The 126,014-nt window shown below is 40.3% G+C and overlaps 2 protein-coding genes across 4 annotated transcripts; both read right to left on the bottom strand.

Annotated features, from left to right (window-relative positions):
* Window positions 1–42,820: 42,820 nt before the first annotated feature.
* PLEKHO1 (pleckstrin homology domain containing O1) lies at window positions 42,821–51,997 on the bottom strand. 2 transcript variants are annotated; one of them, XM_055312715.1, is made up of 6 exons: window positions 51,546–51,994; window positions 50,893–51,039; window positions 46,066–46,206; window positions 45,266–45,370; window positions 44,774–44,875; window positions 42,821–43,632 (listed from the first exon to the last, which is right to left on the bottom strand). In XM_055312715.1, the coding sequence occupies exons 1-6, from the start codon at window positions 51,570–51,572 to the stop codon at window positions 42,928–42,930; spliced, it is 1,227 nt and encodes a 408-aa protein (XP_055168690.1). In that variant the 5' UTR covers window positions 51,573–51,994; the 3' UTR covers window positions 42,821–42,927. The 2 variants fall into 2 exon arrangements, with proteins under 2 accessions (XP_055168690.1, XP_055168691.1); XM_055312716.1 differs by lacking the exon at window positions 45,266–45,370 and having other exon boundaries at window positions 51,546–51,997.
* Window positions 51,998–56,563: 4,566 nt separating this feature from the next.
* Window positions 56,564–125,598, bottom strand: VPS45 (vacuolar protein sorting 45 homolog). Of its 2 annotated transcripts, none has more exons than XM_055312155.1 (15): window positions 125,399–125,598; window positions 124,631–124,765; window positions 121,755–121,815; window positions 117,137–117,216; window positions 116,004–116,072; window positions 115,744–115,881; window positions 115,226–115,336; window positions 111,370–111,504; window positions 110,802–110,915; window positions 110,230–110,397; window positions 100,773–100,931; window positions 100,451–100,558; window positions 99,151–99,272; window positions 84,196–84,327; window positions 56,564–57,200 (listed from the first exon to the last, which is right to left on the bottom strand). In XM_055312155.1, the coding sequence occupies exons 1-15, from the start codon at window positions 125,489–125,491 to the stop codon at window positions 57,113–57,115; spliced, it is 1,713 nt and encodes a 570-aa protein (XP_055168130.1). In that variant the 5' UTR covers window positions 125,492–125,598; the 3' UTR covers window positions 56,564–57,112. The 2 variants fall into 2 exon arrangements, with proteins under 2 accessions (XP_055168130.1, XP_055168131.1); XM_055312156.1 differs by having other exon boundaries at window positions 115,744–115,809.
* Between the last annotated feature and the right edge of the window lie 416 nt (window positions 125,599–126,014).

The raw sequence follows: 126,014 nt of genomic DNA, 5'->3' as shown, positions 1-126,014 counted from the left end.
AAGGGCGCTTTCCGGAACGCCTTGGATTGGGCCAGAAATGCCGCAATCCGGGTCACGTGCCCTCGCCCCGTCCGCCCCTCCCCCCAGACAAGCGAGGGCCCGCGCGCTCCCGCGGCTTTCAGTCAGCGAGCTGCGCACGCGCAGGCTGAGCGGCAACCCTTGTGCCCGCAGGTCGGGCGCCAACGGTTGGCGGAAGGGCGGCCCTGCTCTTGCTTACGCTTCCTCCCTCTGCCGCGGTCGGCGTGGCTAACGCGGACGGAACTCGCCGGCCGGGTCCTCAGGACCTTCCTTTTGTTTGTTCTTTTACGCTTTTGCCAAACTTCGCTTAACGAGTTTCAGAGTTTCTGTTTTATTCCTAATTGAATTTGAAATTTGAATTCTTGGTCTCACATTCATGAATGTCATTCAAGTTAGCAAGTGTAAACGTTGGTGGGTTGTTTAGGTTTTCAAGATTTCTACGGTGGAAGTGCAACTGGAGGACACTTTTTGCTGCTTTTTGTTTGTGTAGGTTCAAGTTTGCGCTCCAGGGGCCTTTGTTCCGGGAGCTTTGCTTCTTGTCTGTAGGAGCTAGCCCGCTCTTTTGTGGTTTTCCTATTTTCGTTTTCCCGATTGAATGCCAAAATTGCTGGATCTTAGTCTTTTTTTTAAAATTTTTATATATTTATGATAATCACAGAGAGAGAGGCAGAGACACAGGCAGAGGGAGAAGCAGGCTCCATGCACCGGGAGCCCGACGTGGGATTCGATCCCGGGTCTCCAGGATCACGCCCTGGGCCAAAGGCAAGCGCCAAACCGCTGCGCCACCCAGGGATCCCTGGATATTAATCAACTTGGTGCCTAAGGACAAATCAGTTCTGGAAAATATTAGAGCAACCATTTACTCGTGGATAAAGCACTGAAAAAGAACACTTAGACCACATGGAAAATGATAAAGAGATTTAATATTAGGTTGAGAGTTGTTTTTTTGTTGTTTTTTGTTCTTTCTCCTGAAAGGGAAGAGTGGTTCCAGTGGGGAAGTTTTGTAAAGGTCAGCAAGCTTGGGACTTTTTCCAATTCTTTTAGGTTGGGCAACTGAATTGCAGTTTGTTAGAAGTGTCTCAAACTATTGGAGAAAAACTCATTAAATTATACTTTTCATTAGAATTAGTCACATTTCAGAAAGTATTTGTGTGTACACAATTTTTATAAAAACATCAAAAGACAGTGGGGCACCTGGATATCTCAGTCTGTAGAGCATGTGACTTCTTTTTTTTTTTTTTACATTTATTTATTCGAGACAGAGGCATAGGCAGAGGGAGAAGCAGGCTCCATGCAGGGAGCCTGATGCAGTACTTGCTCTGATCTGGGGACTCCAGGATTATGCCCAGAGCAGAAGGCAGATTCTCAACCACTGAGCCACCCAGGCATCCTGAGCACGTGACTCTTGATTTTGGGACTGTGCATTTGAGCCCCCCATTAGGTGTAGAGATTACTTAAAAATAAGATCTTACCAGAAAATTTAGAGTTGCTAATTCTATAGAAACATAAACCCATCCATTAATTTTTTAAAAATTATTTTAAGTAATCTTTACCCAAGGTGAAACTGGAACTCAAAACCTGAGATCAAGAGTCACATGCTCTAGAAACTGAGCCCCCCCAACACCCATATAAATGTTTACAAATAATCTAGTGAATCTAATGCCAGTAGTTTCTCAGGCTTTTTCAATGGCTTTTATAAAAGTCACAAAATTGGGTTAAATGAAGACCAACTACTTCATTTAAAATAAGAGATAGGCACAAACCTGGATTTTAAGAAGTCAGGATTTTCTGTTGGGTACCAGCATTTCTCAGAAAAGGATTTTCCTTCTGACAGGTTAATATTTAGGAGGAAGATTTTTGCCACCCCCCCCACCCCCCCCCGCCACCATGTTGAGAGATTGTGTTTTCAGCATTGTTTTGTTGCTGTCATAGTATTCAGAAATAGTTATTAACAGGGAAAGTTGGTAGTGAATTTGTTTTTTTGCAGTTTTCAACTAGAACCTTGTGAAACTACTTGCTGAGAAAGCAGTTATTGTTATCTGGTCTCTCTATATATATATTTTAAAGATTTATTCATGAGAGAGAGAGAGAGGCAGGCTCCTCAAAGGAAGGCCAAAGCAGGACTCAATCCCCTAACACAGGATCAGGCCCTGACCCAAAGGCAGACGCTCAACTGCGGGACACCCAGGTATCCCTTATCTGGTCTATGTTAAGAAACCAAAGCATCACACATCTCATGATAAGTCTTTCCTTTTTGTTTCGTCTATTTTCCCTTCCGCCGCTATTCTGTATCAGCCATGAGGTTGCTGTTGGAATTCAAGGACAAATAAGAGGTCATAGGGATCCCTGGGTGGCGCAGCGGTCTGGCGCCTGCCTTTGGCCCAGGGCGCCATCCTGGAGACCCTGGATTGAGTCCCACGTCGGGCTCCTGGTGCAGGGAGCCTGCTTCTCCCTCTGCCTGTGTCTCTGCCTCTCTCTCTGTGTGACCATCATAAATAAATAAAATAATAAATAAAAAAAAAGAGGTCATATAATATAGGCCATTGCATAATGATGAAATATCAATTCTGTAGTCTGTCTCTAAGGCTCTGTCCTTAATAATAAAATACACTGTGCTGTGATGGTTGTAAAGCTATCACTCCATGTTAGATATTAATTATTTTTAATTCACATGATTGTAATTTACTTTCAGGTTTTTATGTGTTCAGTCTTCAAGAATCATTTACATTTACCTGGTAAAGAAAAAAACCAATGGAGAGGTTATGTTCACAAGCTTTTTAAGGTAAGGAGGCCTATAACTATGATCAAAGGCATAAGATGTGGAAGAATGTTTATTTAACAAACTTTTTTTTAAAGAGATTTTTTTTTTTTTTAAAGGAAGCTCTATACCCAGCATGGGGCTTGAACACAACCCTAAGATCAAGAGTTGCAGGCTCTACCCACATGAGCCAGCTAGGAGCTCTGAAAAAACCTTTTAATACCTTTGTTTAAGGCACTGAAGTGCTAGGAAAACAAAGATGAATAATACACAATCCTGTCCCTTGAAGAATACAGTCTAAACACAAGATTATGAGCCAAGAGAGAAATGTTAGGAGGTATTCCGTGGAGCTAACAGCTTATGCCCAGGAAGCTCAGAGGGTGCCAGAACCTTAATTTGCTCACTTCATTGAGGATCTGATTTTGTCATTGCAAATATGAGGGCTAGACTTGTGCCATGAAAACTCAGAGACTGCTGTCTAAACCTGGTGTCAATTTATTGGTTTTTAGGGAGATTGTATTGATTGCAGTATTCTTGTTTAATGTTCTAGGTCAGTGTTCATCAATAAAAAGATAATATGGGGATGCCTGGGTGGCTCAGTGGTTGAGCATCTGCCTTCAGCTGAGGGTATGCATGATCCCGGAGTCCCGGGATGGAGTCCTACATTGGGCTCCCTTCATGAAGCCTGCTTCTCCTCCCTCTTCCTATGTCTCTGCCTTTCTCTCTCTGTCTCCCGTGGGGGGAAAAAAATACTATCCACAAATGTGAGCCACAGAAGTAATTTAAAATTTTCTAGTATCCATATTAGAAAAGTAAAAGGAAACTGGTAACAATAATATATTTAACCCAATATATCCAAAATGTTCTAACTTTAACATATAATTAATATGTAGTTATTGCTGAGATATTTTGCATTCTTTTTTTCAAACTAAGTCTTTGAGATCTGGGGTGGTTTTTATACTTAAAGCACATCTTAGTTAGGATTAGCCACATTTCAAGTACTCATGTGGCTACATGGAGTTCTAGAATAACCCCTTTCCAGAAAAAGATAATGGGGAGGCCAAGTTATAATCAGAGCATGGAATTAGAACAGAACATGCTAGATGGTGTTGAGAGATGTTTTGTTGGTCTGGCAAGCATGATGAACCTACCCTGATCCACATCAGAGTATACCTTTTTCATGGTGTTAGTGTTTGTTGTATTTAGCATGTCTTGCTTCAGAAGTACAAAACTAATATGGCCAAATTCTCCTAATATTATGTAAACTGCTTTCTTCTATTAACATAATTTGTTTTCAGACAGATTTAAAAATTTTTTTACCTCTTTTATTTATTTATTTATTTATTTATTTATTTATTTATTTATAAAGATTTTATTTATTTATTCATAGAGACACACAGAGAGAGAGGCAGAGGCACAGGCAGAGGGAGAAGCAGGCTCCATGCAGGGAGCCTGACGTGGGACTCGATCCAGGGTCCCCAGGATCAAACCCCGGGCTGCAGTCGGCACTGAACCACTGCACCACCGGGGCTGCCCACCTCTTTTATTTTTTAATTTTGTAAAAGATGTATTTATTTGAGAGATAGTGGGGGGAAGGGCAAAGGGAGAGAATCTTCAAGCATACTCCCTGACGAACTTGGAACCAGATGCCTGGGCTGGATTTCACCACTCAAGAGATCATGACCCAAGCTGAAATGAAGAGTCGGACACCCAACTGACTGGGCTACCCAGGTACCCCGTACATCTTTTATATTTGGTCACATTTGAACAGAGACTAGTTAATTTTTAAACTTTATTTATTTATTCATGAGAGACAGAGAGAGAGAGAGATAGGCAGGGGGAGAAGCAGGCCTCCCATGGGGAGGCTGATGTGGGACTGGATCTCAGATCCAGGGATCATTCCCTGAGCCCAAGGCAGACACTCAACCACTGAGCCACTCAGTCATCCCACAGACTAGTTAATTTTTTATTTATATATCTCTTTATCCAAGCAGTACTTACTTTCATGAGGTTAATACTACATCTGGCTAACTTTATCCATGATGTGTTTTTAAAATATAAATATTTTTTAATTATAAATGCATTTTAAGAATGTAAATTACATGGGGTACCTGGGTGGCTTAGCTGATTAAGCATGTGCCCTTGGCTCAGGTCACGATCCTAAAGTCCTATGGGATTGAGCCCCACATCTGGCTGCCTGCTCAGTGCGGAGTCTACTTTTCCCTCTCCCTTTTCCCTCACTGCCCTCATGCTCTCTCTCTCTCAAATAAATCTTAAAAAAAAAGAAATTAAATTATAATCATATTACTAAAAATTAGAGACAAGCAAATAAAAACTACCACAACATAATAATTGCTTATTATAGTACATATTTTTATTGAGTTTATAGACTATAAATTAATATTCTGTTTATTTTTCTCAATACAATAATACATAAAATATTTCTCCCATATTACTATAATTTCAAATGAAATGGTTTTCAAAACAAATGGAATTTCAAATGAAATAGAATTTTAATCTGTGGATATGGCATACTTTATCCAATATTTTTTATCTATTTGTTTATTTCTCTCTTTCTCTCTCTCTCTCTTTTTTTTTTTTTTGGTATAGTGAACAGCTTAACACTGTGATTGCATTCCTATATTTTAGGATTGTTCCTTAGAATAAAATCCAAGAAATGGAATTTCTAGATTAAAGGGCATTAATATTGTTATGATTCTTAATTGCCAAATTATTTTCCAGAAGCATTTAATAAGCTATATTGATACTGAGAATAACACTTTTACTTCACTTGTTTTCATAATGGTTATTATCTGTCTTAAAACATTTACTCAATAAGCTTATACATTCACTTATTCATTAAATATTTATTGAGTACTTATTATGCTCCAGGCAATGTCCTAAACTCTCATGACACAGTAGTGAATAAAAGACAAAAGTTCCTGTGCTCCTAGATCCTCTTGGATGAAATAAACAACTAAATAAACAAAATATATGTGTTAAGAAATAAAAATAAAGCAGGAAGGTGTGTCACTGGGGTGAGCATTTTAATTAAAGTGACTAGTAAAGGTCTTACTGAGTAAGTGACAAAATTTTATTTTATTTTATTTTATTTTATTTTATTTTATTTTTTTAGTGACAAAATTTTAAAAATATATTCTAGATTTAAATCACAAGCCTACAGAAAACTTGCAAGTATAGAAGCAAAAAATGTTTTTTTCTGAAAATTTGAGAATTACCCATCTAATGTCCCTCCTCTCCAAATACTTTAGTGTTTTTGCTACAAAGACATTTCTCCTGTATACCCAAAATATACACACCAAAATAAGAATAGTTAATACTGAGATATCAATATTCTTATCCTCATAACCCAGATTTTTGCCAATTGTCTCAGCAAAAATCGTAGAAAAAGGACCCAGTTCTGCATCAATTTGTTGGTTTTAGTTATCATGTCCCTTTAGTATCCTTCTGGCTGAAACTGTTTCTCAGTGTTTCTTAAACTCTTGTGACCTTGGTACCTTTGAAAATTCCTGGCCACTTACTTTGTAGAGTATCCCCTAATTTAAGTCTGTCTGCTGTTTCCTTATGCTTAGACTTAGGGTTATTCATTTTTGGCAGGACTATGACAAAAACAATGCTGTGGTATTTTTTTTAAAGATTTTATTTATGTATTCATGAGAGACACACAGAGGCAGAGGCAGAGGCAGAGGGAGAAGCAGGTTCCCTGCGGGGAGCCCGATGTGGGACTCAATCAGCCCCTGAGCCAAAGGCGATGCTCAAGCGCTGAGCCACCCAGGTGCCCCCAAAGCTGTGTTCTTATTGCATCATATCAGGTGGCACATAATTTCTTTTTGTTCCATTAGTCATAATGTTTATTTTGATCACTTGATTTCGATGGTATCTTTAAAGCTTGTCCACTGTAAAGTTCTTTTTCCTTTTGTAGTTAAGTGTTTAGTGGGGAGCTCAATCACATTCCTCATCCAACTTTCATTTTGTTTGCTTTTATGTATATGAGCTCATAATTTCCTATTTTAGTGAGTGAGTGTCATTATTCTGGTATTTAAATTGTTCTTATATTTTCCCATTGGAAGCCCTTCAAGCTTAGCTTCCTTGTCCTTTGACATGCCCCCATCATTCTTTGAGCACTTCCCTGTTTTCTGGCATACCAGTATGTTCCAGGCTTATCTTGTGCTTTCCTGGCCCCATCCTGGAATCAGCCATTTGTCCCAGGAGCCCTTGAGAATGCTATTTTGAAGTCACACTCTAGGTACTAGGCATGCTCATTACTATTGGGGTTGAATGGAGTTGCCCCTCCCAGACCCTCTTAATGGACAGAGAATATATGTGTTTGTGTATATATGTATTTACATATATATGTAACATATATACACACAATATACACAAAATTATGTCCATATATTTATATTGAAAACCATGAATTCACTTGAATTTCAGTCTAACACCTCAGGGTTCATTCTAGTTTTATCCTGTTTCCATCTTTGTGTCTCTATAATCTGACAGTGAGAAATTAGCTCCCTGTATCCTCTATTTACTTATTTGATCAAATCCTCTGTATATTATCAGTCTCTTCCTCTGCTGCCACACCTTTCCCTGCCTCAATACCATTCTAACCTCACGCAGCATGCCCCCACCTCACTCAGGTCTGACATCCCATGCATGCCAGGCCACCCCTCTGTGAGGGTGTCATCTTATCTTTCTTGGCTCTGACACACCACTATGCACTAGTGTACCTAGTTCTGCCCCATCCTCATGTCTTTAGGACTGAGTTATTTAGAAAGGCAAGGGAAAGGGAGGAGGAAAAGTCAAGGAAAGTTTTTAGTAAATACCCAAAGGAAAAGGAAAGCCAACTGTTTGATACCTTGGTAAGACCATTCATTTGATGATAAGGAATAGCAAGCAAGTGTAAAGGCTGTGTAGTAGAGCATGGCTGGTGTGGTGGAGGGATGTCAAGGCCATATGGCTAGAACAGTGTAAGCAAGAAGGATGGCAATATTAGATATGGTCTTGGAGATAAGGGGTGGAGCAGGATAAGAAGGGGATAGATTGATCATGTAGGGCTTGTAAGGTCTTTGGATTTTCCCCTTTATGAGAATAGGCAACATTTGGAGAGCTGAGCAAAAAAGTGACAGCATCTGCCTTACGTTTTAACAGGTTCATTCTGGCTATTCTGAAAACAGAGGAAGAGGGGCAAGGACAGGAGCCAGGACACAAGTTAGGTGGCTATTGCAATAATCCAAGTGAGAGATGATGGTGGCTTGGATCCTGGTGGTGATGGGAGAAGTGAATTGAATTGTGGGTGTATTTTGGAGGTAAAGCTGACAGGAATTTGCTGACTGTTGAGATGTGGCATATGAGGGAAAAAGCGTAGTCAGGGTGATACCAAGATTTTTGGCCTGGGCAACCAGAAGAATGGAACTGCCATTATGTGAGAAGGGGAAAGCTACAGGAAGAGCTGGCTTGGAGGAGAGAGGTAGTATCAGTAGTTTACACTGGATACATTTTCATTAAGTTTGAGTCACTTGTTAAAAATCCAGGTGGAGGGATCCCTGGGTGGCGCAGCGGTTTGGCGCCTGCCTTTGGCCCAGGGCGCGATCTTGGAGACCCGGGATCGAGTCCCACGTCGGGCTCCCGGTGCATGGAGTCTGCTTCTCCCTCTGCCTGTGTCTCTGCCCCTCTCTCTCTCTCTGTGACTATCATAAAAAAAAAAAAAAATCCAGGTGGAAATGGCAAGTAGGCAGCTGGGTATTCTAGTCCGAGCTGGAAATATAAATTTTGGGACTCATTGATAAATAGATGCTATTTAAAGCCATGTGACTGGGTGAGATCATTAGGGAATGAGTAGAGATAGAAAAAAGAGAAGTCTAAGTACTGGATTCCTGGAGCACTTGAACATACAGAAGTTGAGGAGATGAAGAGCAAAAGAGGCTAAGTAGGTAAATTACCTCATTATTGCTTTCATTTGCTTTTCTTTGATTACTGTTTGCAAGTTCCTTTGTAGAGTGTTTATAACCTTACCAAGTGGGCTTTTACTCTTTGATTAAAAAAATCAGTTGTATTAATTTGTTTATGTAATAGAGATTTTAACCCTTTGTCATACTAGATAAAAATATTCTATTCTTCGTCTTTTTATTTTATTATTTCTTTTAAATTTTACTTATTTATGATAGGCACACAGTGAGAGAGAGAGGCAGAGACACAGGCAGAAGCAGGCTCCATGCACCGGGAGCCCGACGTGGGATTTGATCCTGGGTCTCCAGGATCGCGCCCTGGGCCAAAGACAGGTGCTAAACCGCTGCGCCACCCAGGGATCCCCTCTTTGTCTTTTTATTTTGGTTATATGGATGTTCAAAATATTTATGTAGTAAATGAATTTGTGTTTTTATTTGTGAGTCATTTTATTCTATGAAGCCTAGAAACGTGTCTCATCCTCCAGAGATTTGATGATCATTTAATTCTATTTTACTCTAGCTTTTCATTGTCTTGATTTATTTTTATTGACTTGTGGACCACCTGGAATTAGTTTTTGTGCATAATGTGTGGTCAGAGTTTAAAACCATATTCCCTCAAGCAAGAGGGCTCAGGCAAACACCAGCAGTATTATTTGGTTTAAGCAGGAATTGATAAATAGAAGGGCCAGCAGGATGCATGGGGCCAGGAGAGTGGTGTGCTTGCTAAGTGTACCAGACACACTGTGGTCAAACATGGGAGTGACCTTGAGAGTGGGGCTGATTTGGAGTGTCAAATAGCCTTAGCTTGGGTGCCAGCTCAGAAAGCTTCTAGAAATGAGAGCTGCCCAGCACTTGGATAGTTTAGGTGAAGGTGAGATCAGGTACCTCCAGATATCAGCCAGCTCTTTGTCAGGTAACCTTTGGAGAGCCCCCTGGATCATTCTTTGGGCAATTTTGTTGTTTCTCCACACCCCCAAATTGTTAATTATTGCAACTTATTATTTGAATAATCTATCTCTTTGCCAGTGATTTGGAAATCTTTTAAAGCATATAGTAAATGCTTATATTTTACATATGTCTAATTATTTTAAAATATTAGTATCCTTAACATCAGGATATTAACTTCATTAAGTTAAATTTTAAACATGTATTAATCTAATTTGTAAAACTTGCTATCATTTAATACAGGAATAAGTTAGTGTTAAAAGAAAGCATTATTATATGTATTTACCATTCCTTTTGGGAGATGTCTTAAGTTCTGCCTCTAATATCAATAGAATTTTCTTTCTAGCTCGAATGTTTCAACAGTAGAGAATTTTCAAATAAAGACAATGCTTAAAATAATGGTTTTCTATTTGATTAAAGCAAAAATTTGTGAGTAACTTTATTTTCATTTCACTTTTTTTTTTAAGAGTTTTTTGACAGAGAGAGAGAGCACAAGCTGGGGGAGTAGCAGGCAGAGTGAGAGGGAGAAGCAGGCTTCCCCCTGAGCAGGGAGCCTGATGTGGAGCTGTGGGGCTCGATCCCAGGACCCTGAGATCATAACTGTGTTGAAGGCAGACTCCTAACTGACTGAGTCACCCAGGTGCACCTTCATTTCACTTTTGAATACATTTGATTTTTGTTACGCTCTTGAAGATGAGGTATTTTTTAATTATTCCTTTGTAATTGTAAGTGAATACTTTAATGTTATGGTTTATTTTTTTAGTTACCTAAAATATACCCTCCTAATCTGAAAATAAAATTATCCATTGGAAGACAAAAACTAGTAAGGTTAATACTGACTACTAAAAATCTGACTACTAAAAATGGGTCTTACCTATAATATATTGAAAGAATAATTCAGTAACTGAGAAATGCTTATCTTAGAAATTTGAGGATGGTTCAATAATAAGTCTAATCTTAAAACACTGAATATGAAAAATACAAGATGCTGAAAAGTTATCTGATAAAAATGAACATTCTATTTTAAGTACTTACCAGAAATGAAATAGAAGGACAACTCAATATGGTAAAACCTTTTTCAAAATAACAATACTGTTTTTGTTGGCAAAATAATTAATAATATTTCCATTAAAATGAGGAGCAAAATTAAGGGATCCTGGCTGTTGCCTGTGCAAATAAATGAAGACCAACCGAATAAGAAAAATAAAGACTATTTATTCTGAGTTTGCTATAGCAAGGGAGTTAGCTACCATCACTGGAGTTTTGTCAGTTACTCTAAGGTAGGCAGAAGATTGAGAAAGCTTTATAGTAGAGAAAAAGGAAGACTTAATCTGTGTTTACCTGATTGAAGGCTTGGCATGGGGAAACTTGTAGACAGGCTAACTAGAAATGAGACATCCTATGTGATTTGTTAGTGATGCATATTTTTCTGTCTGTGGTTGGTCCCACATTGGATGTTGGGACCAAATTAGGGAAGCTGTCAGTTATTAATTAAGTCATGGTCATTTTGGGCAGATTGTTATAGAAGTTATTGTTTAGCTTCTCGGATTGTCACTGTAGATAGCAACCTGGCTTCCTGTAAGTCTGACTTGTAACAGACTGGCTTCCTGGGTTGTTTATTATAGATAAGGAGTAAGTTTCCTGGGCAGGTGGCTGCAGATTGTGGCCAAAATTCTGTTTTCCATATGGTCTGGCCATTGTCCCATTTGTGTATTTAATCTCTCAAACACTGTAATTTAAAATTGTTTTGAAATTTCTGAATGCAATAAGATAGTAAGCAAGTGATTTAAATTTGGAGGGTGTTACTTAAAAATTACTTAAAAAAATAAATAAACTTGGGTGTGATATGGAAAGTAGATGATTGAATTTTTTGTTAAACTAAATGTTTGAATTAATAAAGTTGTTCAGGAAAAAAACACTCTACTGTTCTGGCAATAATTAGGTAGGAAATGTAACGAAAAAAGATTTCAGGGCGCCTGAGTGGCTCAGTGGTTGAGCATCTGCCTTTGGCTCAGGTTGTGATCCCCGGGTCCTGGGATCAAGTTCTGCATCGGGCTCCCCTCAGGGAGCCTGCTTCTCCCTCTGCCTAACCTCTCTGCCTCTCTCTGTGTGTCTTTCATGAACAAATAAATAAAATCTTAAAAATAAAAGATTTCATTCACCATATCAATGAAATTTATACTTATGTTCTCAGTGAAGAGTGTGTTTGATCTATATAAGCCAAACTATCAAATTATTACCAGAGACAAAAAACACTGGAAACACCGTTTAATAGAAACATCCTTGGGGATCCCTGGGTGGCGCAGCGGTTTGGCGCCTGCCTTTGGCCCAGGGCGCGATCCTGGAGACCCGGGATCGAGTCCCGCGTCGGGCTCCCGGTGCATGGAGCCTGCTTCTCCCTCTGCCTGTGTCTCTGCCTCTCTCTCTCTCTCTCTATCATACATAAATAAAAAAAATTCAAAAAAAAAAATAGAAACATCCTTCATTTTCACCACTGAATGAAAGGAGAGGCGTACTGAGTTTTGGATAGAAAGCCTAAACATTGTAAATATTTCAGGCCATCTTAAATCAACTTAAAAATTTGATACAATTTCCAATGCAATTTTTTGGGTGGCAACGGAAATTTTTTTCTAAAGTTGATCTAAAAGAATAAGAGCAAGACATATTTATTCACCTAATATGCATTTATTGATTCCTGTATTCCAAATTCTAGGGGTACATTAGTGAACAAAGTATTAACATTTTAAAGTAATCAGATATAAGTAAAAATGTGTTTTCTTCTTTTCTAATGGATTGTTATCATTAGTAAGTTTGATTTTATGAAGATGTAGACCTGATATAAAAAAAAGTTATAAAACTTGTTTAAAACAAAAGTAGAAGTGTTATATCTCTTTCTTACTGAATTCCTGTTATAGTACCACCAAAAGGAAAACTCCTGGAGGGCAGGAATTTGCCTTTTCTACCTTTTGTAGCAGTGTCTTGTTTATAACACTTTAGATTTTTATAATCCCCTCAGTTATTAGTTGTCCGTTATAGAAATATAAGAAGGGAAAATTTTCAAGTATAGGTTAAAAATGGCTAGAGTTGGGCAGCCCTGGTGGCTCAGTGGTTTAGCACTGCCTTCAGCCCGGGGCCTGATCCTGGGGACCCGGGATCGAGTCCCACGTCGGGCTCCCTGCATGGAGCTTGCTTCTCCCTCTGCCTGTGTCTCTGCCTCTCTCTCTCTCTCTCTATGTCTATCATGAATAAAGAAAATCTTTGAAAAAAATGGCTAGAGTTTGCTTTTCTTGAAGTATTTTCCTTTGGACTCACATTGTACTTGTCTTTTAGACATAAAACATAAGGTTGTCTAGAGACATTTTACCCTATCAAGGAAGGAGAAAAAAATAATCCCTTAATTACTATACAGATTTAATCTATATATTGCCAATTCAGGTTAAATTGCTTAGTACAAGGAATACCTTGATGTCCACATTGATGCCAGCCTAAAATAAAGAAAATGTTCTGTATTGAATTAATGATCTCTGTGGACACTAAGAAGCAATGAACACATGTTCTGATTGAAAGGCCAGATGATACTGAAACAGGACAAGAGGGGATGAAGCAAGATAATTTCTGAAGCTTACTTTTTTAAACTGCAAGTGCTAAGCTAAACTGAATTCTTACATTTCAAATCAGGGAAGAACACATTTTGGCCAATTTAGGAAACAGCATCTGGATTAAATATTCTTGTTTTTCATAAGTACTTTGGAAAAGATGTGTACAGAATTTTCTTCGTAAAGTTTCAAGGATCAAAATCATAAGCAATAATGAACATTATGTTTGGAATTGTATCTTTCCAAATTTGTCAGTGGGTTGGCAAAGGAGGGAAAGTTGTTTTCTTTTGGGAGTGTATGCCAGTATTTTAGTTATTTGAAGGTAGATTTTAATTATAATTCCTTGAGTGTCTGAATAATACCTCTACAAGGGAAGGAGTAGTGTATGGATGCTTGCCATCAGGACTACTGCATCAGAATGAGGCATAGCAGGCAGGCACTGTGTAGGGAATCTCCACAGTGGCTGCTTTCACCATTAAAATGCCAGTGAAATGAGGTGAGAATACTTTGTTAGCCTATTCCCTCTATCTACATTAAGGGGATAGGCCCATTTTTCACAATTTATCAAGCTTCATTCTCTTCTACAATGACCTAACTTGTTTCTGCTAAAGGGTCACATCAAAGTAGCATTGTTAACTTTGTCATTTTTGTGTCCTGAAGTCAGATTCTATTTTCTGAATCAAATATCAACTTGTTCAACAGCCACTGTGGTTGCACCACTGGATTTATCTCTCTCCTGAGATTTCATAGGTAGCTATTGCCACATACTTAAATGCATGTGTCATGTTTACTAAATTTGTCTTGCAGCACTAGAGTGGGTGCTCCTCACTGTATGTCTGTTAGCCTCCAAGTTTTAATCTTGGGATATGTTGCTTAGCTAAAGATAAATAACAAGTGTGTTTTAGTGAAAATAACGATAATAATTAGTGAAAAAATGATAATAATGATAGTTATTAGCAACCAGAGAAAGAGAGCACACATTTTAAAAACACAAACATGATGAGACGTGATTATTCAAACTCTGAGATGCCAACTTAACGAGATATTAAAAATAGTAAAAGATTAATGAAATGTTTCTGTATTAGTTTCCTACTGCCACTATGACACATCACCATAAACTTAGTCACTTAAGACAATACAAATTAATTTTCTTACAGTTCCGGAGGTCAGAAATCTAAAATGAGTCTTAGGAGGCTAAAATAAAGATGTCAGCAGGGCTGTGTTCCTTCTGAAGGCTCTAGTAGAGGATCACTTCCTTGTCTTTTCCAGCTCTTATCCCTAAGCTCATGGCCCTTCAACTTCACAGGGAGCCACGGTATCACTCTGATTTTTTGATCATTTTTCTTCTGGCTTTCCTGTCTCCTTTCATTTATAAGGACCCTTGTGATTGCGTCGTGCCCAGCTAGATAATCCAGGCGAATTTCTCCATCTCAAAATCTTTAACTTAATCACACTGCAAAATCTCATTTACCATGTAAGATAACATACTCTGGGGATTGGGACATGGAATTCTGGCAAGTGGTAGGGCGGTTATTCTGACTACCACAGTTCCTTTAAATCAAAGCCCAAGGAAATACTTCCTTCACAGAGAAGTTTAAGATGATGTGAAATTGGTAATGAACATAAACTAATTTCTAGGATGATTTGCCTTTTTTTTTTTTTTTAAAGATTCTATTTGTTTGAGAGAGCATGTTTGAGGTGGTGGGAAGGGGCAGTGGGAGAGAGAAGCAGACTCTTCATTGAGCAAGGAGCTGGCATCATGACCTGAGCTGAAGGCAGACGCTTAACCGCTTAACTGACTGAGCCACCCAGGTGGCCCAAAAATAATTTGCTTTTTAAAAAAGTTTGTGAGTGGCACTGGGTGGCTTGGTCAACTAAGATCTGCCTTCTGTTCAGGTCATGATCCCAGAGTCCTGGGATTGAGCTTCGTGTTGGGCTCCCAGCTCAGTGGGGGGTCTCCTCCCTCTCCTGCTGGTCTCCTTGCTTGTACTTCCTCTCTCTTTCTCAAATAAGTAAAATCTTAAAAAAAAAAATGGAATACATTAATAAGTGATATATTCTTAATAATATAATAAAAATTGCTTATTGATTCTTACTGCCTTTTTTTAGTAAACCCAGTTAAGTCAGTGAGAAATTTAATGAGGGGAGGAAGTTACATTCAGTGCCAGTCCAAGCCTGGGTAGCTTAGTTGGTTAAGCATCAGACTCTTGATTTCCAGGTCATCTCAGAGTTCTGGGATGGAGACAGTGATCAGCTGATACCCCCTTGGGCTCCCAGCTGGGGGTAGTCTCCTTGTCTCCTGTTCCTCTGCCCCTCCCCCTGCTCTGGTGGGTACTCTTAAATAAATAAATAAATCTTTAAAAAAATCAGTCCTCAGTCATTTGTAGGTTTTAAAATTCACAGAATCAGGATTTATAAACATAATGTGCTTTAACATAGCAGATCTGAATAAACCCTCTTTTTTGTTTAATTTTTATTTATTTATTCATGAGAGACAGAGGCAGAGACACAGGCAGAGGGAGAATCAGGCTCCATGCAGGGAGCCTGACGTGGGACTCGATCCTGGGTCTCTAGGACCAGGCCCTGGGCTGAAGGCAGTGGTAAACCGCTGAGCCACCCGGGCTGCTCTGAATAAACCCTCTTAATGTAACTTTCTAAAATCCAGATTTGAAACTTCTTTTGATATTTTATGAGAATTTTCATATTATGTTTATAATTATTATGTTTCATATTATGTTAGAACATAGTACAGATACATCCCCCCCCCATTTTTCCTGACATCTTTCCTATACTCAGCTAGAAGTACAAGCTTTGTTTTCTAAGCACTTTGAAAGGAAGTAAACAGATCTGAGAAGTAAAACTGGAATATAAAGTTAAAGGTGTGAAGAATTTCCCACTAGCTAGGTCTTTGTGGGGCGTGGAGACGGAGACCTGAAAACCTTAATTCTTTATTTTTCTGTTTAATGCAGAAATGAAATTCTCCTTTATCTTGCTTTATTAAAAGAAGACTTTTTCTGCTTATAATTTTCAGAACAAATGTGAATATTTTGGACAACCTTTAGCAATACTTGATTTTCAGCCAGAGGTGATTTTGCTCCCCTGGGGACATTTAGCAAAGTCCAAAGACATTCTTGTTTGTCACAGCTGGGGTTGAGGAGTGCTACTGCATCTAGTGGCCAGAGGTCAGGGATGCTGCTAAACATCCAATGATGCAAGGACAAAGACTTACTGGCCCACAATATAAATAGTATGAAATTGAAAATTTTGGGTTAATAGGATATTATTTAATTTTTGACAGATTTTCTGTGGTAATGATGTGGTGTTTAAAAACTTTATTATAAAAGTGTAAGCACTAGAGGGCAGTACCTGCCCAACAATTGCAACTGATCTTACTTTACTTTGGTGGGGGAGGGGAGGATCTTTAAAGGAAAAAGGAGCTTGTGATTTGGGTAACTTGAAGATAAGTGACTGAAAGATCCTTAAAGAAGTATTTAGTAATTCTAGATCAAAAGACAGTTTTAATGAGTACTATTTCTGAAGTCAGTAAAAGCAGAGCAAGAAAGGTTTTTTTTTTTCCTTTTCTTTTTATAATTATACCTTGTGACCTGTTGCCAGAGAAAGGGGAAAATTCACATTAGGTTTTCACACACTGGAACACTAATGGCATTGCCACTTACACTTCTATTTTCTGTCTTGAAGCAGGTGATGGAAAGTCGTTATTCCTAGGGCATGTGGATTACTGTAATGTAATGTCTAGAACACGGTAACTTAGAAAGGCAAAGTGATGGAACCCATTAGACACTTGAGTCTGACTCAACTCTGTGATTCTGTGAAACAGATAAATAATACCCAGTTTTTTGCTGGAAGTATTTACATTAGCTATCTCTATAAGAATGCTGTACAATTTTCTATTTTTTTCCCTAAGAGTTGGTCTAGTTTTTTTTTTTTTTTTTTTAAGATTTTATTTATTTATTCATGAGAGACACAGAGAGAGGCAGAGACATAGGCAGAGGGAGAAGCAGGCTCCATGCAGGGAGCCCGATGTGGGACTGGATCCCAGGACTCAGGGATCACTCCCTGAGCTGAGCCACCCAGGCGTCCCTGGTGTAGTTTTATTTCTTTTTTTTAAAGATTTCATTTATTTATTCATGAGAATACACAGAGAGGCAGAGACACAGGCAGAGGGAGAGGCAGGCTCCATGCAGGGAGCCGGACGTGGGACCCAATCCCGGGTCTCCAAGATCATGCCCTGGGTTGAAGGCGGCGCTAAACCATTGAGCCACCTGGGCTGCCCCCTGGTGTAGTTTTAAAAATGAAACAATTGAGGTAGGTGGTGAACTCTACATCTGAAACTAGTGATGTACTGTGGGTTGGATAATTTAAATTTTAAAAAATACAGAAAAAATGAAAATGAAGCAATTTTTTCTTTTTAGTATGAGACATCCAGGCTTTGTCTGAGTTTTGGGGATTTTAATAAAAATTGAATCCCCTTCCCCAAACAGGCATGTAAGTGTTCTATAATTTGTGCTTTTCCTTCAACATTATGTCCATGTTCATACAAATAGCTCCAGTTATATCAACATTTATTATCTTTACTATTATATTTAGATTGTTTCCAGATACTTGCTAACACAAATAATGTTATGTACATTTTTATATAGTTGTTTTTGTGTACATGTGTGCATGCTCTTTTTTTTTTTTTTTTGCTATTTTATCAATTACAACTAATTTTTAAAAATGCAAAACTGGGTGCTTGGGTGGCTCAGCAGCTTAAGCATGTGCCTTCAGCTCGGTCATGATCACAGGGTCCTGGGATTGAGCCCTACTGCTCCTTGCTCAGTGGGGAGCCTGCTTCTTCCTCTCCCCCTGCTCTTCCCCTGTGTGCACACGCACTCTCTCTCTCTGTGTCTCATAAATAAATGAATAAATAAATAAAATCTTTTTAAAAATGCAGAACCCTATAATCTGTTCCATCAGACTGCATATTTTCTGAAAGGTCTTAAAGAAATATGAAGTGAATTCTCTGAGTCTTATGTTTTCATTTGGTTTAAGTAATGAGCTTAAACACATCTTTGTTGTTGCCTCTGGGGCTAGGAAGAGGTTAGTAATTGGTGTAGTGGTACAGAATACCCATTAGATGTTTCTTTTGAGAGGGTGCTAGGAATGGAGAAAAGACTAGGAAAATAATGGGCTCATGTGATTTTTTAATTTTAATTTTAATTTTTTTTATTTTTTAATTTTTAAAATCTTTTAAATATCCACGAATAAGTCATATAAAAAATAAATAGTTCAGACAGACTTTTTTTTTAAAGATTTTATTTATTTATTAGAGAGAGAGAGAGAGAGGCAGAGACACAGACAGAGGGAGAAGCAGGCTCCACACAAGAAGCCTGACGTGGGATTCAATCTCAGGCCTCCAGGATTAGGCCCTGGGCCTAAGGCAACGCTAAACCGCTAAGCCACCAGGGCTGCCTCTTCAGACAGACTTTATTGGTTTGGACTGGCTTTATTGCCTTCTACTAGAATGTAAACTCCATGAAAGCAGTAATTTTTGTCTATTTTTGTTTATACTTGTAAAAATGCCTAGCATATAGTAGATGTTAAAGGAATATTTTAGTCGTTGAATGAATGAATATATAGAACATAATCCATCTTAATAAAAACTTAAAATTCATTGAACTACTATTTAAAATACATCAGTTAACACTAAGCAATATTATACTTAGAATTATCAAGATATTCTTGTTTTTCATCTAGATATTTTACACAGTAAAGAGACAGTTGACTTTGCTCTCCACAGTGAATAATAATGAAAATAGCTAACTCGGGACACCTGAGTGGCTCAGCGGTTGAGCCGCCTGCCTTTGGCTCAGGGCATGATCCTGGATTCCCGGGTTAAAGTCCCACATCGGGCTCCTTGTGTGGAGCCTGCTTCTCCCTCTGCCTGTGTCTGTGCCTCTCTCTCTGTGTGTGTCTCTCATGAGTAAATAAATAAAATCGTAAAAAAAAAAAAAGAAGTTAACTCTAGTGAGTAAGTGCTAGGCACAGTGCATCACAATCTTTTAATCCATGTAACAACTCTATGAGGTAGGTATTATTCATCTCCATTTTTACCAATGGAGAAACCAAGCAGAGAGCTTAAATAACTGTCAGAAAGCTAGTAAATATCAGAGCAGAGATTTAAAATCAGTTTGGAAGAATGTTATTGTTTAAACCTGGCAGTAGGGATATTTGAAGTCCTAGAGTCCAGTCCTTTTAAGTCAAGCTCTGTAATAGAAACATAACATGAGGGGCACCTGGGTGGCTCAGTCAGTTAAGCATCCGACTCTTGATTTCTGCTGGGGTCTTGATCTTGGGGTCATGGGATCAAGCCCCATCTTGGAGCTCAGCAGTCAGTGGGGAATCTGCTGGAGATTCTCTCCCTCTCTCTCTGTCCCTCCCTCCAATCATGCACTTGCACAATCTCTCTCAAATAAACAAATCTTTAAAAAATATATAACATGAGTCACTTTTTAAAATTAAAACTTTTCTAGTATAATATTTAAAACAGTAAAAAAAATGGTGAAGTTAATGTCTTTTTGGAATTAAAATCTTTATTACCGGGCACCTGGGTGGTTCACTGGTTGAGCATCTGCCTTTGGTTCTGGTCATGATCCCTGGGTTCTGGGACTGAGTCTAGCATCGAGCTCCCCTCAGGGAGCCTGCTTTTTCCTCTGCCTGTGTCTCTGTCTCTCTGTGTCTCTCATGAATAAATAAATAAAATCTTAAAAAAAATCCTTATTACCAGTAACCTCCAAGAACTCAGGAATATAACTACATGCAAAAAGGTCCTCCAAGCAGTTTGTCATTTTTCTATGATGATACTGATATTGTAAGAGGTTTTGAAGGTGCAATAGAGAAATATGGCATAAGTTTTCCTGTAAATATATCAGTGAATGTATATAAATATGACCTGCTATTTGAATTATGAAATGAATCCTTGCCCAACTCATAGTCCAGAAAGATGCCATTTCACTTGTACTGTATGCCATGGACCACATATATTAGTGGACTGCCAATATTGCCAGCAGCCAGTGTTTGGGAATGATGATATAAGAGCATTTCTGGGGAAAGATTTCTGAATTGAGGTTCATTTAGTCATTGGGCATTTATCTGCTGAATATGGCAAGAGTAGTAATATACTTCATGAAAGACACACAGAGAGGCAGAGACATAGGCAGACAGAGAGTCAGGTTCTCTGCGGGGAGCCCGATGTAGGACTCAATCTCAGGACCCTGGGATCACAACCTGAGCCACAGGCAGATACTCAACCACTGAGCCACCCTGGTGCCCCTAAGATTTATTTATTTTAGAGAGAGAGGGTGCGTGAGCAAGACTGAGCAAGGGGAGGGGCAGAGGAAGAGGGAGAGAAGTAGATTTCTCACTGAGGTACCCCAAAAGATTTTTTTATTTTTGAGCAATCTCTGTACCCAACGTGGGGCTTGAATTTATAATTCCGAGATCGAGTGTCATGCTGTATGGACTGAGTCAGCCAGGCACCCCCAAAATCATGAACATTTCAAAAAAATATTCACAAATATAATTTAAAATTCCGATGTGCCAATAGTGTGATGTGCCAAAGTTTTTCACAATTTCTTCAGCTATTCCCCCATAGTTAGACATTTATTCTACTTTTCCATACAGGTATACTTTGGAAATATTGTGAATTGACACCAGACCTCTGTAATAAGTGAGTCCAATGAATTTTTTGGTTTCCCTCTGCATATAAAAGATGTTTATGATATACTGTAGTCTAATTAGTATACAGTAGCATTGTTTCTAACAAAATGTATATACTGGAGCACCTGGGTGGCTCAGTCAGTTAAGCATTTGACTTTGGCTCAGATCATGATCCTCAGGTTGAGCCCTGAGTCTGGCTCTGTGCTCAGTTGGGAGTCCACTTGTCCCTTTCCCTTTGCTCCTCCTCCCGCTGGTGCTGTCTCTCAAATATATAAATTCTTTTAAAAAATGTATATACCTTAATTAAAAAAATACTTTATTGGGGATCCCTGGGTGGCTAAGTGGTTTAGCGCCTGTCTTTGGCCCCAGGGAGTGATCCTGGAGACCTGGGATCGAGTCCCACATCGGGTTCCCTGAGTGGAACCTCCTTCTCCCTCTGCCTATGTCTCTGCCTCTCTCTTTCTCTGTGTTTCTCATTAATAAATAAATAAAATCTTAAAAAAATACTTTATTGCTCAAAAATCCTAACCATTAACCTAAGATTTCCGTAAATCATCTTTTTTGCTGGTGGAGTCTTGCTGCAATGTTGATGACAACTGACTGATCAGAGTGTTGGTTGCTGAAGGCTGGGCCGCTGAGGCAATTTTTTTTTAAAGATTTTTTATTTATTTATAGAGACACACACACACAGAACACAGGCAGAGAGAGAAGGAGGCACCATGCAGAGAGCCCGTTGTGGGACTCCATCCAGGGTCTCCAGGATCACGCCCTAGGCCACAGGCGGCGCTAAACCGGGGCTGCGCCACCGGGGCTGCCCTGCTGAGGCAATTTTAAAAAATAAGACAATGGGGTACCTGCCTGGCTGGCTCTGTCAGAAGAGCATGCAACTCTTGACCTGGAGGTTTTAAGTTCAAGCCCCACGTTGGGTGTAGAGATTACCTAAAACATTTTTTAAAAACTTACATAAAAAAAACAAGAAAGTTTTTTTTTTTTTAAGACAATGAAGTTTGCCACATTGACTGACTTCTCCTTTCACAAATGATTTCTCTAGCATGTGATTCTATTTGATAGCATTTTACCCACAGTAGAACTTTCAAAACTGGAGTCAATCTTCTCAAATTCTGTTGCTTATCAACTACAGTTATGTAATATTCCAAGTCCTTTGTTGTCATTTCAACAATCTTCACAGCATCTTCATCAGGAATAGACTCCATCTCTAGAAACCTTTCTTTGGTCATCCCCGAAGAAGCAGCTCCTCATTCCTTCAAGTTTGATCATGAGATTGCAGCAATTCAATCACATCTTCAGGCTGTACTTCTAATTCTTGTTCTCTTGCTGTTTCCACCACCCTGCAATCATTTCCGCTTCTGGTCTTGAACTCCTCAAGGTCATCCATGAAGGTTGGAGCCAGTTTCTTCCAAACTCTTGTTAATGTTCATTTTTTACCTCTTCCCATGAATTATGAATAGTCCTATGGCATCTAGAATGGTGAATCCTTTCCAGGCAGCTTTCAATTTATTTTGTCCAGCTCCATCACAGGAATCACTATGGCAGTAATATCCTTATGGAATGTATTTCTTTGTTTAAAAAGATTTTATTTATTCATGAGAGACACCGAAAGAGAGGCAGAGACATAGGTAGAGAGGGAGAAGCAGGCTCCCTGAGAGGCGCCTGATGAGGGACTCAATCCCGGGACCCTGGGATCATGCCCTGAGCAGACACTCAACTGCTGAGCCACCCAGGCACCCTGTATTCCTTAAATAATAAGATTTGAAAGTTGAAATGACTCCTTGATCCATGAGCTACATACAGAATGGATGTTGTGTTAACAGGCATGAAGACAATATTAATCTCATTGTACATCTCCATCAAAGCTCTTGGGTGAGCAGGAGCATTTTCAATGAGCAGTAATATTTGAAAGGAATCCATTTTATGAACAGTAGTTCTCAAAAGGTGGGCTTTGTTTCATTTCTAGAGCATGGGCAGAGTAGATTTAGCATAATCCTTAAAGTTCTAGGATTTTCAGAATTGGTAAATGAGCATCAGCTTCAACTGTAAGTCACGAGCTGTATTCGCCTCTAACAAGAGAGTCAGCTTATCTTTGGAAGCTTTGAAGCCTTGACGGCTTCTGCTTGCAGTGACTTCTGCTTTCTAGCTATGAAAGATCTAGGTGACGTCTTCTAACCCAAGGCTGTTCCATCTACATTGAAAACCTGTTTAGTGTAGCCACCTTCATTGATGATCTTAGCTAGATCATCTGGATAACTTTGCAGCTTTGACATCAGCACTTCCTACTTCATCTTACACTTTTATGTTATGGAAACAGCTTCTTTCCTTAAATCTCATGAACCAACGTCTGCTAGCTTTAAACTCTTTGGCAGCTTCCTCACCTCTCTCAGACTTCACAGGAATGAATAGAGCTAGGGCTTCGCTCTGGATCAGGCTTTGGTTTAAGGGAATATTGTGGCTGGTTTGATCTATCCAGACTACAGACAGACTACCACTTTGTCCATATCAACAAATAGGCAGTTTTGCTTTTTTATCATTCATGTGCTCACTGCAGTAGCACTTTTAATTTTCTTCAATAACTTTTTTTTTTTAAAGATTTTATTTATTCGTGAGAGACACAGAGAGAGGCAGAGGAAGAAGCAGGCTCCATGCAGGGAGCCTGATGTGGGATTTGATCCCAGGACCCCAGAATCACGACCTGAGCTGAAGGCAGATGCTCAACCGTTGAGCCAGCCAGGCATCCTTGCAGACAAATTCTTTTTTTTTTTTTTTTTGCCGACAAATTCTTAAAGGAATTCCAAAGGCAGAAGACGCTCAACCACTGAGCCACCCAGGTGTCCCTCCTTCAAGAACTTTTCCTTTGCATTCACAACTTGGCTAACTAACTTGGCTCTAGAGACTTAGCTTCTGGCCTATCTTGGCTTTTGCTATGCCTTCCTTACTAAGTTCACTCATTTCTAGCTTTTGATTTAGAGTGAGAGACATGTGACTCTTCCTTTCTTATAAGTACTGAGGGGCCATCGAAGAGTTATTGATTGGTCTAGTTTTAATTTTATTGTGTCTCAGGGAATGGGGAGGTCCAATGAGAGGGAGAGAGGCAGGTGGATGGTTGGTCAGTGGAGTGGTCAGAACACCTGCAACATTTATAATTAGGTTTGCCATCTTACATGGGCATGGCTTATGGCACCCTAAAACAATTACAATAGTAACATCACAGACCACTATAAGAAAAATAATAATACCGAAAAAGTTTGAAACATTGTGTGAATTGCCAAAATATGACAGAGACACAAAGTGAGCAAATGCTGTTGAGAAAATGATGCCAATAGACTTGTTCAATGTAGAGTTGCCACAAATTCTACAATTGTAAAAAATTCAGTATCTTTGAAGCTTAATAAAGTGAAGTGCAATAAAAATGAGGTATGCTGGAATTTGATGCTTCAGTGGCCATCTTTTTTCATATTCAGGATTATTTTTTCTATTTCTTTTTGGGGGGGTTCTATGCTCTATTTTTATTTATAAAAATATTCTATTTCATTTTAGAAATTCTAGTTAGTTAATATATATGGTAAAAGTGTTTTCAGATGTAGAATTTGGTGATTCATCATTCACATATAACACCCCAGTGCTTATCACAAGTGCCCTCCTTAATATCCATCACCAATTTAGCCCACCTCCCTCCATCAACCCTCTGTTGTCTATAGTGAAGAGTTTCTTATGGTTTGCTTTTCTCTTTCTTTCTTCCCTTCCCCTATGTTCTTCTGTTTATTTTTTTCCCCCTTAAATTCCACATGAGTGACATTGTATGATATCTGTCTTTCTCTGGCTGACTTATTTCTCTTAGCCTAATAATAATACACTCTAGCTCTATCCACATCATTGCAAATGGCAAGGTTTCTTTTTTTTTTTTTTTAAGATTTATTTATTTATTCATGAGAGAAACACACACACACAGAGGCAGAGAGACACAGGCAGAGGGAGAAGCAGGCTTCTGGTAAGGAGCCCAGTGTGGGACTAGACCCTAGGACTCCACGATCACACCCAGAGGCAAAGGCAGACACTCAACCATTGAGCCACCCAGGTGCCCAAGGGTTTATTTTGATGGCTGAGTAATATTCTTGTGTGTGTGTATACCACATCCTTTTTTTTTTTTTACAATTATTATTTATTTATTTTAGACCTAGTGTGGGGAGGGGGAGGGAAGAAGCAGAGGGAGAGAGATAAGCACACTCCACATTGAGTGCAGAGCCAACATGAGACTTGATCCCACCACCTCAGTACATGACCTGAGCCGAAATCCAAAGTCTGCTACTCAACCAGTTGAGTCACCCAGTTGCCCCTATATCCACCTCTTCTTGATCCATTCATCAGTCGATGGACATTTAGGCTCTTTCCATACTTTGACTGTTATTGTTAGTGCTGCTATAAACATTGGGTGCATGTGCCCCTTTGAATCGGTGTTTTTGTGTTCTTTGGGTAAATACCTAGTAAGTAGTGCAATTGCTGGATGATAGGGTAGTTCTGTTTTTAACTTTTTTGAGGAACCTCTACAATGTTTTCCAGAGCAAGATTATTTTCTTTAGATTGAGTTCCTGCAAATGGAACTGCCATTCTGAAGAATACAAACATTTTTAAGGTTCCTGATATATTTTGACAAATTGCATACTAGAAGGGTTTGTCCCATTTACAACTCATCGTATGTGAAAGGGCCCATTTCATGACAGTCACCAGCACTGAAGTACTCTTTTTTTTTTTTCTAAATTGAGGGACAAAATGTTATTGTTTTAATATCAATTCTTTGGTCACTATTATTCAGTATGAACATTTCCTGATATTTATGGCTATTTTCTATTTATATTATAATTTACTTTGCTATTTTCTCGGGTTTTTCTTTTTTTTCGGTTTTTTTTATCAGTTTGAGTTCTTATGTATTAAGTAAGACATTGTTAATTTTTTAAATGAATAGTGTTGATAGTTCCTTTAATATTCCTTTAAACACCAATTTTCAACATTAAGGTTTTTTTTAAAATATCATTTGAAGAAAACATTTAGTTTCAATGCTTTTTTATTTTTTTAATAATAAATTTATTTTTTATTGGTGTTCAATCTGCAAAATAAAGAATAACACCCAGTGCTCATCCGTCAAGTGCCCCCCTCAGTGCCCGTCACCCATTCACCCCCACCCCCCGCCCTCCTCCCCCTTCCACCACCCCTAGTTCGTTTCCCAGAGTTAGGAGTCTTCACGTTCTGTCTCCCTTTCTGATATTTCCTACCCATTTCAATGCTTTTAGGTGCTCTTTTGAACTGCTTTCTTATACGGTCAATGGATGTGGGCCCAATTTCTACAAAAAATGTAGGAAAAAATGCTTTTGGAAAAAAATGCCTTTGGGAATATTTACTTTGGGTTATCTTCACCAACTCTTCAGAGTTGGTTGCATGTGAAGATTTTTAAAAAATTAATTTATTGAGATGCAATTTACATATGAAAAGATTTTTAGATTCAAATTTTGGAAAGTTGTATTGTTTGATTTGGAAAGGTTGGATGGGCTATGCACCTTTTTGTTTTGTTTTGTTTTTGTATCTCAAAACCTGAAGAGTGCTTTATTGTTAATTCCCAGTGCTCAGGGACTGACTGACTTTCTTTCTTTTTTAATTAGTGCTGGTTTCTGTGGGTTGCAGACTTTTCTCCAATAGCTGAAAACAGAGACTTCTGGGTACTTTTTCATTTCTTCTTTCTTCACAGTTTTTAAAGAGCCCCTTGCCTCCACTGTTTGTCATTATGTGTCCTGAAGTACAGAAGAGAAAATGCAAAACAAGACAGCTGTACAGGAGGTTTTTCTTTTTAAAGAAGTTGATGGACAAATAGCACAAGGTTCACTGTTCTCGCCAGCTGAGAGCTGAGCTTCCAGAAAGCGCTACTTTAGGGGAACAAGTGAAGTAGTGTGGAAGGTCTGAAAGGCTTCATTGACACAACAGCCGGGAGGCTCTTGTACCATATTGTCTGGTATTCACTGCCCTTCGGAAACTAGCTCTTGAGACTTCCACGCCTCCAACATCTCCCAAAGCTTAAAAACTTAGGTTTTTTTTTTTTTTCTGTTTTTCTGTGTATGGGTATTTTTCTTTCTTTTTTTTTTCTTTTTTCTTTTTTCTTTTTTTTTTGCCATTGTAAGTGATTTTCTAGGTGAAATTCCTGAAAAGGTGTTTGTTTTTGTTTATCTTTGACCTTTGGGTGTTGTCAATGATTTACATAATCATGTGGCTTACCTGGTGAGAACAGTGGGAGTCTGGGCAGTAAGGCATGTCTCTGACAAATCAGTGGTCTAGTATTTGTTTTCTGAGTCAGAGTCTAAGGGCTGCAAGCAAAAAGGAGTACCACAGTGGGGGGGACATAAGGCAAATCTGAAGGTGATGATTTAAACCATTATTGATAGTTTCTCAGTTCCCTTGAAGGTTGATGTGGAGAGATTTAAGTTTGTTTTAAGAAATAACTTTCCAGTGGAACAAGATACTAAGAGTTATTAGGTTTGTATCAGTGAAGCTGTACACTTATTTGTAAAAGTAGACAGCCCTTCAAGGAAGATACAGTCATCTGTAGCATGTTGGTTTGGTATCGAAGGGCTGGGGCCAGGCAATCTCTTCATCAATGGCTTTCATTCAAGTCTTAATAGAGCTTCCATTATGTGTCTTGGGAAAGGATGTGGCCTGTGCTCCTGAACTTTGAGGAGCTCAGAGTCATAGACCCACAGACTGGAAGATCCTCAGAGATCAGTACTCCACCCTTATTCTGCAGGGATTACTGAGGCCCAGAAAGGTGATTTGCTCTTGATTACACAGAGAGTTCATGGCAGATTCTTGACTCTCTGGAAGCTAAATCTTTTTACTCCCAGCTTGGTATTTTTCCATTCACCTTTTGTTTAAAGTGCTTTGTAGCTGTTAGAGAACAATTCAGAGAATAATTAGCTGTAACATTTTAAGATTGTATTTATTTATTCATGAGAGACATGGAGAGAGAGGCAGAGACATAAGGCAGAGGGAGAAGCAGGCTCCCCGTGGGGAGCCTAATGCGGGACTCAATCCCAGGACCCCGGGATCATGACCTGAGCCAAAGGCAGATGCTCAAACACTGAGCCACCCAGGTGTCCCTAATTAAGCGTCAATTGAATAATCAGTTGCCATCGCATATGGGGAGAGTTCATTGTTAATTGGAGTTATCTGGACGGATGACAGATTTTGAGGAATGGGTGTGGTGTGGACATTACAAAAGAACCAGAGAAATCTGGTCTCTGTTCTGTGCTGCTGGGGGACATACATGAAGAAATGTATATCCTAAAGTATGATTCCGAAGCCTTTGCAAATAAAGAGAAATAAAAAAGAAAAAAAAGAAAAGAAAGGAAAAGAAAGTAGATTTTACCTCAAGGGCAATGGAGAATATTAGTATCATTTAAATTTTAAAGTTTTTTTTTTTTTTAGATTTTTATTTATTTATGATAGGCACACAGTGAGAGAGAGAGAGAGGCAGAGACACAGGCAGAGGGAGAAGCAGGCTCCATGCACCGGGAGCCCGACGTGGGATTCGATCCTGTGTCTCCAGGATCGCGCCCTGGGCCAAAGGCAGGCGCCAAACCACTGTGCCACCCAGGGTTCCCTCATTTAAATTTTAGAATGTTCAGGGACACCTGGGTGGCTCAGCAGTTTAATGCCTGCCTTTGGCCCCTGGCATGTTCCTGGAGTCCCAGGATCGAGTCCCCACATCGGGCTCCCTGTATGGAGCCTGCTTCTCCCTCTGCCTGTCTATCTATCTGTCTCTCTTTCTGTGTTTCTCATGAATAAATAAATAAATCTTAAAAAACAAACAAACTAGGGGGCAGAATATTTACTACTTGGAGTGGGAAGCAGGGGTTTTCTGTCATGGCATCTGCCATCATGGGCCTGTTTTGATTCAGCTGTCGGATGCTGCCAGGACAGGCCTCTCACCTTCCTGATAGCTGCCCATGATTTCCTCATTGCTGACCTCCAGGCATCCTGTTACAACCTAACTAGCTGGCTACTCTAACACAGGCATACTTCAGAGATATTGTGGGTTTGGTTCCAGGTCACTGCAATGAATTTTTTGGTTTCCCAGTGCATCTAAAAATTATGTTTACGCTAAACTGTAATCTATTAAATGTGCAATAGCATTGTGTCTAAAATAAATTGTACATGTTTTAATTAAGAAATACTTTCTTGCTAAAAAAATGCTATCTGCGCTTTCAGCAAATTGTAATCACTGATCACAGATCACCATAATAAATAGAATAATAATGAAAAAGTTTGAAATATTATGAGGATTACCAAAGTGTGATAGAGATGTAAAGTGAGCAATGCTGCTGGAATGATGGTGCCTATAGACTTGCTTGATGCAGGGTTGCCACAAACCTTCAATTTGTAAAACAGGCAATATTTGCAAAGCACAATAAAACGAGGTATGCCTGTTATTTCTAGTATTTTTGCAAAAATAATATTTATTCATATTAAAATGAATATTAAAACATTTAATATTTCTCTTTTTATAAAATGGGAACATACTATGCACCTTGCTCTTCCCTTTACGAATTCACCCAAGCATTATATTGTGGCAGTTTTGCCACATCTACTTTATTCTTTTGAATGATTCCTTAATGGTCCATTGAATTAATGTGTTATCATAATTTACTTATATTGGACTCTAAACTTATGGACTTCAGGGCGGTTTCTAATTTTAATATTTGAATTAGATTTTAAATAAGAGCAGACACATAGCGAAGGAAGAGTTTATAGTGAAAAGAGGTTTATACATAAACAGGGACCCCCTAGCATTTTTGTGACCAAGGAGCTGTTCTTGACTTGCCTAAGCCTTAAGATGACAGATTTATGAGGGTGGAGATGGGAGCGCAGTGGTGTTTATGCAGACCTTCAAGTCTATGTGTAGAATTGGAATGTGACTTAAGAGCTGGGCATTCTAACAGTACGTACTTCTTCACCAGTTAAAGGTCTTTCAGGGGAGGAGGTGTGAACACTGACTGTATTCCCCTCCTGTAGAAATGCCTTGTTGCCCATCCTTAGCTGTCACCTCATTGCATTCTAAATCTGCCTGGTATCATAATTGTTTCTCTGGGCACCCCAGCCATAGTGAGAAACACGAAGTATTTGTAAAAGACAGAAAATAGGCTTGATGGCGTGAATAGAAAGTTATGTCAGGGAAGAATGACAAATGGGCCATTTGTGTGAGGCCACCTCCTTTCATCTAAGCACATTTGTCCTCTCCCACTGCTGTGGGAAGAGTCCATTCCAGATGCACTCATTTACCAGTTGCGTGATTCTGGGGATGTGTCAACATCTTTAAGCTTCAGTTCCCCTATCAATAAAATGGGCATAATAATTCCTGATTGGCACAAGTACTGGGAAGGTTGAATAAGCTAATGGATATGGAAGGGCTTATTTTATTTTTCCCAAGGCCTTCACAGAATGGAATTTGTAAGGCAATATGTGATCCAATCCAAGACAGCGAGGCATAATCTGTTCTTTTCTGGGATGTGCCTGCCAGGGGCCAGTGTAATACCTCATACCCTCATACCCTCACCTTGTGTGCTTTATTTAAACTACTCCTGAAAATTCACTGCCTTTAAGAAAATATTACCAAATTTCTTTATAATTGCATATCACTTTGTGACTGGCAAAAAGACCTTAGCAACAGTGATCTAATATAAGCCTCCCAGCAAACTGTCCAGGGTAAGTAAGACGTGTATAACTACCAGGTAGCAGGTGGTATAATAGGCTCAGAGAGGTTGATACAAAGAAACTGAGACTCAGAGAAGACAGAAATAATAAACAGCAGAGAGCAGGAATAGGTCCTCTCTAGACTACTTACAGGACTGATGAGGTGAGAGATAACTGCCCTGCTCTCAATCTGCCTAGGCTAGCAATGCTCATGTCTGCTTCCCCATTTTCCCCAATCATATTTTACATCCTAGTAAAATGCCTGTCACTTAAAAAAAAGATTTTATTTATTTGACAGAAGGAGAGAGAGCAAGCATACAAGCAGGGGGAGCAGCAGGCAGAGGGAGAAGGAGAAGCCTCCTCTGCAGGGAGCCTGATGTGGGGCTCAGTCCCAGGAGACTGGAATCATGACCTGAGCCAAAGGCAGATGCTCAACTGACTGAGCCATCCAGGTGCCCCTGCATGTTACTTTCAAAACAAATTTTCATTGAAAAAATAAATACTATTGGCAAGATATTTTACAGTTTGCAAAACACCTTAAAATCCATGGACTTGTTTGATTCTTGACAATAATGCTATGAGGTAAGCAGAGCAAATAGGAGTAATTCCACTTTGTGGATGAGGAAATAGATTTAGGAAATGAGACCTTCCCAAGGTTAAACACCCAGTAAGGAACAGAGCCAGAACAGGAACCTGGCTCTTTGGTCAACGGTATCAATGCTTTTTTTTATACTTTCATTATTGTTATTAGGCTTTTATTATGCCTTTGTGACTATCTTTTTCTGAAATTCAAATTAGATAACCTTGTGTAGACATTTATTACAAAACATTTATTGAGCACTTTTGTAAACTACTCAGCATCAAGTTGGGAAAAAAGTAAATAAACAGTTACAATCAAAGATAAAACATACTTTGAAATTTGGAGATTTAATAAATGGTTTTTAATGATACATGGTGATAGTTTTTTTCTCAAAAGGTAATAATCACAATTGACTTTTGTAAAAAGTGGGAGAAAGGGGCAGCCCAGTGGCTCAGTGGTTTAGTGCCGCTGCCTTCAGCCCAGGGTGTAATCCTGGAGACCCGAGATTGAGTCCCATGTTGGGCTCCCTGCATGGAGCCTGCTTCTCCCTCTGCCTGTGTCTCTGCCTCTCTCTCTCTCTCTGTGTCTCTCATGAATAAATAAAATCTTAAAAAAAAGAAAAAGTGTGAGAAAGAAGCCACACACATACATACTCATGGGTGATGCATAGCCCCCTGCCCCATCAGTGAAAATCATCTGAATTTTACATTCCAGTAAGTAACTGGCATTTTCTTGGCATGTTAATCTGTAGGAGATTTTTATTTTTTATTTTTTTATTTATGATAGTCACACAGAGAGAGAGAGAGGCAGAGGGAGAAGCAGGCTCCATGCACTGGGAGCCCGACGTGGTTTCGATCCCGGGTCTCCAGCATCGCGCCCTGGGCCAAAGGCAGACGCTAAACCGCTGCGCCACCAGGGGATCCCCTGTAGGAGATTTTAGACTGCAGTGCTGTAGCGTATCATCAGAGAATGTCAAGTAGATTACAGTATTATGTTACTTTGATGTCACTGCCCAGCATTGTTTTGGTCTTATCCTTGCTAACAGATACCACAACATCATGTGATAAAAGAGAATTTGTAATAATTTCCTTTGTAAACAGCATATTTCTTGCTTGATAATAAAGACTTACTTGGGCAGCCCCGGTGGCTTAGTGGTTTAGCGCCGCCTTCAGCCCAGGGCGTGATCCTGGAGACCCACGATCGATCGAGTCCCACGTTGGGCTCCCTGCATGGAGCCTGCTTCTCCCTCTGCCTGTATCTCTGCCTCTCTCTCTGTGTGTCTCTCATGGATAAACAAAATCTTAAAAAAAAAAAAAAAAAAAAAGATTACACAGAACAGTATCTTTAGTGCACTAGATTTGGAATTTTAAAAAAGAAGAGCAAAACTCCCTTGTCTAGTGGAGAATTAACTTTACCCAAAGTAAAGGGAAGAGTTGAAGCAGAGGTATGGCTTTTGCCTTCTGCTACTGGGAGGTGATCTCTAGGCACCTAAAATGTTCTACTTCATAAGGGTTTCTTTGTTTGCTCTGGGGGTGGGATTGGCCACTGGACAGTGTGATTTGTGATGGCTCTGGAATAGAGGAGCTAGAGACTATGGGTCAGCAGTGTGGGTGGTGTGAAATAGAGCCCCAATAAAAACTTTGGACACCAAAGACTTGGATAAGTGTCACTGGTTGACAACACTTGAGTATTGCCACACATTGTAACCAGGAGGAGGTAATGCCATCCAGGACTCCAAAGGAGGTGATGAGAAGCTTTGTGTTTGGGCCCCTCCCAGATTTCACCTCATCTGTCTTTTCTTTTGGCTGGTTCTGATTTATATTTTTTGTTATAATAAAACTTTAACTATGGGATGCCTGGGTGGCTCAGTTGGTTAAGCATCTGCCTTTGGCTCAGGTCATGATCTCAGGGTCCCCGGATGGAGCCCTGTGTTGGGCTCCCTGCTCAGTGGGGCTCCACTGCTTCTTCTTCTTCCTCTCCTTCTGCCCCTCCCCCTACTCATGCACGCGCACGTGCTCTCTCTCAAATAAATAAAGTCTTACAAAAAAAAAAACCCTTAATTGTAAGTAGAATGCTTTCCTGGGTTCTATGAATAGTTTTGGCAAATTATCAAACTTCAGGAGGCAGTGGGACCCCTGAACTTGTGACTGAAGTGAGGGCAGCCTTGTGGGGACTGTGCCCTTAACCTGTGAATTTTGGTCTACCTGTGGTAACTGTGTCAGACATCATGGCGTTTCCCAAAACCTGATTTTAGATTTAGATTTGGGCACTCTCTAGCTTGATTACTTCTGTCAGCTTCAGGGTGTTTTTTTTTTTTTTTTTTTTTTAACCCTTAACTCTTCTGTTTTCCTCATGGGGTTAATTCTGAGTGAATAAAATAATATGCTATTTAAATACCATGATGGGCCATCAAGATCTATTAATATTACTACATTGGAAGTAAATGGTGGGGATGACTGTAGCAGAGGTGTGGGTGGGATAGGAAGACTATTCAATCATTCATTCCACACGGATAATCATGGTGTTTGTATATTGTGTGCAGAGTGCTAGGGAGACAACTGTGAGTGAGTCAAGGCCCTGCCCCTGTGGTTCCCATATTCTACTCAGGCAGAGAGAGAGAAGGAAAAGGCAAAAGTGGAAAATGATTAGGCTGTGGTAACTGTTGGAAGGACTTGAAGGAGACAAATAGCGATATGTCAGGAAGCAATCGGAAGGGGTGCTTCCACTGGAAGAGACAGAGTGACCAGTAAAGAGCTCTCAGAGGAACTGACATTTGAATAAAGATTTTCAGGAAGAGAACTAGAGTGTTGTTCAGGCAGAAAACTAGCAAGGGCAAAGGGCCCGAGGTGGGATTTTTATTTTATTTAAAAGTGATGAAGCTTAGACGATTTTAAGTAGGCAAGTTACATGAATTGCTTTAAGAAGACATTCCAGCTGCTGAATGGGGAGGAGTTGAAGCAAAGAAGAGAGGATGCAGTTATTCAGGTGAGGGTCTGGCAGAGGAGAGCTAGAGAAATGGTCAGATATTAGATATGCTTTTAAGTAGAGCCAAACACAGATGCAGATGGAGATGATGGTGGTGCTGGGGAGGGCAGGAGGACACAAGGTGTGCTGGTTGCGTCCTCTGAGAAGCAGATGTTGAGGAGTCTCACTCAGTCCCCACTCAAAGCTACAACTTTGTGTGTCACCCAGGATATGGGCCATGATGAACATGTCATCTCCAGAACAAAGAGGTCCACGAGGTATTGTGTTTCCTTTGTGGATGCAATACACATCAGTTTGTCTTTTCTTCCTAGGAGGTATCCTAGCATGCCTCTGACTGCTGGATCCCCCAAACTACTGACAGGAGGAGGTCCTTAGAATCTTCGTAGAGTTTATTTTATTTTATTTTATTTTTTTCGTAGAGTTTATACAGCACCGTCTTGAGTGAGTGTGTCTTACCAAGGCTTTCAGATGCTAGCCACCTCTTGCTTGTTCTCACCAATCAGCATAATGTCATTGATGCAGTGGATCAATACAGAGTTCTCTGGGATGTCCACATGGGCTAGATCTTTTCTGAATATATCATGACATAGATTGGGAGAGGTGTAATAGCCTGGGGGAAAAGGTAAATAAATGCTGTTCAGTCCATGTGAATGCTGCTTCTGTTTCCTGATTGGGAAAAAGAAGAATGCATATATGAAATCATTGGCCACTTGGGCACCTGGGTGGCTTAGCCGGTTAAGCAACTCAGGCCATGGTCCCAGGGTCTTGGGATCAAGCTCCCCATCAGGCTCCCTGCTCAGTGGGAAGTCTACTTCTTCTCCCTCTGTCCCTCCCCCCTGCCTGTACTAGCTCTCTCTCTCACTCTCAAATAAAATTTTAAAAATCTTAAAAAAAAAATCTATGGCCACATGTCATGTACTTGAAGCCATATAAATATGCTGTAGCCCTGAGACCACATCCTGTGTGGTGGCTGCAATCAAGGCTTGAATGGAGCTGGCTGTAGTCTACCATTCTCCAGGATCTATCTGTTTTCTGTAGGAACCAGACTGGATAATCAAACAGAGGTATGATAGAGACCACTATCCCTTGAGATCCTTAAAGGTAGTCCTGATTTCTGTCTTCCCTCCAAAATTAAATATATATTTTAAATTGAAGTACATTTGACACCAGTGTTTCAGTATACAACATAGTGATTCCACAACTCTGTATGTATGTTATGCTCGTCGCAAGTGTAGCTACCATCTGTCACCATAAAACACAATACCATTGACTATATTCTCTATGCTGTACCTTTCAGCCCCATGACTTACTCATTCCATAATTGGAAGCCTATACCAACCCTCCCCCACACAACTCCCCTTCACTCTTTTTGCCCATCCCTCCCCCTCTCCTCCTCTCTGGCAACCACCAGTTTATTCTGGGATATTGCTTTTTTTTTTTTTTTAAGATTTTATTTATTTGTTCATGAGAGAGAGGGGCAGAGACACAGGCAGAGGGAGAGGCAGGCTCCATGCAGGGAGCCTGACATGGGACTCGATCCTCGGTCTCCAGGATCACATCCTTGGCTGAAGGTGGCGCTAAACCGCTGAGCCACCCGGGCTGCCCTGGGATGTTGCTTTTTATTTACCATCTTGCCTTAGAGATGTGACAGTGCGGGGAGAGGCACAATTTCAGAAGCTTCCCCACTGTGACAGCTTTTATCAGATAAATCGATGATCCAATGTAGGGGCTTTCCTAACAGCCAGCTATATCATCAGTTCCAGTTACACATTCACATTCAGGAATTGGGGCAGTGACCACCAGGTGGGGCCATGGGCCTGTGGAGCACCTTAGGATGGACTTCAGCCAGGACTCCATTTTGATGGGCCGGTAGTCCATCCACTCTAATCCACAGAGCAGTCCATGTCGACGATGACATTTCAGGTCTCAGTATCAGTATCATTTCAGGCTCCATGTCACCCAGGATACCTGCCCTCCTCTAGCTATAAGTCCCTTTGGGAGAAGGACTGGAGGAATTCCTCTTGGTGACTCACCCCCTTTTTCATTCAATAGATTTGAGGTCTGAAAACAATTTCGGGTGTAGGAACTGGGCAAGGGATCATGACATTTTTTAAGTGTCTTTCAAAAATTTAGGGACATCTGGGTGGGTGGCTCAGTGGCTGGGCGGCTGCCTTCGGCTCAGGTCATGATCCTGGGATCCAGAATCGAGTCCCACATCAGGCTCCTGCAAGGAGTCTGTTTCTTCCTCTGCTTGTGTCTCTGCCTGTCTCTTTCTCTGTGTCTCTCATGAATAAATAAATCTTTAAAAAATTTTTTATATTTAACTGTGGTTAAAAGACCTATAATAGAATTTGTCGTGTTACTAATTTTTAAGTGTGCAGTTTAGTAGCGTCAAGTATATCCACAATGTTGTGCAGCCCAGCTCTGAAACTTTCTCATCTTGTAATACGGAAACTCTGTACCCATTAAACAACAACTCTCCTTTTCCCCCTTCTCCCAGGCCCTGGAAACCACCATTCTGCTTTCTGTTTTTATGAATTTGACTACTTTAGATACTTCATAGAAGTGGAATCATATGGGGCAGCCTGCGTGGCTCAGTGGTTTAGCGCCTGCCTTTGGCCCAGGGCGTGATCCTGGAGACCTGGGATCGAGTCCCACATCAGGCTCCCTGCATGGAGCCTGCTTCTCCCTCTGCCTCTCTCTGTCCCTCTCTTTGTCTCTCATGAATAAATAAATAAAGTCTTAAAAAAAAATAAGTGGAATCATATGGTAGTTGACTTAACATAATGTCCTCAAGTCAAGGTTCCTGCAATGGGCTCCATACTGGGTGTGCAGTCTACTTAAAAAAATAAAATAAAATGTCCTTAAGGTTCATTCATGTTGTGATATGTGACAGATTTCCTTCCGTTTTTAGGCTGTATACTGTTTCATCATATGTATATAGTACATTTGTTTATCCATTTATCCTTTGATGGACACTTGAGTTACTTCCATCCCTGGCTCATTGTGAATAATGCTGTTATGGACCTGGGTGAGCAGATACCTCAAGATCTTGCTTTCAATTCTTTTGACTGTATACTGGGAGTGGGACTGCTGAATCATGTGGTGATCCTACTTTTATTTTTTGGAGGAACCGCCATGTTGTTTTCCATAGTGGATGCACCATTTTACATTCCTACCAACCGTGCACAGGGGTTTCAGTTTCCCCAGTGTCTTCTGGATGGAGACTGTTCCTCTTTATTATTTTTTCCTCAAATGTTGCTTGCAAGCTGATTCCTTCTTTAGTTCCTTTCTCTTTCAATACCTTAATATTTACAGCTAAGAAAAACATTGATATTGTTGGCATTCTGCTTGGAATTCCCCTAAGCCACCTCCAACAAGTTTGTTACGTGCATTTTCTATTTTCCAAGTACCACAGGTAATGGTTTCATAAATGATTCCACTGCTGTATAACACAGATGACGCTATTCTGTAAGCATCCAAAAGTGGTTTTCTCCCTGCTCAACCAACTTGTACTAATAGTCTTCTTGCCACCTGCCTTTTTCGCCTCTGCTTGCTCCCAGGTCCCAGGGCCATTGCCATGTGTTTTAGGTTTTAATTATGGCAGTGTCCCACTTCCACATACCAATTTCTGCTTCAGTATGTATTGCTGAATGGCAAATCATGCCAGAACTTAGCGGCTTAGGACAACAATAATTTATGAATTTCTCACAATTCTGTGGGTTGACCAGACAGTTGGCCTTCGGGTCTTGCATGGTGTCCTACGTTTAGCCAGAGTTTGTGTGGAGGCTTGGATGTTGGGAAGATTCTGTGTGGTTTCAGGACCTCTTTCCCCATGTGGTCTCACATTCTCAAGAATGCTAGTCCAAGCTTCTTGTATATAACTGAATTTGAAGAAGCCTGGGCTTCTTACATGCGGTGACGGGACTGCAGGACCTTTTAGGGTCTAAGCTCTGCAACTTACACAACAGCACATCATGTCGATCAAAGCAAGTTACGAGGCAAACCGAGATTCAAATGGCAGTTGGAGATACAGAGATGCCTCTTGAGTGGAGGAACAGTAAAATCACCTTGCAAAGGAGCTTGCGGGGAGGCCGAGAGGACAGGAAACCATTCTAGAATCTGCCTTGTTTTGCCACCTAAAGATGGGAACTCCGGGAAATGAGAAGCACGCTGCCCTGCTCCATCTTCTTTCTGTTGTGTTGTAGTTGCTGCCAGGTAGGAAAGCTGCAAAAGCAACCAGCTGCTACCACTTCTATTTCTTCTTAGTCTTCATCTAGAAGACAGTCATGTGGGCATCATTGCAATACTTGGTTAACCCACACCTGATCACCTTTATTCTACACTTTTTTTGTGTTTCTTGGGAAGAAGGATCTGTTCCCTCTCACTGTTTTAATATCTGGAAGAAGGAAAAGCAAGAAATGAGGCTGAAGCTAGCATTTCTGAAAGAAAGAAGTGATTTCAGAGTTATTCCAAACCATCAGGAAAGACAGGGGAGACAACCCCAACTTGTCCAAAGCAGGAAGCAAAGAGGAAGAGGCATTAAGAGTTGGAGACTGAGGTGCAGATCCAGATTCTAGTGCTGCCCCCTCTTCCACGAGTTACTCTTCTCCATTTTGTCCTTGAGAAAAGGAAAACTGCCTTATGTCCCTCATTTCTGTTACTGCACCAGCCCCTACCCAACTGATAACTTAGGAGATGCTGTATTCTTTCCAACCTTAACGCAGTTTTCCACACATTTGTTAACTCTCCAAGATCCTATTTTTAAACTGGTTCTGCTAATTTTTGCATTCTCCCCCTGCCTGCTTCCAAGGCCAGGGTTGGGTTGGGGTTGGGGTGAGGCAAGTACAAGAGTTTCTGGCTCATCTCTCACTTCCTGAGCTGAGCTGGGTTGTACTAATTGACCTCAAGGGTCTCAGCTGTTCTAAGTTGGGTGTTTGTTAGATCTCGTTAGGCTTGTAATTAGTGCAGAAAATCTGGGTCAGAGGCAACTGGTTGGAGTGATGGTCTCAGGGGCTGTGAATAAAGGCGAGGAAGAGCAAACAGGTTCCTGGTTCTGTGGGTGGGGTGAGCCTGGGACAGGGGACGGTGGGACTGGTGTCATACACATGGTTGAACAGACACAGGGTCATGTGCAGAGAGGTGCTCAAACTCTTGGGTGTGTGCGTGTGCTGGGGTGTGTGCGCATGCATGCGAGTGTGTGTGTGTGTGTTTGCTCTCGCTTTTACTCCGGTTTCTTTCCAATCTCTCCTTATATGGTGTGGCTCCAGAGCAGGCTGGGGATTGGCTGCTGCGGTTGGGAGACTGGGAGCTTGGAAGAAAGGAGGAAGAGAAACGAACCACGCAGGGGCTGGGGGTGAGAAGGGGAGGAGGCTGGAGCTGGGCTTCTAGGGCTGTGCTACAGGGCTGCGTCCGCTTGCCTGGGCGGGGTAGAGGGGAAGTGATGGGGGGGGCTGGTTTCTGGGGAGAATATGGTAAAATATACTGTTGACAGAGGGGCTGGGACTAGGGTCAGAGCTCCAGGCTCAGCATGGCAATGCTTTTGGAAGTCTGGAGCCGGAGTCAGAGAAACTCGTGGGCTTCTCCTCTTTCTTCTCACCTTAAACCGCCTACGGGCTGTGCGGAACAGCATGCCTAGGAAGCCGTCAGCACTTCAGGTCAACACTTCAGACATTGGCCTCCTGTTCCCCAAACCCCTACTTACCGAGTGGGTGGGGAAGAACAGGCAAAGTGGGTAAAAATGTCACTGAAATATGGAATTTCAGGCATTGAGTTCTTCACCTGTCTCCACTCCTGACCCTTTCAACTGCGCATCCTGGAGCTCCTCATCTCCCCATCCTAGGGCCTCCCCAAAGATTCTCCCTTCTCCAGTGCATTTGTGTAAGAAAAGAAGATAGCACAATTGATGGGAGAGACCAAGGGAGGAGGAAAACACACACAGATGCAGGTGTACTGGCAACGGGGTAGTAAGCAAGTTGGCTCCTGTCCCCCCCTACTCGAGCTACCTGTTTACCCCAGAACCCAGCAACTGGGCAGGAGTGGAGGCAATATGGCAGGTAGAGAAACTGGGATGCTGGAAGGAGGGGAGAGATCTGGGAGAGGGGAGGCTGGGCTCCCATGCTGTGGGTCCCTGCCTGCCTCCCATCCTGCTGCTGCCTGGGGCGGGGCTCCCTCCTTTCCTGAGCCGTGCTGGCCACCCACCTTTGGGGTAAGCTTGCAGCTGGTGTCCTCGGCTGGTGTCCTCGAGGGAAGACTGCAGCTCCTGGAGACAGGAGACCTTGTGCTGCTCCTCTGTCCCAGGCCTCAGCGCATCCCTGGTGCCCGCTGTCCTCAGAGCAAGGGCGTGGGCCCTGCGTGTGGGGTGTGGTCACGGCTCCCACGCTGGAGCACGGTGGTGGGGACCCCGGCCTGGCTCCGGAGGCCTTACTGCCCCGGCGTTGCCGCTGATCACAGTGGCCACAGCCACGTGGCCAGGCCCCGGGAAGTGCCAGCAGCCCTTTACTGATCTCCTGGCCTTCAGGCATCTCTGTCTGTCGTTTGCCCAACGAGAACTCTCCATTTTGCAGATGAGAAAACCAACACGCAGAAAGCTGGTGCCTCATCCAGGGCCTTGTAAGTAAATCTGAACCCGCATCTGTCTGGTTCCAAAGCGGGGCTCATTTTACTGCCCTGTGGCCTGCTTCTGGTGCCCAGGAGGTCGCAGGAGCCGAGTGCCTGGCCCTCCATCTCCCAGGGGCCTGATCTTTCTTTTCTGCTCCCCTCACCCACCTCTCCTCCCAGGGCCTCCCTCTGTCCTCTAGCTCCCCTGGCAGCCACAGATACTTGGCATGTTGGGATATATGTGTCCTTTTCACTTTTGTCTTTTATCACGTGGAGCAGAAAGGAATAAAAAGAGGGAAAATGCTGGTAAAATAAAATACATACAAAGATGGGGACTTCTACAAAGAAAGTAACTATTTTAACCTGGATTTTCATGATTTGGCAATGGGTGGGTGTGCTGACCATGCTGAGCGCAGGAGAGGAGAAGTCTGCAGACCCAGATTTCTTTACCTGCTACCCCAGGAAACCCTGGGAGGACACTCAGGCGGCCTCTCCCTCTCAGGTGGGGTACTGGGGTACGTATTCCTCAGGGAGGAGAGTTGTTTAGAGAACTATGGGCTAGCTCTAGGGACAATTCTCAGGGCCGCATGCAGGGCTACAGAAAACGCAGCACCTCCCTTCCATGCAGACCGTTTAACATGGAGACATTGCCCATCTCGCTTACTTGGGATGTGGAAGTAACAGCAAAGCAGAAGAATGGGAGGTGAAGGGTCGGTGCTTCACCCAGAGGATTTCCCTTCTCTCCCTCCTACTGAATCTTCCTGAATGTCCCATGAGGGCAGCCTCACTGCCAGTGCCCACACAGTCTGTCCCCATGGTCTCCCCCATCTCCCCTCTCACCCCAAGAGAAGTGCCAGGGCTTGGCTGTTGGAGGCAAGTGGAGAGCTAGGGAAGGGGCCAAGGGGTGGGAAGAGGTGCATATACTTCCAAGTGGTTTCTAACCCCGTTAGTTGACATAAGACTCTCTGTCTCCTTGTCAAAACCTACTCCGCTCTTGCCTTCATAACTTTTCTCTGGACCATGTCACTGTTGCTAACCTGTTCTCAGGAAGTTCAGAGGAAGAAGCCAACAAAATAGTGTGAGATCTGCCATTGACAAGAATGCAAGGGAGCCTGGCCAGGAGGGTGGTGGTACGAGCATAAAGATGTTTTGCTTAAGTTGGGGCTTGATGAGTATTGGGAGAGGTCTGAGGAAGGAGAGGGAGAGGCTACAGGAAACCCTAGATTGGCCAAAAGAGGAACTTGGGCACATGTTTGGTTTCCCCCCAGTCTTGCCCAGCTTGCATTGCAAATTAGTTTCGTTCTTAGTAAGTATGCCCTAAGTTCCCCTGCACCGGGCCCCCCTCACCTAGGGACCAGGCCAACCCCAACTGTCCAGCACCGGATCTCTGAGTCAGGGTTGGGAGAGATGTGGGAAACGAGGGATGAAACGCGGCAAGTAAGAAATCCAGGCCGCTCGATGTCATTCAGAGGATGAGCAAGAAGCTGGTGCACCTTGTGGGATCCCACAACTCCCACTCTGGGCCAGGATGGATGTCACTTCTGTGTACACAGGCAAGTGGCTATGGCTTCCATATCCCTAGGACTAGAGCTGGGCAGCTGAAATTGCACCCTCAGACTGAAAACCTGGACTGGGACCTCAGAGCAAAAGCCTTCCCCCCAAACTTAGCTTATCCACGTCCTTGGGTCCTAGGGAACAGCAGGACATTCCCTGCCATGTCTAAATGGCTAGACTATGCCTTTATTCCCCTCTCTCTTCATCTAGGTAAAAGCTTCTTACCACTATAGGGGTCACCCCCCCAAATCTGAGGCAATTTAGGCATCAGAGAGACAGACCCGGAGAAGGGAGGCGAGGAGGGCAGGATAGGAGGATGGGAGGAGGATTGGGGAGCAGCAAGAGCAACGAGTTGTGTGTTTTTCCTTTTTTTGACTGAGGTAAATAAAAAAGCTTTATCCTGCGACACTTGGAGGTAAAAGTCCGAGCCCCCCGAGTTCCAGATGCCAGCCCCTTCCTTCACATGAGGCTCTTGCGGTACTGACTGTGCTGAGCAGCTGGTCTGAGGTGGGAGTCAGGGCTGTGCAGGTCCATCTGTCTGTACAGGTCCCTCAGCTCCCGGACCTCCTGCAGCACCCTCTTCGCCTGGCTCCAGTTCGACGACGCCTCTCCCAGCAGCCGCTCTGTCTCTAGCAGCAGCTGTTCTGACTCGGAATCAGGGGGAGACCAAGGGGGGTCCTTGGCCTTCCGCTTCCCGTCTCCCAGGCCCTGAACCTCTGCCAGCAGCTCCTGAGTCTTTTCCAGTTTCCTGGCTACCAGGTCCTGGATCCGGGACAGCTGGGCCGGGTGGGGCGGGAGGAGGGTGGGGGGGTCCTCGGGCTGCAGCGGGAGGGTGCAGGGGGGGACAGCGTCCCGCCGGGACAGGATCTCCTCCAGGGAGGCACAGCGGCCTTTCTCTGTAGGGGTCAGCTTCTTGGGTGCCTGAGGGGTATAGGTGGCCCCTTTGTCCGGCTTCTCCCAAGACCGGGGAAGGCCGCCGGCCCGCTCCGAGGAGGGCTGGACGTGGTCCGAGTCTGCTCTCCGCCGGCTGCCTGCTAGCTGGGCCGCTGACTTGTCCAGGTCCACCCTGAAGCTGTCGGCGCAGGAGGTGCGCTCCTCAGGGGAAGGCTCCTCCTCCTGGATCAAGTCCAAGGTCAGCATCCCATCCGAGGTAGAGGTGGAGGCCTAGAGGGGGGAGAGGATGGGAATGAAGGGGGTGGACTGCCATAGGGGGCCTGTTGGGAGTGACTGCCAGAGAGAGAGAGAGAGAGAGAGAGACACACACACACACACACACACACACGCATGCTCAGACTGCCATTTCCCCCTCAACACGCTTCCCCTAAATGAGAAGTGCTCCATCCTAACAACTTTCTGACTTGTTTTTACGATTTCTTATTCCTTTGATAGTGATTTGAACTTTTCTCTTATTCTTCTGTGTCTTAAAGTAACTTCTGCTTGTTTCCCATGTTCTCCACTTTCCTACAGACCTCCCCAAGAGTGCCTTTCTTCTCCATCTCATGGACTTTGAGCATCTTTTGGGGTCTGGCACACACGGGATGCTCCACGGCACACAGTAATCGGTGCCCTCCCAGCCACACACCTCAACCGCCTCTGTTCTAAAGAGCCACAACCCCTTGCCTTACAGGAAAACTTGTTCTACTTCCAGAATACCGTAATAAAAAAAAATAATACGGGTATTATTCAGCCCCTCATGCATCCTCGTACATATGTGGCTTGAGTCGTTCATTCCTCCCAGCAGCCCTTCAAGGTGGGCATGGTGACTGCTCTACTCTACTGCTGAAGACATAGAGCCTCAGGGAATCACAGGGAGAAGAGATTGCAAAGCTGGGTTCCAACCTGGTTGTTTCCAAAGCCTATATTCTTTCCACTCTACACATCTGCCTGCCTCCCTAGAGACTGAGCGCTTGGACAGTGAAAGGGACCAGCACTTGGCGTGTCACGGGGCTGCATGGTACAGAGCCTCGTGCTGTTCCCCCTCAGGACAGCTGGCCACTGCACAGTAACAGGCCCCGCGGCACAGCAATCACTGCTGCTATTTTTCACTTTCCTTGTGGGTAGATCTCATTTCCCACAGGGGATGATAAACTGATAGAGGGCAAGGACTTTTGAACTCATAGTAGGTACTAAATAAATATTTCTGCTTGGAGGAATTGGGCTGGGGGACGGGGTGAAGGGGCTTCCCTAGCCTTTGACCTTGGTATGGCAAATGCCTCTGGTGGGCCGTCTCAGATAGTCTTGTCTGAGACAGACTAATGTGGAGTTGGCCCTTCAATAAGTTTTACACCCTTACAATCTTACATACCACAGCCATCAGGTGTCCTCGAGTTGGGGGGCGGCGGGAGTGTTGGATTTTTGCCCTGTCTCGAGTGGGGTGGGCGAGATAACTATCCTCCTCCACGGTGACCTGAAGAGATGCACTGTGATGAGTCATGGGTGTTCTCACAGACCCATGTGAAGCAGCCCCTGAGTCCTCGACTGGGAAATAAACCCACCCATTAACTGCTTCTGAGAAAATTCAAAGACAAAGCCTTTATGGCCCCTGTGAGGGGTGGTGGTGGTGTGTGTGTGTGTGTGGGGGGGGGGGTTCCAAGGCTGGCCCCATGCATCCAAAGCACAGAAAGAGTTGGCAGAAAGACGTAAAAGGTGGGAGAATGGGGTTTGCAAAGGGAGCTAAAGAAGTATAGCTCATGGGGGTAGCAGGTTAAGTGTGGTCCACCCATAATCTGTCCCTTTAGTGAGTCATGGTTACTGCCTCTGCCCTGCTGTTCCTCCTCCCCAAATGAGCCCCCCTGACCTCATCCAAGATGCGGTTCTTGGCTCGGGTGATAGCAGAGTTGAGGGCACTGATCCATGATTCCTTCTCTTCTGGACTCACTGCTAGGAAGATCAGGTTGGGAGCCTGTGAGGGGAAGATTCTTGATTCAGCCAGGGTTTTAGGGTGGGTGCCTCACTAGGACAGTAAAGAAATAAGGAATTATCATCTCATTCTCTTAGACTCAGCTCATAGGAGAGTTTCTGCTTCCAGAGTCACCCACAGAACTAAAAAAACTGGCCCCTATTCCTAGAAGATGCCACAGCTTAGAGGTTCCTTTAGAAATGACCAAGGACAAGCTAAGAAGGGTAATGGATATACATCTGTCACTGGAGATAATTATAAGGAGGTTTGATAAATGATAAAGGACAGAGACTAAAATAAAGATCTTTAATGTGTGAGTAAACAGAATGTAACAGGATCTTCCCTGAATTCTCTCAGACAAGAGAAACTGGGTTCAGAACTTCAACCATCTATCAGGTACAGGGAAAAGTGATTTTCTTCCAAGAGATGTGTGGTGTATATGGGCGTGTATGTGAGAGAGCAAGCGAGAGAGATGATCTTTGTGACTGGACAGTTTAAAAGCTGCTTTGCCTGCAGGGAAGGAAATGGCCACATATTCTCAGGTTAAATAACAAAAGCTGGTAGAAGAGCAAGGCCATCTGAGCCAGGAATGGGGGATGGAACCCAAAGGGGGAGGGTGTTCTTCACCCCCAGCACCCCACCCACCCACCCATGCAAGCGGCAATGTTCTAGTGGCCAAGGAGGCAGGACAAACCTACCGTGTTGCCGGGCTGTTTGGAGTGGGCAAGAGTAAACTTGCTATGATTTTTCTTGCTCCTGCTTTTGGATTTCCGGAGCTCTTCACACTTCTCATAGTCACTCAGGTCAAACACCTCTTGAATATTTTTCTCATCTTTTACCTAAGGGAGGGTTAGACGTGAGGTGCTGAGGATAAAATTACTTCATGCCTTCCCTCAGACTGTTGATTTGGACCGGTCTTGGGAAGCAGGATAAGCCTAAGAAGAGGGGAGGGAGAACAGGATAGGAGAGCTGTCTCACCCAAGGCCCACACAGGCCGGACAGGGACACAGCCCTGGGGCAGCCCTCAAACCCCAAACTCCTCAGGTGGGCTTCCATGTAAACCCTATCCACACGCTCTCCAGCTAAGCTACTGTTTCCAGAGCCCCAGGATGTCTCTCTTCCTTAGGACCCCCATTATGTCCTTCAAAAGACAAGGCTTACATGGCTAACAGGTTAATCCTATCATCATCCCTGGACTGCTGTTGATCTCCCAAGGGAGGAAATAAAAGCACCGGCCGTATTGGGGGATGTCTTGAGGCAAAGGTCTCCCCCATCTTATTAAACGTGTTGGTTATTTATTTATTTATTTATTTATTTATTATTTTTTAAAGTAATCTCTACACCCAATGTGGGGCTCGAACTTAGAACCCCAAGATGAAGCGTTGCCTACTCCACTGGCTGGGCCAGCTGGGCTTTCTTACCTGACCTGACTCCCTCCTCAAATATATACTATCAAAAAGAGTCATCTACCTCCTTCATTTCAGGAACTTCAGCATCACAAAAACAGCAGTTCCCTGGATCCATGTGTTGAATTTGTTCAGACAAGGCCAAGAAACATGCCTGTACTACTTATTCTCCTTCCTCCCTCCCAGGAACCAGGACAACCCAGCCTTGCCCCTGCAGGCCTCGAAGGCCACTGAGGGCATCCATCCACCTCTCCGTCGACAAAGATGCACTTATTCTGTCCCTGGAGGACGGAGGATCAGATCTGCGCCCTGCTACTTCCTTGCACGGTTCCAGTGAGAGCCGAAGCCCCTTCCTGCTGGAAGTTCTGTCTACGTGTGGCCCTCCCCTGCCCTGGAGCCTCCCCTGCACCTGGTGCTGCCCTTCCCAGCTTCAGCCGGCACTCGGGCCCTCACCCTCTTGCTCAGTGTCTCACCGGAGACCCTTATTCTGTCTACATCCCCTGATGCCCACCAGCCTGTGCTGAGCGCCGCAAAGCAAATTCCAGTAAGATTTCTGCCGAGGTCTGTTTGAAATCTCTCAGTTGTTTGTCCTCCCCACTAAGGTGACCCCCCGCCATCCCCGGACTGGGACTGGGGGTGCCGGGAGGCTGTGACTCCCGGACTGTGCTGGCTCACAGGAAGAGAGGGCCTTAGACACCAGCAGCCTGACATCCGCAAGCCCTCTGGCCCTCTGCCGCCTCCAAGGACCCTGGGAACGCACTGCTTGTGCTTTCCTGGGACGAGTGATGAAAAGCACCAGTGCCTGTCTTGTTAAAGCTAAACAAGCAGATAAAAGTAGTCTCGTGTCTACTTGGAAGTCACCCACCCTCCCCGACTAGAATTACTTCCCAAGCGCCACAGCGGGAACTGGGTGCCCAGGTGGCTTCATCTATTCTCCTGGCTCTCCCCAGCCCTGAAGTAGAGGAGCGCTTTTCTCTTCCACCCCCAGCCCATCTCTGGTCTGGTATCTCTCTGTTCTTCGGACGGGCTGCTGGGCCCAGAGGCGGGCCCAGAGGCGGAAGGCTGATCACACAGCCTCGTGTGGGTCGATGGCTGCCCATCAATCTGCCCATCTGCCCATCTGCTCTGGCACGACCGGCCTCCTCCAGGGCCCTCCCCCTTCTGGGGCTCCCCGGCTCTGGGCCAGGCAGGACTGGGGATGGAAGCAGAGAAGATATCGGCAAGGGGTATCTGAGGACAATTCCCAGAAGCATGGGGGCAGGGAGGGAGGATGATGTGCTGCATCCTCCCGTCCTCCTTCCTCAGGCTTGAGACTATCAGCAGATGCCAGAAGTCTTAGAGAGGAAAGTGCTGGGTGTGTGTGCAGGGCCAGGGGAGGAGAGGTCCTTGTTCTGTTTTCCTTACAGGAAGGGAAGTGAAGGGAGGGGGCATTCTGCCCTGGACTCGGGTGACAAGGAAGGAGGATGCAGGGACAGAGGTTAGGCCATGATAGGGCAGGGGCAAGACAGGCAGCAGGACCGGTAGATTCCAATTCCCACGGAAGGTACACAACTCTGAGACCTTTGCTCTCCACTGTACGGTTTTTCCTCCACCAAATTCCCAAAGCCTCATTTATAACTACCCATTTTCCAAAGCTAACCCCACCCTCTGCTGACCCACAGACAGGGCTTTTCCCTTGCCAAGAAAGATGCCCAATTTCCTCTACCAGGAGATCTCCAGAAGATCAAGTTTCTGTTCCAACACATCAACCTCATGATCATAAGGTACCTTTTGAGAATGAGGAAAATGATTAATAACAAAAAATACAGGAGGATTTCTTTGATGGGCGGGAGAGCCTGGCTTTATATGGAGAAGCAACAAAGAAAGAAAATTCGAGGGGAGAGGGTTACGAATATTCTTTTTTTTTAAGATTTTATTTGTTTATTCATAAGAGACACACAGAGAGAGGCAGAGACACAGGCAGAGGGAGAAGCAGGCTCCCCATAGGGAGCCTGATGTAGAACTCGATCCTGGGACCCCAGGATCACGCCCTGAGTCAAAGGCAGATGCTCAACCGCTGAGCCATCCAGGCGTCCCATGGGTTAGGGATGTTCTTACATTACTACATAAATTACAAACATCATACTTTGCATTAAAAAAATATCTTGAGGGACGCCTGGGCGGCTCAGTGGTTGAGCATTTGCCTTCAGCTCAGGGTGTGATCCCTGGGTCCTGGGATCGAGTCCTGCATTGGGCTCCCTGTGGGGAGCCTGCTTCTCCCTTTGCCTGCATCTCTCATGAATAAATAAATAAAAACTTAAAAAAATTAAATAATTAAAAAAAATCTTGAATCTGTTAGCTCTAGAGCTTGTGGGAAGCGAAGAGAATAGAGCATAGAGTCCTCCAGTAGCTTCATCCTTAGTCCAGGGCTGCCTGAGCAGGGGACAGGCTCCAAAGAAGAGGTGTAAGGATAGGCCTGTGCCCACTGCTCCTGCACCCCTCTCGGCAGGGGGCAGCAGGCCCCATGACTGGTCAGATGCTCCTGACTCATAGGACACCAGGCCTCGGAGGCTGAGGTCATTCATCCTTCCCCCAGTCTCTGTACTCTTTCCTCCACAAACAAGGAGCAAGCACACTTTTGCTCCAGACTCTGTTCTCTGTACAAATACAAATGAGAAAAGATCTCTTGTTCCTTCTACCCTTTCACTGTTGACATATCGGAAGTTCTTTCCAATTGCTCACCAGAGTCTCCTGCCATTATGAAGTTCGGGGAAGACAGGAGATACACTTTGACACTTGCTTGTTGTTGTTGTTATTATTATTTTTAAATTGGAATGCCAGAAAATTGGAAAACCATCTACAGGATTTGGGGTTGGGTGGAGGTAGCCCTTAAAAATGAATCCTATCAAAGGCTTCTCTCACCACCTACCATCACCAAGTTCCCGCCTGGCGTCAACAGTCAGGTTGAAACACCCCGAAGAGGGATTGCTCTGGCCCTGGCATGGCTTAGTTCTTCCCTACTTGCCTAGCTACATGTTCTGTCGAGACGATTACTTTCTCTAGGGCTGTGTCTGTGTCTGTTTCAATACCATAAAAGGATTTATTTACCTCAATATAGTCTACTGCAGAAGGCAGAAGAGGTTAGAGCTCAGGGTGGACTTCCCAGTTAGCTCTGGGGTGAGGGAACACGGGGCAGGAGGGGCCGTGCCACCCGGGGAGCACAGGACAGTCTCCAAGCTAGTGTTGACAGCGTCTCAGAAGGAGGGACTGAATGTCTTTCACCTCATGGAGGCCAATGTCAGTTTCTCAAGTGTTAACCGAGCTCCAGAAATAAGAGAGAAAAGGGAGAAGAGTGTGGATTCAATGATCCGGGCTCAGGTTCTGAATGTAGACTGTGGTTTTCATTTTAATTACCCAGAGACAGATAAGGGGTTGGTGACTCCATTTGTCTCCTTTCTGATACAAATGGGAGAAGTTATGAAGAGGGTGGTGAATGAGTTCCTTGCTTCTCCTTCTTCTTCTTTTAATGGAGTGGGAAGCATACTGGTTAGGATCACTGGCTTCAACAGAAATAACTGCCACTCACAGACACTCTGCCTGAGGCCATAGGAGACTGACCCAGGGCTGTGCATGTGTTTTCTGTGATTGGGGCAGCTGTACTTGCAATATGGCCTGCATCTGCCCCCGGCTAGAGACAGGAAAGAGGTTAGCTGGCTTGGGTAGGGGAGCGGGAAGAGGTGGAGAAGAAACCCAGTAGAGTTTTTCAGCAGCTCTGGCAAAGAAAAAAAAAAATCCTACCTCCAGCTAGCTTGCCAGGATAGAGCAGGGGGCAGCAGGGGACACTTAGAACTTTTGGGACATCCTGGGAGGGGGGTTATCATCCTTGTCAGAAAGGTGTTGGCTGAGAAAAATCATTAAATAAGATGGACACTCAACTTGGAATTCTGACTCGGGTTTTCTGGATAAAGGGTGACCTTTCTCTGCAGATGCGACAGGGGTCGAGACCAGCTGAACTGCTGAACTTGCTTCTGCACAAAAGGGGGGAGGGGGGAGGGCAGGGGGGCACGGAGGCAGGCAGGTCCCCTGCGGAGGGACAGCACGGGACAGGAGGAAACAGAGACGGGGGCGAAGGGCGCCTACCTCCTTCTCCGAGATGTACAGCTGGTCCCCCTTCAGCACCACATAACGGTTTTTCCAGATCTCCCTGAAAATCCCTTTCCCGCAGAATTTCCGGACCCAGCCGACCTTCTCCGGCGGCGCGCACTGGTGGCTGCCATCCTGAAGCCCCTGCCCCGGGCGAGAGCACAACCGGCCGGTCAGCGGCTGCCGCTACGCGCCCGTGTCGTTCCGGCCCTCACGACCCCCCTCGGCGGCCCGGTCCCCGCGGTCCTCGTGACCGTCCCCCCGAGGCTGCGCTCCCGGCGCCCCGCCGTCCGCCGCCCGCGCCCCCGAAGGCTGCCACTCCGGGCCCCCTGCCCCGCCGGCCTCGCCCTCCTCACGACCGACGGGTCCCGGCCGCGGCCCGGGCGCGGGGGCCTCGCCCGCCCGGCCCCCGCCCCCTCCCGCGGCCCCGGTCCCGCCGCGCCGGCATCCGAGGCAGCTCCCTGGGTTCCTCATTGTCTCCCCGCCGCTGCAGCGCGCCCGCAGGCGGCCGGGGCCGGGGCCGGGGCCGGGGCCGGGGCCGGGGCCGGGGGCAGGCAGCAAAGTCAGCCGAGTGCGAGCCCCCGGCCCGAGGCGACGCACAACAGCTCGAGGGGCCGGCCCGGGGTCCCGGGCGCGGCGGGCACACTCACCCTCTTGGTGGGATGGTTCTTCTTCATCGTTCCCGGGGGCGCGGGCGCGGGGAAGGGGCCCGGCCGGCGGAGCTGCCCCCGCCGCCGCCGCCGCCGCCGCCGCTCCGCCCTCCCGCGCCCGGACTCTCCCCTTCTTTGTAGCTCCGGTTACACTAAAGGCCGGCCTCCCTCGCTCTCGCACTCGCTCTCGCACTCGCACTCGCTCTCGCACTCGCACGCACGCCCGCTCCCCGCCCCCCGGCGCCCTCCATGCCGGCGCCCACGCGGCCCGGGCCCCCGCGCGCCCCCGCCGCCGCCTCCCGGCCCGCGCCCCGCGCCTCCATCCACGGCCCGCTGACGTTGCGAGTTCAGAATAAAGGGCGAATCGCGGAGCCGGGGATGGTGCGCTCCCCCACCCCCCTCCTTTGTTTCCGACTCGAGGAGGGTGAGGGAGACAGACCTAACGCCCGCCGGAGAGCGGCTCCCCGGGGCGGGGGCGCGGGGCGCGGGGCGCGGGGCGCGGGGCGCGGGGCGCGGGGCCCGCGCTCGCACCTGCGGCCGGAGCCGGGGGCGGAGCCCGAGACCCAGACGGCCGGCGGGGGCGGCGGGAGCGGATAGCGGAGAGAGATTGCGGAAGACCGAGATCACCTAGATCGAGATCGGCTCCCTCCCAAACAAACAAAAACAAGAGCGGGAGGTGGGAGGGCGCCCGCCTCACCGACAGCGGGCATCTGGGACGCACACGCCCCGTGGTAGAGACAGTGGCCTGGGTGGGTCGTGTTGGGGAAAAGTTTTAGGTGTGTGCAGAGGGTCGCGGGGGACGTGAGTTAATGATAATGCACGTTTCTACCCATTTACAAAGCCTCGGGCCTTCTTGGAGCCTCCTAAGTACGAGGTGGGTAGTGTGCTCTCTCCATTGCACAGAGAAAAGGGAGACTCAGGATGGCTGAGAGATGAACAGACACACACGGTAAGTACTGGCAGGAGTGGATTTCTCTGTCGCCAGAGGCCTTGTCCAGAGGACCATGTGGCTTTAAATAGAAGCTTCAGGTGAGGCTTAAACTTCCTCTTACCTGCGTGTCTCTTCCTGCTGCATGGAGGTGGAAACATCCCATCCATGGAAACCTCTGATTCGAGTCCAGTGAAGGGAAGGGGTCAATGGCTGGGGGTTGCCCTGACCCGAGGAACCTCTGCTGATGCCTCCTACACCAGATCCGCCTCACAGCTTGCAGACCAACATTTTAGTGACTTCATTTTTTCCCCAGTACATATTTAACGGGAGGAGGGGAGTCAGGAAACCCAGATTGGGGGAATAGTTTCATCATCACTACTTTGTGGCCTTTGGTCAAGTCAGTGAATTTCTTTTTCTTTCTCTCTCTCTTTTCTAGATATTATTTATTTGAGAGAGGGAGGAGCAGAGGGAGAGGGAAAGCAGACTCTACACTGAATGTAGAGCCCAGGTGGGGCTCCATCTTACGACCATGGCATCATGACCTGAGATGAAACCCAGAGTCCAGGTGGACACTTAACAGACTGAGCCACTCAGGTGCCCCAAGTCACTGAATTTCTTTAGGACTCTGTTCCTCCACATACATATTAAACGGTGAGGGCTGAACTGCCGATTCCATCAACGAGGAAGGTTAGTGGAATACAGGAGATGACCTGTGAAAGTCCTATGAAAATACACAAGTATTACCTTCCAGTGCTAATTATTGAACAGTAATAAGCTAACAATAAGCTGGCATATGATAGACATGCAATAGTCACAAATGAATACAAATTCCTGGCACACGAGCAGGAAAAGAGAACTCTTTTTTCTGGAGACGTCTCAAGATAGAGTATTCCCCAATTTTGTGGTTTCAGGAATGGGGTGGTCTTGGCTTTTTCTGGCATCTGTCAAATGGCAGAGGGGCTTTTCTCCCTTCCCAGACACCCCCTTTCCTCCTAATTCAACAATACTCCTTTTAACCTCTTTTCATTTACTATAGTAATTAATTCCCCTATTACAGAAATTTATCCTTTCAAAATGCTCTTGTATATCATTTCTTGAAATCTTTAGTGCCACCTTGTGAGGTGTATATAATATTATTCCCACTTGGAAAATGAGTAAACTGCATGGCAAATCAATTGACTTGTCCAAGTTTACACAGCAAGTTACTGGCTAAATGGCTTAGAATCCAGGTGTTCTGACTCCAGTCTACTGTTTAGGCTTTGTGTACACACACCCACACACACACCCACACACACACACACACACCCACACACACACACACACACACACCTCTCCCCTTCTCACCGCCTCTATTTCTCACTTGCTGCTTAAAAAGTGCTTTAAAAAGAAGTAAAAATCGAAGGTATCTTCATAAATGAGGAAGCAGAATGTCCCAGTATACTGGGGAGGAAAAATTAGCCTGCATGATCTGCTGGCCAGGCAGATCAGAGTGGTTTGGAGTCATAGTTTAAATAATTATGGTTTATGGGAAACAATTCATGATCTGCCTCATCTTTCTTTCCCCTCCTCTTAAAAGTCAACAAATATTTGAGTGTCTTCTGTATGCAAGGTAGTGGGGTCCTTGTGCAGGAGCTTTGTGGAACATCAGGCAGAGGGACTGCTAAAAAATCAAAACCCTCCAAAGTAATTTTCAGATTCCAGAACAGATGCATGTGGGCTGGAGAACCTTTCCTGCCTATTTGCTCCTTAAGACGTTATATAAATCTCTGGGCTTTTCTCTCTCTTTCACTAACCTGCACCCCTGTACTGCCTCATCTTACTATCCTGCCCCTACCTTCCCTCACTTTGCCTCCCTTTGTCTGTTACATCTCTGCCTGTGCCATACTCTTCTTGGGCCTATTCTTCAACTGATTTCTCTCTCACCAGGTGAACTTCATGGCACCTGAATTGGGATCTTTGACTTAGGACTGTTTCCAAAGACCAATTCTTTTTTTTTTTTTTTTAAGATTTTATTTATTTATTCATAGAGACAGAGAGAGACAGAGACAGAGACACGAGACACAGGCAGAGGGAGAAGCAGGCTCCATGCAGGGAGCCTGACGCGGGACTCGATCCCGGGTCTCCAAGATCACACTCCAGGCTGCAGGGCAGTGCTAAACCACTGCGCCACTGGGGCTGCCCCAAAGACCAATTCTTAAGTGAGAAATCTCAGTGAGAATTTATGGGTTCTCTTACACGTTTCACAGCACTGTCTCCTGAGTGAGCTTGACACCACCATACACATAAATCACAAAAATGACTCAGACCAATTCCTCTCTTTGGCGGAGATAAGATACTGGGAGGACTTGTGATGGGGTTACCTCCCTAACAGCATCACCATGGATAAGACACAACTGCCAGTAACTTTATTCTTCAGCTGTTTTATAAGCCACTAAACTTGAGGAAGAAAGGAGCTATCAGCGATAAGGACTGAGTTGCTGCCTGCAAGTTTACTGAGGTCAAACAGTTGTTTTGGTAAAAAAGTGCCTCGGCTTTTGTAGAGTAAATGGGACATTTGACTAGGATATTTTAATCTATAGAAGAGAGGTCATTAAAACCACATGAAACTTTAACTAAAATGCTGTTTTTAAAGGGTAAAAATTGGGCACCCTGGGTGGCTCAGCGGTTTAGCGCCGCCTTCAGCCCAGGACGTGATCTTGGAGACCTGGGATCGAGTCCCACGTCAGGTTCCCTGCATGGAGCCTGCTTCTCCCTCTGCCTGTGTCTCTGTCTCTCTCTCACTCTCATGAATAAATAAATAAATAAAATCTAAAAAAAAGGTAAAAATAAAGGGCCACTAATAATGTAATTAGCTCTGCAAGTCCTAAATAAAAATGCCAGTCTTGAGGCATCTGGGTGGCTCAGTTGGTTAAATGTTGGACTCTTGACTTCAGGTCAGGTTGAGACCTGTGTCATGAAATTGTGCCCTGATTGGGCTCTGTGCTGGGCATGGAGCCTGCCTGGGATGCTGTCTCTCCCTCTCCCTCTGGCCCTCCTCCCAACTCACTCGCATGTGCATATGTTCTCTCTGTAAAAAATTTTTTTAAATTATAAAAAATATATGTAAGGCTTTGATCCTTAATAAAGAAAGGCCAGCTTCTGGCATCACACACTGAGGGTAAGGCTCATTTTTTAGACTTCTTGGTATTGTTAGTTGAAGAGGCTTAATGGAAGCAGGCAAATAATAGGAGAAATGTAAGAAAAGTCTCTTCCTTTTTGTTAAAAAAGATTTATTTTAGAGAGAGAAAGAGAGTGCATGCAGGAGGAGGGTAGAGGCAGAGGGAGAAGCAGAGAATCTCAAGCAGACTCCCAGAGTGCGAGGAGTCCAACTCTGGGTTCAATGCCTCGACCCTGAGATCATGACCTGAGCTGAAATCAAGAGTTGGTCACTTAACCGACTTAGCCACCCAGGCGACCTGAAAGTCTCTGTTATTATTTTCTTAAGATTTTGTTTTGAGAGAAAGAGCAAGTGTGAGAATACAAGCTGGGGGAGAAGGGGTGTAGAAGGAGAAGAGTCCCCCTGAGCAGGGAGCCTGATGTAGGGCTCGATCTCAGGACCCTGAGATCATGACCTGAGCCAAAATCAAGAGTTCGACGCTTAACTAACTGAGCCACTCAGGCAACCCTAAAACTCTTATTTTACAGATGAGGACACTGAGCCACAAAGAGACTAAGTAACATTCCCAGAGCCTAATAACTGTGACAGATTTGAGCCTAGGCTATAGGCTAGAGAATATTTTATGTTCAACATAAAAGGAAGGTTAAAAAATATATAAAGGGCTTACAAAGAACCACGGAGGGATTGTGCTGTGGTGTTTTTGCTATGATTTGAGGATGCCATAACTTCCTGGCATTAGTGATATCACCACTTTCCATTGCTTTTAAGAGAATAGAAATTGACACCAGAATCTATTGTTTGCCTTGACATACTTTAAATATCCTTTGGATAGAAGCAATGCCTTCTCTACATTTGGTGTAAAGCCAGCTCATGCCTGGCTCATGAATTCCCATAAATAGTTATTAACCCCAAAGAAATACAAACTTGTGTCTTTTCACAAAATGGATTTTTATTGTAGTCATACATGGTTTCTCAGTGCCACAGAAAATTGCAATGTAGGAACAATTTTTGGATGGTTCCTTACAGAAACATGATGAGTTCTCAAAAATGAGGTGTTCAGAAATGTGGTTAATGAAAAGTAAAAGTGGTCAAGAGAAGAGAGGATGTGTAGCATGTGTATCAAATGATTACTTTTGAAACTTCTCTGAGCTCTGATAACTCTTTTCTCAAGTAAGATCCCAACAAAATTCATCAGAAACTAAAGTGATTGTGCTGCCAAGTACAAGGAATACAAGGTTTATCTAATAAGGAAACCATGAGAAAAGTGGATTGGGATGGGCACAGACTTAGTCTCAACTCATCATTGCTCAGTCTTGGTGTCTGTGCCAACAGTTTGGGAATTAGCAGGCTACTTGGAGATGGGTTATAACGACAAGCACAAAACCCAAGGCTCTTCTCCAGTACCTCTGGTCAGCGGGGAAGCCCGCAGCAAGGCTAGAAGGGAAGCTGAGCCATTTTCTTCGCCTTGCCATCACCATTTCATCTTCTGCTTGCTGACCTTGATGTAACTTGAGAGCTCTCCTTGCTTCGGCTGTGTAGTCCAGAGGCCAGAACTTCCTCTAGGAAACTGAGTAGATTTGAGGTTACTCAAAGGGAAAAAAAAAAAAAAAAAAAAAAAGAGCATCTCCAAAAATAGAATATCTTGCCCATGACATTTAACTGGATAAAGGGTATCATGATTAGTATGCAAGAACTACTGGTCTGATATTTGGGTGCAGCAGAGAAGCATCAGTTGAACCCTCAAACATTTGGACTAGGAGCACCCCTTCGTGATTTTCCCAGGGTTCTCACTGTGGTTTTTAGCACTAAACCTGTAAGATCAGTCAAGACTCAGATTTCCAATTTGAAATTTTTAGTTTGGAACCCAGAATTAAAAAAAAATTATCTATTTTATTTTATTATTATTTTTAAAGATTTTATTTGTGTGTGAGAAAGCATGAGTGGGGGGAGGGGCAGAGGAAGAGGGAGAAGCAGACTTCTGGCTGAGCAGGGAGCCCTACGTGGGACTCCATCCCAGGACCCCAAGATCATGACCTGAGCTGAAGGTAGACACTTAACCAACTGAGCCATCCAAGTGCCCCTATCTATTTTATTTATTTATTTTAAAGATTTTATCCATTTATTCATGAGAGACACAGAGAGGCAGAGACACAGGCAGAGGGAGAAGCAGGCTCCCTGCGAATCCCGATGCGGGACTCGATCCCAGGACCATGACCTGAGCCAAAGGCAGCCACTCAACTGCTGAGCCAGCCAGGTGCCCCGCCCCTATCTATTTTGGAGAGAGAGAGAACATGAACAGCAGGCAGAGGAGGAGAGGGAAGGGGAAAAGTCTCAAGCCGACTCCATGCTGAGTGTGGAGCCCAATGCGAGGCTTGATCTCATGACCTTGAGGTCATGACCTGAGCTGAAATCAAGAGTTCAATGCTTAACGGACTGAGCCACCGAGGTTACCTGGAACCTAGAATGCAAGGCTACTGCATTAACTGAACCAGGTTACATCAGTACCTCTTATTTGTACTCTTGAAATGGCCTCAGAACTTGGACTGTGCCTCTAGTCTCCTTTTAGCCAGGGAACTTTTGCAAAGTGGCACCAGAGTTGATTTTCTAAAACACAGATGATACCCTATTGCATACTTTTGCCTCTTTTACTTTAAAGCCTTTCTTATGCTTACAGAACAATGTATAGATTAAAATTCAAGGCCTTCATGATGTATTCTCATAGTAACTAATACTTGTATTTATTTTGTTCTGAGAACTGTTTTAAGCTACATGTTTATGTATATATATGTGAAATAGATGCTATTATCCTCATTTGAAAGATGATGAAACCAAGCTACAGAGGTCAAGTGACTTGCTAAGTTCACTACAGCCAATAATCGGCTTAGCTGGGATTCAAACCCAGGCTCTGGAACCTGCACCCCTGGGCACCACACAGAGTGCTCTGTCTCCACCTCCCACCATGCCACCTAGCAGTGTCCAGCCCCTTGCTCTCCCCTGAACACCTCCTGAGCTTTCCCACCTGTATGCTTTTGTTCTTATGTCCTGTGTCTGAAATGACAGACAGCCCTTCTCTGATGAAATCCTTTTTATTCTTTAAGGCTGAGGATTAAAAATCACCTTTTCTGTGAAGCCTTCTCAAACTCCTTCAGGTTGGACAGATCCCTCCCATGGCTATAAATCTCTTTGTTCTAGTGCTATTTTAGCTCTATTATTATTATTATTATTCATTAGGTACTCTCCATTTTATTGCTGTCACACTAGACTGTGAACTACTTAGGGCAGGTCTAGGACTTTTCAGCTTGGATCTCCAGGGCTTATAGAACCTAGGCTGGTATCTAGTAGGGACCCAGTGAAGGTATACTGAATAAATGAACTCACTAAAAGAGCTACACTTTGGGGCACCTGGGTGGCTTAGTCGGTTAAGTATCCAATTCTTGGTTTTGGCTCAGGTCATGATCTTGCAATCGTGGGATCAAGCCCCAAGCCGGGCTCTGTGCTCAGCTCAGAGTCTGCTTCAGATTCTTTCTCCCTCTCCCTCCCTCAAATAAAATCTTAAAAAGAAAAAAAAAGATGAAATAGTTGCATGTTGGCAAGGGGGATAGCTTTTGCTATCACACAGGAGTTCTGGGACAGTATTTGTAAGTGTGCTACCTCTCTCAGGAGACGGGTCTGTAGCAGAGGGCTGGAGGGATGACCAGGCACCCTAGTATCACCATTGTTTTACAGCTTTAGACCTTGCCGATTCTAGACTCAGAGGATTTAAATTCCAAATTCCTTTGCAAAAGAGACAAAATGAAGTAGAAGGAGAGGAGTAGAAGCTAAATTTATTTATTCTCCTACTAAAAGACAGGCACCTCTGTCTGGCCTTGTTTCTTGGCCAGTTGGACTGGAAACACTCAGAAGGCAGAGAACAAGTATCAGGAAATGAGGTAGCATTGCTTTTTTGGAAGATAACACAAGAAGTTCTTGATTAGTGACTTACAGTAAGAATGAAACAGATGTGCTGGGAAAGCCTACAGGAATTTATCAGGTGATCTCTGCTTCACTTCAGACTCTGCTACCAGTGCAAAGAAAAGAAGTAACTTAACTGAAATTATACTTAAAGATCCTCCTCTGTGTATCAACAGGACCCCACATTCTTAACTGAAAAGAGAAAATACTATTTATGTTTGCCAAGTCTAATTTTATTTCCTAGGGCTATTGTGACTTTTAAAAAGGATCTATTTGAGGACTTTGATGAGTCACTGCAGAATGCTTTAAAAATTATGGGTGATGAACATATTGGTATCTATACCCCAAATTTAGACTATGTATAAAAACAATAACAAAAGAATGATTTTTCTTTTCTAGCTTTTGTTTTAAATCAATTTCACTTGAAAAGCAAACTCAAAAATTCCCTTCTCCTGTGATATCATAATCTAATTCAATTCAGTTCACTTCAATTCAATTTAACAAGTGTTTTACTGAGCATTGATTACCAAGCAGACACTGAGCTAGGTGCACTTATTATGATTCCTACCTGTAAGGGACTCTTAGGAGCAGATACACAGTTACAACTCAGTGTGAGACAAGATGTAAACAAAGATGGTAGGAGGAACTAACCTAGGGGATGTGTGCTGTCAATCCTAACTTTATGAAGAGAAGCAAGTGGGCAGGAATAAAGCCCCAATTTTATTAATTAATTAATTTAGAGATGGAGAAGGGCAGAAGGAAAGGGAGAGACAGAGAATCTTAAGCAGGTACCCAGCACAGAACCCGACGTGGGGTTTGATCTCACAATCCTGTGATCATGACCTAAGCTGAAATCAAGAGTCAGCTGCTGCTTCACCAACTGGGCCACCCAGGAACCCCCAAAGCCATGAATTTAAAAAGTCAACCTCAAGGGGTGCCTGGGTGGCTCAGTTGGTGAAGCATCTGACTCATGGTTTTGGCTCAGGTCGTGATCTTATGGGTCATGAGATTGAGCCTTGGTCTAGCTGTGCACTCAGCAGGAGTCCGCTTGAGATTCTTTCCTCCTTCCACTGCCCTTCCCCCAACTTGCGCCCACGCGCACACATTCTCACTCTCTCAAATATATAAATAAATCTTAAAAAAAAAAAGTCAACCTCAAAAACTCTTACATCACACACTGAAAAAAAACTTTTCAGTCTTTGGTAAGGAAGTAGAGACTAACACTTAAAGGATTTTAGATTTTAATTAATAAAGTCATTGAGTTGAACAACTGTGCTCCTAAACAAAGCTGTATAACAAGACTATCTATCTAGTATCTGTGTTTCCTCCTTTAAAAAAACTTCTTTTTAAAAGATTTTGAGAGACACAGTGAGAAAGAGCAAGAGCAGTGGAGAGGGGGATAGGGAAAGGGAAAGGCAGACAACCCACTGAGCAGGGTGCCCGACACAGGGACTCGATCCCAGGACCCCGGGATCACAACCCGAGCCGAAGACCAAGCCACCGAGGTGCCCTAACTTCCTTTTTTTTTTTTTTTTTTGTAATTCCACAAATAGAAGTTATATGTGAGTTTCTTGATAACAAAAAAGCAAAGACACAAAAGCAAGCCAGAATCAAATGTGAAGTGGCATAATGAAACAAAATGAATGGAATTTATGGAAAGCAGGAACCTAGAAAAAGACTTTCTGGAAAATAATGAGAAAAAAAAACCCACAAACATTTGCCTTAATGTAGTAATAATCTTCTAATTACAGCCAAACACTTAGCTGAATATGCTGGAATAGAGGAGTGGGTGAGATAAAAGGATGATGGAGCAGTTAGTAGCCTAGAACACTGACAAGTCCTCTCAATTTCTACTGCTTAAATCTGTCAGAGCTGCTATTCTGTTTCAGACCTCTTTGCTTTTGCACATACTATTCCCTCTGCCTGTAAGACTGTCCCATCCCTCTTGTACTTTATCTGAACTGTGCATCTGTTACAATTCAATCTCACATCAATCCTTTAGGAATTCATTTGTCTACATGTCTTTTTTCCACATAAGCCCATAAGCTTTTTGAGGACACAAGTAAATCATGAATACATTCTTTCGGTAAAAGTTTTAAATAGTACGCACAGAACTGTAGTCCTTTTGGATCCTTCTTTTCCTCATTAGTCTTTCCAGAGGTTAACAATGTGATTAACAAATATTTATTAATTGCCTACTATGTGTTCTAGAAGCTGAAGATAGAGGAATAAGCAAAGTAAAAAAACAAAACAAAAAACTTCCCTTATGAGGTTTACATTCCAATGGGAGGAGAAGATAAATGAAATTCATAAATAAAATATAATAATAACACAACAGTAATAATAATGAACTATCACCGTACATGAGAGTCTCATGAGGTAAAAACGATTCCACTTTATAAAGAAATTGAGGCACAGAGAAGCCAAGGCCTTACATGTTGAAAGTGAAAGAGTTAGGATACAAACCCAGGCAATCTGCCTTTAGAGTTTGTCCTAAGCATGATGCAGCACTGCCTCTCTACCATCTGTAATATGAAGAAAGTGCTGTGGAGAAAAAATACAGCAGGTTTGAAAAAGAGTTGGAAGTGGTGGTGGTGGTCTCAGACTTTAAATCCTGTGGCCAAGGAAGGCCTCACTGAGAAACAGACATCTAAGCCAAGACCTGAAAGAGGCCAGAGGAACATATCTGGAGGAAGGGCAAAGACAAAGGGACCAAAGCCTGGTGTGTTCAGGGAACAGAGAGGAGGCTGGTGCAGCTGGAGTGAAGTAAATAAGGTATTGGTAATAAGAGATAAGACTGGAGATGTTAAGAAAGGGGAGGGAGGGGAATATGAAGAAGAGATCACAGGAGGCCTGGTAGCTTACTATAAGGATTTTGATTTTTACTTTGAGTGAGATGAGTAGCAGCTGGAGGTTTTTGTGCAGAGATGAGACATGCCCTGAATTATGAATTTTCATAGGGTCACTCTAGTGATACAGAGAAGACTGTAGGGTTAAGGGTGAGGCAGTTGTAACAATCCAGGTAGGAAATGATGGGTTTCAGATTCTAAACATATTTTGATGGAAAGGATCATAAGATTTACTGATGAATTGGATGTAGGTGTGAGAGAAAGAGGGGAGTCAAGAAAACACCAACGATTTTGGCCAAAGCAACTAGAAGGATAATACGCATATAATTGAGATGGAAAGTCTGAGGGAGGATTGTGTTTAGAAAGATATATCAGAAGCTTGGTCCTGATCATATTAAATATGGATAGACATTCAAATAGAAGTGTCAATTAGCTGAATATACAAATCTGGAGTTTGGGGGAGAAGTTCAGGCTAGAAACAGTGGTTCTTAACGGGGAGGGGTGTGAGAGAGATGTGATATTGTCTGCAGGGGACATCTGGCAATGTCTGGAACATTTCTGGTTGTCATAGCTGGTGGAATGCCACTGGCATCCAGTGTGTAGAGGCCAGGGATGTTGCTGAACATCCTATAACGCACAGGACAGTTCACCCAACAAAGAATTATCTGGTCCTAAACACTAATAGCACTGACATTGAAAAACTTTGGATGAGAGATATAAATTTAGGAGTCAGTAGCAGACAGATTTTAAAGCCATGAGCCTGAATGAGATTGCCAAGGAAGTGAATATAGACAGAGAAGAGAGGTGGTCTAAGGACAGAGTTCCAGGGATTCCAGAAATAGGAGAAATGAACAAAAGTGACAGAGAAGAAATGGCCAATAAGGTAGGAAGACTGGGAGACTAAGTTTATATGTCATGTCATGCTAAGACCTAAGAAAAAGGTGCTTCCAGATGAAGGGACTGATAAACTGTGTCGAAAGCTGCTGATAGGTTAAATAATTAAATGAGTGCTAAAAGTTGACTCTGGATTTAGCATGTGGAGGTCCCTGGGAACCATAGCAAGAACAATTCCAGAGTGATGGGGGTGAAAGCCTGAATACAGTGAGTTTTAAGAGTATGTGGATTTAAGAGAATATGTAGGTAGAGGAATCAGAGACAATAATTAGAAATGGTTCTTGAAGAATTTTTGCTATAAAAAAGAACAAGGGGAATGACAGAATGATACAGAACCTGGAAAGAGATAGGCTAATAGAGGGTTTTAAAGGTGGGGAAAAGTATGTTTCTATGCTTCTATGAATGATCCATTAGCATGGGTAAAACTGAATGAGGAGAGAGGAATCAGTTTGAAGGGATATCCTGGAGTAGGTGAGGGATACAATTTGGTGCCCACATGGGCTGAGCTAGGCTATGAACACTGGTCACAGCGGATGGGACAGATAGCAGAAGGGGTGGTGGCTGTGAGAGTTTGGGGGAGTTCTAATGGTTTCTGTTACCAGTTAATGTACATCTTGACTAATATCTTTTTGATCTGTGTATCCACAGTAAAAAATAGTTGAATTAAGAGTTTGCTGAGTAAATACCTGAATCAGATTCATTTTTATTTGAGAGAGAGAAAAAGACAGCAAGAGAGAGAAAGCACAAGTGAGAGAGCACAGGCAGGGGGAGTGGCAGAGGGAGAGGGAGAAACAGGCTTTCCACTGAGCAGGTAACCCAAGGTGGGACTCAGAGATCATGACCTGAGCTGAAAGCAGACGCTTAAGTGTGACTCACACAGGTACCCCTGATTCATATTTTTTTAAAAAAGTTAAGACTTCATCTTAAATATTACCTGTCATGCTAAACATTTCTTAAATATCCAACAGCAATTTTATCAGGAGCAAGGAAAACCACATGACATTCAGCACTGATGTCTGAAAATCATAGGAATCTTATATACAGCTCTTCACTGCATATATAATTTACCCATAAAGAACTTATTATTTCTTGAATGTGCCATTCCTTTTTTTTTTTTTTAAGTTCCTGTCTTTAACTATGCTGTTTCCTCTGTCCTGACTGCTCTTCCTATGGAAATCAACTTATTTCTTAACGTCTAGCTCAAATGCTATCTTCTTGGGATACCTGGGTGGCTCAGTTGGTTAGGTGTCTGCCTTCAGCTTGGGTCGAGTCCCACATCGGGCTCCTTGCTTGGCAGGGAGCCTGCTTCTCCCTCTGCCTGCCCCTCTCCCTGCTTGTGTGTGTGCTGTCTTTCTCTGACAAATGAAAAAAAAAAAAGCTATCTCTTCTGTGAAGCATTTCCTGATTACTTTGCCTGAATTAATCATTTCTATTTAGGGCACATTTTTCTTAAGTTACATACATGAACACTTCTCACATTTTTGTGCCTGAAAACCTCTAACAACAGAAAATAATGAATTTATTATTATTATTATTTTTTAAAGTAGGCTCCACGCTCAGTGTGGGGCTTGAACTCATGATCCTGAGATCAAGAGCTACATGCTCTACCAACTGAGCCAGCCAGGCACCCCTGAATTTAGTAGGTCTTGAGGGTATAGTCCAAATTGGTTTACCACCTTACAGCTTCCTTTGAGGTCCGATATGTTGTTTGAAAACTCCATAAAAATTTTATTTTTCATAAAAGGACCTTTTAAATTTTGGTGTAAACATATTTTAAGGTACTTCTCAGTTATTTAATTCTACCTCTGAACATCTCCTTAAATTATAAGAAAATCCAAAAGATATATCATTTATTTTGTGCCTTTTTGTGTCCCAGGATTAATTATATCCTGATTTGAGAAATACAAATTTTTTTTGATCTCTAGTCACTGGACCATACAATCATTGAGAATAAGGACATCTTATTTTATTTATATTTTATTTTTATTTATTTACTTTTTAAAAAGATTATTTATTCCTGAGAGACAGAGAGAGAGAGAGAGAGGCAGAGACATGGGAAGAGGGAGGAGAAGCAGGCTCCATGCAGGGAGCCCAGTGTGGGACTCGATACCAGGACTCTGGGATCACAGCCTGAGCCAAAGGCAGATGCTCAACTGCTGAGCCACCCAGGCGTCCCTTGTTTGTATTTTATTTTTTATTTTTTTAAAGATTTTATTTATTTATTCATGAGAGATACAGAGAGAGAGGCAGAGACACAGGCAGAGAGAGAGGCAGAGAGAGAGAGAGAAGCAGGCTCCATGCAGGGACCCTGACATGGGACTCGATCCTGGGCCAAAGGCAGGCGCCAAACCGCTGAGCCACCCAGGTGTCCCTCTTGTTTGTATTTTAGACTTTGACTTGAGTAGTATCTTTTTTTTTTTTTTATGATAGTCACAGAGAGAGAGAGAGAGAGAGAGGCAGAGACATAGGCAGAGGGAGAAGCAGGCTCCATGGACCGGGAGCCCGACGTGGGATTCGATCCCGGGTCTCCGGGATCGCGCCCTGGGCCAAAGGCAGGCGCTAAACCGCTGCGCCACCCAGGGATCCCCTGTAACACTTTCTTACAAACAGTATAACTGTCTATTAAAAAATGTAGCTACTTTCCCAATTCCCACCTTACCACTGGACACCTGACTTATGAAAACAAAATAAAACAAGAAGCAAAGCAAAAAAAACAAATAAAAAGGAGCCCTCAAAAATAAAAAAAAAAAAAAGGAGCCCTCAGCATAGGATTACCCTCTTAGTCCATGGGATGAAAGATGGACTTCTCAGGGACAGAACTGCTTGTAATATCAGTTATACAGAGGTCTGAAAGGAAGTTATCATCTGAAAACAGAGAGAGCTAGATATGTATTTTCTCAGCACTGAGAACATTCAAGACCATATAACTTGTTAGAGAGACCACAACTACAGGAGTAGAATGGTGACCACCATAAAAAAATACAAGAAACAAAGCCCCAAATAACCTACCTGTAGCAAGCGTGGCTGCTGAAGACTCTGCCGGCTGATTGATTACAGAGATGCTGACTCTGGAAGCCTCAAAGGGGACACTTGAAGTGCGCACAAATGGAACTTGAGCTACTAAACATTTTTGTCCTCATAGACCACAAAGATCGTCCAGCATTGGTTACCTTCATAGTAAACTATATCACTGCCCCACTATATTCCTCCTTGGGATAATAATCTAATTCTGCTCCTGAATTATGTTGATCATTTTCAAAACAAGTGACTTGTAAGTGTGGGTCATGACAGAGGTGGTGATGATGAATAATATCCAAGGTCCCTTTCACTTTATGTCCCCCAAATATAACAGCAGTAAATAGTACCAGTGGCAGTAATAGAGTGCTTACCCTGTGCCAGATTCTCCTCCAAGCATTTTATATATATTCTATTATCCAGTCACCACAACAATATGAAAGAGCTATTATGACCTGTATTTTACAGTTGAGAAACTGAGGTGCAAAAAGTTAAATGGTTTGCGTGAAGTCCTACAAGTGGACACATGGCAAAGGTGGGATTTAAAAAAGGTAGTCTGAAAAAAAATAAAAATAAAAATAAATAAGTTCCAGTCTGGCGCTGGAACCCATGCTTTTAACCGCTATACTACACTTCCTTTTAAAAGACCAAAGAGGGCAGCTCGAGTGGCTCAGTGCCGCCTTCGGCCCGGGGCGTGGTCCTGGGGACCTGCGGTCGAGTACTGCATCGGGCTCCCTGCATGGAGCCTGCTTCTCCCTCTGCCTGTGTCTCTGCCTCTCTCTCTCGGTCTCTCATGAATAAATAAATAAAATCTTTAAAAAAAAATACCAAAGAGTATCATGTCATCTGTGAAGAGAGTGAAAGTTTGACTTCTTTGCTGATACAGCAGCAATGTCCACAATAGCCAAACTATGGAAAGAGCCCAGATGTCCATTGACAAATAAATGGATAAAGATGTGGTATATAATGAATAATGGAATATTATTCAGCTGTCAAAAATATGGAATCTTATCATTTACAACTACATAGATGGAACTAGAGGGTATTATGCTAAGTGAAATGAGTTAATCAGAGAAAGATAATTATATGATTTCACTCATATGTGAAGTTAAGAAACAAGACAGAGGATCATAGGACAAGGGAGGGAAGAATAAAATCAGACAAAATCAGAGGGAGAAAAACCATATGAGACTCCTAACTCTAGGAAACAAACTGAGAGTTGCTAGAGGGAAGGTGGGTGGGGGGATGGGGTACTTGGGTGATGAGCATTAAGGAGGGCATGTGACGTGATAAACACTGGGTGTCATATGCAACTGATGAATTACTGAATTCTACCTCTGAAGCTAATAATACACTATGTGTTAATTAATTAAATTTAAATTTTAAAAAATATATTAAAAAAAAAGAAAGACCAAAGGGTACCAAAAGGTGATTTGTAAGTTACAGGTCCCACTCAAGCCCAGAGGTTCTCATGATAATCCTAGTGAATGAACAGCTGTCCTGATGGATATATCACTCCGTTGGGGAAGGTAATACAGTTTTGGTGGAGAAATGACAACTCAGGATTGTGCTGAGGATAACCAAATACTTTAGTACTTAATAATCCCAATGACATCAAATTGGTGACTTTTAAAAATCTGTAGAACATTTTAGTATTTTTTATCATGAGAAACAGAAATGTAGCTAATACGGAAGTAAACAAGTCACTCTTATGTCACTCACAGAGTTATTCTGAATTTTTCCTTCCACTTTTAACCTTTTCTTGTTTAACCTAACAAAGCCTGAAATAAATATGCAAATATGTATTGAGTCTTATATACTACACAAAAAGGCACATCCTATAAACCTGTAAGAGGTTGAGAACATTTTCCTAAAATGCAACCTTCTAGCTACAAGAAACAAACTATTTAACCAAGTTCATGCAAAGGAAAAAGGTGTACTGGGGCCTGGGTGTGAACTGAAGCAACATGGGAAGGAGATGAGTACTGCTCTGTGACCAGACAATATCTACCTCTGACTTCTCTTGTTTCTGTGTCTATTTACTTGTCTCTCAGCTTCACACTGCTTCTTTCTTTTTTCTCTGCATTTGAATTGAAATGTTTTTTTTTGTTATCAACCTTTTCCATATACATTGATGATTTTTTAAGTTTTTAAGTTTATTTTTAAGAATCAGGAGCAGCTGACCTCAGTGTTGTAAGGGTATGGTGTAAAGGTTGAAACTGGTAAAACTTTTCTGGCTGGCAAATTAGTAATTCAGCATCTTAAAAATGTTTATTATCTGTAACTCTTGATCTTGGGTTGTGAGTTAAAGCCCCACATTAGGTTGAACCTACTTAAAAAAAAGATCTTTATGCTTTCTGAGGCAGTAATTTCATCTCAACATTGCTAGCAGTGCATGAATTTAGGATCACACAAATTTGAATTTGAATTCTAGCTTTGTACTTCCTTGCTGTATGACCTAAGACAAATTACTTCATTTTTCTATGTTCCAGTTTCTTCATTTGAAAAATGGAATCACAATATTACCTCTTGGATCATGATTAAATGAGAAAATATATGTAATGAAGTCCAGACTGTCTGGCATATATAGTATATGCTCAATTATTATTATCCCAAGTGAGCAACTAGACAAGTATGTAAGGAGGATATTTATTGCAGCACTATTTAGAAGAATGAAAAATTATAAACAATTAATACCAATTTTGTTAACCCCAAGATAGCTCCAGGAATACAGTAGGTGCTCAGTAAGTGTTGAATGAACAAAAAACTGAGAATTGGTTGAATAAATTGGGGCACAACTGGACAACAGAATGCTATGCAGTCACTAGAAAATGACATATATGAGTATTTTCTTTTCTTTTTTTTTTTTAAAGATTTTTATTTATTTATTTATTCAGAGAGAGAGAGAGAGAGGCATAGACACAGGCAGAGGAGAAGCAGGCTCCATGCAGGAAGCCCAAGGCAGGACTTGATCCCAGGTCCCCAGGATCATACCCCGGGCTGCAGGTGGCGCTAAACTGCTGCACCACCGGGGCTGCCCTATATAAGTATTTTCATCGAAAGTACATAAAAAAAAAAGTACATATATAGTATATTACCTTTTATTTAAAAATATATGTGTACACATTAATAGAAAAAGGTCTAAAAGGCTATATATACATCAAGATGTTGACACTTCTCAAGGTGGGATGCTGGCAGTGTGGATATTTCTATTACCTACTTTTTGCTCAGCTGTATTAAAATGCTTCCTACAAGTATTAGGTATTGATTTTGCAATGAAAAGCTATTTTTAATTTTAAAAGCATATGTTCCAAATGCACAAATAAATTGGAGTCAAGAGACAGACCTACACTTGAATCTTGGGTTAAATCCAGTTCTTTAAAAAAAGCATCTTGTTAGAGTTATTCATTTATATGTCTATTTTCCCATTAAACATTTAAATCCTTACAAATATAGAACATGCCTTCATCTTTCTAGCACCTTGCACAAAACCTTACACATAATCAGCACTCAATAAATGCTCTTCAGTGACAGGTGATACACTCCATTATGGCTCTTTCAATGGTGGCTAACACTCTTGTCACAGCCGGAAAGTAAACTACCCCCAGCATCTCTACAGAGATGGTAATGATTCCAGTAATTTCAAAACCGATCCTGAAATGCCCATAAGTGAACAAGAATGTCTGTCCTCTGGATTCCTCTTCCCTTGAAATGCAAATTCTGTTACAGGATCCTAATTTTTCTGTAAATAATTCAGAGATCAAACCAACTCGTGGTTACAGGAGAAGGCCTAAGTTTCTAGTGTTACTTGTTTAGGTAGAAATCTATAAAGTACCTGTTGATGATATGAATCAGCCTCTTCTCAGCTTCAAATTTATTTATAGAAATTCAAAATGCCCACTGTTTTCTAAGCCTAAACTGTACTTTCTACAAAAAAAACTGTACTCTCTATACTGTTACTGACTTTGTCTGGATTATAGTATTACCAACACTTAGGCAATCATCTTAGGTAGTGATGAAACAGCTGCAACTCGTTAATCAAGTTAACCATTTTTTTTATTTATTTATTTATTTATTTATTTATTTATTTATTTATTTATTTATTTAAAGATTTATTTATTTATTTATGATAGACACAGAGGGGAGGGAGAGAGAGAGAGACAGAGAGACAGAGGGAGAAGCAGGCTCCATGCCCGGAGCCCAATGTGGGACTCAATCCCGGGACTCCAGGATCATGCCCTGGGCCAAAGGCAGGTGCCAAACCGCTGAGCCACCCAGGGATCCCCACCATTTTTATTTAAAGGGCAACACTGTCTTAAATCTCATTCTTAATTACATTTGGATGACAAAAATCTTAAAACAACACTACGTGATTCCTCACTTTTGTACTATTTTCCCCCCTCCTTTGGTTCACAATATTTCTTAGTAGGCAGAAAGCTTCATATATTGTCCATTTGGTAAAAACAAATTTTGCCTACCTTATAAGTAACATTTACAAGCAAGAGATTAAAATAATCATAGCTAGATAAATCTTCTTAAAATATTTCAACTGAGTGCTTAGGTGTCCAGACTGGAAACAGATTATCTGAGTTCAAGTCCAGCTTTGTCACTTATTAGCTCTATGATTTTGGACAAGGTTTTCCCTTTCCTAAAACCTCAATCTCCTCCTCTGAAAAATGAAATTGATGATAATAATAAAAATATCTCCTTTGTTGCGTTATGAGAATGAAACAAAACTGAATGGGTAAGGCAGTACAATCCAACAGAAACGTAAAGCAAATTACAAATGTGAGCTGCTGTGCAATTCTAAATGTTTTAAACTATATTAGAAAGGTAAAAAGAAAGCTAAAATTATTTTTAGCATATTTGACTTAACCCATATAGCCAAAAGATTACCAATTTCAAAAAATTATTAATGAGATATTTTATACCTTCTTTTTTGGTAGTAAATTTTTGCAATTTGATATATATTTTATACTTGTAGCATACCTCAAATTAGACTAGCTGCATTTCAGGTGCTCAATAGCTACATGTGACTAATAGCTACCTTATTGGATAGCACAGGTAAAATGTGTTAAACCAGTATCTAGCACACACACACACACACATATATAATATGTGCTAAATAAATTTTAGTTCTGAGAATCATCACGACATCCTTTTTAGAGGAATTGTTCAGTGTTTCTCCAAGGATGTGACTCATAACACTAGTTAATATCAGGTAGTTCTAGAGCAATGGCATTAAAAAACACTGAATTACATAGTAAGAAAACTATTCCTTTGTGCTTTTTCATCTTTCACTATAGCAAGGAAAAGTGTCTGTTTGATACTACAGTACTTTGTTTTTTTAATTTTTAATTTCTTATTGATATATAATTTATGGATGATAAAGTTTACCAATTTCAAGGGCATTGTGTGATGATTTTAACAAATGTATAGAGTTATGTAACCATTTCCTTAATCAAGATATAGAACATTTCTATCACCGAAGCCAGGGCTTCTAAAAAAAAATCAGGAAACTAGCATACTACTCAACAACCGTGAGAGCCCTGAAGTCAACCCCACATCTTTGAACATGTAAAGTCAAATTGCTTTCCAGGAAAGTTATACTATTTATACTTCTAATAGTAATGTTTGAGACTGACCACTGCACTTTTCTCTTAAGGAAATAATCAGAGATGCAATAAGGCTTTATCAATATACAAGATGTTTATCGACATTATATCAAACAAAAACTGTAAATTAAATGTCTAATAGTAATAGTTAAAGACACTTTTTTTTTTTTTTTTTTTTTTTTTAGAGAGAGAGAGAGAGAAAGCACAAGTGCATGTGAGTGAGTAGTGGGGGAGAGGCAGAGAGAGAGAGAGAGAATCCTAAGCAGGATCCATGCCCAGTGTGGAGCCTGACATGGGGCTTGATCTCCTTACCCTGAGATCATGACCTGAGCCAAAATCAAGAGTTGGACACTTAACCAACTGAGCCATCCTTGGCATCCCTAAAGACATATTCTTAGGGACGCCTGGGTGGCTCAGTGGTTGAGTGTCTGCCTTTGGCTCAGGGAGTGATCTTGGAGACCCAGGATGGAGTCCCACGTCGGCCTCCCTGCATGGAGCCTGCTTCTCCCTCTGCCTGTGTCTCTGCCTCTCTCTCTCTGTGTCTCTCATGAATAAATAAAGTCTTAAAAAAAAAGACACATTCTTAAAATTAAAATTATACAGCCTGTGAGATTATTATAAATCATTTTTAATCTTTTTTTAAATTTTTATTTATTTATGATAGCCACACACAGAGAGAGAGAGAGAGAGAGAGAGAGAGAGAGGCAGAGACACAGGCAGAGGGAGAAGCAGGCTCCATGCACCGGGAGCCCGACGTGGGATTCGATCCCGGGTCTCCAGGATCGCGCCCTGGGCCAAAGGCAGGCGCCAAACTGATGCACCACCCAGGGATCCCTAAATCATTTTTAAAAAAGATTTTAAAATCCCCCACCAGGGCTGCCCTTAAATCATTTTTAATAACATGGGAAAGTGTTCTCAATATAATTAAAAGTAAGAAAACAAGTAGAAAACTATATAGACAGTATGATCCTAATTATGTGAAAAACAAAATAAAACTTGTGGTGCCGTCTTTGCTAGCTAGAGAGAAAATAACTGAAAATGGGACCATTATTTTGCAGGCATAGAGCAGTGAGAATTTAATTGAACCCAATACTATTACAGAGAACCTACTATGTATAATCATTATTACTGCTTTGAAAGGGAATCTGGCAGTAAGAAGATTGTTGATCTGCGGTCACCTTCTAGCAGGGTACTCTTTCTCCTTGTCAAAATTCTTAAGTACGAAACTGATAGCACTAGGGATTAAAGTGCTCTCTTTGCCTAAGTTTAGGTGGGATTCAGGCAGTGGCAGCCCTTTTAGCTAATACATCTACCTAGCTTCCCTCTTCCCTTCCACTTCTATCCTGAATTCTGAGAAGACAGAGGGATTTCTTCTATTGGGAGAACAATTTCATCCATATGGATCTGGTTCTTGGCCTCTCAGCTCAAACAGCTAAATTAAAGTGTCAATTGTGACCAGCAGGGACTAGAACTCTTTAATATTGATTGACCTGTGAAGTGATAAGGCAAGCCAGCTCAAATCCCTAACCAAGATGCTCATTTATTTGCAAGATAGGATCATGTGCATCAGAAACACAACTAGAACAGCAGATCAGTCTATTGTAGGTGAATAAACAATGGGTATCGTTCATTTAAATACACCTAGGAATTTTCATTTTTATAATAACATATTTATTTTGAACATTTAAGAGAAATAATACTTCTTTTAAGCATATTAGTTTTGATAACCAGAGTGATCCTAATAAAATATAAGTCATATGTCACAATTTTGCTCAAAAATCTACAATAAACACAAAAACTTGTACATAAATGTTCATAGGAGCATTACTTATAACAGCCAAAAGGTGGAAACAGCTCAAATGCCCATCACTGGAAATGGCTAAACAAAATATGATGTATACATACAATGAAATATATTCAGTGTTAAAAAGGAATGAAGTATGGATATAGGTTACAACATGTATGAACCTGGAAAAAATTATACTAAGTAAAAGGAACCACTCACAAAAGACTATATATTATATGGTTCCATTTACATAAAGAATTCAGAACAGGGAACTCTATAGAAACAGGAAATAGATTAGTGGTTGCTTAGACGTGGCAGAAGGGAAATTCTTTCTGAGCTGTTGAAAATACTCTAAAACTGACTGTGGTAATGTTTGCACATATCTGCAAACATACCCCAAACCACTGAATTGTACACTTTAAAGGAATGAATTGTATATAACATAAGTTATATTTTCAATAAAACTGCTAAAAAAAACCCCACCACCCTACACTGCTCTCTAACTCATAGTGAAAACCAGTCCTTGTGGGATGCCTGGGTGGCACAGTAGTGGAGTGTATGCCTCAGGCTCAGGGCATGATCTTGGAGTCCCAGGACAGAGTCCCACATTGGGCTCCCTGCATGGAGCCTGCTCCTCCCTCTGCCTGTGTCTCTGCCTCTCTCTCTGTGTCTCTCATGAATAAATGAATGAAAAATAAATCTTAAAAAAAAAAACCCAAACAGTCCTTGCAACAGTCGACAAGGCCTCCCACCGTGAGGCCCCTCCCCCCCCCATATCTCTCTGATTGCATCTCCTCCTTTTCCCAGCCTCTCCAGTCTCCCAGCCTTCTTCTTGGTCTCCACACTACATGATTGAGTGTGCCTCTGCTGTGCCTGGAACGGTCTTCTCTCCATCTAGTTGGTTCACGTCCTCACCTCCCTTCATGTCTTTCCTCAAATATCTTAGTGAGGTCTTTCCTGCCTTCATACTGAGTAGTGTAACTTATCCCCACAACCCCACTCAGTACCAATTTCCCTTTGCCTTGTGCTGCTTTTTTCTTCATAGTATTTATTACCTTTCGAATTACTATAAAGTTTACTTATTTTTTAAGTTTATTGTTTATTTTCATCTCCCTCTGAATTAAAATGTAAGCTTCATGAGGGTTAGGATCTTTGTTTTATTCATGGAGGTATCCCATGGTCAATAAATATTTGCTAAGTGAATGAACTATTAACTTTATGTTGTTCTCATGTGTTCAAATATATTTATTTATGTATTCCAGAATTTGTAACTTGGGCAATATGACTTCTGACTCTTCAACTTAGATGTTGATGAAAATATCTGTCATATGATAGAATAACTCACATCATACAGGATCTCACATCTCCAGGATCATGCCCTGGGCTGAAGGCAGCGCTAAACCGCTGAGCCACCCAGGGTTCCCGGACATGCCTTCTATTTTAAAAAGTGCTTAAATCTAAACAAAGATAATTACTATTACACCTACTCAGAGCAGGCCCTATAGAAACAAATTATATAGCTACAGAAGGCCTATAGAACTTTGCTTCATTGTAATCAATACTGGAATCACTGAAAAATATTATCACAAAGAACTGTTTTGTTTATTTATTTACTTATTTATGATTTTATTTATTCACAAAAGACAGAGAGAGAGAGAGAGAGAGAGAGAGGCAGAGACATAGGCAGAGGAGAAGCAGGCGCCCGATGTGGGACTCAATCCCACGACCCTGGGATCACGCCCTTGGCCAAAGGCAGACACTCAACTGCTGAGCCACCCAGGTGTCCCCCAAAAGAACTGTTTTAAAGAAAGAAGATACTCATATACTACATTAACAAAATGAAAGGTAAAAATTATATGATCAATTACCTTGCTAGATGCAGAAAAAGCATTTGACAAAATTCAACAACAATTTTGGGTAAAAAGTCTCAGTAAAGTAGGTACACAGGAAATGTACTTCAACATAATAAAGGTCACTATAACAAGCTCACACCTAACATCACACTCAATGGTAAAAAGCTGAAAACTTTTCCTCTAAGCTCAGGAACAAGACAAGTATGTCCACTTTCACCACTTTTATTCAACATAGTATTAGAAGTCTCAGCCAGAAGAACTAAGCAAGAAAAAAAATTAAAGGTTTTCAAATTGGGAAAGTCAAAAGTAAAACCGTCACTATTTGCAGATGACATGATATTATATATAGGAAACCCTAAAGACTTCACCAAAAAAATATTAGGATAAATGAATTCAGTAAAGTTGCAAGATACAAAATCAATATACAGAAATCTATTGCATATGTATACATAATAATGATAATGATAATGAATAATGAACTATCAGAAAGAGAAATTGAGAAAATAATCTCATTTACAATTGTATCAAAAAGAATAAAATACCTAGGAATAAATTTAACAAAGGAAGGGAAAAGACCTATATGCTCAAAACTATAGGATAATGATGAGAGAAAATAAAGACACAAATAGATGGAAAGATAGTCCATGCTCATGTATTAGAAGAATTAGTATTGTTAAAATATCAATACTACTTGAAGAAACTTATAGATTCAGTGAGATCCCTATCAAAACTCCAATGGTGGGACGCCTGGGTGGCTCAGTGGTTGAGTGTCTGCCTTTGGCTCAGGTAGTGATCCTGGGATCCTGAGATTGAGTGCCCTGTCAGGCTCCTCATAGGGAGCCTGCTTCTCCCTCTGCCTATGTCTCTGCCTCGTTCTCTGTCTCTCATGAATAAATAAGTAAAATCTTAAATTAAAAAAAAAAGAAAAAAAAGAACTTCTACAACTCAATAGAAAAAAAAACAAACAAACAATCTGATTAAAAACGAGCAGAGGATCTGAATAGACATGTTTCTAAAGAAGACATACAGGAAGCCAATAGGTAATTGAAAAGATTTTCCACATCAGTAGTCATCAGGGAAATGCAAATCAAAACCAGGATGAGCTATTACCCCATACCTGTTAGAATGACTATTATCAAAAAGACAAGAAATAACAAGTGTTGGCAAGGATGTGGAGAAAAGGGACTTTGTGTGCACTGTTGAGGAAATGTAAATTGGTGCAGCAACTATGGAAAAAAGTATGGAGGTTCTTCAAAAAAATTCAAAATAGAACTCCCACAGGAGGCAGCCCTGGTGGCGCAGCGGTTTAGCGCCACCTGCAGCCCAGGGCGTGATCCTGGAGTCCCAGGATCGAGTCCCACATCAGGCTCCCTGGATGGAGCCTGCTTCTCCCTCTGCCTGTGTCTCTGCCTCTCTCTCTCTCTCTGTCCCTATGAATAAATAAATAAAATTCTTTAAAAAAATTCTCTCTTAAAAAAAAAAAAAGAACTCCCACAGTATCCAGCAATTTGACTTCTAGGTATTTACCCAAAGAAAATAAAAACACTAGTTCAAAAAGATATACACACCCCCATGTTCATTAAGAATTACTTTCACTGGGGGATCCCTGGGTGGCGCAGCGGTTTAGCGCCTGCCTTTGGCCCAGGGTGCGATCCTGGAGACCCGGGATCGAATCCCACGTCGGGCTCCCGGTGCATGGAGCCTGCTTCTCCCTCTGCCTGTGTCTCTGCCTCTCTCTCTCTCTCTCTCTCTCTCTCTCTCTCTCTATCATAAAGAAATAAAAATTTTTAAAAAAAAGAATTACTTTCACTACCAAGATAAGGAAACAACTGAAGAGTCCATCAACAGATGGACGGATAAAGAAAATGTGATGCATATACATACAATGAAATAATAGCCATAAAAAGGATGGAATCTTGCCATTTGTAAAGACACAGATGGACCTTGAGGACATTGTGTTCAGTGAAATAAATCAGAGAAAAAGACAAATATTGTATGATCTCACTTATACGTGGACTCTAAAACAAAGCAAAACAAAATAAAATCAAAACCAAGCTCACAGATACAGATAACAGATTGGTACTTGCCAGAGGCAGTGGGTGAAGGGGTGGGTGAAATGGGTGAAGGGAGTTGAAAAGTGCAAACTTCTATTAATAAAATAAATAAATCATGGAGATATAATGTAAAGTCTAGCAACTATAGTTAATAATACTGCATTGTATATTTGAAAGTTGCTAAGAGAGCCTTGAAGGTTCTTATCACAAGAAAAAAATTTTGTACCATATGTGGTGATAGATGTTAACTACTTATGGTGATCATTTTGCAATATATACAAATATCAAACTATTATGCTGTATACCTGAAACTAATATATCAATTATATCTCAATTAAAAAAAGGTACTTAAGAAAAAGAGCAGCTTAAATCAAAATTTTGTTTTTTAAAATATTTTATTTATTTATTTGACAGAGAGAGTATGCGAGAGAGCACAAGCAGGGGGAACTGCAGAGGGAGAGGGAGAGGCAGGCTCCCCACGGAGCAGGGAGCCCAACTCAGGGCTCAATCCTAGGACTCTGGGATCATGACCTGAGCCTAAGACAGACACGAGGCTGACTGAGCCACGCAGGTGCCCCAAGAAATCTGTAACTTGCTGTGATCAATTAATTGTAAATACCACTGCATTTGGACCAGCCTTAAATTATAACTTTGAATGGCAAGTTGAATTTCAGATTCAACTACTGTATATCCCCTTTTAAAATCTAACGGACATATATCTTCAGATACTTTTTGGCTTATGATGAAGCTTACACAGACCGCATTCTCTCAACAAAAATTAATTTCTGGAAATATATAAGGGAGAGAAGAAAGAACTGATTTCTGTCCTTTATTTTTTGCCTACAACTAAGATTTTTATTTTATTTTATTTTTTTAAAAGATTTTGTTTTAATACACAGTAATAGTGATGTATTTTTTATTAAATTTTTTTAAAAAAGGTTTATTTATTTATGATAGACATAGAGAGAGAGAGAGAGGCAGAGACACAGGCAGAGGGAGAAGCTGGCTCCATGCCGGGAGCCCGATGCGGGACCCGATCCCAGGACTCCAGCATCGCGCCCTGGGCCAAAGGCAGGCGCTAAACCACTGAGCCACCCAGGGATCCCCTATTAAAAATTTTTTTAAGTAAACTCTATGCCCAACGTGGGGCTCAGACTTATGATCCCGAGATCAAGAGTTGCATTCTCTATCAATTGAGCCAACCAGGCACTCCCAATCTTGATGTATTTTAGAAATAGAAGGTAACCTAGGATGAAGGTTACTAAAATTGCTACATCAGAGGTAAGGGTACATGTAATTTTCTAGGATGCAAGAGACCAATTTTGACCTATGTACCATTACATTAAGTATCTTGCCCAAAATCATAATAAGTAAGTGGTGGTACTGGGATCTGACTGCAAAATAAAGTTTTACTTAAGAGATCAGGGAACTCAAGTGGCCTGCATCTCAGAAATATCCTGCAACATACATTTCCCACTCCAGAGGGATAGTAGTTTCTATATCAGCACATCATACTCCCAGCTATGAGACGTGATTTTTTTTTCCTGTTTATTGGGAAATCCAATATTCCTACTAAACCATATTGTTGTGGGGGCAGCCCATATCTCATTTTACATGATTCCAAGTATGAAAGGAGGGCACTCATCACTCGTATCTAAAAGTATATTGTTTCCTGATCACCAATCTCTCAAAAGAATACTTCTGCGCTATAGAGCTCTTGGGGTCAATGCTGTGTGTCACTTATTCCTTTGGACTTTTCCTTAAGAAACAACCCACATATTACATAAGGAATTGTACAATAAACCCCTTGCACAAAAATTAAACCCTAACAACTCAGAGAAACAAATTATTAAACTTTCTCTCTCCCGAATCAAGGTTATTTGCTAGCTCACAGTAGCCCCACTAAATCCAGTTATAAAACTAATTTAAAAAAATCTTTTTACTTAGAGTCTAAAATTTCAAAATATATTGAGTTGTGAACTTACTCAATATGTTAGTAATACCCAAGGTAGCCTACATTCATCATGAAAATGGTGCCCTTCCATTAGAAGTTGAAGCTAAGTTGCTTTCGATTACTTAAGCCTTTACAACAACGTGTCTCTGAAATACAAATTGCACTATTTTTTTTACTGATAGTGATACATTTCACTATTTACTTATTTGCTGGAGGTTATAACTTTATAAAAATAAATGATAAACACCCGATTTTGGATCATTTATGTATTGCAAACATTAACTAAAGTTTTTCCAGGGTGACAATTACCATAGTAGCTCCCTCCTTCTTAAAAAGTTTCATCAAAAAAGAAAAAAAAAAGTTTCGTTAGGGCCAGTGAACAATACTGTCCAAGATTTTATCAAAACCTCTATTGCTAAGGCTATCAGTTCAAACATAATTCAGTGTACTGCTTAGCATACTGTTAGGTCAGACAAAGAAATACCAAAGCTGGCTAGTTGGAAGAATCTAGTCTAAAGCTTTTGCTTTGCCTCACTTTCTTCCTTTTACACAAAAGATTATTTAATTGCTCAGGAACTGGAAAGTGTTTTAGAGTACAGAATTAATGTGATCAAAGAAAAATGAAGGATCTGAAAATGTGAGGATAGAAGAAATAAAAACAGGCAAACTTAAAAAAGAAGCAAAACGAAATTACAAGCATAAAAATATAACTTTTGAAGTTAAAAACTGAATGGGTAAATTAACAGAGATGGAGACAGAACTACTAAACTAGAATACTGATCTGAAAAAATTACACAGAAGGCAGCATAGAGAGATAAGGATGGATAATATAAATGAGAGATTAAGAGACACAAAGAATAGATGAAGGCATAACGTCTATCTTTATAGGAGTTCCAGAAGGAGAGAACACAGGAAATAGAAAAGCAGCAATGTTCAAAGAAATAATGACTGGAAAATTTCCAGTAATTATGCCAAACATGAATTTTCATACCAAGTAGCATAAATAAAAATAAATGCACATTTATATACATAATACTAAAAACAGAACACCAAAGACAAAAAGATAATCTTAAAAAGAATTAGAGGGATCCCTGGGTGGCTCAGCGGTTTAGTGCCTGCCTTCGGTCCAGGGCATGATCCTGGAGACCCAGGATGGAGTCCCATGTCGGGCTCCCTGCATGGAGCCTGCTTCTCCCTCTGCCTGTGTCTCTGCCTCTCTCTCTGTGTCTCTCATGAATAAATAAATAAATAAATCTTAAAAAAAAAGAATTAGAGAAGAATATACTGCCTATAACCCCAAAAAACAATTATATTGAAAGTAGACTTCCTAACAGCAACAATTAAAAGTAGTATTCCATTGTCTTCTGACCTTTAAGTGCTAAGAATAAATTATCAACCTGGATTTCTAGACTTACAAACTAAGATATTTTTATTTTATTTTTAAAAAATATTTTATTTATTTATTCATGAGAGACACACAGAGAGAGAGAGGCAGAGACACAGGCAGAGGGAGAAGCAGACTCCATGCAGGGAGCCTGATGTAGGACTTGATCCTGGGACTCTAGGATCACACCCTGGGCCGAAGGCAGGCGCTAAACCGCTGAACCACCCAGGGTCCCCTAAGATATTTTTAGGAAAAAATAAAAATCAAGGAGCTGTAAGAACTACTAAAGGATGTTTTTAGTAAGAAGATTGGATCAGAAAGAAGGTCTAGGGTGAAAAAGTAGGAGGGAGGGGAAAAGGCAAATACATGGGTAAATCTAAACAAATAATGATAATTGAAAATGATGATGACTAATTTGGAGATTATAAAAACAAAATGGAACCAAAATGCTGGACAATAATAACTTGTCAGTTGGGAAGAAGCTGATTTACAGATCCTTCACAGGATCCTTCCAAGATCCCTTTATTATTTGTGAGAAAGGCAGAAATAGATTACTTTTAACCTGTTTCTTCATTCTTCTAACAAGTATCTTTTAAGGGCAGGTAAAACTAATCTATAGTGACAAAAGTCATAATAGTGATTACTCTGTGGGAATTGTGACAAGGAGGAGACATGTGGCAAAAGGAGACTTCTGGAGGTGCTGGTAACATTCTACTACTTGGTTTGGGTGGTGGTTACATAGTTATATATTTATTTTGTCATATTTCATTGTGCAGTCTGCTTATCATTTGTATGCTTCTCTGTATGTAATAAAATATGTACGTATATGCAGTATTTCTATAAATTATAAAAGGAAACTACCACACAGTTTACAATAAAACAAAATTTTGATAGATGGTAAAGCTATAACTTTATTTAAATGCAAGTCCTAAATATGATGGGACAAAGAGAGGTTAGTATTTATATAATTTTGGCTGGGAAAGAACTAAGCATGACACCAAAGCAGAAATCACTGGTAATTTTGACCACAGAAAAGTAAAAAGTGAAATATAATAAAACTTTTATACAATAAAATACTGTGAATAATATAAAACAAAAACATCAAACAAGGAAAAAAGATTTGTAAAACTATGTAACAAATGGTCAATATCCTTAATTATGTAGGTAATAAATAAAAATTATTGGGAAAAAAAGGGAATACTCCAATTCCAAAATGGACAAAGAATATGAACTGGCAAATCAAAAGCAAATACATAAATTTATAAAATATAAATTCCAGTAAGCCCTGGACACTGACAAAGACATTAACTAATTTGCCTAAATTGATAAATAGAGAAAAAGTCAGGATTCAAACCCAGGTAATCTTTTTAAATTAATATTTGTTTAATGAATGAATGATTACATTTTTAACACTAAAAGATGTTTATGTTTAATCACAGACTACAAAATTCAGGTCAAAAACAGAATGTACAAGAAAGAGATTCCTTTCTGTCGATACATTCACATAAGTGTTTATACACTTAGGAAAAAAGGTCTGAAAAGATCAAAGTGTAACAATGATGAGATTAGGGGAGCTCTTTTTCTCTTTATATTTTCTGAATTAAAAGAATTTCAGAGGGATGCCTGGGTGGCTCAGTGAGCATTTGCCTTTGGCTCAGGGTGTGATCCCAGGTCCAGGATGAGTCCCACATCAGGCTCCCCACAGGGAGCCTGCTTCTCCCTCTGCCTGTGTCTCTGCCTCTCTCTCTGTGCCCCTCGTGAATAAATAGATAAAATCTTAAACAAAAAAAGAATTTCAGAATAAATGTGTATTACTTCCATAATAAAAGGGAAAAGTTATGTTAAAAAGCCTAATAGTAGGGGCGCCTGGGTGGCTCAATCGGTTAAGTATCTGCCTTCAGCTCAGATCATGATCCTGGCATCCAAGGATGGAACCCGGAGTGGGGCTCCCTTCTCCATGGGGAGTCTGCCTCTCCCACCCCCTTTGCCCCTACCCATCCACCTCTGCTTGTGTGCTCTCTCTTAAATGAATAAATCTTAAAAAGAAAAAAAAGCCAAATAATAATACAAAAGGAAAAAGTACACAAATACCTCTAATGACTCCCAATGTATCCATGTGTACATGGCTCAGTATGGATCTCAGGGTCTCTAATCATTAAATTCAACTATCATGCCACACTTCTCCAGGCTCCTTCTCCTGTGTTCCCTACTCTTAGTTTCCAAATTAATCTTCCCAAAATACTGTGACCCTTTTGTAATTTTACTGCTTAAATAACTTCCAATGATTCTTCATATTCTACACTAGAAAGTAAAAATTCCTCAGCCTGGAATTCAAGGCCTTTCACAATGATGGCATTCAGTCAACTTTCTCATTTATTATTGCACATTCCAACTGGGTGACTATTTGCTGTTCTTTTTCTATGCTTGTTGCCTACAGCCTCAGTAATTTGTTCATGTGGTTAAGTCTGCCAATATGTGCTCTCCCTCCTTATGTCCATTTTCTGCCCAAGGTTCAGAATATGCACTATCTTCTCCATGAAACATCTACTAATTTTTCTCAGTCACTCTGATAATCCATGGCTCTATGATCTGTCTCTTCAGGTACTTATTTTGTTACTTTTTATGTTCTATCTTTCCTTTTTTTTTTTTAAGATTTTATTTATTTATTCATGAGAGACGGGGCGTGGGGAGAGGGGGCAGAGACACAGGCAGAGAAGCAGGCTCCATGTAGGGAGCCTGATGTGGGACTCGATTCCAGGACTCCAGGATGATGCCCAGGGCTGAAGGTAGGCACTAAACCCTCAAGCCACCCAGGGATCCCTGTTCTATCTTTCCTAATAGACAATGACTTCCTAAAAGTAGGACTTTATCTTATTCATCTTTGTATTCTTCTTACTAAATACTAACTGAATAAATGTAATTAATAAAAAAGAAAAAACTCACAGAATTCAATTACGTTTCAGTATTTTCAGAGTGTCAGTCTGTGGCTATAAGATTAATATTACAGGCTGGTCTTTACTCTTCAGGTCTTTGACCTTAATTAGGTGATTTATGAACCCCATGGAGTTAGAGCTCTCATCTCACACAATTTATTATTACACTATGAACTGATGCACTGGTCTACAGCAGTTTGTTCAGCTTTACAAATTTAAGCTTTATCCTCTAGGAAAGGGAACAGAGTTGTAGGACTGAATTGCTCTCCCTTACCTTTTCGTGTTATGCACTGTGGTTCCTCCCAGGACAATCCTCACTCCAGGAGTGGTACGGTTCAGATTATACACTGTTAGAGCCTCTTCATAGGTGGCTCCTCCAATGATAAACACAATGATATCCTGAGGTCTGCAATAATGAAGAAAGTTAACATCATAGGATAAGAGGGGAAAAAAAGCAAAGATTTGGTGTTACTATTATATGCAGTTTTAATTTCTAAATCTTTCATTTTTGGTGGAGGAAGCAGAATTAAAGCAGAATAGAATAAAAGGCTTAAAAAAGTTTTAATTATCTGAAATTGGCAGGAAACAGAGCAGGAAATGCTGAATAGTGATTTGCTTTCTGTTTATGAGCGGATGTCTTATAATTTCTGTGCTGTGGATTTCAGAATAGCACAATAGTGTTTGCTGGAACCAAATCTAGAAATGTACTTTTATATTCGAGAGGCTGCCCAAGTACTTCACTGTGCCATGATATCAATATAGCAGTAATTTATACTTGTACTGCACAATTCCTTTCATATAGAAGTCCTTTGTCAAATACTTAATACAGTGTCATTACAATAGCCTCTGTTCAAGGACTTAACGTATTTGGGAAACTATAAGTATATTAGGGTGTTCCCATAAGATGGAAACTAGAGGGACGCCTGGGTGGCTCAGCGGTTGAGCACCTGCCTTTGGCTCAGTTGTGATCCCAGGGTCCTGGGATTGAGTCCCACATCAGGTTCACCACAGGACGGACGCTTCTCCCCCTGCCTGTGTCTCTGCCTCTCTCTGTGTCTCTCATGAATAAATAAATAAAATCTTTTTTTAAAAAAGATGGAGGGGCAGCCCGGGTGGCTCAGCAGTTTAGCGCCGCCTTCAGCCCAGGGCGTCATCCTGGAGACCCGGAATCGAGTCCCACATTGGGTTCCCTGCACGGAGCCTGCTTCTTCCTCTGCCTGTGTCTCTGCCTCTCTATGTGTCTCTCATGAATAAAAAACAAAAACAAAAACAAAAAACCTTAAAAAAATAGATGGAAACTAGAAACATTAGTACTTTGAGTATAAAAAGAGAATGGGATACATAAATTAATGGCACTTCTAGGAACTCCACTTCTTAAAATCTTTGTTCTCAAATCCTTTGATAAACCAAGGAAAAAATACCAACCCCGTGAAAACAAACAAAAAACTCTTTTATTTTATTTTATTTTATTTACGATAGTCATACAGAGAGAGAGAGAGGCAGAGACACAGGCAGAGGAAGAAGCAGGCTCCATGCACCGGGAGCCTGACGTGGGATTCGATCCCGGGTCTCCAGGATCGCACCCTGGACCAAAGGCAGGCGCCAAACCGCTGCGCCACCCAGGGATCCCAAACAAAAAACTCTTGAGTATAGTTTTGTTATTGGACATACTAACACTTCAGCTCAGTCACTGGCCTCATTTGGGTAGCACTGTGTAGTTTTACTATGTTACAATCATTATCAAAATGGCTTCAAAACAAAAGTAAGGGCTTTCTATTGGCCCCTTCTGTAGATATCAATAAGGAGGGACGCCTGGGTGGCTCAGTGGTTGAGTATCTGCCTTTGGCTCAGGGTGTGATCCTGGAGTCCTGGGGTCCCACATGGGGCTCCCTGCATGGAGTCTGTTTCTCCCTCTGCCTGTGTCTCTGCCTCTCTCTCTCTCTCTGTGTCTCTCATGAATGAATAAATAAAATCTTTAAAAAAACAAAAAAACAAAAAAAAGGAGACCGTATCACTTCAAAACTGTTAAAGTTTACCTGTTTTTCTTTTTTCATACCATCAAAAGAAGATAAAATTACTTAATCTTAGCAAGTAAGTAATTTTATTAAATGACTTATTGGACATTATTTAAAACTGTATCAAAGAGAAGCATCCATTTTGGAGGTTATAGCACAAAATTAAATAGAAACCTCCTTAATTATACAGGCTTATGTATAAATCATGAAAAAAAAACCCACCCTACATTTCTTTTCTGTTTGTTTGTCTCTTTCTAAAACACCTTAAAGGAATTAACAGAGAGTATTTATTTTTATGACACTTCATGGAAACAGAATCAGATACCATGGCAAAAATTAAAAATGTTCAGAGTATCTCTGAATTGTAGATTACCCAATAAAAGGCTCCCAATGATGAAAAGGTGGTTGTTTTGCAATGAATTAGGTAGTCAATCATGGCATTTCTGTATGAACCTAGAACTTAAAATCATGCTTTTAAGCATTACTTTTTTTTTTTTTTTTAAAGAGAGAGCATGGCACTTAATCCCACAACCCTGAGATCATAACCTGAGCTGAAACCAAGAGCCAGATGCCCAACCAACCAAGCCAGCCAGGCACTCCACAAACTTACTTTTTAAGACAAAATAAGCATTTTAGACTAATTCACCTGAAACAATGTATTTAGCACTACCATGCTTTAGGAATTACCTACTGTTACATATTCTATCATTATTTTTGTTATTTTAAAATATACTATTTTTGACTAGATAAATGTTTGCATATAACATAAAATACAAAAGGGGTGAGTTTCCCTCTCACCACAGTGTTCTTGCACCTCAGTTTCTCCTGAGAGGCAAACACTACTACTTGTCTCTTATGAGTCTTTTCAGAGATATTATCTTTGTGTACATATATGTAAATATATGCATATATACATATTTGCATACACATACATATATAGTATAGTGTGTGCACGTGCGCACATGCACACACACACACATGCATTTAATGTGCATTGTTCTGCTCCTTGCCCTTATCTTGGATCTAGAGTGCATTTTAAATTTTGGTAGATATTGCCAAGATACTCTATAGATGTCATTCCCAGCAACTCAGAAAGTGCCTATTTCTCCACCTCCTTTCAGCACCATGTATTATCAAGACTTTTGGTCCTTTTAAGTTGTTTAAGTTGATTACTTGTTCTTCTTCCATATACTTTCTTCACTTGGCTTCCAGGATATCAGATTCTTGATTTTCTTACTTCATTAGTTGCTCTTTTTCAGTGTTCCTTGATGGCTTCACCTCATCTCCCTAACTTCTTAATGATGGAGTCATTGGTCTTCCTTTCTTCTTCACCTACAATTACTCTCTAGATCTGCTTTGCCCAATGTAGTTGCCATTAGCCACATATGGCTATGTAAATTTAAATTAATTAAAATAAAATAAAATAAAATACTCAGTCCCTCAGTAGAACTAGCCACATTTCAAGTGCTCAATAGTCACATGGTTAATGACTGACTACCTTATAAAATAGCAGAGATAGAGCACATTTCCATCATTGTAGAAAGTGCTATTAAACTTACTGATTATCCCTAGATGATCACACCCAAGTTGTATGGCTTTAAACACATCTCTTTGCTGATGACTCCCAAATCTCTACCTCCAGCCCAGGTAGACCTATCTCCTAAATGCCGGGCTTAAATATCTATCTACTAGATACTTCTACTTGGTTGTTTAATAAATTTCTCAACTCAAATGTTTAAATTCTGCTCCAAGCTTGTTTCATCTATAGATTTCCCCATCTTAGTTGATGGCCAGTTTATCTTTTCAGTTGCTTATGATAAAAACTTTGGAGTCATCCTAACTCCTATGGAATAAAGCAGATAAGTTAGAGACATAATGAGAGAAAGAGAGGGAGAAATAAGCAGAGGCCAGACCATGGAAGGCCTAGAGTCTTATAGGTCATGGGGGAGTCACTGAGGGGTTTTAGGTTAGAGTGATCAGATTTGCTTTTTTGAAGGGCAATTTTGGCAGCTGTGTGAGAATGAATTGGGGGAGGGGTGCAGGTGGGAAAAGCTGGAGAACAAAAGGACACTGTAAGACTTTTAGAAAGAGAAGATGAAAAATGGGACTAAAGAAATACCAGGAGTGGAGAGGAGGGGCTCTCCAAACAAACCCCCAAACCACCCCCACCCCCAAAAAACGAGGACTCTTCAGTATTTAGTCAATGATTAAATGTGGAGGATGAAGATAAAGGAAGAGTCCATGATAACTAAGTTTTCTGGTTTAGGTTTGAGAAAAAAAAGCAAGACTTATTTCCTGAAAGTAAGACAAAAACACGTGTTGGAGATACCTGTGGAACATCCCAACAGAGATGTCCACTAAGCATCTATCTGGACATTTAAGCCTAATCATTTCCTCAAATACTGGTGACAGCTGAACCTGGGGAATAGATGAGTTCAACCTAGGGAGATTGTATAGAATGAGAAGAGAATCGAAAGACAGAGCTTTGGAGAGTCTTTAAACAGCTGCAGGATAAGCAAGATAAATAGCCAGCAAAGGCAACTTAGAAGGAAATTGTCAGAAAGGTAGGAGGAGAACCAGAAGGTAGAGGCCAAGGGACAAGTGACTTTTAAGAACAGAAGGGTTAACAGTGTGAAATGCACAGCGGGGTAAATAAGATGAGGATTGAAAGAGACCGCTGTGTATGCTGTTGTATAATGAATTTGTAAGAAAAGTCTCATGTATTATAGTGGAGTAAGAAGCCAGGGTGCATGGATTGAAGAGGACAGTGGCTTCATCCAGGAAGTTTGGCTGTGAAAGAAAGGACGCAGGTTAGAGAAGAACCCAGGTTCAAGGGCTTTATACTTATTGCTTGTTTAACAGGAAAAACCCAAGTATGCTTGTAGTCTGTGGGAAAGTACTTAAATGAGGAGAAGCTGAAAATATATTAGACAAGGAGAGAGAGGGAACAAGCAAATAACCATTACAGGAAGGCTTCAGAAGAAATGGTAGGAGTCTAAACTAGAGTGCTGACAGAATGGTCAGCTCTAAGTACCAAAAAAGGATGTATTTCCTTTAGAATGGAGGAAAGACATAAAGGTAGGTATATATAAATAAGTTTATAAATACGGGAAAGAATAAATAATTATGGGGGCTAGACACTGAGGGAGTTAATGTCTGGAATTCAATTTTTTTTCTCTAGGAAACACTGCTGTGGGCTGGGGTGGGTTAGGTGATTTGGTGAATGGAAAACATTCAAAACTGCTGTGGAGAGAGACAAAGACTAAGCATGCATAAAAGTTTGAGTACCTGGGAAGGCCCAAGTGAGTTTATAAACAATGAGTTTGTAGTGGCACTAATCTATAATTTGTGTGATTTCCTCTAGTATCACGGAGTAGATAAAGCTAAGTTATTAATCCAATATTAATCTAGTGCTTTAGGCTGCAGGGAAAAAGGCTCTTTGTAACTTATAGGAGGAAAGCATGACTTGAATCACTAAAATTCTCTACCATCAAGATTTTTTTTTCTTCAAGTCCTTGCCTCCAGTTACAGGTCAGCTTTCTCTTGTTGAGAAGGGTCATTTGCTTAGGAAATGCTGCATGATTATGATAGTAACATTTTGCTACCAAGTATTATGAACTCTTCATTTTTCAAGGACTGAATATTCAGGCAAAATACAAGTTCTCTTCTTTTTTCTCCAACTGAGGGTATTGTTTCAGTTCTGACTAATATTTCTACAGAAGGGGGAAAGGAACTTAAGTTCAGATCTTGTCAGATTCTTTAGGAATAGACCAAAAGGAACTACCAAGCTACAGTTGGCTATAATTTTAAATACTGATATGAGTCTCTGTAACTTTTATCACAGTATTACCCTCATGGGTATAGACAATTTCTTTTCAACACCAAATTTTGAAGAACATAAATTTTTAATTCTTCCCACTATATTGGTTCTAGAAGTATGAATGAGCTGAGATGATAATGGCTTCTCAAATACTGTCATACTTGGTTTAATATTCATTAAAGAATACTGATGAAGAATGAGTTCTATGGAGAAAAAAATCCAATGTTATAAGAATGTGCCACCGAGGAGACAGAAGACATTCTGCCAATTGTTTGGTCTATGTAACTATCTGGAGGCCAGCCCAGGTAGAAACAGGAAAAAACAAAAAACAAAAAACAAACAGTTGTAGTGTTCAGAAGTAATAATACCCTCAAAGCTGAAATGAAATTCTATTCTCAGAAAATGTGTATTATTTTTATAGTGAGATTCCATACGTAACACTCTTTATGTTGAGAGGCAACCCTAGACTGACACTTGTTATGCAGTTATCTTGAGTAAATACTCATGAATTGCATAGATTATTTCATTAAGAAGATGGGAAGGAAGTTTCTTCCTTGCAAAGGTACAGTGACCGAGAGGAACCAGACAGTAACATTTTTGTCTTGGGCACCTGATCTGCTAAGTCAATTGAAAAAGCAGCTAAGCAAGGATCATTCTGGAGATGTTTCTTCCCTAGAGCTGCCCTCTGCCCATAATTTGCCTCAAGAGTACACCTGTCTCTGTGGAAAAGAAAGGCAAGAACTGGGAAGGAATAAACTCAAGCAGGCACTTTTTTTTTTTAAGATTTTATTTATTTATTCATGAGAGACACAGAAAGAGGCAGAGACATAGGCAGAGGGAGAAGCAGGCTCCCTAAGGGGAGACTGATGTGAGACTTGATCTCCAGACTCCGGGATCACAACCCGAACCAAAGGCAGATGCTCAACCACTGAGCCAACCAGGCATCCCTCAAGCAGGCTCCTAGAAGAGCGTTAGAATACTATCCTTTAGTCTGATAATTTCAGGGTACCAGAGTATTTTCTGGAGTATTACTGGAGAGGGAAGAAAATGTCACAGATGGTAACTGTGGGTGTAGGTTATATTAAATAAGGACAAAACTTAGATACTGGGATAGACTCTTATAGCTTGACTTAATTGTGTACCTAACAAAGATAACTATGTCACATTTGGTTATGAAAACATTAATAAATGTTTTCCTGAGCCTCCTATTCCTTATTCAAGCTGGCTTAAGGAGGAACAGTGATGGGGAAAAAACAAACAAACACCCTGACATTTTTCCTTTTCATTCCTTTCCCTGGTGTATTTTAAAAGTAGATGTTCTGATGAGGCCAACAGGAAAATACACAATGAATCATTTTTATATGATGGTTGAAGCTAAGTGGAATATACAAGTGCTCTGTAATTCACCATAGCAACTAAAAGCATTAATTAGTGCAGGCAGCAAACATTAGATAGAAAAAAACAGCAGCCAGTTCATGCTGCATATACATATACAAGAACACCTTGAGAACTCAAACAATTTACATATTATTTTACTAGAAAAATAAACATTTTTCACATATAGTATTTCTGGAAATCATTACTTCTGTACATGAATAAACGAAGTAGAAAAACTTTTAAAAGGCAATATTTTATCTACTTTGTGGACCATTACACTTATGGCTAAAATTCAAATTTTTGAGTACTTATAGAGTGTAAAGATCTTATGAACATTTACTATAGGAAAAAAGGCCACTGGGAAAGGACTGCGGTTATAGAAACAAAATGAATTGCTACCACAAGATTCCACTAAATTTGTGTAAATGTGAAAAAGTACTTCCTTTTTGAACTGATTGTGGAATGCATGAGCAGGTAGCTCCATTTTCGCACCAAATGTTTTTAAGTTGCTTGTTTTTATCAGAGACAAGAAGCAATTCTGGAGCAAGAAAGAAAAATGAACCTACTAAATAGGAAATGGGGGAGTCTCATCTGCAGGGGAAAGATCAAAACTCAATTTGTAGATATGGCTATACTGCCAAACAGGTTAACCATGAATTTAATAGCTCAGGACTAAAACAATTCTACAAGCATTCCTGGTTTCAAAGTTGTATTCTTGCCACATCTCCTTTGATATTTCCTAATAACGATAAAACCAAGGACTCCTATCATGATAAGACTTAAATTATCATAAAGATGACTAAAATGAATGACTCTTCTCAGTGTGATGATCCAAGATAGTGGCTAGAACTGAGAGCGAGGCCAAGATGATGTAAAGCCAATATATTGTAGAGGGATACCGGAAAACTATAAAATCTAAATTTTCTGGTAACATCAACCAAATTTATTCTCTAGTTTAAATTTTCCAACTATAAATCTTGTCATATCTACTATTATAGATGCCTACACAAGAAATTTGATACCTATTCAACACCAATTTGTAAGGCACCGTGTCAAATATTGTAAAAAACCCAAGTATTAATGAAACACAGTTTTTACTTCAAGATTATGATACTTAAAACAGTATCAATATCTACTGGGAAAGACAGATATATATCTAACTAACTACTGTCTCAATATTTAGAGGTAACCATTATTAACACTTTCTTATCCTTTATGAAATATTTATTGTATACATATGCATATATGTGCTTGCATATATATTACACATATTGTATATATACACATAGTATAGTTAAGCAGACTTGTTTATATACACATACGTATATAATCACATTTATGCTTAGATATGGGTTCTTTTTTCTACACAAAAGGGATATTATAGCATTTTGCTTTTCTATCCAATATATCTTAAAAAGTTTTTTTGTATCACCTCATGAAGAGTTATACCATTTTTTTTTAAAGGTTTTACTTATTTATGAGAGACACACAGAGAGAGGCAGAGGGAGAAGCAGACTCCCTGCGGGGAGCCCAATGTGGGACTTGATCCCAGGATCCCGGCATCACAACCTGAACCAAAGGCAGATAGATGCTCAAGCACTTAGCCACTCAGGTGCCCCAAGTTATGCCACTTCTTAAGAAGAATGAATAGCAATGTACTGTAATTTAGTAACCAGTCCTCTATTGATGGATACTTAGTTTGTTTCTCTCTTTTTTAAACTATTACAAATAATGTTTCAGCAAACAATCCAATTAATGGGCAGAAGACATGAGCAAACATACAAATGGCCAAAAAACACATGAAAACATGCTCAATATCACTCGGCATCAGGGAAAACCTGATCAAATCAAAACCACAATGAGATCCCACCTCATACTAGTCAGAATGGCTAAAATTAACAAGTCAGGAAACAACAGATGTTGGTAAGGATGAGGACACGAAAAAAGGGGAACCTTCTTATACTGTTAGTGGGAATGCGAGCTGGTGCAGCCACTCTGGAATATAGTATGGAAGTTCCTCAAGAAGTTAAAAATAGAGCTACCCTATGACCCAGCCATCGCACTACTGAGTATTTTCCCCAAAGATACAAATGTAGTGATCCAAAGGGGCAGCTACACCTCAATGTTTATAGCAGCAATGTCCACAATAGGCAAATGATAGAGAGAGCCCAGATGTCCATTGACAGATGCATAAATAAAGAAGATGTGGTACACACACACACACACACACATATATGTATATGATGGACTACTTACTATTCAGCCATCAAAAACAATGAAATCTTGCCATTTGCAATGACATAGATGGAACTAGAGGATATTATGCTAAGCAAAATAAGTCAATCAGAGAAAAACAATTACCATATGATTTCACTCATATGTGGAATTTGAGAAACAAAACAGGATCACAGAGGAAGAGAGGAAAAAATAAGACAAAATCAGACAGGGAGACAAACCATAAGAGACTCTTAATCATAGGAAACAAACAGGGTTGCTGGAGGGGAGGTGGGTTGAGGGATGGAGTAACTGGGTGATTGGCATTAAGGAGGGCACATAATGTAATGTGTGTTATATACTCTAGATGAATCACTGAACTCTACCTCTGAAACCAATAATACATTATTGGTATTGGTATAATACATTATACATTAACTGAATTTAAATAAAATTTAAAAAATTGAAAAAAACTCCAAATGTTTCAGTAAGTATCCTTGTTTATGTCTTTGTGTACTTGCACAAATATATCTAGAAAGAAAGCTTTTAGAAGCAGAATTGTTCAGTAGGTCTTTTTCAAGGCCTCTGTAGTCTACCTGATGTTAAGCAGGGCCAGAAGGTGGTGTAGGGATCTTCTGTGCCCCCTCCTATTGTTTTGTTCCAACTTCTCTGCCTTCTTCACCATCTTTCTTATGTTAGAAACTCATGAGGCAGTTGCACTGTTTTCTCCTGACCTCCTTTCCTGGTCACTCTCTCATTCCCAAGGACTTTAGGTCTGGTTTAGTGTCCTTCTTTTCACTGCTGCTCCTTTCAGGATTTTCAGTGACTTTCACATCAACATGGATTACTCATATCACATCCTGGTCTTCTCACCCAGAATGATCTGTTCTTCCATCCCTCGTAATCAACATCCATAATTATAACATAAACTTTTTACTATAAGTATCTGTACTGTGAAGTCTTGAATTCAAGATCTTTTTCTCTAATAATCACCTCCTCAATTTCTAATTCACTTACACTAATACTTCTATCTTAATAATTCTTTGACTTAAGACTTCCAATCCACAAAACAAATACTTTATTTACCATCCAATACCCTCCTTCTGTTTTCAATTCCCCAAATCCTGGTTGGGCCTAGCTACCAGCCTTGCCCTCATTTAATCTAGTATAGCCAAAAGTTGCTGGAGAAAACCACACAATTAGACCATAACCTCTATTTTAAAGATTTCATTCATTCATTCATTCATTCATTCATTTAAGGGGGAAAGTGGGGGGCAGGGACAGAGGGAGAGGAGCAAGCAGACTCCATGCTAAGTGCAGAGCCCACACAGGGCTCGATTTTAAGACTCCAGAATAGTGACCTGAGTCAAGAGTCAGACGTTTAACCAACTGAACCACCCAGGCACCCCTCTATTTTAGTTTATTATTATTATTATTTAAAAGATTTTATTTATTTGAGAGAGAGAGGAAGTGAGAGAGATAGAGAGCATGAGCAGTGGGGAGAAGGAGAGGGAGAAGCAGGCGCTCCACTGAGCAGGGAACCCAACGCAGGGCTCAATCCCAGGACCCTGGGATCATGACCTGAGGTGAAATCAGATGTTTAACTGACTGAGCCACCCAGGTGCCCCACTACTTTAAATTAATGACTATAAAACTCTAATGGGCACTCAATTTGGCTAGAAGTCCTAATTATATTTCCCTAGTAAATCTGATTCCTGGCCTGCAAGATGACAGTTTCACAATGTTTTCTCTTCTTACCCACTACCTCAGCTGATAACTTGACATCATATTTTACTGAGAAAATAGAAGCAATCAGACAAGATAGTCCCATATTCTCACCATCAAAATTGTTAAAAAGAAAAAAGTACTTCTTTAAAAAAAAAAAAAAGTACTTCTGTTTCTATCTGGATCCCCTAGACTTCACTTCTGCAGCTCTTCCTCTTTCTCTTCTGTATTTTTGACTTTACTTTCTTTAGGGTAATTCTCATCAGATTACAGTCTCATCAGATATGCTCTAGAATCTCTTTCCCTTGAGCTCACACTCTCTCCTAGCTACCATCCCATTTCTCTGACATCTTCATGCAAAATTTCTTTAAAAGTGTGATATACATTTGTTATCTCTATTTTATCTTACATCCTGTAACCCGGATTTGGTTTTCAATCTCCCTGAAACTACGGAATAGGTCACCAAAGACCTTCATGTTGCCCTATCTGATTCTGTACTGTTTTCACCTTTACCTCTCAGAAGACTAGATTCAGGTTACCACAGGCTTCTTGGTCTTTATGACACCATGCTCCCCTGGTTTTCCTTCTACCTTTCTGTCTCTTCCTCGGTCTCCATTTCTGGCTCCATGTCTTCTACTCAGTGCTCGGTCCAGGGCTCTTTTCTTTTTTTCTTTCAGTGATCTTATATATTTTATATCCCATAGCTTTAAATATCACCAAAATCTTGTTGACTCCCCATTTATTATCTAACATTTCTACTTGGTTATCTAATAGGCACCTGCAACTTTGCCCCCCCAAACCCGAGAATTATTCTTGATTCTCTCTTATGGTAAGACGGTAAGAGTAGATACCCCCTTTAATGGAGTAGATCCATTAAACAAGTCTATCGATTCTTTCTCTCTCAGGCCCCTTAACCAAACCTCTTTTATTCCTTACCTAGACTATAACAACTGCCTCCTAAGTAGTCTCCCTGCTATTTTTGCCCTCAAAAATCCATTCTCAAAAACAAAAACAAAAAACCAACAAAAAACCATTCTCCCCACAAGGTGATCCTATAAGTAATTCGGTTCATGTCACTTACATGCTAAATTCTTCAATGGTCTCCTATGACATTTAAAATTTAAAACCCCTCTTAACCAGGGCCTTTAAGACCCTAAGTAATCCAGTCCCTACTTATTTTTTCAATTTATTTCCTCCTAACTCACTATGCACCAACCACCCTGGGCTTTTTTCTGTTCCATGAACTTGCCAAGTTCTCTCTTTCTTCAAGGCCTTTGCTCTGGTGTTCCTTTTGCTTGGGATGCATTTTAATTGTTATGTGATTCGCTCTGTCTTGTAATTTTTTTTTAAAGATTTTATTTATTTATTCATGAGAGAGAGAGAGAGAGAGAGAGAGAGAGAGAGAGAGACGGACGTAGAGACACAGGCAGAAGGAGAAGCAGGCTCCATGCAGAGAGCCTGACATGGGACTCGATCCCAGGTCTCCAGGATCACACCCTGAGCTGAAGGCAGTGCTAAACCCCTGAGCTACCCGGGCTGCCCTCTGTCTTGTAATTTAAAGCTCATCTTAAATAGCATTTCCTCAAGAGAGGTTCTCTTATTATTATTTTTTTAACTGATACTATAACTTTTTTTTCTTTAAAAAATTTTTCATTTAAATTCAATTAATTAACATATAATGTATCCACCTCCCCTCCAAAGATCCTTGGTTTGTTTCCTATGATTAAGAGTTTCTTAAGGTTTGTCTCCCTCCCTGATTTCGTCTTGTTTTATTTTTTCCTCAGTTCACTCCATTTAAAGCAACCCTCCTCACCTCTACAAAGTTATGTTGTAGGTTATTACCCTATTTATTTCCTCAGTAGCACTTAATATCCTTCAAATTTTATTCTTTGTTTATTTGTTTACTGTCTTCAGCATGTCAGTTCCTTAAGGGCAGGTAACTTGTCTTTCTTGTTACTTCTATTTCCCCAGCCTTTATCATGTAAAAGAGCCATCTTTTCCTTTCAGAAGTTTATTACAGTTATAAATATACTATTTATATACTATTATAGTATACTAACATATACTATTCTTTCAAGACTCTTAGGTTAAGATTAGCTGAAATGATAGAAGAATTCTACCAATAGTAACAATTCGCATATCAATCTATCCAACAGCGTTCCATTACATATATTAAGCTTTTTATAATATGTGGTCCCAGTAAAAAACACATAAGAATTTATAACAAAGTAGACTTTGTGTATATTTAAAAGTTCAGGTTGATCTAAGTAAGTTGTTCTGGATGAGTTAAAACTAACAGACTACTGGATTAAAATGACAATTAATTGCTTCCTTTGGTTAATACCCCAAAAGCAAGCCTTTACAACAGTTTTTGACATACTGAAGACACTCAATAAAAAAATATTTGTTATATTTTTATAACATAATTAATGTTATAACATAATTATAACATTATAATATCCTGTTATAAAAGGATAGAGCAATTGAATTATTAACTATATTTGTACTTAGGTAATAATGACAAATGCTACCAGATTGCTGACAACTGATAAATGTGCATTTTGCTGGAAGAGCATCATTTTGAGCTTTCGTTGGAATTGAATCACCCAAATTAGAAAGGTTTCCTGTTACGAACCAACCATAAATAATATACTCTTCTGGTGGTCTCTGGTGTCCCTTTAGCAATAAGTAGCTAACTCCTTGTTCAATAATTCTTAATTGAAATTCATAAAAAAGTAATATTTTTATTTTTATCATACTAATTAGAAGGCCATTTAATAGAGTTACACTGGTTTTCAAAAAGCCTCTAAGACAGGTGAATAGCTTTAGGCTGGTTTGCACAGTTTCCACTAAGCTGACATTTCTGAATCTTGATACCAAGGTCCTTAAACATTTTATCTGAATGAATATACTGTCTGAAATTAACCCCAGATATTCTGCCTCTCAACCTTGGATTTTTTTTTAAAGATTTTATTTATTTATTCATGAGAGACACGGAAAGAGGCAGAGACAGAGGCAGAGGGAAGCAGGCTTCCTGCAGGGAGCCCAAAGTGGGACTTGATCCCAGGACTCCAGGATCATGCCCTAGGCTGAAAGCAAGCTCTCAACCGCTGAGCCACCCAGGCATCACACAACTTTGGGTTTTTTAAAAAGATCTTTTTTTTCTGTTGTTACCAAATTACAGAGTTTTTTTTTTTTTTTTTTTAGGAACAAAATAGAAAAAAATACATTTTATCATGTAAAAGAGCCATCTTTTCCTTTCAGAAGTTTATTACAGTTATAAATATACTATTTATATATTATTATAGTATACTAATATATACTCTTCTTCCAAGACTCTTAGGTTAAGATTAGCTGAAATGACAGAAGAATTCTACCAATAGTAACAATTTGCATATCAATCTATCCAACAGCGTTTTATTACATATATTAAGCTCTTTATAATATATGGTCCCAGTAAAAAATACAAAATAATTTATAACAAAGTAGACTTTGTGTATATTTAAAAGTTCAGGTTGGTCTAAGTAAGTTGTTTTGGATGAGTTTTGTTTTTATTAAAACTAACAGACTACTGGATTAAAATGACAAATTAATTGCTTCCTTTGGTTAATACCCCAAAAGCGAGCCATTCTTAGCTCCTGTATAACAAATGGCCTTTGTTAATTAGGTCTCAGTTTGTATGCTGGCCACATTTGGCAAAGTCCAGTCCTCACCAAAAATAGTAACAACCTGTTCTGGATGGCAATCAAGCAGCAAATCTATTTTTGGCTTTAATGTTTGAAACTCCAAATGTTAAATGCCATGGAACCGAACCTTAAATGGCATAAGTAAACTCATCTGAAACTAAAGGACAGAATACAAGAATTTGGGATACTCCAAAATACCTGTTTCTTTATTCCAAAAGAAATAATCTTTCAGGCTTAGCAGATGAATTTAATCCTGACACATGTAAAACCAAAAGAATCTCAGAACTAAAATAACAGAGCAATATAATCTTAGTTGTAGTCTCTTACAACACTCTACATTTCCATTTTCTTAGTGTTTCTGGTTTTTATTATTAATATCTTGGTTATCTTACCTGTCTCTGAGTGTGCTGGGGCCTAGATAAGGATACAAATTTTCCTTAAGCTTTCCTTTGATGAGATGGTCCAGAGTCTCATGTAGGAAAGGTTGATGTTGAGTATACACATTTTCTACTCCCTAAGGGGAAGATGATTCTTATATCATTTTTGGGAAATTTGCAATATAACAGTTAATGATACTCATCAGAAAAGGACATGCACTCAACAGGGATTTCATGGGATAGATTCCAATAGGGATTTTATGGTTAAATAATTTTTTTAAAGATTATTTATTTATTTATTCATAGAGACAGAGACAGAGAGAGGCAGAGGCACAGGCAGAGGGAGAAGCAGGCACCATACAGAGAGCCTGACATGGGACTCGATCTGGGGTTTCCAGGATCATGCCTCAAACCGCTGCGCCACCGGGGCTGCCCTGGTTAATTTAAAAATTTCTTTTCATCAAGAGAAATGTTCCAATCTCATAAAAATGCTTTGTAATTTAAGCCTAGCTATTATAAAAGAATTTCAAATGGAATTGTTTAAATCCTTTATCATCTCTTTTTGTGAAAATGTGATATGATAGGCAGAGCAAATAAAAGGAAAAGACCATGTAGAAAAGGAGTCTAGAAACACTCAGGAAAATGGAAATATTTCAGGAAACATAAGAAAGGCTTGCAGATTAAAATTATTATTATTATTATTATTTACTATTTTAAGAAAATATTATTATTTTTTATTCTTTTATTTTTATTTTTTAAGATTTTATTTATTTATTCATGAGAGAAACACAGAGAGGCAGAGACACAGGCAGAGGGAGAAGCAGGCTCCATACAGGGAGCCCGACATGGGACTTGACCCTGGGTCTCCAGGATCACGCCCTGGGCCCAAGGCAGGAGCTCAACCGCTGAGCCACCAGGGATCCCAAGAAAATATTTTTAAAAGATTTAGAGTGGTTTGCTTCATCTTTAATTTCCTTCAAAGAAAAACTACCAAACAAATCTTAAAAATGATAAACAAGTGGAGTAATACAGTTATGACTAACAGAATTGTCCGTCATTTTACTCTTGGGTATTTCCTGGAAATATTTCATTATTCCCTGTTCAGCTGCTTGGTCCAATGCTGATGCTGCTCCAATAGAGAAAGCATTTGAAGAAAAAGCTATCAGGAGGATGTCTGCTTTAATTTCATTTAATTGACATAGTACTAAATCAGCAGCAATCTTAAAGTTACTTTGAAGATCATTTTTATTCACTGTTTCTCATTTAAGAAAGCAGAAGGGGAAAAAAAAAAGAAAGCAGAAGGGACATGCCATACCTTCAATCCTTTGAGGAACTGTTTGGTAATAGCCACAGCATCTTTGGGGCTGAAGAGGTCACTTCCTCTGACCCGTTTACCACCATATTCAACTACTGCAGACACGAGCTAAAAGGAAAAAAGAGAAACCACCTTTTACTGCTTAGGGATCAGGAAATTAATTTCATAAGAAAATACCCTTATTAAGGAAATTAAGACAAGAGAGGACAGAATTATACATTTCTGTAAGTAAAAACAGTATGACTTCTCATTTGTCAGAACTAAAAATATAAATAATAAAGTTGCTACCTGTTTGGTGGGATTAATATATAAATTTGGTTACCTTTCGATACTTCTCAGAAACACCTTTGTTCCTGAGGTCCATCATTAGTCCTGGTAGGCTATTGCTGCTGTGTCGCTCATAATGTAGAGCATAAAGCATCACCAGGCGGGCAGCATCAAACTCTGTCACTTTGGGGTTCTGCAGGAGCCTCTTTACATTCTGAAAAAAGAAAGAGCTGATATTTCTCTCCCCTTCACCTGCGTGATATATAATATCTTAGGTCTAATAATTATTGAATTGGCAGTGATATATCTGAGTTCATGAATAAGATTACAACTATGGCAATGTACGGGTCCTAGGTTTAGCAATTGTTTCAGCTACAGAAAATTAAATGCCTTTGCCTAAGACAAGAATTAAATTAAGGAAAAAAATTCCCACTGCAATTGCTTTAGGACAAAAATGAATTTAACTCCTTTCTTTCCTTTGATGAGATGGTCTATGGTCTCATGTGGAAAAGATTGCAATTTCCTTGCTAAAACAAGGAACACAGATTATTTCCACTATTTCAATCAATACAGCACACAACAGAACTGATCTGTTGACTTGTAAAACTATTGCTTAGTGTTAGTGACTGCCAGAGATATGGAGACAAGTTGGTAGAATTTTTTTTTAAGATTTTATTTATTTCTTCATAGAGACACAGACTGAGAGAGAGAGAGAGGCAGAGACACAGGCAGAGGGAGAAGCAGGCTCCATGCAAGGAGCCCGACGTGGGACTCGATCCCAGGTCTCCAGGATCATACCCCGGGCTGCAGGTGGCGCTAAACCGCTGTGCCACTGGGGCTGCCCAAGTTGGTAGAATTTTATGTAGGAGGACTAGGCTTAATCTCCAAGAAGCATCAGATGTAACAATATGTCTCAACATGGCTTTCAGAGATATGAGTATGTAAAGCATGTAATCTCTAAATTGAACACTTAATGATCTTAAGAGGACAGGTACTGACAGCAAAGGCTGCTACACAAAATCATGTAGGTTCTGTCAATCCTCACATTAAGGGACTTCCCTAGAGTATGTATTTATATTTATTATGCAGCAGAACAAATTAATTAAAGCCGAGAGATACTTTGTGATCCCCCTCTAAACATAAAGCACCATGCCAGGCACTGGAGGGGATTCAGAGGTGAATTAGACACAGTTTATGTCCTCAGTGAGTTCACAGACAAGGAGGTGAGGAGAATGAAACAATTACAGCCTATTCTGCTACAAAGCACATTTCTTGAATGCATTTTAACTCTACGAGATCATTGAATATGGGAATGGTGTCAGTTTAACATGGAAAGTATATTGATTTATATGTAGTTTTTCCAGCATGTTAGTATTAAGAAGGAAATAGGGATAAGCTTCCTCTTGAAAGAGGAAGCTTTAAGACTATGTTAGGAAAAAAGGATGTAAATCCTATACCAGTGTTTTTTGCAAGAAGTAGCTGGTTTTGGGTTGTCTGGGTAGCTCAGTGATTGAGCATCTGCCTTTGGCTCAGGCGATGATCCCGGGATCCTGGGATTGAGTCCCGCGTCAGGCCACCTACAGGAGCCTGCTTCTCCCTCTGCCTATGTCTTTGTCCCTCTCTGTGTCTCTCATGAATAAATAAACAAATCTTAAAAAAAAAAAAGTAGTAGCTGGTTTTATACCTTTAAGGACTGCTGTATTTTCCACAGTATTAAGCTATCCGGGGAAAGGGCAAGTACAAATGAAAAGGATGCAAAGATATTTCTCTGAGTTAAAAAGCAAAAAAAATGACAGCCAAAAAACGACGGATATCCCCATATTATATTTTTAATTTTGGTGAAACTAGTTTGTATGAGAAGCAAAAGTTTCTGTGACCTTACATCCTGAAGAATAACCAGGAATAAGGAAGGCTACAATGGATGAACTGAGTATATTTCTGGGTGCAAATGCCTATGGAGATTTAACTGTGCTAATATTTTTATTAGGCTTATCATTATTTTTATGAGGGCACTGAGTACAAAGTTATACAGATTTTTTTTAGCTAGGTAGATTTTAAGTGACCTGCTTATAACCCTATTTTCCCATAACACTTTTTTATTTTTTGTACATGATTTTGCAGAATAGGAGATTTTTCAGAAAAACATATGTGGTATTATAACAGAAACATATGTTTGCAAAAAACAAAACAAGAAACAAAAACTGAGAAACAGTGCAATGCAGGAAAGGGGAGAGAGTGAAGAAAAGTACACTTGGTTGCTGAGGAATCCAGAAGGATTTCATAAAGATGGTGACATTTGCAAAAGGCCCTAAAGAATCAGTAAGTGTTGGAATTAGCCTGGGAGACTCTCTTAACAGGAACATGGCAGGGATCCCTGGGTGGCTCAGCGGTTTAGTGCCTGCCTTCAGCCCAGGGCGTGATCCTGGAGTCCCGGGATCGAGGCCCACATCGGGCTCCCTGCATGGAGCCTGCTTCTCTCTCTGCCTGTGTCTCTGCCTCTCTCTCTCTGTGTCTCTCATGAATAAATAAATAAATCTTAAAAACAAAACAAAAAAACCCAGGAACATGGCAATCAGAGAAAGAAATGGGTTCAGTTGAAAGACTGACAAGAGCTTTGGAAGGCACTAGATTCTGGGGACACAACATCCAAATGAAGCTTTCCAACTTACAAGATGCTTTCCTGTACCTTATCTTTTTCATGCTTCACAACAACCGGTCTAATGTTTAAGAACTCTTCTGTTCACACCAAAGAGCACTATGATGACATGGGGAACCTCCCAGGTGGCTCTCAAGTAGGAAGGTCTCTGGGGAAGATTCCTATTGTTGCTATTTTAAGTGAATATTTCACTAGCATCATCTTTAAGGAATCAAAAGGGAAGAAATTTCTCTTCTATAGATTTAAACCTTGCAGTCATAAGAATTTCCTTACTTTTTTTTCTTTTGTGGTACCCTTTCCAGAGCAATCACAGAATACAGACTATTTAGAATATCTGTTCAAATTCGCCACTAGTTTCTAGGATAATATGAAGAAATTTCAGAGTAAAAACTATTACCAAGTAAGAATACCCTATTTCCTATGTCTCTCAATCAACTTAGCCTAAGTTTAAAACATCCATCTGGGATCTCTTTTTATGGGCACGATGTTTCAATTTCTGCCCTTGGGGTCACTCTCTTTTTACCTTAAATCTACTCAATTTCTATATTTTTTAGCAAATCTGAGATTCTCAATTAACTATAAAAACCACAGAACTGGTATAGGGGGGCAGCCCCAGTGGTGCAGTGGTTTAGTGCCGCTTGCAGCCTAGGGCATGATCCTGGAGACCCTGGATCGAGTCCCGCATCGGGCTCTCTGTATGATGCCTGGTTCTTCCTCTGCCTGTGTCTCTGCCTCTCTCTGTCTCTATGAATAAATAAATAAAACCTTAAAAAAAAAAAAAAAGAACTGGTATAGGGACAAAGACTGCTGCAATAAGCCTGTACCCTCCTCCTTTGTTGGTTACTTTTACTTGCATCTTGACTCTTGGCTCTTTCCCATTAAAGAATCCACTTCTCTTCCTTGAGATTTGGTGCTTGTTATTTAGAGTCCCTGGTCTGACTCTTAGCTCTCCCTTGAGGACGTGGCCCAGATGTGAACCAAGATTACTTTGAGTAGATTATTTCGCTTACTTTTGAGCCCTTAGAACCCAACCCATGACTCAGGTCAGTGTTCCAGCGAGGCTTATCTATTTCTTCATGGAAGGAAACACGTAGGTAACAAGGTAAGTTCTTTCTTCTCTTTCACTTTATGTAAGTTCTTGAAGAAGAAGGGCATTTTTGTCTGCCTAGATCCCATATTATCCTCTGACTTGATTTTGAACATTTCACTCATGGCTAGTTGACTCATCAACTTGATTGATAGTGGCATACATTACATTGAAATTCCAGGGTACTAACCAGGGAAGAGGAGAAAACAATCTGAGGGACTTCTAATTACACAGCAGGTATCTGCTACGTGGCGGTACTTATATGTTGGACATATGAGTGAATTATATAATGAACTTCTGACTTCTCTTTTCTTAATAAATTTTCCATAAACCTTGAGACTTTCAAAAGAGAAAAGTATACTTCACATAATAACAATGGCTGAGTAGAGTGAAAGAAAACTACTGTCCTCTTAAGAAGATAGGATTCAAACACAGAATTCAATGAATTCTAACATTCATATAGGCCTAATCAAAGAATAGGAAAAGGAAAGCAAACACACTATCTCTGAAGGTCAAGTTTTAAAAAGAAGCTAATGGTCACTCAAAAAACATCAGTTAAAAAACAGTTTTTTTCTGATATTTAAGATCTTTTCATTGTTTGGGCTACTTTTCTATTTTCTTCTACCAAAACTATGATGAAGCAGCACAACCCAGAACACATTTTTATAAAGACATAGTTACACCACTGTATAAATTACAGATGAAGTCAGCAACCAAAAATAGTCTTTATTTTTTGTTTTAATTTAACCTAAAGAACAAGAACTCTACCTTGGTATGTACTATCACATTAATGTAGTAACATCATCAATGAATAGCATGATAATAAGCCAGCAGATTAGAACAGCAGGATGAAATTGGCAGAAGCCTTCAACATGCTGATATGATAAAAAAAAAATGAGTCTAATCTAACAGTTTGAAATAAAAGTGTTGTGGAACGATTAAGAGGTTAGCTAGGAAAAATGATAGAAAGTAGGTAGGACCAAATTCCATTGACTGGTAAATATATCTGTCATATTCTTTTCCTTAATGACTAGTCAAAAGAAGAAAACTAAAATACTTAGCTTTGCTGTAGGTCTTCTGCTGGTCAACACTGTCTGAAACACTGGCTAAATGTTGGGTTAGAGAGAAAAATGATCATTTTTATTCTTAATTGGTGAAAGTAAAATTGTCACCTCGATGTGTCCCAAACAATTTTCCTATAATTTTAATGAGAAGCAGAAAACCCTTCTCAAAGCAGGGAGGAAGAGATCCGAGGTGATGAGTAGATAAGAAAACAATGTCCCGGTTGCCATAAAGAAAATAGAATATATTAACAAATAATAGTACAGTTCTACTTATTGAATGTTGCTAAGTACCAGGTACCATATTAAGTGCTTTACATGTACTAGCTCACTGGACCCTCACAAAAATCTTTAAGTACTATGATTTTTCTCCATTTTACAGACAAAAAGACTAAGACTTAGAGTGGTTATAATTTTCAAAGCCAAGCCATCAAATTCCCAAACTCTCAGCCACTACTCTATACTGCTTCAAACAGAACTCTTTCTCTTCATTTTTCTAACAAGTATTTATTGAGTCTTTACTATATACCATTAATAGGACGATTTGAGGTCTTTTATTACCCAAGGTCAGGAAAGAAGTATATAAAAATAGAGTAATTCTTCCTTCCAAACAAAAAGCTATAATATGACACATGGGGGAAAAAACTGCTTACTTTCTGAAGATATTTCTCTTCATGGCATAAAAAAAAAAAAATTCCTCACTAATCAAATGATTCTTTTCCAAGGCTATGGATAGGTTTTAATGATAGTACATTGCAGTTTGGTTCTTATGAAAATTCTTCTAAATCAAATTTTTGTTAGTCTGTAGGGTAACTGGTTAGAAGTGGCAGCAATTTATAGGTTAATTTTTAGCAATAGAATTTTTTTCCCTTCACCATGATACAGTTACTATTCAATAAAGTAAATCCCTTTCCTACTAAAAAACCTCAATTCATTGCTTCATGACATATTATCATCTAAGGTCAGACCAAGGAATGCTATAACCAATCTAGGGGTCAGGCCCCTGGCACATACTCACTACCAGACAAAAGCTCCATTTATAGACTATTTAAATCGTATTGCCAAAGAAATCCTTTATGGTGGGGGAGTCCAAATCAATTGCTCACTGTAAAACCCTAATTAACATGGGCAAGAAAACCTTCAAAGGATAACTTTTAAAAATACCACGAATGGATCACAAATGGAATTCATATTTTAAAGTATCTATTTTTTTCTTTTAAAGTGAATAAGAAATAAGGTTTCTTTCTTTTTTTTTCTTTTTTATTCATAGAGACACACACACACACAGAGGCAGAGACACAGGCAGAGAGAGAAGCAGGCACCATGCATAGCCTGACGTGGGACTTGATCCAGGGTCTCCAGGATTACGCCCTGGGCTGCAGGCGGCGCTAAACCGCTGCACCACCAGGGCTGCCCAGAAATAAGGTTTCAGGCAAGGAATTATAGCAACCTTGTCTGCTTTCCATATATAGAGAGATACAAATAAAGATACTGGAACTGGCTAGTGGTTAAGTTTGGTTCTATTGTTTCAAAGGGAAAAATAAAATGATAAACAGAAGGAAATTTACATTTAATTATAGAATAAATTTTTTTTATTTAACAAGAGAAGAAAATCAATTTTCTTGGGAAAGATAAAAAGTTTTCACAAGAATACTTCTATGGGCCCACAAAACAACTGCAAACTGTGATTAATAGTACTGTTTCAAGTAGGTTGGTCACTAAATAGATTGTGATACATCTTTACAAAGGAATGCTATTTAGTGACTGAAAAGAGTGAGTGTTTAGGTTCTGATCTGGAACAGTCTCTGAGATAAATGGTTAAGTAACAAGGCAAAATGCAGAACTATGTGTATAGTATGGTATCGTCTGAATTAAAAAAAAAAAGAATGAGGGGGAGGGAGTGAAAGGGAGAGATACACATATCACACAGACTTGTGCAGATACAGGATAACTAAGGATGCATGTGAGACTAGTAACAGACTCATTTTTTACTACATATCTCTTTCACCAAGTACTTATATTATCTCTTTAAGAATTAGAATTCAAGGGTGCCTGGGTGGCTCAGTCGTCTAAGTGTCGGCCTTTGGTTCAGGTCATCATCCCAGGACATCAAGTCCTGCATCGGGCTCTCTGGTCAGCTGGGAGTCTGCTTTTCCCTCTCCCTCTGCCCTTCCCCACTGCTTATGCTCCCTCCCCCCCCCCCCATAAATAAATAAAAAATGTTTTAAAAAACGAATAAGAGGAAAGCCCGGGTGGCTCAGTGGTTGAGTGTCTGCCTTCGGCTCAAGGCATGATCCCAGGGTCCTGGGATCGAGTCCCACATCGGGCTCCCTGCTCAGTGGGGAACCTGCTTCTCCCTCTGCCTGTGTCTCTGCCCCTCTCTCTGTGTCTCTCATGAATAAATAAATAAATCTTTAAAAAAAAAAAACGAATTAGAATTCAATACAATTGAAAAAATAATAAAATCAGCCTAAAAGTTCTTTGAAAGGATTAAAGAATATAGGGATAAAATTCAGTGGTGACTGAAGCCCTTTTCATAAATATAAAGCAAACAGCATCTTAAGAAACATTCAAAAGTAGCAACTCTAAATCCCAGTAAGGACCTTGCTATTACTAGAGCAATCACAGGTAGGTGGATTTCCTTGTTTTAGTTGTACCATATATTTAAAGTATTATGCTTAGAAGAAGGGAACCAATATTTACCAAGCACCTATCATATAAGAAACATTTTACATATCTCACTGAATCCTAGTAACAATCTAAAGTTTGAAATCTTTATCTGTGAGGCTTGGGCAAAATAAGTAATTCTTTCCCCCCAAAATTCTGATATGTAGAGACAGAATAAAGTCAGGACAGTCTGGCTCCAAAGCCTGTATTGTTTCCATTATACCATTTTGGCTTTATTTTGTAAAGTCAAGTTGAATTGCAGGAGGGAAAGAAAGAGATTGGGTTGTAGAATATAGGGTCCTATTATAAGGACATGTACTTCTTATGGTGAGTGCCTGAGAAATGTAGACCTCTCAAAGGACTCTCATTCCCAAGTGACTTCTTGCCAGTGATACCACATGCCATTTCTCAGGAAGCTTGGAATTATCAGATTTGTTCTGTCTTGTTATCTTTATATCCAATCTGTCGCTAAATTGTTTTTTTCCCTTTGAATTCTCAGATTTGCCTTTACTGAGCATTTTTAGTACTATCACTGTGAGTCTACTGGCCTGACTTCAGCTTTTTCACCTCTAAAGCATCCTTACTAGATTAAATTGCCTAAAATACTGCTTTCATTATATGGATTTTCTGCATATGGCCCTACAATGGATCTCTTTGCTTATCTCAGCAAGTGCAAATTCCTCTCCCAAGTTTCTTCATAAACTGGTTCCTGTTTACAAATTCAATTTTATCTCCTATTTCTCTTCCACACCCACTCTCCAACAGGTCGCACTGTTTATTATTTTCTGCATATTTCTACCTCTTTGCTTTTGCTGTTATTCCTGACTGAAATCCTCCTCCAGATTCTATTCATTCTTGGTGGTCCATCTTAATATCGCCTTCTCTAAGGAACTGTCCTTAATAGCCTCAAATCTTATTTTGAGGTTATTTTGACTTAATTAAATATTACCTTGAAATACCACCTATGTATTTCTTGTGCTTTAGTTTTGTCGCTTTGACAATGCTGTACATTTCTTGAGGCCAAGGTCTGATTATGTCTCTTCTCTTCTAAAATGCTCTGGTTGCTCTCAACATTTTAAGATTAAAGCCCAATCTCCTTTTGATGGTCATAATCAGGCCCCAGGCTGTCTTTCTGGCTTATCTTAGACCATGCATCTTGTACCCTGCACTAGCTACACTGAATTATTCTCTGTTCCTTTCATTCTCTGCCCCCGCCCCCCCATCTCCCATCTCTGTGTCTGCATTCTCTCTGCCAAGAATTTCCCCTCTCCTCCCTGGTTGGAGCACTCTACTCTGTTTAGTGCATTCCTGCCTGTTTGTCCAGACCTAAGTCTTATGTCTTCTTCTTTAAGAAGCTTCATCCTTAGGGGAAATAGCTGTCCTTCCTCTGTATTCCATATCCCTTTGTAAATATATCTAGTATATTAGCATTTGTAGCATGATAATTCCTGGTTTAAATTTCTTTCTTCCTTACTATATTGTGAGCTCTTTGAGGAAAAGGAAAAGAGGTCTTCTTCTTTGTACCTCTGGATCCTTATAGCACAATGTACACGTGGCAAGCATTTACATGTTCATGGAATAAACAGCAGGTGTTCAATAATAAAAAACTTAAGATAATGCATTTTAATAAAAATTGTATCTTTAAAATCATCCTTACAACGTGAGATAAATGTCATTATATCTATTTTACAGATAAGGAAACTGGCTCAGAAATTAAGCCAACAGTTCCAGGTCACTAAGCCAGTAAGTGACAAATGGTTAAATCCAGATCTTCTGATTTTAGTTTAGTATTCTTTCTAGCAGACTAGGATGCCCTCCTCAATAGTCAACTGCCTGAACCTTTTGCTACTGCACATTATTCTTCTCCTGTGGTTCTTGTATCTATCTTAAATAAAATTAATCTGTGTTCTTGTCTCAACTCCTTGTTAGATTATAAATTCCATGTTGGTGAAGAAGAATTACTTGCCTTTGTATCTCTTGCTCTGCCTGGTACAGTGCCTTACACATAGTAGGTGCTCATCAAATTGGACTGAATAGATACCTGGAGAGCACTAGAATGGTCATTTTGACAGGCCAGTTCTTGCTCAACTTCTGAAACCTCCAGCAGATTCCGCTCACTGACCAACCGAGACAGCTCTCCAACCACTGTCACATGCTTTGATACAGTCCCAGACATCTTCTTAAACTGTGGATAATTCTCAACAAAGGCCTGCCATGGGAAAAACACCAATTGGGGGGTTCTGTTATTTCTTGACTGAGGACAGACATGTATGAAGGGAAAAAACAAGCAAGAATTGTTCTGCCCAGACTAAGGCATATACAACTTTCAATCCCATGGTATTTTGTTTATGTTTAAAAGGAGAAGAACTGGTATATGTCAGTAGACTGACTCTTTAAATACTCCAAATGTGACTGAAGAATGGAAAGAAGCACATGGCTTGTTATGAAGTTTTCACTATATTGTTTCCTAAAGAGAAATAGTATAGAAAATTATCTCAAACCAAACAAAATGAATCAAGGCAGAAATCAGACTAAGAATATTCCAGAAATGTTGCTTACATGAAGAGTTCCAAAGTCTTGCATGTTAGTCATCCATGAACATGTTCAATTTACCTTCATGTCTGCTATTGATTCTAGTTTTTGCTGTTCTTTTGGTTTCTTCTTCTGAAAGTCTTCCATGAGATTCTTTATATTGCTACCAATCTCAGCAAAGTTCAGGTACATATTCTGTGAAAAAGGAAGGTGGAAACACAATTCTATCAATGAGTCTTTCAGACCATTTAAAAGAAGTGAAATAGAATCCTGAAGGCAGAATTGAAGGGCAAGAAAATTCCATTATAATGACCAAATCTGGACATTGGCCAGGACTCTGGTGATGAATACCATTACTATTCTCACAAATGGTTACAGAAGGGAAGGAAGTAAATACATTGGGTTCTAATTCTAAAAGTACAAAGCTAAAAATGTGATTTTGATGAAAAAAACCCCAAAACTGTTAAAGTGTCAGAATCCAAGTCTTCCGCCCTCTCTTGAGATGCAGTTTATCTACAGGATGCTTATTACCCTTCCACATGAAATCCCATACCTGTTCTCATTCAAACAAGACAATACTGGCCTTCTTACATTAAAAAAAAAAAACAAAAAACCTGAAAACAATTTAAAAAAAACTTTAATCACTTACGTTAGCATAGAATTCATCATTTTCAGCAGACAGGACCACTTCTCTTAAGTCTTTACTGATCCCTGGCACTCTGGAAAGATCAATCCGATTGTTGTTTATGCCCAGTAGTTCGTGAACCATGGCCTGGTATGTCCACTAAATGAAGAATTATGACAAAAAAATTGGTAACTGACAAAGCATGGAAATAGTAAATCTTCAGGAAAACAAAAACTGATAATATTCTTAGCAACTAGTCTTCTTTACATAGAGGTTCTTTATTTAATTCAAGTTTTATTAATATTTTGTGTTCTACTAAGCACTGATTCATGGTAATTGGTTAAACTAAAAGTCAAAATACTTTTAGATTTTACACTTTCAGAAGAAGAGCAGCAAGATTAATATTCCTGATAGAAAGAAAACAAATTAGATCTATCATTAGCTCCAGTTTTTGCCTGTGAATTAAGAGTATATTTTTGGCTTCACAGATAGGGCTATATTGGTACTGCAGTTACAAGCTGTACCATTTCCTGTACACTTCTGTGGTTTTCTGCAGCATGAGAAGTGTGTTCTTGCAGATCTGAGTGGTGCTATATTTATCCTGGGAACACTAATACTATCAGAAACAACCTTGTGAGCTGATCAAAACACACATATTCAGAAGCTTTGCCTCTGAATCCGTTTTATTTCATATATTTACTTAATAGAATTATGAAAAAAAGGATTGGTTCCCATTCTTATAAAATATGAACTTATTTGGTGAAAATGGAATAGAGAAACCCCAAATTCTGCCTTATCACTACTTATTGGAGAATGGGTTACTTTTAGTTATAGGTCCATTAGACAAAACTAAGTATTTTCCAGCAAATTACCTTCTAAATCTAGAATGTAAATGATAGAAATATTTTAAATATTTTTACTTCATCTTAAGTAATCTAGATTTACTAAGAAAGAACTTAAGGTTACAAAAAAAGGTGCTTCATTTCTTAAAATACTTGCCAAATGAATCCTTAAAGCAAGTTTCAGGGGTGCCTGGGTGGGTAGCTCATTCAGTTGTGTTCAATTCTTGGTTTTGGCTCAGGTCATGATTTCATGGGTTGTGAGACTGAGCCCCAAAGTGGGCCGTGCACAGCGAGGAGTCTGCTTGAGATTCTCTGTCTCTGCCCCTCCCCATGCTTGCATGTGCACATACCCCCTCTCTCAAAAAAAATCTTTAAAAAAAAGCAAGTTTCATGGGGGCACATAAAATAAGTACAACAAAATAGTTATGCTCCCATAGAGAGGATCCTGTGCATGCTTCTAGCATTAGCACTTACTCTATAATTAAAACGATCAATTTACTTCTCTCCCCACTGGATCATGAGCTCTCTGTGAGCAGACATTGCATCTTTTAACCTTTTACCTCTAATACTTTAAAGTAGGCTCAACACTCAGTATGTGGCCCAACACAGGGCTTGAACTCACAACCCTGAAATCACGACCTGAGCTGAGATCATGAGTCAGATGCTGAACTGATTGAGCCACTCAGGCACCACATTACCTCCAATACTTAATATAATACCTGGCACATAATAGGTCTTCAGTGAAATCAGTTGAATGAATGGTTGTTTTTCTTTGGGAAACAGAACTACAAGCAATCATTTTCCTTTTTTATATTATCAAAATTTCTTAAGTAAACATGTATTAATTTGTATTTTAGGAATAGAAGGCTATCCTATCATAGAAAAGTTGCACTCCACTGCTACATATTTCTCCTATCATTAACGTGATTTTAAGCTAGGAAGAGACTGAAATATAGGCTATGCCTTTCCCCATGAATTCAAAGTCACTATTAATAAAGCCTCTACTTTGTATAAGGTACTATTTTTATACTTGCAGAAGAACACATGTAAGACACAGTCTACCTTGAAGGAATGTGTGAAAATAATCAAAGGTCCAACATGGCAAGTGCTGCACAAGACATAAGAGAGACACAAAGTTCTGGAGTAATTTTATGGAAAAAAAAAAAAAAAAAGAACTGACCAAAACAACGAAAGGTTTCAAGGAGATGTTTTGAGTGGTTTTAAAGGAGAAAGTTGATAGGTGAAGAGAGAAGGTATTCCAAACAATCCAGCATTTAGACAGAGGTTGCAACATGAAAAAAATGATGGCTGGAAACCATGCGGCATATCTGCACAGTAGTGAGCTGTAGGTTAACATTGGGCCATGCTGTGAGGGCTCTTGGATGCCAAGTTCAGGGATCTGTATTTAAGCCAGTAGGAAAATGGGAACCAAATGAAGATTTTTTTTTTAAGATTTATTTATTTATTTATTCATGACAGAGAGAGAGAGAGAGAGAGAGAGAGAGGGCAGAGACACAGGCAGAGGAAGAAGGGGAGAAGCAGGCTCCATGCAGGGAGCCCAACGTGGGACTCGATCCGGGGTCTCCAGGATCACACCCTGGGCTGAAGGTGGCACTAAACCGCTGAGCCACCGGGGCTGCCCCAAATGAAGATTTTTAAGCCAAGAGCAGTAAGATCAGGACTGTGCTTCAGGAAAAGTGATTTGACAACACTGTGTGTATGAAATATATTAGAATAGAAAGAAATTAAAAGTGGGGAATCAAGGCCTGTTTCAGCCATCTTGGAGTTGTGGAGGCCTGCTGGGAACAGGACTGCTAAAATGATAAATATGCCTGGAAGGCTGTGGTTCAAGGTCATCTTTCCTGGCTATAAGCAGGATCTCCAGAACCAGAGGGAGCACACAGCTTTTAAAATTGAAGGTGTTTATGCTCAAGATGAAATTAAGTTCTCTCTAGGCAAGAGATGTGCTTATGTGTACAAAGCAAGTAACACAGTGACTCCTGGTGGCAACCTGAACAAAACAAAAACAAAACAAACCAGAGTAATCTGGAGAAGGTAACTCATATAAATAGTGGCATGGCTCATGTCAAATTCTGAAGCAATCTTCCTGCTAAGGCCACTGGACATAGAACCCATGTGATGTTGTACACTCAAGGATTTAAATTTACTGAAAAGAAAAAGAAAAGAAAAAAAAATAAATTTACTGAAAAGTAAACAAATAAAAGTGTAGATTTGTTCTCTTATAAAAAAATAAAATAAGGATGCCTGGGTGGCGCAGTCGTAAAGCGTCTGCCTTTGGCTCAGGTCGCAATCCTGGGGTTTTGGGATTGAGCCCCACATCGGGCTTCCTACTCAGCAGGGAGCCTTGCTTCTCCCTCTCCCTCTGCCTGTGGCTCCTCCTGCTCTCTCTCTGTCAAAGAAGTAAATAAGTAAAATTTTTAAAAATAAAAATAAAATAAAAATGAGGAATTGGTAGATGACTATTTCAGTATTCCTATGAGAGATTAGGGTCTACACAGAGGTAATGACAGTGGGATCCCTGGGTGGCGCAGCTGTTTGGCGCCTGCCTTTGGCCCAGGGCACGATCCTGGAGACCCGAGATCGAGTCCCACATCGGGCTCCCGGTGCATGGAGCCTGCTTCTCCCTCGGCCTATGTCTCTGCCTCTCTCTCTTTCTCTCTCTGTGACTATCATAAATAAATAAAAAAAAAATAAAAAAAAAAGAGGTAATGACAGTAAGAATGAAAAATTGCAGGCAGACATTAGAAAAGGAGAAGCTACAGAACATAAAAGTTGCCTTGATAGGGGTGAAGGTGGTGGCAGAAAGGGACAGGAAAGATGAGGCAGAAGAAAGAGTCAAAGATGACTGTGGCTGGAAGAATAGTGATACCAAAACCTCAGGAAATACAAAGCAAAAAAAAAGAAAAACTGAAAATAAGGAGGCAAATAAGTGGACCACACTGTTCATTTCCACATCTGCATTTTGATGAATACCACTTGAAATCATGCTTCTATTATGCTAATAAAGGGTTCTGCACCTGGTTTAGCAATGGGGTGATGGCATCATCACAACGATCTAAAATAAGCAGCAATGGAGGCACCTCAGTCCGCCGGAACTCAAACAGTTCATATTCTTTAGTTATTACTTGCTGTGGATGAGAGAGATAGATGGTTTGGTCAACCAGTTAGTTGCACACAAAAATAATAAACAAAATTAATACATAAAAAACACATTTAACAACAGTTCTTTGCACCTTCATAGGCCTTCAGAAAAGAATTCAAAAGCTTGACAAAGTTTGGTAGCATCCTGTTTAAGAAGTTAGGATCAAAATAAGTATTTAACTTACTTAGCTTGCAAATGTTTCCTGAGTTAAGCCTAAGAATTTTAGTTCTAATGTGCTGCTTTTGATTTTTTATTACAAAGATCTATCTCTTTGCCAGTAAACCCAACACATCACCTCCTTGGTTGTAGATAAAATATTGCTATAGTTTCTGAAATACGATAAGGAAATGAATGGTCTTAATGTTTTGGTACTGGGGATAGGGGAAGCCATACCTTAACACATTCTGCAAGTCTCTTTGCTGCCTCTGATGAAAGCTGATAACGAATCATGGGACATTTCTTCAGAGATAAAAGGAGAGCTGTCAGTCCTTGAGTTGTTCTGGATAGCTGGACTGGATCCCAATTTCTACCCTTTTTGTTAAAAATGTATATTCAGAGAAAATATTTGAATTTTTTCCTTACAAGTCCAATACTTGCTGAATTAATTCCCACCTGATAAATAAACTTATTTTTTTTATCCTTTCCTTCCATACCTGGCAGCAACCCAAAATATTGAGGGAAAACAAATGTGGATTCACAGCAATATAATCACCATAAAATTCCTGCAAACAAAGCACCAAGATCAGTCAGTTATTTCATAAATTCCAGCTGTATCATAACAGTAATATCTTCATATGCAACATAATACTATATGATATAATCAAATTTGAGGAAGTACAGGTGTCAAAGACATACAAAAATTGATTAATAACCGAGTAGCAATAGTTAATGTGGGGGAATAAAATAATTCTAAAACAGTAACAATAGTAATAAATCTTTTAAAAAACAAAAAGCAAAGTTGTAGAAGTATATATATTACATTTCTGGAGACCTCTGTGAACACTTAACAATTAGTAAAAATAAGACACTGCTATAGGGTATACATTATTACACAAAGATGAGAAAGAACGTTGCTGTCTGGTGTATTTTTTTTTTTTTTGTCCAGTGTATTCTCATGAGGGAGAATATGACTTAAAATAGGTCATTCCTTTTTTTATTCATTTATCATCTAGCACATCCTTCTGAAAATCCAAAACTTATTTATTTGCTGCCCTATTCTTCACTTAAGTGATAAATATATTCAAACATCTATATAAATGTATTCAAGAACACTAAAACATTTAAGAAATAAAAGGTAACATGATACGTTCTGATGTGATGTACTATATAGCATGCAGAATATTTAGGAGTTACCAAGTTTTAACCTAATGACAAAAGTCTGCTTTGTAAACACAAACAGAACTTTAACAAACCTCATTCATATTCTTTACTTCCTATTCTTGTCCAATCAGACATAGCCCTGTAGATGAACATTCTTATAATGTGGTTCATAAAACTAGCATAGAATACATCTGACTCTGTTCCCAACCCTGTGAAACCCTCCCTATCGGTTAAGTAGGATCCAGTACCAATCCAATCTCATTTCCACTGAATCCTTTAATTCTGTTCCCAATGTGATACTTCTTACAGAGTTTCTAAATATGAGTATAGTTTGGTGCAATGCACATTTATGTCTGACCGATTTATATCTGATCCCTTCTTCTGAGACAGCACCTTTCTAATTGTTAGACTCAAATCTTTAAAAAGGGCCAATATAAGAGATTTGCTAGAGGACCAACATGTTTACCTGAACCTCAGCCACAACTTCTTGTTCATCAGCTTCAGCTAATGACTTCACATCACTCTTGCTGATCACATTACTGAAATCTGAAACAGACATATGAGCTGTGGCTGACTCAAAGGAGATCACTTTTGTTGCAATTAGACATAAAAGAGCCTAATGTATACATTGGGGTATATGTCAAAGTTGAACACCTTCAAAATAAAATGAGTAGCACAAATATATTTAAATCTGTAAGTTCAAAATAATACTTAAAAAAAAGACCACCGTGAAGGTTATGGAGGATGCCAGGGAACCACGTCATTATATTGAAAATAGCAAATAAAAGGAAAGAAGTAAGCTTTTATTCTTTTATTTATTTTTATTTTTTATTTTTTTTATTGGAGTTCAATTTGCCAAAATATAGCATAACACCCAGTGCTCATCCCGTCAAGTGCCCCCCTCAGTGCCCATCACCCAGTCACCCCAACCCCCTGCCCACTTCCCTTTCCACTACCTCTTGTTCGTTTCCCAGAGTCAGGTGTCTCAAATGTTTTGTCACCCTGACTGATATTTTCACTCATCTTCTCTCCTTTCCCTTTATTCCCTTTCACTAATTCTTATATTCCCCAAATGAATGAGACCATATAATGCTTTTATTCTTTTATATACAAAACTATACAACAGATAACCAAATAGTAGATGAGGGGAAATTTCTCTTTATGGAAATATTCCAGCTACAAACCAAAGAAGGGATGAAAATGATGATCGAAACATCATCATTTTTATCAACCCCTAGTGCATCAATGGATGAACCTAGGCATTGAGCATCAACTGATGCTAATATCACAGTAAGAGACCATCAATGAAAGCACACAACACTGACAATGAAATATTCTTGCCAAAAAGAAATCAAATCTAAATCTAATTAAGCTTCTATATCCAAGTACCAATTTACAGAACTAGAGGCTAGAGGAATATTTTGTTTATTTATTTACTGATTAGATTTATTTATTTTAGAGAGAGAGAGAGCAAGAGAGCGTGCATGCACATGAGTAGGAAGGGCAGAGGGAGAGGGCGAGAAAATCTCAAGCAGACTCTACACTGAGTGCAGAGCTGGAAGTGGAGCTCGATCCCATAACCTTGAGATCAAGACCTGAGCAGAAAACAAGAGTTGATATTTTGACGTTTAATGGATTGCATCACCCAGGTGCCCCATGAGTATTTTAAACTACAAAGAATATGTTAAACAATCCTATGGGGATGCAATCAGCAAGAGGCAGGGTGTGAGAAACTTTAACAGAACAATATAGTTTTTTCAATAAATAAATTGCACTTGAGAGAGAGAGAGAGAGATGGAGAGAGACAAAGAAAACACCTATTGAAGATTAAAGAAACTTAAACAACATATCAATCGATGTGTGGCTATTATGATCATAATTCAAATCCAAAGCAGTGAGAAAACAAAACAAAACAAACAAAATCATTAAGGGAATCTGAAATTTGAACATTGAGTATTTGAAAATAGGAACTATTTTTCATTATTTAGATATAATAATGGTATTTTATTTTATTCATTGCTTATAATAATGGTATTTTAAAAAATGAGTCCTTGTGTTTTAGAGATGTATACTGAAATATTTAGGGATAAACTCCTAAGTCTTAGATCTTCAAAATAATGTTGGTGGAGGATTAGGTGGCAATATAGCTAAAACAAAATAGGCCATGGCAAAGTAACTTTTGAAATTGGGTGATGGGCACATTAGGATTTATTATACTATTTGTATACATTTGAAAACTTCCATAATAGAGAGTTCTTTTTTAAATAAAGGGAGAAGCCTATTATGTAATATTTTTAGTAGACATAAAAATACAAAAATTATAAATAAGTGAAGTCAGCAGAAGGCCAGGTTAGTGATGATATAAACTGTGCTGAAAGGTTGTAATGAATAAAATCACTACATACAAACTCATTTAGTTTATTTTAATCAAATAAAATTGTGAAATTGATTGCTTTATCCAAGTTCCAAGAGTCTGTATTTCCTAGGCTTTAATGCTACCTTTATATAATTTTTATCTTCTACTTCATAGATTCATAGTGCAAATCAAATAATCTTTAGAACCAGGAGAATAAACATTAGATTATTGGTTACTAATCTCAACTGCTGCATCAAAGAACTCTCTTTAGAGGAAAAATGAGTCTTTCATCTTATGACCTACTCAATTTTTAACTGAGACTCAGCAAAAGAAGTGATTCCATTATATGTCTTAAATTTGAAACACAGGGAATTTCTCATATATATGTATATATATGTCACTAAGTACAAGTTTCTACATTTTTCTAAGTACCTAGCTTGTGATCAGACTAAAAATACTTCAGTGCCTACATGCTTATCAGAATGGCTAAAATAAAAACTAAGAGCAACACCAAATGCTCATAAGGATAGAAAAAAACTTGAGGCACTTGGGTGGCTCAGTCAGTTAAACATCTGCCTTCGCTCAGGTCATGATTTCAGGGTCCTGGGATTGAGCCCCACATGGAGCTCCCTACTCTGTGGAGAGCCTGCTTCTCTCTCTCCCATTCCCCACGCCCTCCCGCTTATGCTGTCTCTGTGTCAGATAAATAGTCTTTAAAAAAAAAAAAAGGATACAAAGAAACTGGATCACCTGTACATTGCTGGTGGAAAGTAAAATGGTATGGTCACTCTAGAAAACACTTAGCAGTTTCTTAAAACACTAAACATGGAACTAGCATATGGCCCAGCAATTGCTCTCCTGGACATTAACTACAGAGAAACGAAGACTCATGTTCACTTGAAAACCTATACACAAATGTTTGTAACAGCTTTATTTGTAGTAGCCAAAACTGAAAAAAACACAGATGTCCTCCTATGACTGAATAGTTAAACTGCAGTACATCCATAACACGGAATACTACTTAGTAATATAAAGGAATGAACAATTGATACATGTTACAACCTGGATGAATCTCTACAGAATGCTGAGTGAAAAAAGCCAATCCCAAAGGGTTATATATTGTATAATTCCATTTGTATAACATTCTTGAAATGACATTATAGAAATAGAGAATAGGTTAGTGGTTACCAGGAATTAATGAGGGAGTTGGGTTGGAGGGAAGTGGATCTGGTATAAAAGGGCAGTATGAGGGATCGTTATTGAGATGGGAATGTTTTGCATCCTAACTAGAACAGTGTCAATATCCTGGATATGGTGTTGTACTATAGTTATGTGAGATGCTACACTGGGGGAAATGGGTTTAAGAATAAGTGGGATCTCAGTATTATTTCTTACAACTAAATGTGAACCTAGACAATTGTCTCAAAATAAAAAGTTAAATTATAAAAGCAAGCCTATGGCTATTAGCCAAAAGAAAAAAAACCCACTAGGATTACAGAAACTAAAAAAATTGCCAATTTTTACCTCTTGAGGTTGTTTTAAGGGCTGAATGAAATAATATGTGAGAAAGTTCTTTATGAAATATAGTCTCATCACAAATATTAATTTTTGGTACCATTATTTAATTGTGGCATATAGTGTAGAAAGTATATATATCTTAGAGTATAATCTAAACCTTAAAACTCCAAAGCCTTCAAGTAAGCTTTAAAATCTCTCAAATGCGGGGATCCCTGGGTGGCTCAGTGGTTTAGTGCCTGCCTTTGGCCCAGGACGCGATCCTGGAGTCCCGGGATCGAGTCCCGGAATCGAGTCCCATGTCAGGCTCCCGGCATGGAGCCTGCTTTTCCCTCCTCCTGTGTCTCTGCCCCTCCCTCCCTTCCTCTCTCTCTCTCATAAATAAATAAATAAATAAATAAATAAATAAATAAATAAATGAATAAATGAATAAATAAATAAATAAATCTTTAAAAAAAATAAAAAATAAAATTTCTCAAATGCCCTACATACTGAGAATTAAGGTTTGTCCTTGGTTTTGGAAATGGCACCAAATAAAATATACCAACTAATCCCATAAGGATCAATAATGACATCTAGAGGAGAATACATGTAACTTACAAACAGAATGTATTACATCAAAAAAAAAATCATATAAAATGTATAGTAACCACAAACCTAATTTATTTCCAGGACTCTGCCCCCCCCCCCAAAAAAAAGTTATATACATAAGAGATACCTACCAGATGGCTTGTACTTTCAAGTATTAAATAAAGTGGCAAAAGGAAATGGAATGTTTTCATCTGGAATGTAAGTAAATCTCTGCTTTTCCAACAAATTCAAGCATATCCTCCTCCAAGTAAATAATCAGCTTCTATGCCTCAGTTCATAAAAGTATAAAATACAAATAAATAAATGCTTTTTTCCTTTTTTTTTTTGCAGAGGTAGGATGTGAAATTTGGCTACTTATAATTTTTGACATACAAAGAATCTTGATAGGTAAAGTAAAACTTAAAAAAGCAAGTTTCACCTAATCAATCAATAATGAAAAAAAATCACACTTAGCTCTCTAAAATAGAATGGCCACATGACTTTTAATATTTTGAAAGGATATAAAGAAATCAGAATTGTATAGTAATGAATTCAGTTAACTTATTGATGATATGTAGTGCCCAATAGAACAAACTAGCTAGGATACAGTTACATGATGGAATGGGTGAAATAATATACTTACAAATGAAGTATATACTGTATTTTGGTCTCCGGAGCTCTTGAATCAGATAATCCACATTCTCCTAGAAAAAATAAACAAATAATATGTGAGAATTGTTTAAGTGAAAGAATAATAAATATTGTCTTTTGAATTATTTAAGTATTTATTGAGAGTCCATGGAGTGCTGAGGTCTAGATTTAAATGTATGTTGTGAGGATGAAGGCTGGCAGAGAAAAAGAGGTATGTTAAATATAATGATCAGGAATCATCTATAAAGTTATGTAGCTGCATCACCTTGGCCAAATTAAGATGTAAAAATATTAAAAACACAACTGTTGAAGTACAACATAAAATTGATAATAACTATAAATTTGCCTCAGGCTGCTTGTCTATAAATTACTCATCTAATCAAAATTCTTAGAATATCTAGATGTTTCTAGTTCTTTAAAAAAAATCAACATTCAGGGATGCCTGGGTGGCTCAGTGGTTGAGCATCTGGGCAAGATTCTGTGATTGAGTCCCACATAGGGCTCCCTACATGGAGCCTCTGCCTCTCTCTCCATTGTCTCTCATGACTAAATAAACAAAATCTTAAAAAAATCAATATTCAAGAGAAAATACACTTAATTGTATTCACTTTGGCTTTTAATTTATCAGGACCTAAGACTGCACCACTGTAATGTTTATGAAGATTTCTGTAAAAAGCAGGCTGACCTTTCATATTATTATTTATTTATTTTTCAAAAATATTTATTTATTTATTTATTCATTCATTCATGAGTGACAGAGAGAGAGAGAGGCAGACACAGGCCGAGGGAGAAGCAGGCTCCATGCAGGGAGCCGGACGTGGGACTCGATCCAGGGACTCCAGGATCACGCCCTGGGCTGAAGGTGGCGCTAAACTGCTGAGCCATCCCGGCTGCCCTCATATAGTTATTTAAAAATAAAAAATGAGTGGCACCTGGATGGCTCATTTGGTTAAGTGCCTTACTCATGATTTTGGCTCAAGGTCACAATCTCATGGGTTATTAGATAAAGCCCAAGGTCAGGCTCCACACTCAGCAGGGAGTCTGCTGGAGACTCTCTCTCTCTCTCTCTCTTCCTTTGCCCCTCCCCCCCCCACTCACACCCCCTCTCTTGCTCAAATAAAATAAATCTTTAAAAAGAATAAAAATAAAATGTGAAATTTAGAAGTAAAAAGTTGATTTTTATATGGTCAAAACATAAGCATTCTAATTACAGAAGATCATAATGCAGGTTTTAATATATTTTTGATACCATTAACACATAGTTAAATTTCTATATGAATTTGGTCCCCAGTCCAAACATGAAATACAGTTTTGAATGTTTAAAAAAAATACATACATTTCCTTAAAGAATTAAAAGTAATTTAAGCAATGCACATTGCTTTTTAAATAGGAAAAAAGTTTTTAAAATTGCCATTTAGGTTAAAAAATACATTTAAATTAACTTTATAATATAATCAAAGAAAATAATTTTTAAGGAACACATTTTTAGTTTGAGAGAGTATATGTATATAATTGTGAAAGATGTTTCTCTGATGAAAAATCTTAGGAAATGTTGGATAAGATAATCTCTAAGATCCCTCTCAGCAACAAAATTTCATATGAGCCACAAATGTGAAACAACTGGAAATAACTCTAACACAGTATTAATGTTAATTAATTCAGGAATTATTTACTGAGGTCCACTATGTAGAAGGCATAATAGTGTGAAAAAAACAGATACCATCTCTGCTCTCATTGAGCTTATTGCTAGTAAGTAAGATAGGCATTAATCAAACGATATAAAACTTCAACTATGACAAGCAACAGGGAGAAGATATTGGTGCGATAAGTACTTATAAGAGGGGGGTTTGACTTGGTCAACAAAACCAGGGAAAATTTGCTGAAGGAAGTAAAGAAGTTTCAAACAGAGGGAAGAGCCTATGCAAAGGTCCTGGAGCATGATGGAATAAAGTGAACTGAAAGATTAATGTGGCTAAGAATAAAAGGGGGAATGGTTTGAAATGAGGCTGTAGGTATGTGGAACTAGTGGAACTAGATCACACAGAACCATAATTAAGGAGTTCTGCCTTTAGCATAAAAACAATGAGAAGTCATTCAAATTTCAAGTGGTGGTAACACGGTCAGATTTATATTTCAGAAAGTACGTAATATACAAGCATTGTCAAAGAGTGCAATTGGAGTTGAAGATCATGCATATAAAGAGAGTATACAAAAATAAGATTGAAATAGTACAGGATTTTTACAGGAAGACTCAAGCCAGACTTAGAAAATGATGGATGAAATGGATAGAAGGTTAAAGAACTTTAATTAGAGGAAGAGTACAAATAGAGAAGAGGATTGAGCATGTAGAGGGGTGAAAAAAGGCCTAGTTGGCTATAGTAGAGGAGCAGAGATTGAACAGAGGAGGCTGGATACATAAGGGCAGACCAAACCAGCTCAAGGAGGGATTCGAGGACTGGACTACTAAATATTGATTTAATTATGGCAGTAAAATCAAGCCATTATGTTCCTGTGCATAGATGTGAATAAAATGATATAAACTCAAGATATTGGTGTACATACATAAGTATATAAGTATATAGGATTAAGCGGCAATGGTGTTCAGTGTGATAGTATGGAGGTTAATCCAGCAATAAAGTGATGTGGTCTCTGTTAGAACCAAGTAGCCAAGAACCTAGAAGGCATCTTGCAGGAAAAATTGACTGAAAGGAGTAAACTGAAATGTGGAAAGAAGGGGAGTCAAGGTTATAACTCTGATGAACCAGGGTAATTATGATGCCACAAATGATAATACAAATTTATTTTGCTTTCTTCATGCTTTCAGATCATCATGTTCTGTATTTGCCTGGGCAAATGACAGCTCAGTACCTTCGTAGGTCGAAGAAAACAAATTGCTTTCAGGTGTTTCATGATCTCTCGATTTTGAGAATCAATGCGTTCAAAAAGGTAAACTTCCTTCTGAAGAATCTCTGATTGTGTGTAGACCATACTCACTATGCCAGTCTGTAAAGAAAAAGAACTCATATTATGCTAGTCAAAAATAATATAAACAAGCAGCAACATTTATGACTTAAAATTTTTTTTCATTTATACTTGGCTGGATAACATAAATATTAACATATGTAATAACATTTACTGAGCATCCAGAACATGTAGGTAATGTACCGGAATTAAAAACATGTTCTCTCTGAATGCGGAGAATCCATAAATTTCGAAAAAAAATTTTCCATCGCCTTACAGTGTTTTTTTTAAAAACATAATTCTTTGACCAACAAATAATAGCCTATCGTCTCAGCTCGAGCACTAACAGCTGTATTTTAGAAACAAGCCTGAGTAGAAACAAAAGTCTTCCAAGTGCCCTGTCTCACATACTATTTTTTGGCAGAGACATTTAGGGAAGGACTTCTGATTCCAGTAAGTCGAGGGGGCGGGGGTGGCGGGGGAGGAAAAACCTCTGGCAATAGTTAGAGCCATTTACATTGACAACACAGTAGACAAGCTGCATACAACCTTTCAGTTTCACACAGGACCGACCCTCGCTTCAAAATTCTTAGTTAAATCCTAAACCCTACGGTGGAGCGGGAGTAGCTATGAGGAGGGAGGATTCCCTCACATACTGAGCAAAAGCAAACTCACCGTCTCCTTATCCATGAGAAGTACCTTCATACCCGGTCCGCTGTCCTCTATCATTTTGGAAATGTACTGCTTCACAGCAAAAACCACGTTCATGGTGGCGAACGGACGGCGGAGCCCCACAGCCCTTCTGGTCCCCTTTTTTCTTGCTAAATTAACCCCGGGCCTCTTGGCCTGCTCTCAGCTGCTTCCTCCCCGCTGGGCTTCGGCTTCCGGAAATCCGGGCATCTCCTTGGGTGCTGGGAGTTGTAGTTCCGCTGCGCCGGGCGGGTGCCAGCGGAGACCCGCCCCCCCTTCCCTCGCGGAAGTGATAACATGCCCACCCCCAGCCTGGTGGTGTCTTGAGGCCTGGCTCCCGACCGCTATGGGCCTGGGTCCGGAGTGCCCGGCTGCGGCCGAAGCCTGTTCTGCTGGCTTGGGGACAGGGTACCCGCTCGCCGGGTGGAGGAACTTGACATAGGGCTGGCTCGGAGGCAGGAACCGCAGAGGGTGACCGCGGTCACTATTTGCCATGAATACTCGGGTGGCCCGTGAGGAATTAAGGGAAGAGGGATGGTGTGGTGCTCCCGGCCGCTCGGTAAGGTGTTGGCTAAGTAATGGTCGGATTCGCCCTTCCTGG

The sequence above is a fragment of the Nyctereutes procyonoides genome, unplaced genomic scaffold (genome assembly GCF_905146905.1).
Source record: "Nyctereutes procyonoides isolate TBG_1078 unplaced genomic scaffold, NYPRO_anot_genome, whole genome shotgun sequence".
Classification (NCBI taxonomy): domain Eukaryota; kingdom Metazoa; phylum Chordata; class Mammalia; order Carnivora; family Canidae; genus Nyctereutes; species Nyctereutes procyonoides.
The sequence above is the reverse complement of the archived record's forward strand: the minus strand, read 5'-3'. Positions and strand labels throughout refer to the sequence as shown.

Excerpts from the sequence above, each read along its gene's own strand:
- PLEKHO1 (XM_055312715.1), bottom strand. The coding sequence starts at position 51,572 with ATGAAGAAGAACCATCCCACCAAGAGG. Across the intron at positions 51,040-51,545 it reads AGAACCATCCCACCAAGAGG|GGGCTTCAGGATGGCAGCCA; the intron begins GTGAGTGTGCCC and ends CGCCCGGGGCAG. Across the intron at positions 45,371-46,065 it reads CCAAACAGCCCGGCAACACG|GCTCCCAACCTGATCTTCCT; the intron begins GTAGGTTTGTCC and ends TTCCCCTCACAG.
- VPS45 (XM_055312155.1), bottom strand. The coding sequence starts at position 125,491 with ATGAACGTGGTTTTTGCTGTGAAGCAGTACATTTCCAAAATGATAGAG. Across the intron at positions 124,766-125,398 it reads TTCTCATGGATAAGGAGACG|ACTGGCATAGTGAGTATGGT; the intron begins GTGAGTTTGCTT and ends TTTTCTTTACAG. Across the intron at positions 111,505-115,225 it reads TCACCCCATTGCTAAACCAG|TGGACATACCAGGCCATGGT; the intron begins GTGCAGAACCCT and ends TTCTTCATTTAG.